Source organism: Rhipicephalus microplus, unplaced genomic scaffold (genome assembly GCF_043290135.1).
Source record: "Rhipicephalus microplus isolate Deutch F79 unplaced genomic scaffold, USDA_Rmic scaffold_101, whole genome shotgun sequence".
NCBI classification, from domain to species: Eukaryota; Metazoa; Arthropoda; class Arachnida; order Ixodida; family Ixodidae; genus Rhipicephalus; species Rhipicephalus microplus.
In genome coordinates, this window is record NW_027464673.1 from 740519 (window position 1) to 879360 (window position 138842).

The 138842-nt window shown below is 52.4% G+C and overlaps 1 protein-coding gene across 1 annotated transcript; it reads left to right on the forward strand.

The window, feature by feature from the left end:
• Positions 1-73005: 73005 nt before the first annotated feature.
• LOC142790431 (uncharacterized) lies at positions 73006-74281 on the forward strand. The gene has a single exon (XM_075885249.1). The coding sequence runs from the start codon at positions 73016-73018 to the stop codon at positions 74279-74281; it is 1266 nt and encodes a 421-aa protein (XP_075741364.1). The 5' UTR covers positions 73006-73015.
• Positions 74282-138842: the final 64561 nt, after the last annotated feature.

Here is a 138842-nt window from a genome sequence, read left to right on the forward strand (position 1 = left end):
TTTTTTTTCTGGGGGCTGATAGCTTTGAAGATATGTTCTGATGGTGGTGAGAGTGGAGCGGGACTGTCTCCATGGCGCAATTGGCTAGCGAGATCGGCTGGTAATCGAAAGGTTGGAGGTTCGAGCCCTCCCGGGTGGGGTGTGTTGCTTTTTTCTTTGCGCTGATAGTTTGAAGATATGTTCTGATGGTGGTGAGAGTGGAGCACATTTGTCTCAGTAGCGCAATTGGCTAGCGCGATCGGCTGTTAACCGAAAGGTTGGAGGTTCGAGCCCACCCGGTGGTGGTGCGGCGCTTTTTTTTCTTTGGGCTGATAGCTTTGAAGATATGTTCTAATTGTGGTGAGAGTGGAGCAAGACTGTCTCCGTGGCGCAATTGGCCAGCGCGATCGGCTGTTAACCGAAGGTTTGGAGTTTCGAGCCCTCCCGGGAGGGGTGTGTTACTTTTTTCATTGCGCTGATAGCTTTGAAGGTATTGTAAGCTGCCGCCTTCTCTCACCTCATAACACTTTTGACGACGCCCCCTATCCTCGCCCACTTTGACCCATCTGCCCGAACTGAGGTCCGAACTGATGCCAGTGGTCACGGTATCGGAGCCGTTCTCGCCCAATGCCAACAGGGACACGACCGCGTTATCGCGTATGCTAGCCGCCTCCTTACACCTGCAGAGCGTAACTATTCGATCACAGAGCGAGAATGCCTTGCTCTTGTCTGGGCGGTCTCAAAATTCCGTCCATATTTATATGGCACTCACTTTTCCGTCGTCACCGACCACCACGCGCTCTGCTGGCTTTCATCCTTAAGAGATCCTACAGGTCGACTTGGTCGCTGGGCTCTGCGACTGCAAGAATACACCTTTTCTGTGATATACAAGTCTGGACGCCTGCACCAGGACGCCGATTGCCTTTCTCGCTATCCAGTTGACCCATCGGCCACCATACCTGACAACGACGCCTGCGTGTGCTCCGTTTCTCAACTGAACCACATAGCCGACGAGCAACGCCGTGATGCAGCCCTACGAGCTATCATTGAGCGCCTCGACTCCTCCCCATCGAACCGATCCTATCGCTCGTTCGTACTCCAGAATGGCACATTATACCGGCATAACTTCCATCCAGACGGCCCATCTCTGCTGCTTGCCATACCCAAACACCTCCGCTTGGCTGTACTCCACGAACTTCATGACGTTCCTACTGCCGGTCACCTGGGTGTGTCCCGCACATACGACCGGATTCGCCGTCGCTTCTATTGGCCAGGTCTGGCACGGTCCGTCAGAAGATACGTCGCGGCGTGTGAGGAATGTCAGCGCCGCAAAACACCATCGACGCTTCCGGCTGGGCGCCTTCAACCACTCGATATTTCTACTGAACCTTTCTTTCGCGTCGGCTTGGACTTACTCGGCCCTTTTCCTCTGTCTTCTGCTGGCAACAGGTGGATAGCTGTGGCCACAGACTACGCCACACGCTACGCAATCACACGCGCCCTTCCAACAAGTTGCGCCACTGACGTCGCCGATTTTCTTCTACACGACGTGATCTTGCAACATGGTGCTCCACGCCAGCTGCTCACGGACCGAGGCCGCACATTTCTATCGAAAGTCATAGCGGACATTCTACGCTCTTGTGCAACACGCCACAAGCTCACTACGTCGTACCATCCGCAAACAAATGGCCTCACAGAACGCCTGAACCGAACCCTAACTGACATGCTTGCAAAGTACGTTTCCTCAGATCACTCTGACTGGGACATCGCTTTACCATACGTGACATTTGCCTACAATTCTTCGCGCCACGACACGGCTGGTTACTCCCCTTTTTTCTTGCTGTTCGGCCGCGAACCCACATTACCCCTCGATACGACGATTCCGTTACCAGCAGCTCCAACTTCACAATATGCTCTGGACGCCATCAGCCGGGCCGCCCACGCACGCGAAACCGCTCGTGCTCGCCTTCTGACCTCCCAAGCAAACCAACGGCGTCGGTACGACCAACGACACCGCGATGTGCACTTTTCGCCCGGTTCGTTGGTTCTGCTGTGGTCTCCGACCAGGCACGTTGGCCTGTCTGACAAGCTGCTCTCTCGGTACACAGGGCCCTACAGAGTGCTTCGTGAGGTGACTCCCGTCACTTATGAAATCACTCCTGCTGCCTCGCCGTCTTCATCCACCCCTAGGGCCAGCGACATCGTACACGTCGCACGCCTGAAGCAGTACCACTCGCCCAATGATCTTGACATCTAGATGCGCCGAGACGGCGCCTTTGCCGACGGGGGTTATGCTACCTGTAGGCTGCCACAAACCATAGTGCGAATGCGCGTGTGCGCCCGACGAAGAAGATGAGGCTCGCTGGCTGCTCGAGCTCGGAGCCAGACTGGCCAGTGCTGCAACCGCTCTTGCCAATATATTTTTCGAATATATTCGCAATACTTTGTCTCGTTACTCACGTAACAGTATGATCTGACGGTGGTGAGATTGGAGCACGACTGTCTCCGTGGCGCAATTGGCTAGCGCGATGGGCTGTTAACCGAAAGGTTGGAGGTTCGAGCCCACCCGGTGGTGGTGCGGCGCTTTTTTTTCTGTGGGCTGATAGCTTTCAAGATATGTTCTGATGGTGGTGAGAGTGGAGCAGGACTGTCTCCGTGGCGCAATTGGCTAGCGCGATCGGCTGTTAACCGAAAGGTTGGAGGTTCGAGCCCACCCGCTGGTGGTGCGGTGCATTTTTTTGGGCTGATAGCTTTGAAAATATCTTCTGATGGTGGTGAGTGTGGAGCAGGACTGTCTCCGTGGTGCAATTGGCTATCGCGATCGGCTGTTAACCAAAAGGTCGGAGGTTCGAGCCCACCCGGTGGTGGTGCGACGCTTTTTTTTCTTTGGGCTGATAGCTTTGAAGATATGTTCTGATGGTGGTGAGAGTGGAGCAGGACTGTCTCCGTGGCGCAATGGGCTAGCGCGATCGGCTGTTAACCGAAAGGTTGGAGTTTCGAGCTCTGCCGGGAGGGGTGTGTTGCTTTTTTCATTGCGCTGATAGCTTTGAAGGTATGATCTGACGGCGGTGAGATTGGAGCACGACTGTCTCCGTGGTGCAATTGGCTAGCGCGATCGGCTGTTAACCGAAAGGCTGGAGTTTCGAGCTCTCCCGGGAGGGGTGTGTTGCTTTTTTCATTGCGCTGATAGCTTTGAAGGTATGATGTGACGGTGGTGAGATTGAAGCACGACTGTCTCCGTGGCGCGATTGGCTAGCGCGATTGGCTGTTAACCGAAAGTTTGGAGGTTCGAGCCCACCCGGTGGTGGTGCGGCGCTTTTATTTCTGTGGGCTGATAGCTTTGAAGATATGTTCTGATGGTGGTGAGAGTGGAGCAGGCCTGTCTCCGTGGCGCAAATGGCTAGCGCGATCGGCTGTTAACCGAAAGGTTGGAGGTTCGAGCCCACCCGGTGGTGGTGCGGTGCTTTTTTTTGGGCTGATAGCTTTGAAGATATGTTCTGATGGTGGTGAGAGGGGAGTAGGACTGTCTCCGTGGCGCAATTGGCTAGCGCGATCGGCTGTTAACCGAAAGGTTGGAGGTTCGAGCCCACCTGGTGGTGGTGCGTTGCTTTTTTTGGGCTGATAGCTTTGAAGATATGTTCTGATGGTGGTGAGTGTGGAGCAGGACTGTCTCCGTTGAGCAATGGGCTAGCGCGATCGGCTGTTAACCGAAAGGTTGGAGTTTCGAGATCTGCCGGGAGGGGTGTGTTGCTTTTTTCATTGCACTGATAGCTTTGAAGGTATGATCTGACGGTGGTGAGATTGGAGCACGACTGTCTCCGTGGTGCAATTGGCTAGCGCGATCGGCTGTTAACCGAAAGGTTGGAGGTTCGAGCCCACCCTGTGGCGGTGCGGCGCTTTTTTTCTGTGGGCTGATAGCTTTGAAGATATGTTTTGATGGTGGTGAGAGTGGAGCACGACTGTCTCCGTGGCACAATTGGCTAGCGCGATCGGCTGTTAACCGAAAAGTTGGAGTTCGAGCCTACCCGGTGGTGGTGCGGTGCTTTTTTTCTTTGGGCTGATAGCTTTGAAGATATGTTCCGATGGTGGTGAGAGTAGAGCAGGACTGTCTCCGTGGCGCAATAGGCTAGCGTGATCGGCTGTTAACCGAAAAGTAGGAGGTTCGAGCCCACCCGGTGGTTGTGCGGCGCTTTTTTTTCTGGGGGCTGATAGCTTAGAAGATATGTTCTGATGGTGGGGAGACTGGAGCAGAACTGTCTCCATGGCGCAATTGGCAAGCGTGATCGGCTGTTAACCGAAAAGTTGGATTGTCGAGCCCACCGGGTGGTTGTGCGGCGCGTTTTTTTTCTTTGGGCTGATAGCTTTGAAGATATGTTATGATGGTGGTGAGAGCGGAGCAGGACTGTCTCCGTGGCGCAATTGGCTAGCGCGATCGGCTGTTAACCGAAAGGTTGGAGTTTCGAGCCCTCCCGTGAGTGGTGTGTTGCTTCTTTTCTTTGCGCTGATAGCTTTGAAATTATGTTCTGATGGTGGTGAGAGTGGAGCAGGACTGTCTTCGTGGCGCAGTTCGCTAGCGCGATCGGCTGTTAACCGAAAGGTTGGAGGTTCGAGCCCACACGGTGGTGGTGCGGCGCTTTTTTTCCTTTGTGCTGATAGCTTTGAAGATATGTTCTGATGGTGGTGAGAGTGGAGCAGGACTGTCTCCGTGGCGCAATTGGCTAGCACGATTGGCTGTTAACCGAAAGGTTGGAGGTTCGAGCCCACCCGGTGGTGGTGCGGTGCTTTTTTTCTTTGGGCTGATAGCTTTGAAGATATGTTCTGATGGTGGTGAGAGTGGAGCACGACTGTCTCCGTGGCGCAATTGGCTAGCGCGATCGGCTGTAAACCGAAAGGCTGGAGGTTCGAGCCCACCCGGTGGTGGTGCGGCGCTTTTTTTTCTTTGGGCTGATAGCTTTGAAGATATGTTCTGATGGTGATGAGAGGGGAGCAAGACTGTCTCCGTGGCGCAATGGGCTAGCGCGATTGGCTGTTAACCGAAAGGTTGGAGTTTCGAGCTCTCCCGGGAGGGGTGTGTTGCTTTTTTTCTTTGCGCTGATAGCTTTAAAGGTATGTTCTGACGGTGGTGAGAGTGGAGCACGACTGTCTCCGTGGCGCGATTGGCAGCGCGATTGGCTGTTAACCGAAAGTTTGGAGGTTCGAGCCCACCCGGTGGTGGTGCGGCGCTTTTATTTCTGTGGGCTGATAGCTTTGAAGATATGTTCTGATGGTGGTGAGAGTGGAGCAGGACTGTCTCCGTGGCGCAATTGGCTAGCGCGATCGGCTGTTAACCGAAAGGTTGGAGGTTCGAGCCCACCCGGTGGTGGTGCGGTGCTTTTTTTTGGGCTGATAGCTTTGAAGATATGTTCTGATGGTGGTGAGAGTGGAGCAGGACTGTCTCCGTTGAGCAATGGGCTAGCACGATCGGCTGTTAACCGAAAGGTTGGAGTTTCGAGATCTGCCGGGAGGGGTGTGTTGCATTTTTCATTGCACTGATAGCTTTGAAGGTATGATCTGACGGTGGTGAGATTGGAGCACGACTGTCTCCGTGGTGCAATTGGCTAGCGCGATCGGCTGGTAACCGAAAGGTTGGAGGTTCGAGCCCACCCTGTGGCGGTGCGGCGCTTTTTTTCCTTGGGCTGATAGCTTTGAGGATATGTTCTGATGGTGGTGAGAGTGGAGCACGACTGTCTCCGTGGCGCAATTGGCTAGCGCGATCGGCTGTTAACCGAAAAGTAGGAGGTTCGAGCCCACCCGGTGGTTGTGCGGCGCTTTTTTTTCTGGGGGCTGATAGCTTTGAAGATATGTTCTGATGGTGGTAAGTGGGGAGCAAGACTGTCTCCGTGGCGCAATTGGCTAGCGCGATCGGCTGTTAACCGAAAGGTTGGAGGTTCGAGTCCACCCGGTGGTGGTGCGGTGCTTTTTTTCTTTGGGCTGATAGCTTTGAAGATATGTTCCGATGGTGGTGAGAGTAGAGCAGGACTGTCTCCGTGGCGCAATTGGCTAGCGTGATCGGCTGTTAACCGAAAAGTAGGAGGTTCGAGCCCACCCGGTGGTTGTGCGGCGCTTTTTTTTCTGGGGGCTGATAGCTTTGAAGATATGTTCTGATGGTGGGGAGAGTGAAGCAGGACTGTCTCCATGGCGCAATTGGCAAGCGTGATCGGCTGTTAACCGAAAAGTTGGATTGTCGAGCCCACCGGGTGGTGGTGCGGCGCTTTTTTTTTCTTTGGGCTAATAGCTTTGAAGATATGTTATGATGGTGGTGAGAGCGGAGCAGGACTGTCTCCGTGGCGCAATAGGCTAGCGCGATCGGCTGTTAACCGAAAGGTTGGAGTTTCGAGCCCACCCGGTGGTGGTGCGCCGCTTTTTATCTTTGGGCTGATAGCTTTGAAGATATGTTCTGATGGTGGTGAGAGTAGAGCAGGACTGTCCCCGTGGCGCAATTGGCTAGCGCGATCGGCTGTTAACCGAAAGGTTGGAGTTTCGAGCCCTCCCGTGAGTGGTGTGTTGCTTCTTTTCTTTGCGCTGATAGCTTTGAAAATATGTTCTGATGGTGGTGAGAGTGGAGCAGGACTGTCTTCGTGGCGCAGTTCGCTAGCGCGATCGGCTGTTAACCGAAAGGTTGGAGGTTCGAGCCCACACGGTGGTGGTGCGGCGCTTTTTTTCCTTTGTGCTGATAGCTTTGAAGATATGTTCTGATGGTGGTGAGAGTGGAGCAGGACTGTCTCCGTGGCGCAATTGGCTAGCACGATTGGCTGTTAACCGAAAGGGTGGAGGTTCGAGCCCACCCGGTGGTGGTGCGGTGCTTTTTTTTCTTTGGGCTGATAGCTTTGAAGATATGTTCTGATGGTGGTGAGAGTGGAGCACGACTGTCTCCGTGCGCAATTGGCTAGCGCGATCGACTGTTAACCGAAAGGCTGGAGGTTCGAGCCCACCCGGTGGTGGTGCGGCGCTTTTTTTTCTTTGGGCTGATAGCTTTGAAGATATGTTCTGATGGTGATGAGAGGGGAGCAAGACTGTCTCCGTGGCGCAATGGGCTAGCGCGATTGGCTGTTAACCGAAAGGTTGGAGTTTCGAGCTCTCCCGGGAGGGGTGTGTTGCTTTTTTTCTTTGCGCTGATAGCTTTGAAGGTATGTTCTGACGGTGGTGAGAGTGGAGCACGACTGTCTCCGTGGCGCAATTGGCTAGCGCGATTGGCTGTTAACCGAAAGGCTGGAGGTTCGAGCCCACCCGGTGGTGGTGCGGTGCTTTTTTTCTTTGGGCTGATAGCTTTGAAGATATGTTCTGATGGTGGTGAGAGTGGAGCACGACTGTCTCCGTGGCGCAATTGGCTAGCGCGATCGGCTGTAAACCGAAAGGCTGGAGGTTCGAGCCCACCCGGTGGTGGTGCGGCGCTTTTTTTTCTTTGGGCTGATAGCTTTGAAGATATGTTCTGATGGTGATGAGAGGGGAGCAAGACTGTCTCCGTGGCGCAATGGGCTAGCGCGATTGGCTGTTAACCGAAAGGTTGGAGTTTCGAGCTCTCCCGGGAGGGGTGTGTTGCTTTTTTTCTTTGCGCTGATAGCTTTAAAGGTATGTTCTGACGGTGGTGAGAGTGGAGCACGACTGTCTCCGTGGCGCGATTGGCAGCGCGATTGGCTGTTAACCGAAAGTTTGGAGGTTCGAGCCCACCCGGTGGTGGTGCGGCGCTTTTATTTCTGTGGGCTGATAGCTTTGAAGATATGTTCTGATGGTGGTGAGAGTGGAGCAGGCCTGTCTCCGTGGCGCAATTGGCTAGCGCGATCGGCTGTTAACCGAAAGGTTGGAGGTTCGAGCCCACCCGGTGGTGGTGCGGTGCTTTTTTTTGGGCTGATAGCTTTGAAGATATGTTCTGATGGTGGTGAGAGTGGAGCAGGACTGTCTCCGTTGAGCAATGGGCTAGCACGATCGGCTGTTAACCGAAAGGTTGGAGTTTCGAGATCTGCCGGGAGGGGTGTGTTGCATTTTTCATTGCACTGATAGCTTTGAAGGTATGATCTGACGGTGGTGAGATTGGAGCACGACTGTCTCCGTGGTGCAATTGGCTAGCGCGATCGGCTGTTAACCGAAAGGTTGGAGGTTCGAGCCCACCCTGTGGCGGTGCGGCGCTTTTTTTTCTGTGGGCTGATAGCTTTGAGGATATGTTCTGATGGTGGTGAGAGTGGAGCACGACTGTCTCCGTGGCGCAATTGGCTAGCGCGATCGGCTGTTCACCGAAAAGTTGGAGTTCGAGCCTACCCGGTGGTTGTGCGGCGCTTTTTTTCTGTGGGCTGATAGCTTTGAAGATATGTTCCGATGGTGATGAGAGTAGAGGAGGACTGTCTCCGTGGCGCAATTGGCTAGCGTGATCGGCTGTTAACCGAAAAGTAGGAGGTTCGAGCCCACCCGGTGGTTGTGCGGCGCTTTTTTTTCTGGGGGCTGATAGCTTTGAAGATATGTTCTGATGGTGGTAAGTGGGGAGCAAGACTGTCTCCGTGGCGCAATTGGCTAGCGCGATCGGCTGTTAACCGAAAGGTTGGAGGTTCGAGTCCACCCGGTGGTGGTGCGGTGCTTTTTTTCTTTGGGCTGATAGCTTTGAAGATATGTTCCGATGGTGGTGAGAGTAGAGCAGGACTGTCTCCGTGGCGCAATTGGCTAGCGTGATCGGCTGTTAACCGAAAAGTAGGAGGTTCGAGCCCACCCGGTGGTTGTGCGGCGCTTTTTTTTCTGGGGGCTGATAGCTTTGAAGATATGTTCTGATGGTGGGGAGAGTGAAGCAGGACTGTCTCCATGGCGCAATTGGCAAGCGTGATCGGCTGTTAACCGAAAAGTTGGATTGTCGAGCCCACCGGGTGGTGGTGCGGCGCTTTTTTTTTCTTTGGGCTAATAGCTTTGAAGATATGTTATGATGGTGGTGAGAGCGGAGCAGGACTGTCTCCGTGGCGCAATAGGCTAGCGCGATCGGCTGTTAACCGAAAGGTTGGAGTTTCGAGCCCACCCGGTGGTGGTGCGCCGCTTTTTATCTTTGGGCTGATAGCTTTGAAGATATGTTCTGATGGTGGGGAGAGTAGAGCAGGACTGTCCCCGTGGCGCAATTGGCTAGCGCGATCGGCTGTTAACCGAAAGGTTGGAGTTTCGAGCCCTCCCGTGAGTGGTGTGTTGCTTCTTTTCTTTGCGCTGATAGCTTTGAAAATATGTTCTGATGGTGGTGAGAGTGGAGCAGGACTGTCTTCGTGGCGCAGTTCGCTAGCGCGATCGGCTGTTAACCGTAAGGTTCGAGGTTCGAGCCCACCCTGTGGTGGTGCGGCGCTTTTTTTTCTGTGGGCTGATAGCTTTGAAGATATGTTCTGATGGTGGTGAGAGTGGAGCACGACTGTCTCCGTGGCGCAATTGGCTAGTGCGATCGGCTGTTGACCGAAAGGTTGGAGGTTCGAGCCCACCCGGTGGTGGTGCGGTGCTTTTTTTTCTTTGGGCTGATAGCTTTGAAGATATGTACTGATGGTGGTGAGAGTGGAGCAGGACTGTCTACGTGGCGCAGTTGGCTAGCGCGATTAGCTGTTAACCAAAAGGTCGGAGGTTCGAGCCCACCCGGTGGTGGTGTGGCGCTTTTTTTTTCTGTGGGCTGATAGCGTTGAACATATGTTCTAATGGTGGTGAGAGTGGAGCAGGACTGTCTCCGTGGCGCAATTGGCTAGCGCAATCGGCTGTTAACCGAAAAGTTGGAGGTTCGAGCCTACCCAGTGGTTGTGCGGCGCTTTTTTCCTGTGGGCTGATAGCTTTGAAGATAAGTTCCGATGGTGGTGAGAGTAGAGCAGGACTGTCTCCGCGGCGCAATTGGCTAGCGTGATTGGGTGTTAACCGAAAAGTATGAGGTTCGAGCCCACCCGGTGGTTGTGCGGCGCTTTTTTTTCTGGGGGCTGATAGCTTTGAAGATATGTTCTGATGGTGGTGAGAGTGGAGCGGGACTGTCTCCATGGCGCAATTGGCTAGCGAGATCGGCTGGTAATCGAAAGGTTGGAGGTTCGAGCCCTCCGGGGTGGGGTGTGTTGCTTTTTTCTTTGCGCTGATAGTTTGAAGATATGTTCTGATGGTGGTGAGAGTGGAGCACATTTGTCTCAGTAGCGCAATTGGCTAGCGCGATCGGCTGTTAACCGAAAGGTTGGAGGTTCGAGCCCACCCGGTGGTGGTGCGGCGCTTTTTTTTCTTTGGGCTGATAGCTTTGAAGATATGTTCTAATTGTGGTGAGAGTGGAGCAAGACTGTCTCCGTGGCGCAATTGGCCAGCGCGATCGGCTGTTAACCGAAGGTTTGGAGTTTCGAGCCCTCCCGGGAGGGGTGTGTTACTTTTTTCATTGCGCTGATAGCTTTGAAGGTATGATCTGACGGTGGTGAGATTGGAGCACGACTGTCTCCGTGGCGCAATTGGCTAGCGCGATGGGCTGTTAACCGAAAGGTTGGAGGTTCGAGCCCACCCGGTGGTGGTGCGGCGCTTTTTTTTCTGTGGGCTGATAGCTTTCAAGATATGTTCTGATGGTGGTGAGAGTGGAGCAGGACTGTCTCCGTGGCGCAATTGGCTAGCGCGATCGGCTGTTAACCGAAAGGTTGGAGGTTCGAGCCCACCCGCTGGTGGTGCGGTGCATTTTTTTGGGCTGATAGCTTTGAAAATATCTTCTGATGGTGGTGAGTGTGGAGCAGGACTGTCTCCGTGGCGCAATTGGCTATCGCGATCGGCTGTTAACCGAAAGGTTGGAGGTTCGAGCCCACCCGGTGGTGGTGCGGCGCTTTTTTTTCTTTGGGCTGATAGCTTTGAAGATATGTTCTAATTGTGGTGAGAGTGGAGCAAGACTGTCTCCGTGGCGCAATTGGCCAGCGCGATCGGCTGTTAACCGAAGGTTTGGAGTTTCGAGCCCTCCCGGGAGGGGTGTGTTACTTTTTTCATTGCGCTGATAGCTTTGAAGGTATGATCTGACGGTGGTGAGATTGGAGCACGACTGTCTCCGTGGCGCAATTGGCTAGCGCGATGGGCTGTTAACCGAAAGGTTGGAGGTTCGAGCCCACCCGGTGGTGGTGCGGCGCTTTTTTTTCTGTGGGCTGATAGCTTTCAAGATATGTTCTGATGGTGGTGAGAGTGGAGCAGGACTGTCTCCGTGGCGCAATTGGCTAGCGCGATCGGCTGTTAACCGAAAGGTTGGAGGTTCGAGCCCACCCGCTGGTGGTGCGGTGCATTTTTTTGGGCTGATAGCTTTGAAAATATCTTCTGATGGTGGTGAGTGTGGAGCAGGACTGTCTCCGTGGCGCAATTGGCTATCGCGATCGGCTGTTAACCAAAAGGTCGGAGGTTCGAGCCCACCCGGTGGTGGTGCGACGCTTTTTTTTCTTTGGGCTGATAGCTTTGAAGATATGTTCTGATGGTGGTGAGAGTGGAGCAGGACTGTCTCCGTGGCGCAATGGGCTAGCGCGATCGGCTGTTAACCGAAAGGTTGGAGTTTCGAGCTCTGCCGGGAGGGGTGTGTTGCTTTTTTCATTGCGCTGATAGCTTTGAAGGTATGATCTGACGGCGGTGAGATTGGAGCACGACTGTCTCCGTGGTGCAATTGGCTAGCGCGATCGGCTGTTAACCGAAAGGCTGGAGTTTCGAGCTCTCCCGGGAGGGGTGTGTTGCTTTTTTCATTGCGCTGATAGCTTTGAAGGTATGATGTGACGGTGGTGAGATTGAAGCACGACTGTCTCCGTGGCGCGATTGGCTAGCGCGATTGGCTGTTAACCGAAAGTTTGGAGGTTCGAGCCCACCCGGTGGTGGTGCGGCGCTTTTATTTCTGTGGGCTGATAGCTTTGAAGATATGTTCTGATGGTGGTGAGAGTGGAGCAGGCCTGTCTCCGTGGCGCAAATGGCTAGCGCGATCGGCTGTTAACCGAAAGGTTGGAGGTTCGAGCCCACCCGGTGGTGGTGCGGTGCTTTTTTTTGGGCTGATAGCTTTGAAGATATGTTCTGATGGTGGTGAGAGGGGAGTAGGACTGTCTCCGTGGCGCAATTGGCTAGCGCGATCGGCTGTTAACCGAAAGGTTGGAGGTTCGAGCCCACCTGGTGGTGGTGCGTTGCTTTTTTTGGGCTGATAGCTTTGAAGATATGTTCTGATGGTGGTGAGTGTGGAGCAGGACTGTCTCCGTTGAGCAATGGGCTAGCGCGATCGGCTGTTAACCGAAAGGTTGGAGTTTCGAGATCTGCCGGGAGGGGTGTGTTGCTTTTTTCATTGCACTGATAGCTTTGAAGGTATGATCTGACGGTGGTGAGATTGGAGCACGACTGTCTCCGTGGTGCAATTGGCTAGCGCGATCGGCTGTTAACCGAAAGGTTGGAGGTTCGAGCCCACCCTGTGGCGGTGCGGCGCTTTTTTTTCTGTGGGCTGATAGCTTTGAAGATATGTTTTGATGGTGGTGAGAGTGGAGCACGACTGTCTCCGTGGCGCAATTGGCTAGCGCGATCGGCTGTTAACCGAAAAGTTGGAGTTCGAGCCTACCCGGTGGTGGTGCGGTGCTTTTTTTCTTTGGGCTGATAGCTTTGAAGATATGTTCCGATGGTGGTGAGAGTAGAGCAGGACTGTCTCCGTGGCGCAATAGGCTAGCGTGATCGGCTGTTAACCGAAAAGTAGGAGGTTCGAGCCCACCCGGTGGTTGTGCGGCGCTTTTTTTTCTGGGGGCTGATAGCTTAGAAGATATGTTCTGATGGTGGGGAGACTGGAGCAGAACTGTCTCCATGGCGCAATTGGCAAGCGTGATCGGCTGTTAACCGAAAAGTTGGATTGTCGAGCCCACCGGGTGGTTGTGCGGCGCGTTTTTTTTCTTTGGGCTGATAGCTTTGAAGATATGTTATGATGGTGGTGAGAGCGGAGCAGGACTGTCTCCGTGGCGCAATTGGCTAGCGCGATCGGCTGTTAACCGAAAGGTTGGAGTTTCGAGCCCTCCCGTGAGTGGTGTGTTGCTTCTTTTCTTTGCGCTGATAGCTTTGAAATTATGTTCTGATGGTGGTGAGAGTGGAGCAGGACTGTCTTCGTGGCGCAGTTCGCTAGCGCGATCGGCTGTTAACCGAAAGGTTGGAGGTTCGAGCCCACACGGTGGTGGTGCGGCGCTTTTTTTCCTTTGTGCTGATAGCTTTGAAGATATGTTCTGATGGTGGTGAGAGTGGAGCAGGACTGTCTCCGTGGCGCAATTGGCTAGCACGATTGGCTGTTAACCGAAAGGTTGGAGGTTCGAGCCCACCCGGTGGTGGTGCGGTGCTTTTTTTCTTTGGGCTGATAGCTTTGAAGATATGTTCTGATGGTGGTGAGAGTGGAGCACGACTGTCTCCGTGGCGCAATTGGCTAGCGCGATCGGCTGTAAACCGAAAGGCTGGAGGTTCGAGCCCACCCGGTGGTGGTGCGGCGCTTTTTTTTCTTTGGGCTGATAGCTTTGAAGATATGTTCTGATGGTGATGAGAGGGGAGCAAGACTGTCTCCGTGGCGCAATGGGCTAGCGCGATTGGCTGTTAACCGAAAGGTTGGAGTTTCGAGCTCTCCCGGGAGGGGTGTGTTGCTTTTTTTCTTTGCGCTGATAGCTTTAAAGGTATGTTCTGACGGTGGTGAGAGTGGAGCACGACTGTCTCCGTGGCGCGATTGGCAGCGCGATTGGCTGTTAACCGAAAGTTTGGAGGTTCGAGCCCACCCGGTGGTGGTGCGGCGCTTTTATTTCTGTGGGCTGATAGCTTTGAAGATATGTTCTGATGGTGGTGAGAGTGGAGCAGGACTGTCTCCGTGGCGCAATTGGCTAGCGCGATCGGCTGTTAACCGAAAGGTTGGAGGTTCGAGCCCACCCGGTGGTGGTGCGGTGCTTTTTTTTGGGCTGATAGCTTTGAAGATATGTTCTGATGGTGGTGAGAGTGGAGCAGGACTGTCTCCGTTGAGCAATGGGCTAGCACGATCGGCTGTTAACCGAAAGGTTGGAGTTTCGAGATCTGCCGGGAGGGGTGTGTTGCATTTTTCATTGCACTGATAGCTTTGAAGGTATGATCTGACGGTGGTGAGATTGGAGCACGACTGTCTCCGTGGTGCAATTGGCTAGCGCGATCGGCTGGTAACCGAAAGGTTGGAGGTTCGAGCCCACCCTGTGGCGGTGCGGCGCTTTTTTTCCTTGGGCTGATAGCTTTGAGGATATGTTCTGATGGTGGTGAGAGTGGAGCACGACTGTCTCCGTGGCGCAATTGGCTAGCGCGATCGGCTGTTAACCGAAAAGTAGGAGGTTCGAGCCCACCCGGTGGTTGTGCGGCGCTTTTTTTTCTGGGGGCTGATAGCTTTGAAGATATGTTCTGATGGTGGTAAGTGGGGAGCAAGACTGTCTCCGTGGCGCAATTGGCTAGCGCGATCGGCTGTTAACCGAAAGGTTGGAGGTTCGAGTCCACCCGGTGGTGGTGCGGTGCTTTTTTTCTTTGGGCTGATAGCTTTGAAGATATGTTCCGATGGTGGTGAGAGTAGAGCAGGACTGTCTCCGTGGCGCAATTGGCTAGCGTGATCGGCTGTTAACCGAAAAGTAGGAGGTTCGAGCCCACCCGGTGGTTGTGCGGCGCTTTTTTTTCTGGGGGCTGATAGCTTTGAAGATATGTTCTGATGGTGGGGAGAGTGAAGCAGGACTGTCTCCATGGCGCAATTGGCAAGCGTGATCGGCTGTTAACCGAAAAGTTGGATTGTCGAGCCCACCGGGTGGTGGTGCGGCGCTTTTTTTTTCTTTGGGCTAATAGCTTTGAAGATATGTTATGATGGTGGTGAGAGCGGAGCAGGACTGTCTCCGTGGCGCAATAGGCTAGCGCGATCGGCTGTTAACCGAAAGGTTGGAGTTTCGAGCCCACCCGGTGGTGGTGCGCCGCTTTTTATCTTTGGGCTGATAGCTTTGAAGATATGTTCTGATGGTGGTGAGAGTAGAGCAGGACTGTCCCCGTGGCGCAATTGGCTAGCGCGATCGGCTGTTAACCGAAAGGTTGGAGTTTCGAGCCCTCCCGTGAGTGGTGTGTTGCTTCTTTTCTTTGCGCTGATAGCTTTGAAAATATGTTCTGATGGTGGTGAGAGTGGAGCAGGACTGTCTTCGTGGCGCAGTTCGCTAGCGCGATCGGCTGTTAACCGAAAGGTTGGAGGTTCGAGCCCACACGGTGGTGGTGCGGCGCTTTTTTTCCTTTGTGCTGATAGCTTTGAAGATATGTTCTGATGGTGGTGAGAGTGGAGCAGGACTGTCTCCGTGGCGCAATTGGCTAGCACGATTGGCTGTTAACCGAAAGGTTGGAGGTTCGAGCCCACCCGGTGGTGGTGCGGTGCTTTTTTTCTTTGGGCTGATAGCTTTGAAGATATGTTCTGATGGTGGTGAGAGTGGAGCACGACTGTCTCCGTGGCGCAATTGGCTAGCGCGATCGGCTGTAAACCGAAAGGCTGGAGGTTCGAGCCCACCCGGTGGTGGTGCGGCGCTTTTTTTTCTTTGGGCTGATAGCTTTGAAGATATGTTCTGATGGTGATGAGAGGGGAGCAAGACTGTCTCCGTGGCGCAATGGGCTAGCGCGATTGGCTGTTAACCGAAAGGTTGGAGTTTCGAGCTCTCCCGGGAGGGGTGTGTTGCTTTTTTTCTTTGCGCTGATAGCTTTAAAGGTATGTTCTGACGGTGGTGAGAGTGGAGCACGACTGTCTCCGTGGCGCGATTGGCAGCGCGATTGGCTGTTAACCGAAAGTTTGGAGGTTCGAGCCCACCCGGTGGTGGTGCGGCGCTTTTATTTCTGTGGGCTGATAGCTTTGAAGATATTTATTTTATTTATTTTATTTATTTTAATACTGCCAACTTGCTTTACAAGCCATAGGCAGGAGTGGATTGTACACAAAAGAAAATGATGAACAATCTGTGAGAACGGTTCCAAACAAATCTGTGGAATAAAACTAAAAACAGTGTTGAACAATCTTTTCAGTATGTGAAACAAGAAACAACAGGTTCCAGTAAAACACACACGATAATACAGTTGAAAATACTGGTAAGAAAATACATGGACCACAGGGTGAAAAAATGTTTCAGTTTAGGACAAATAAAATAACTACAAGGGGAAAAAAAAGAGAAGAATGTGCAAAAGAGCGCATGTTCACGCAGTAGTCTGCTCGACAACGATAAGAAGGGTGTAATGATTTTGTTTCAATGTCGCACGCCATCTGGAAAGCGACAGACGCCACAGGAAACATCTCGGTCATAGATGAGCGAGAGCGTGCATAAACGACGACATGGTTGGGCTCTGTAATACATTTTCAGGCAATGCGTTCCATTCATGGATTGTACGAGGGAAGAACGATTTTTTGAACATGTTGGTTCGGCACGAGTATTCGATTAGTTTGAACGAATGAGATGAACGGGTTGGGTGCCTACTACACGGTTTAATATACAATTCCCTATCTATTTTGACATGTTGTCGATAAATCAGGTATAACATCTTGAGCCTGTCTCGATAGCGTCGTACCTCTAGAGTTTCGAGGTTCGCGTCCTGTAAAAGAGCACTGACGGATGTATGACGACGGTAAGAATTAAAGATAAATCTGACTGCTTTCCGCTGTATGTTTTCGATTTCGCTTACGTTTGATTGGGTGTGAGGGCCCCAGACAGGAGTAGCGTATTCTAGTAATGGTCTTATGAATGTCTTGTAGGCCAACAATTTTATATTGCTCGTAGATTTAGCCAAGGTTCTTCTCAGGTATCCAAGTTTCTTCATGGCCTTATTTTTAATGTGAGCTACATGGTTACTCCACCTAAGGTCCGACGTGATCACTAAACCGAGGTATTTATATTGCGTGACAGACGATAAGTTATGGCCATTAATGCTGTACACAAAAGGTAATGACTTCTGTTTGCGTGTTATGGTCATCGATACTGTTTTTCTGAGGTTAATGCTCATTTGCCATTCTAAGCACCAAGTAGCTATAACTGATAAAGATGAATTTAGGATAGCCTGATCTGCCTCGCTGTGGATTTCATTGTAGAGTATGCAGTCGTCTGCAAACAACCGAATTTTAACTGGTATGTGTTGCACTATGTCATTAATGAACAGTAGAAAAAACAGGGGACCCAAGACTGATCCCTGTGGTATTCCAGACCGCACATCAGATGAGTCCGACTTTGCGTCGTCGACAACGACTGTTTGCCGCCTGTTTGTCAGATACGCCTCTGTCCATTGAAGTAGCTGGTCGTTTTTGAGAATGGGTTTTAGTTTTAATAGCAACTTTTGATGGGATACACGGTCAAAGGCCTTTTCAAAATCCAAAAATATTATGTCAATTTGACCTTGGCTGTCCAGTGTTGCCGCAATTTCATGTACGGTTTCCAGTAGTTGCGTTACGGTTGACATTCCGCGACGGAAGCCGTGTTGACGTGTGTCGCAGAGGCCATTATTTTCAATGAAGACTGAAATGTGCTTAAATATAATGTGCTCCATCAGTTTCGATGAGGTACAAAGAAGAGAGATAGGGCGGTAGGAGGACAGCAGTGAGCGGTCCTCTGATTTAGGGATGGGAATAATCTTTGCATGCTTCCAGTCGTGTGGTATTTCTGCACGTGAAAGTGATTTGTTGAAAATAATGCACAGATATTTGGCGCACCATTCCGCATATCTCCGGAGGAAAGCATTAGGTATTTCATCGACGCCTGGCGATTTTTTCACGTCAATGCCAAGAAGCAAGGACAGTACTCCCGCTTCGTTTATGTCGAGGGAGCTTATGGGCGGAGTAGCGTCTAGAACAGATATGCGTGGTATCTTGCCATCATCACTCGTGAACGCGGAGCAGAAGTACTCGTTCAGTGCATTTGCAATTCTGAGTTTGTCAGTCAACATGATACCATCAACACAAATATCAGACACGTGGGTCTTCTTTGGCGATAGATATCTCCAGAACTTATCCGGGGATGACTCAAGAAAGTTTTTCAGTGATACATTTTGATAGTGATCTTTAGCTTTTAATATGCCGTTTTTAAGCTGTCGGCGCAGGTTGGTTAGCTTATCAGAGTTTGCTTTTGATGGTCGTACCGTATGCTGCTTTCTCACTTTTTTTAATTTTCGCCCAAGACGCACAAGGTTTCTTGTCATCCACGGATTCGTTTCACACACATATTTTCGCTTTTTGGGCACAAAATTGTCGATACAGTTGTGAACAAGTTTTTTAAAGAAGCACCATAAGCTATGAACAGAGCCATCATGTGATTCCGAAAGACATACAAATTTGGAAAACTCATTATCTAAAGCATCAAGTATGTCGACGTCGCTAGCATGTGAGTACACAGGAATTAAGTGTTGGCTTTTAGATGGTTTTAATCGGAAGTTTAACTCTAACGTAAGAGATGCCATTCTGTGATCTGAAATTCCCTCAAATATGTCGACTCTCGGATTGCGCTTGAGGACGTGGTCGTTTACCAGGAAAAGATCTAATATGTTAAGTGCGCGAGTCGGTTGTTTTACTAGTTGCGTCAGCCCATGAAAAAGAACGATATCGGTTAAAGGTTCTGCTGCTGCGCAAAGAGCATTAGGGAAATCAGTTGACCAGTCAACTGACGGGGCGTTGAAATCACCAGCAGGCAAAATGTTCTTACAATGCGTGCCAGCTGTACACAAAAATTCATTCAAATTGTCAAAAAATATGTCACAGTTTGGTGGGCGGTAAAAACCGGCGATTACGAGATGGAAGTCGTTTAAAAAGACTTTCGCAATGACGCATTCGGTGTCTGCTATGTCAGGGGATCTTTGAACATGCATGGACTCTTGAAACAACAGAGCGACTCCGCCCCCTCGGGAATCTCGGTCCTTCCTATATATTTTGTACCCTGGTGGTGTTATCTCGAAGTCTAAGATACCTGAGTGCAGCCAAGTTTCAGATATTATTACGACATGCGGCTCATGCGCCACTATAATACTTTGCAAGTCGCTAACTTTGTTTACGATGCTGCGAGCGTTCAGATTAATGATGCGGAAGTATTTTTGAGTGACCGAAGAAGTTCACTGTTTCTTCCTAGATTTTTTGTTGGCTGCTAAAACGGGAATTCTTTTCATCTCAGCAGCATCCCAAGCATATGTATCTCCATTTATGATGACTTTGTCGTGTACAAGTTTCACTTTCTCGCCCTTTTTCCTGATATTTGCAGTGCTTTCCCATAAGTACCTCCTGGTCTGCCTAGTTTCTGGTGAAAAGTCTTCGGCAACTGAGATATCTTTTCCCTTCAGTTTAGAGCAGTTTCTGAGTACATTAATTTTTTCACGGTGATCAATTAACCGGAGCACTACCGGTCTGTTTTTGTTTCGCCTCTTTTGTCCTATTCGGTGAATTCTTTCGACTGTTGACACCTTTACACCGAGCATGTTTTCAAATATTTCAGAAACCACCGAATTTGTTAGTGACTGGAATGTTTCATCAGGACGTTCCGGTAAACCGAACACAAGAAGATTATTGCGTCTGCTCCTGTCTTCGAGGTCGATCAGTTTGGTTTGTATGGTCTGGATAGTTGCCTCAAGGCTGGAAATTTTGCTTGTGAGTTCTGTAAATGCTGCTGTCGAATTTTCGACCTTGGATTCAATAGTGTCAAGCCTTGCTTGCATGGTTTTTTGACCATCAAGGATTTGGCGCAAAAGCTCCTCTGTGTTCGGCCCAGGGTTCGATTCCACATCACCACACATTATCAGCAATGAGCATACAACATCTTGAACAAAAAAGTACAACTTATTCAGACATGTGGGGCACGTCAGCTGGATGAAACAACGGTTGCTAGTTTTGACAATGGAGTAATTTTTACTAACCTGCATGAAATACAGGAAGGGGTTCATGTTTGCTGGGGAGCAGCCGACGTGCCCACTGAAGAAATTGCAGCTCGGTCCGTCTCTTATAGTCGGCCGCACTGATGACGTCGAACTGGGGGGTGGGTAGATCTGGTCAATGTGGCCGTCGAAGTAACAGTGGCCGTCGAAGCAACAAAGAAACCCATCTGCGCAGGCGCCTCCAGTTAAGTCTGTCGATGCGGTGCCGTGCGTTTTTCCATCTACAGATGCGCTGCTCAGTCCAGTCGAGCCGACGAGAACAATCTGCATGAAATACAGGAAGGGGTTCATGTTTGCTGGGGAGCAGCCGACGTGCCCACTGAAGAAATTGCAGCTCGGTCCGTCTCTTATAGTCGGCCGCACTGATGACGTCGAACTGGGGGGTGGGTAGATCTGGTCAATGTGGCCGTCGAAGTAACAGTGGCCGTCGAAGCAACAAAGAAACCCATCTGCGCAGGCGCCTCCAGTTAAGTCTGTCGATGCGGTGCCGTGCGTTTTTCCATCTACAGATGCGCTGCTCAGTCCAGTCGAGCCGACGAGAACAATCTGCATGAAATACAGGAAGGGGTTCATGTTTGCTGGGGAGCAGCCGACGTGCCCACTCAAGATATGTTCTGATGGTGGTGAGAGTGGAGCAGGACTGTCTCCGTGGCGCAATTGGCTAGCGCGATCGGCTGTTAACCGAAAGGTTGGAGGTTCGAGCCCACCCGGTGGTGGTGCGGTGCTTTTTTTTTGGGCTGATAGCTTTGAAGATATGTTCTGATGGTGGTGAGAGTGGAGCAGGACTGTCTCCGTTGAGCAATGGGCTAGCACGATCGGCTGTTAACCGAAAGGTTGGAGTTTCGAGATCTGCCGGGAGGGGTGTGTTGCATTTTTCATTGCACTGATAGCTTTGAAGGTATGATCTGACGGTGGTGAGATTGGAGCACGACTGTCTCCGTGGTGCAATTGGCTAGCGCGATCGGCTGGTAACCGAAAGGTTGGAGGTTCGAGCCCACCCTGTGGCGGTGCGGCGCTTTTTTTCCTTGGGCTGATAGCTTTGAGGATATGTTCTGATGGTGGTGAGAGTGGAGCACGACTGTCTCCGTGGCGCAATTGGCTAGCGCGATCGGCTGTTAACCGAAAAGTAGGAGGTTCGAGCCCACCCGGTGGTTGTGCGGCGCTTTTTTTTCTGGGGGCTGATAGCTTTGAAGATATGTTCTGATGGTGGTAAGTGGGGAGCAAGACTGTCTCCGTGGCGCAATTGGCTAGCGCGATCGGCTGTTAACCGAAAGGTTGGAGGTTCGAGTCCACCCGGTGGTGGTGCGGTGCTTTTTTTCTTTGGGCTGATAGCTTTGAAGATATGTTCCGATGGTGGTGAGAGTAGAGCAGGACTGTCTCCGTGGCGCAATTGGCTAGCGTGATCGGCTGTTAACCGAAAAGTAGGAGGTTCGAGCCCACCCGGTGGTTGTGCGGCGCTTTTTTTTCTGGGGGCTGATAGCTTTGAAGATATGTTCTGATGGTGGGGAGAGTGAAGCAGGACTGTCTCCATGGCGCAATTGGCAAGCGTGATCGGCTGTTAACCGAAAAGTTGGATTGTCGAGCCCACCGGGTGGTGGTGCGGCGCTTTTTTTTTCTTTGGGCTAATAGCTTTGAAGATATGTTATGATGGTGGTGAGAGCGGAGCAGGACTGTCTCCGTGGCGCAATAGGCTAGCGCGATCGGCTGTTAACCGAAAGGTTGGAGTTTCGAGCCCACCCGGTGGTGGTGCGCCGCTTTTTATCTTTGGGCTGATAGCTTTGAAGATATGTTCTGATGGTGGTGAGAGTAGAGCAGGACTGTCCCCGTGGCGCAATTGGCTAGCGCGATCGGCTGTTAACCGAAAGGTTGGAGTTTCGAGCCCTCCCGTGAGTGGTGTGTTGCTTCTTTTCTTTGCGCTGATAGCTTTGAAAATATGTTCTGATGGTGGTGAGAGTGGAGCACGACTGTCTCCGTGCGCAATTGGCTAGCGCGATCGACTGTTAACCGAAAGGCTGGAGGTTCGAGCCCACCCGGTGGTGGTGCGGCGCTTTTTTTTCTTTGGGCTGATAGCTTTGAAGATATGTTCTGATGGTGATGAGAGGGGAGCAAGACTGTCTCCGTGGCGCAATGGGCTAGCGCGATTGGCTGTTAACCGAAAGGTTGGAGTTTCGAGCTCTCCCGGGAGGGGTGTGTTGCTTTTTTTCTTTGCGCTGATAGCTTTGAAGGTATGTTCTGACGGTGGTGAGAGTGGAGCACGACTGTCTCCGTGGCGCAATTGGCTAGCGCAATTGGCTGTTAACCGAAAGGCTGGAGGTTCGAGCCCACCCGGTGGTGGTGCGGTGCTTTTTTTCTTTGGGCTGATAGCTTTGAAGATATGTTCTGATGGTGGTGAGAGTGGAGCACGACTGTCTCCGTGGCGCAATTGGCTAGCGCGATCGGCTGTAAACCGAAAGGCTGGAGGTTCGAGCCCACCCGGTGGTGGTGCGGCGCTTTTTTTTCTTTGGGCTGATAGCTTTGAAGATATGTTCTGATGGTGATGAGAGGGGAGCAAGACTGTCTCCGTGGCGCAATGGGCTAGCGCGATTGGCTGTTAACCGAAAGGTTGGAGTTTCGAGCTCTCCCGGGAGGGGTGTGTTGCTTTTTTTCTTTGCGCTGATAGCTTTAAAGGTATGTTCTGACGGTGGTGAGAGTGGAGCACGACTGTCTCCGTGGCGCGATTGGCAGCGCGATTGGCTGTTAACCGAAAGTTTGGAGGTTCGAGCCCACCCGGTGGTGGTGCGGCGCTTTTATTTCTGTGGGCTGATAGCTTTGAAGATATGTTCTGATGGTGGTGAGAGTGGAGCAGGACTGTCTCCGTGGCGCAATTGGCTAGCGCGATCGGCTGTTAACCGAAAGGTTGGAGGTTCGAGCCCACCCGGTGGTGGTGCGGTGCTTTTTTTTGGGCTGATAGCTTTGAAGATATGTTCTGATGGTGGTGAGAGTGGAGCAGGACTGTCTCCGTTGAGCAATGGGCTAGCACGATCGGCTGTTAACCGAAAGGTTGGAGTTTCGAGATCTGCCGGGAGGGGTGTATTGCATTTTTCATTGCACTGATAGCTTTGAAGGTATGATCTGACGGTGGTGAGATTAGAGCACGACTGTCTCCGTGGTGCAATTGGCTAGCGCGATCGGCTGTTAACCGAAAGGTTGGAGGTTCGAGCCCACCCTGTGGCGGTGCGGCGCTTTTTTTTCTGTGGGCTGATAGCTTTGAGGATATGTTCTGATGGTGGTGAGAGTGGAGCACGACTGTCTCCGTGGCGCAATTGGCTAGCGCGATCGGCTGTTAACCGAAAAGTTGGAGTTCGAGCCTACCCGGTGGTTGTGCGGCGCTTTTTTTCTGTGGGCTGATAGCTTTGAAGATATGTTCCGATGGTGGTGAGAGTAGAGCAGGACTGTCTCCGTGGCGCAATTGGCTAGCGTGATCGGCTGTTAACCGAAAAGTAGGAGGTTCGAGCCCACCCGGTGGTTGTGCGGCGCTTTTTTTTCTGGGGGCTGATAGCTTTGAAGATATGTTCTGATGGTGGTAAGTGGGGAGCAAGACTGTCTCCGTGGCGCAATTGGCTAGCGCGATCGGCTGTTAACCGAAAGGTTGGAGGTTCGAGTCCACCCGGTGGTGGTGCGGTGCTTTTTTTCTTTGGGCTGATAGCTTTGAAGATATGTTCCGATGGTGGTGAGAGTAGAGCAGGACTGTCTCCGTGGCGCAATTGGCTAGCGTGATCGGCTGTTAACCGAAAAGTAGGAGGTTCGAGCCCACCCGGTGGTTGTGCGGCGCTTTTTTTTCTGGGGGCTGATAGCTTTGAAGATATGTTCTGATGGTGGAGAGAGTGAAGCAGGACTGTCTCCATGGCGCAATTGGCAAGCGTGATCGGCTGTTAACCGAAAAGTTGGATTGTCGAGCCCACCGGGTGGTGGTGCGGCGCTTTTTTTTCTTTGGGCTAATAGCTTTGAAGATATGTTATGATGGTGGTGAGAGCGGAGCAGGACTGTCTCCGTGGCGCAATAGGCTAGCGCGATCGGCTGTTAACCGAAAGGTTGGAGTTTCGAGCCCACCCGGTGGTGGTGCGCCGCTTTTTATCTTTGGGCTGATAGCTTTGAAGATATGTTCTGATGGTGGTGAGAGTAGAGCAGGACTGTCCCCGTGGCGCAATTGGCTAGCGCGATCGGCTGTTAACCGAAAGGTTGGAGTTTCGAGCCCTCCCGTGAGTGGTGTGTTGCTTCTTTTCTTTGCGCTGATAGCTTTGAAAATATGTTCTGATGGTGGTGAAAGTGGAGCAGGACTGTCTTCGTGGCGCAGTTCGCTAGCGCGATCGGCTGTTAACCGAAAGGTTGGAGGTTCGAGCCCACACGGTGGTGGTGCGGCGCTTTTTTTCCTTTGTGCTGATAGCTTTGAAGATATGTTCTGATGGTGGTGAGAGTGGGGCAGGACTGTCTCCGTGGCGCAATTGGCTAGCACGATTGGCTGTTAACCGAAAGGGTGGAGGTTCGAGCCCACCCGGTGGTGGTGCGGTGCTTTTTTTTCTTTGGGCTGATAGCTTTGAAGATATGTTCTGATGGTGGTGAGAGTGGAGCACGACTGTCTCCGTGGCGCAATTGGCTAGCGCGATCGACTGTTAACCGAAAGGCTGGAGGTTCGAGCCCACCCGGTGGTGGTGCGGCGCTTTTTTTTCTTTGGGCTGATAGCTTTGAAGATATGTTCTGATGGTGATGAGAGGGGAGCAAGACTGTCTCCGTGGCGCAATGGGCTAGCGCGATTGGCTGTTAACCGAAAGGTTGGAGTTTCGAGCTCTCCCGGGAGGGGTGTGTTGCTTTTTTTCTTTGCGCTGATAGCTTTGAAGGTATGTTCTGACGGTGGTGAGAGTGGAGCACGACTGTCTCCGTGGCGCAATTGGCTAGCGCAATTGGCTGTTAACTGAAAGGTTGGAGGTTTGAGCCCACCCGATGGTGGTGCGGCGCTTTTTTTCTGTGGGCTGATAGCTTTATAGATATGTTCTGATGGTGGTGAGAGTGGAGCAGGACTGTCTCCGTGGCACAATTGGCTAGCGCGATCGGCTGTTAACCGAACGGTTGGAGGTTCGAGCCCACCCGGTGGTAGGACGGCGCTTTTTTTGTTTGGGCTGATAGCTTTGAAGATATGTTCTGATGGTGGTTAGAGTAGAGCAGGACTGCTCTGTGGCGCAATTGGCTGGCGAGATCGGCTGTTAACCGAAAGGTTGGAGGTTCGAGCCCTCCCGAGTGGGGTGTGTTGCTTTTTTTCTTTGCGCTGATAGCTTTGAAGATATGTTCTGATGGTGGTGAGAGTGGAGCACAATTGTCTCCGTGGCGCAATTGGCCAGCGCGATCGGCTGTTAACCGAAAAGTTTGAGGTTCGAGCCCACCCAGTGGTGGTGCGGCGCTTTTTTTTTCTGTGGGCTGATAGCTTTAAAGATATGTTCTGATGGAGGTGAGAGTGGAGCAGGACTGTCCCCGTGGCGCAATTGGCTAGCGCGATCGGCTGTTAACCGAACGGTTGGAGGTTCGAGCCCACCCAGTGGTGGGGCGGCGCTTTTTTTTCTTTGGGCTGATAGCTTTGAAGATATGTTCTGATGGTGGTGAGAGTAGAGCAGGACTGTCTCTGTGGCGCAATTGGCTGGCGAGATCGGCTGTTAACCGAAAGATTGGAGGTTCGAGCTCTCCCGGGAGGGGTGTGTTGCTTTTTTTCTTTGCGCTGATAGCTTTGAAGGTATGTTCTGACGGTGGTGAGAGTGGAGCACGACTGTCTCCGTGGCGCAATTGGCTAGCGCGATCGGCTGTTAACCGAAAGGTTCGAGGTTCGAGCCCACCCGGTGGTGGTGCGGCGCTTTTTTTTTCTGTGGGCTGATAGCTTTAAGGATATGTTCTGATGGTGGTGAGAGTGAAGCAGGACTGTCTCCGTGGCGCAATTGGCTAGCGTGATCGGCTGTTAACCGACAAGTTGGAGGTTCGAGCCCACCCGGTGGTAGTGCGGCGCTTTTTTTTTCTTTGGGCTGATAGCTTTGAAGATATGTTCTGATGGTGGTGAGAGTGGAGCAGGACTGTCGCCGTGGCGCAATTGGCTAGCGCGATTGGCTGTTAACCGAACGGTTGGAGGTTCGAGCCCACCCGGTGGTGGGGCGGCGCTTTTTTTTCTTTGGGCGTATAGCTTTGAAGATATGTTCTGATGGTGGTGAGAGTAGAGCAGGACTGTCTCTGTGGCGCAATTGGCTGGCGAGATCGGCTGTTAACCAAAAGGTCGGAGGTTCGAGCCCACCCGGTGGTGGTGCGGCGCTTTTTTTTCTTTGGGCTGATAGCTTTGAAGATATGTTCTGATGGTGGTGAGAGTGGAGCAGGACTGTGTTCCTGGCGCAATGGGCTAGCGCGATCGGCTGTTAACCGAAAAGTTGGAGGTTCGAGCCCACCCGGTGGTAGTGCGGCGCTTTTTTTTTCTTTGGGCTGATAGCTTTGAAGATATGTTCTGATGGTGGTGAGAGTGGAGCAGGACTGTCGCCGTGGCGCAATTGGCTAGCGCGATTGGCTGTTAACCGAACGGTTGGAGGTTCGAGCCCACCCGGTGGTGGGGCGGCGCTTTTTTTTCTTTGGGCGTATAGCTTTGAAGATATGTTCTGATGGTGGTGAGAGTAGAGCAGGACTGTCTCTGTGGCGCAATTGGCTGGCGAGATCGGCTGTTAACCAAAAGGTCGGAGGTTCGAGCCCACCCGGTGGTGGTGCGGCGCTTTTTTTTCTTTGGGCTGATAGCTTTGAAGATATGTTCTGATGGTGGTGAGAGTGGAGCAGGACTGTGTTCCTGGCGCAATGGGCTAGCGCGATCGGCTGTTAACCGAAAAGTCGGAGGTTCGAGCCCACCCGGTGGTTGTGCGGCGCTTTTTTTCTGTGGGCTGATAGCTTTGAAGGTATGTTCTGATGGTGGTGAGAGTGGAGCAAGACTGTCTCCATGGCGCAATGGGCTAGCGCGATCGGCTTTTAAGCGAAAGGTTGGAGTTTCGAGCCCTCACTGGAGTGGTGTGTTGCTTTTTTCTTTGCGGTAATAGCTTTGAAGATATGTTCTGATGGTGGTAAGAGTGGAGCAGGACTGTCTTCGTGGCGCAACTGGCTAGCGCGATCGGCTATTAACCGAAAACTCGGAGGTTCCAGCCCTCCCGGGTGGGGTGTGGTGCTTTTTTCTTTGCGCTGATAGGTTTAAAGATATGTTCTGATGGTGGTGAGGGTGGAGCACGACTGTCTCCGTGGCGCAATTGGCTAGCGCGATCGGCTGTTAACCGAAAGGCTGGAGGTTCGAGCCCACCCGGTGGTGGTGCGGCGCTTTTTTTTCTTTGGGCTGATAGCTTTGAAGATATGTTCTGATTTTGATGAGAGCGGAGCAAGACTGTCTCCGTGGCGCAATGGGCTAGCGCGATCGGCTGTTAACCGAAAGGTTGGAGTTTCGAGCTCTCCGGGGAGGGGTGTGTTGCTTTTTTTCTTTGCGCTGTTAGCATTGAAGGTATGTTCTGACGGTGGTGAGAGTGGAGCACGACTGTCTCCGAGGCGCAATTGGCTAGCGCGATCGGCTGTTAACCGAAAGGTTCGAGGTTCGAGCCCACCCGGTGGTGGTGCGGCGCTTTTTTTTCTGTGGGCTGACAGCTTTAAGGATATGTTCTGATGGTGGTGAGAGTGGAGCAGGCCTGTCTCCGTGGCGCAAATGGCTAGCGCGATCGGCTGTTAACCGAAAGGTTGTAGGTTCGAGCCCACCCGGTGGTGGTGCGGTGCTTTTTTTTTGGGCTGATAGCTTTGAAGATATGTTCTGATGGTGGTGAGAGGGGAGTAGGACTGTCTCCGTGGCGCAATTGGCTAGCGCGATCGGCTGTTAACCGAAAGGTTGGAGGTTCGAGCCCACCCGGTGGTGGTGCGTTGCTTTTTTTTTAGCTGATAGCTTTGAAGATATGATCTGACGGTGGTGAGAGTAGAGCAGGACTGTCTCCGTGGCGCAATTGGCTAGCGTGATCGGCTGTTAACCGAAAAGTAGGAGGTTCGAGCCCACCCGGTGGTTGTGCGGCGCTTTTTTTCTGTGGGCTGATAGCTTTGAAGATATGTTCCGATGGTGGTGAGAGTAGAGCAGGACTGTCTCCGTGGCGCAATTGGCTAGCGTGATCGGCTGTTAACCGAAAAGTAGGAGGTTCGAGCCCACCCGGTGGTTGTGCGGCGCTTTTTTTTCTGGGGGCTGATAGCTTTGAAGATATGTTCTGATGGTGGTAAGTGGGGAGCAAGACTGTCTCCGTGGCGCAATTGGCTAGCGCGATCGGCTGTTAACCGAAAGGTTGGAGGTTCGAGCCCACCCGGTGGTGGTGCGGTGCTTTTTTTCTTTGGGCTGATAGCTTTGAAGATATGTTCTGATGGTGGTGAGAGTGGAGCAGGACTGTCTTCGTGGCGCAGTTCGCTAGCGCGATCGACTGGTAACCGAAAGGTTGGAAGTTCGAGCCCACACGGTGGTGGTGCGGCGCTTTTTTTCCTTTGTGCTGATAGCTTTGAAGATATGTTCTGATGGTGGTGAGAGTGGAGCAGGACTGTCTCCGTGGCGCAATTGGCTAGCACGATTGGCTGTTAACCGCAAGGTTGGAGGTTCGAGCCCACCCGGTGGTGGTGCGGTGCTTTTTTTCTTTGGGCTGATAGCTTTGAAGATATGTTCTGATGGTGGTGAGAGTGGAGCACGACTGTCTCCGTGGCGCAATTGGCTAGCGCGATCGGCTGTTAACCGAAAGGCTGGAGGTTCGAGCCCACCCGGTGGTGGTGCGGCGCTTTTTTTTCTTTGGGCTGATAGCTTTGAAGATATGTTCTGATGGTGATGAGAGGGGAGCAAGACTGTCTCCGTGGCGCAATGGGCTAGCGCGATTGGCTGTTAACCGAAAGGTTGGAGTTTCTAGCTCTCCCGGGAGGGGTGTGTTGCTTTTTTTCTTTGCGCTGATAGCTTTAAAGGTATGTTCTGACGGTGGTGAGAGTGGAGCACGACTGTCTCCGTGGCGCGATTGGCTAGCGCGATTGGCTGTTAACCGAAAGTTTGGAGGTTCGAGCCCACCCGGTGGTGGTGCGGCGCTTTTATTTCTGTGGGCTGGTAGCTTTGAAGATATGTTCTGATGGTGGTGAGAGTGGAGCAGGACTGTCTCCGTGGCGCAATTGGCTAGCGCGATCGGCTGTTAACCGAAAGGTTGGAGGTTCGAGCCCACCCGGTGGTGGTGCGGTGCTTTTTTTTGGGCTGATAGCTTTGAAGATATGTTCTGATGGTGGTGAGAGTGGAGCAGGACTGTCTCCGTTGAGCAATGGGCTAGCGCGATCGGCTGTTAACCGAAAGGTTGGAGTTTCGAGATCTGCCGGGAGGGGTGTGTTGCATTTTTCATTGCACTGATAGCTTTGAAGGTATGATCTGACGGTGGTGAGATTGGAGCACGACTGTCTCCGTGGTGCAATTGGCTGGCGCGATCGGCTGTTAACCGAAAGGTTGGAGGTTCGAGCCCACCCTGTGGCGGTGCGGCGCTTTTTTTTCTGTGGGCTGATAGCTTTGAAGATATGTTCTGATGGTGGTGAGAGTGGAGCACGACTGTCTCCGTGGCGCAATTGGCTAGCGCGATCGGCTGTTAACCGAAAAGTTGGAGTTCGAGCCTACCCGGTGGTTGTGCGGCGCTTTTTTTCTGTGGGCTGATAGCTTTGAAGATATGTTCCGATGGTGGTGAGAGTAGAGCACGACTGTCTCCGTGGTGCAATTGGCTAGCGCGATCGGCTGTTAACCGAAAGGTTGGAGGTTCGAGCCCACCCTGTGGCGGTGCGGCGCTTTTTTTCTGTGGGCTGATAGCTTTGAAGATATGTTCTGATGGTGGTGAGAGTGGAGCACGACTGTCTCCGTGGCGCAATTGGCTAGCGCGATCGGCTGTTAACCGAAAAGTTGGAGTTCGAGCCTACCCGGTGGTTGTGCGGCGCTTTTTTTCTGTGGGCTGATAGCTTTGAAGATATGTTCCGATGGTGGTGAGAGTAGAGCAGGACTGTCTCCGTGGCGCAATTGGCTAGCGTGATCGGCTGTTAACCGAAAAGTAGGAGGTTCGAGCCCACCCGGTGGTTGTGCGGCGCTTTTTTTTCTGGGGGCTGATAGCTTTGAAGATATGTTCTGATGGAGGTGAGAGTGGAGCAGGACTGTCCCCGTTGCGCAATTGGCTAGCGCGATCGGCTGTTAACCGAACGGTTGGAGGTTCGAGCCCACCCGGTGGTGGGGCGGCGCTTTTTTTTCTTTGGGCTGATAGCTTTGAAGATATGTTCTGATGGTGGTGAGAGTAGAGCAGGACTGTCTCTGTGGCGCAATTGGCTGGCGAGATCGGCTGTTAACCGAAAGGTTGGAGGTTCGAGCTCTCCCGGGAGGGGTGTGTTGCTTTTTTTCTTTGCGCTGATAGCTTTGAAGGTATGTTCTGACGGTGGTGAGAGTGGAGCACGACTGTCTCCGCGGCGACATTGGCTAGCGCGATCGGCTGTTAACCGAAAGGTTCGAGGTTCGAGCCCACACGGTGGTGGTGCGGCGCTTTTTTTTCTGTGGGCTGATAGCTTTAAGGATATGTTCTGATGGTGGTGAGAGTGAAGCAGGACTGTCTCCGTGGCGCAATTGGCTAGCGTGATCGGCTGTTAACCGACAAGTTGGAGGTTCGAGCCCACCCAGTGGTAGTGCGGCGCTTTTTTTTTCTTTGGGCTGATAGCTTTGAAGATATATTCTGATGGTGGTGAGAGTGGAGCAGGACTGTCGCCGTGGCGCAATTGGCTAGCGCGATCGGCTGTTAACCGAACGGTTGGAGGTTCGAGCCCACCCGGTGGTGGGGCGGCGCTTTTTTTTCTTTGGGCGTATAGCTTTGAAGATATGTTCTGATGGTGGTGAGAGTAGAGCAGGACTGTCTCTGTGGCGCAATTGGCTGGCGAGATCGGCTGTTAACCAAAAGGTCGGAGGTTCGAGCCCACCCGGTGGTGGTGCGGCGCTTTTTTTTCTTTGGGCTGATAGCTTTGAAGATATGTTCTGATTGTGGTGAGAGTGGAGCAGGACTGTGTTCCTGGCGCAATGAGCTAGCGCGATCGGCTGTTAACCGAAAAGTTGGAGGTTCGAGCCCACCCGGTGGTTGTGCGGCGCTTTTTTTTCTGTGGGCTGATAGCTTTAAAGATATGTTCTGATGGTGGTGAGAGTGGAGCAAGACTGTCTCCATGGCGCATTGGGCTAGCGCGATCGGCTTTTAAGCGAAAGGTTGGAGTTTCGAGCCCTCACTGGAGTGGTGTGTTGCTTTTTTCTTTGCGGTAATAGCTTTGAAGATATGTTCTGATGGTGGTAAGAGTGGAGCAGGACTGTCTTCGTGGCGCAACTGGCTAGCGCGATCGGCTATTAACCGAAAATTCGGAGGTTCCAGTCCTCCCGGGTGGGGTGTGGTGCTTTTTTCTTTGCGCTGATAGGTTTAAAGATATGTTCTGATGGTGGTGAGGGTGGAGCACGACTGTCTCCGTGGCGCAATTGGCTAGCGCGATCGGCTGTTAACCGAAAGGCTGGAGGTTCGAGCCCACCCGGTGGTGGTGCGGCGCTTTTTTTTTCTTTGGGCTGATAGCTATGAAGATATGTTCTGATTTTGATGAGAGTGGAGCAAGACTGTCTCCGTGGCGCAATGGGCTAGCGCGATCGGCTGGTAACCGAAAGGTTGGAGTTACGAGCTCTCCGGGGAGGGGTGTGTTGCTTTTTTTCTTTGCGCTGATAGAATTGAAGGTATGTTCTGACGGTGGTGAGAGGGGAGCACGACTGTCTCCGAGGCGCAATTGGCTAGCGCGATCGGCTGTTAACCGAAAGGTTCGAGGTTCGAGCCCACCCGGTGGTGGTGCGGCGCTTTTTTTTCTGTGGGCTGACAGCTTTAAGGATATGTTCTGATGGTGGTGAGAGTGAAGCAGGACTGTCTCCGTGGCGCAATTGGCTAGCGTGATCGGCTGTTAACCGACAAGTTGGAGGTTCGAGCCCACCCGGTGGTGGTGCGGCGCTTTTTTTTCTTTGGGCTGATAGCTTTGAAGATATGTTCTGATGGTGGTGAGAGTGGAGCAGGACTGTCGCCGTGGCGCAATTGGCTAGCGCGATCGGCTGTTAACCGAACGGTTTGAGGTTCGAGCCCACCCGGTGGTGGGGCGGCGCTTTTTTTTCTTTGGGCTGATAGCTTTGAAGATATGTTCTGATGGTGGTGAGAGTAGAGCAGGACTGTCTCTGTGGCGCAATTGGCTGGCGAGATCGGCTGTTAACCGAAAGGTTGGAGGTTCGAGCCCTCCCGAGTGGGGTGTGTTGCTTTTTTCTTTGCGCTGATAGCTTTGAAGATATGTTCTGATGGTGGTGAGAGTGGAGCACAATTGTCTCCGTGGCGCAATTGGCCAGCGCGATCGGCTGTTAACCGAAAAGTTGGAGGTTCGAGCCCTCCCGGGAGTGGTGTGTTGCTTTTTTCTTAGCGCTGATAGCTTTGAAGATATGTTCTGATGGTGGTGAGAGTGGAGCACGACTGTCTCTGGGGCGCACTTGGCTAGCGCAATCGGCTGTTAACCGAAAGGTTGGAGGTTCGAGCCCACCCGGTGGTGGTTCGGCGCTTTTTTTTCTTTGGGCTGATAGCTTTGAAGATATGTTCTGACGGTGGTGAGAGTGGAGCAGGACTCTCTCCGTGGCGCAATTGGCTAGCACGATTGGCTGTTGACCGAAACGTTGGAGGTTCGAGCCCACCCGGTGGTGGTGCGGTGCTTTTTTTTCTTTGGGCTGATAGCTTTGAAGATATGTTCTGATGGTGGTGAGAGTGAAGCAGGACTGTCTCCGTGGCGCAATTGGCTAGCGCGATCGGCTGTTAACCGAAAGGTTGGAGTTTCGAGCTCTCCCGGGAGGGGTGTGTTGCTTTTTTTCTTTGCGCTGATAGCTTTGAAGGTATGTTCTGACGGTGGTGAGAGTGGAGCACGACTGTCTCCGTGGCGCAATTGGCTAGCGCGATCGGCTGTTAACCGAAAGGTTCGAGGTTCGAGCCCACCCGGTGGTGGTGCGGCGCTTTTTTTTTCTGTGGGCTGATAGCTTTAAGAATATGTTCTGATGGTGGTGAGTTTGAAGCAGGACTGTCTCCGTGGCGCAATTGGCTAGCGTGATGGGCTGTTAACCGACAAGTTGGAGGTTCGAGCCCACCCGGTGGTAGTGCGGCGCTTTTTTTTTCTTTGGGCTGATAGCTTTGAAGATATGTTCTGATGGTGGTGAGAGTGGAGCAGGACTGTCGCCGTGGCGCAATTGGCTAGCGCGATCGGCTGTTAACCGAACGGTTGGAGGTTCGAGCCCACCCGGTGGTGGGGCGGCGCTTTTTTTTCTTTGGGCGTATGGCTTTGAAGATATGTTCTGATGGTGGTGAGAGTAGAGCAGGACTGTCTCTGTGGCGCAATTGGCTGGCGAGATCGGCTGTTAACCAAAAGGTCGGAGGTTCGAGCCCGCCCGGTGTTGGTGCGGCGCTTTTTTTTCTTTGGGCTGATAGCTTTGAAGATATGTTCTGATGGTGGTGAGAGTGGAGCAGGACTGTGTTCCTGGCGCAATGGGCTAGCGCGATCGGCTGTTAACCGAAAAGTTGGAGGTTCGAGCCCACCCGGTGGTTGTGCGGCGCTTTTTTTTCTGTGGGCTGATAGCTTTGAAGATATGTTCTGATGGTGGTGAGAGTGGAGCAAGACTGTCTCCATGGCGCAATGGGCTAGCGCGATCGGCTTTTAACCGAAAGGTTGGAGTTTCGAGCCCTCACGGGAGTGGTGTGTTGCTTTTTTCTTTGCGGTAATAGCTTTGAAGATATGTTCTGATGGTGGTAAGAGTGGAGCAGGACTGTCTTCGTGGCGCAACTGGCTAGCGCGATCGGCTATTAACCGAAAATTCGGAGGTTCCAGCCCTCCCGGGTGGGGTGTGGTGCTTTTTTCTTTGCGCTGATAGGTTTAAAGATATGTTCTGATGGTGGTGAGGGTGGAGCACGACTGTCTCCGTGGCGCAATTGGCTAGCGCGATCGGCTGTTAACCGAAAGGCTGGAGGTTCGAGCCCACCCGGTGGTGGTGCGGCGCTTTTTTTTTTCTTTGGGCTGATAGCTTTGAAGATATGTTCTGATTTTGATGAGAGCGGAGCAAGACTGTCTCCAAGGCGCAATTGGCTAGCGCGATCGGCTGTTAACCGAAAGGTTCGAGGTTCGAGCCCACCCGGTGGTGGTGCGGCGCTTTTTTTTCTGTGGGCTGACAGCTTTAAGGATATGTTCTGATGGTAGTGAGAGTGAAGCAGGACTGTCTCCGTGGCGCAATTGGCTAGCGTGATCGGCTGTTAACCGACAAGTTGGAGGTTCGAGCCCACCCGGTGGTGGTGCGGCGCTTTTTTTTCTTTGGGCTGATAGCTTTGAAGATATGTTCTGATGGTGGTGAGAGTGGAGCAGGACTGTCGCCGTGGCGCAATTGGCTAGCGCGATCGGCTGTTAACCGAACGGTTGGAGGTTCGAGCCCACCCGGTGGTGGGGCGGCGCTTTTTTTTCTTTGGGCTGATAGCTTTGAAGATATGTTCTGATGGTGGTGAGAGTAGAGCAGGACTGTCTCTGTGGCGCAATTGGCTGGCGAGATCGGCTGTTAACCGAAAGGTTGGAGGTTCGAGCCCTCCCGAGTGGGGTGTGTTGGTTTTTTCTTTGCGCTGATAGCTTTGAAGATATGTTCTGATTGTGGTGAGAGTGGAGCACAATTGTCTCCGTGGCGCAATTGGCCAGCGCGATCGGCTGGTAACCGAAAAGTTGGAGGTTCGAGCCCTCCCGGGAGTGGTGTGTTGCTTTTTTCTTAGCGCTGATAGCTTTGAAGATATGTTCTGATGGTGGTGAGAGTGGAGCACGACTGTCTCCGGGGCGCACTTGGCTAGCGCAATCGGCTGTTAACCGAAAGGTTGGAGGTTCGAGCCCACCTGGTGGTGGTTCGGCGCTTTTTTTTCTTTGGGCTGATAGCTTTGAAGATATGTTCTGACGGTGGTGAGAGTGGAGCAGGACTCTCTCCGTGGCGCAATTGGCTAGCACGATTGGCTGTTGACCGAAACGTTGGAGGTTCGAGCCCACGCGGTGGTGGTGCGGTGCTTTTTTTTCTTTGGGCTGATAGCTTTGAAGATATGTTCTGATGGTGGTGAGAGTGAAGCAGGACTGTCTCCGTGGCGCAATTGGCTAGCGCGATCGGCTGTTAACCAAGTGGTCGGAGGTTCGAGCACACCTGGTGGTGGTGCGGCGCTTTTTTTTCTGTGGGCTGATAGCTTTGAAGATATGCTCTGATGGTGGTGAGAGTGGAGCAAAACTGTCTCCATGGCGCAATGGGCTAGCGCGATCGGCTTTTAACTGAAAGGTTGGAGTTTCGAGCCCTCACGGGAGTGTTGTGTTGCTTTTTTCTTTGCGGTAATAGCTTTGAAGATATGTTCTTATGGTGGTGAGAGTGGAGCAGGACTGTCTTCGTGGCGAAATTGGCTAGCGCGATCGGCTATTACCCGAAAATTTGGAGGTTCCAGCCCTCCCGGGTGGGGTGTGGTGCTTTTTTCTTTGCGCTGATAGGTTTAAAGATATGTTCTGATGGTGGTGAGAGTGGAGCAGGACTGTCTTCGTGGCACAGTTCACTAGCGCAATCGGCTTTTAACCGAAAGGTTGGAGGTTCGAGCCCACCCGGTGGTGGTGCGGTGCTTTTTTTCTTTGGGCTGATAGCTTTGAAGATATGTTCCGATGGTGGTGAGAGTAGAGCAGGACTGTCTCCGTGGCGCAATAGGCTAGCGCGATCGGCTGTTAACCGAAAGGTTGGAGTTTCGAGCCCACCCGGTGGTGGTGCGCCGCTTTTTATCTTTGGGCTGATAGCTTTGAAGATATGTTCTGATGGTGGTGAGAGTAGAGCAGGACCGTCCCCGTGGCGCAATTGGCTAGCGCGATCGGCTGTTAACCGAAAGGTTGGAGTTTCGAGCCCTCCCGTGAGTGGTGTGTTGCTTCTTTTCTTTGCGCTGATAGCTTTGAAATTATGTTCTGATGGTGGTGAGAGTGGAGCAGGACTGTCTTCGTGGCGCAGTTCGCTAGCGCGATCGACTGGTAACCGAAAGGTTGGAGGTTCGAGCCCACACGGTGGTGGTGCGGCGCTTTTTTTCCTTTGTGCTGATAGCTTTGAAGATATGTTCTGATGGTGGTGAGAGTGGAGCAGGACTGTCTCCGTTGCGCAATTGGCTAGCACGATTGGCTGTTAACCGCAAGGTTGGAGGTTCGAGCCCACCCGGTGGTGGTGCGGTGCTTTTTTTCTTTGGGCTGATAGCTTTGAAGATATGTTCTGATGGTGGTGAGAGTGGAGCACGACTGTCTCCGTGGCGCAATTGGCTAGCGCGATCGGCTGTTAACCGAAAGGCTGGAGGTTCGAGCCCACCCGGTGGTGGTGCGGCGCTTTTTTTTCTTTGGGCTGATAGCTTTGAAGATATGTTCTGATGGTGATGAGAGGGGAGCAAGACTGTCTCCGTGGCGCAATGGGCTAGCGCGATTGGCTGTTAACCGAAAGGTTGGAGTTTCTAGCTCTCCCGGGAGGGGTGTGTTGCTTTTTTTCTTTGCGCTGATAGCTTTAAAGGTATGTTCTGACGGTGGTGAGAGTGGAGCACGACTGTCTCCGTGGCGCGATTGGCTAGCGCGATTGGCTGTTAACCGAAAGTTTGGAGGTTCGAGCCCACCCGGTGGTGGTGCGGCGCTTTTATTTCTGTGGGCTGATAGCTTTGAAGATATGTTCTGATGGTGGTGAGAGTGGAGCAGGACTGTCTCCGTGGCGCAATTGGCTAGCGCGATCGGCTGTTAACCGAAAGGTTGGAGGTTCGAGCCCACCCGGTGGTGGTGCGGTGCTTTTTTTTGGGCTGATAGCTTTGAAGATATGTTCTGATGGTGGTGAGAGTGGAGCAGGACTGTCTCCGTTGAGCAATGGGCTAGCGCTATCGGCTGTTAACCGAAAGGTTGGAGTTTCGAGATCTGCCGGGAGGGGTGTGTTGCATTTTTCATTGCACTGATAGCTTTGAAGGTATGATCTGACGGTGGTGAGATTGGAGCACGACTGTCTCCGTGGTGCAATTGGCTAGCGCGATCGGCTGTTAACCGAAAGGTTGGAGGTTCGAGCCCACCCTGTGGCGGTGCGGCGCTTTTTTTTTCTGTGGGCTGATAGCTTTGAAGATATGTTCTGATGGTGGTGAGAGTGGAGCACGACTGTCTCCGTGGCGCAATTGGCTAGCGCGATCGGCTGTTAACCGAAAAGTTGGAGTTCGAGCCTACCCGGTGGTTGTGCGGCGCTTTTTTTCTGTGGGCTGATAGCTTTGAAGATATGTTCCGATGGTGGTGAGAGTAGAGCACGACTGTCTCCGTGGTGCAATTGGCTAGAGCGATCGGCTGTTAACCGAAAGGTTGGAGGTTCGAGCCCACCCTGTGGCGGTGCGGCGCTTTTTTTTCTGTGGGCTGATAGCTTTGAAGATATGTTCTGATGGTGGTGAGAGTGGAGCACGACTGTCTCCGTGGCGCAATTGGCTAGCGCGATCGGCTGTTAACCGAAAAGTTGGAGTTCGAGCCTACCCGGTGGTTGTGCGGCGCTTTTTTTCTGTGGGCTGATAGCTTTGAAGATATGTTCCGATGGTGGTGAGAGTAGAGCAGGACTGTCTCCGTGGCGCAATTGGCTAGCGTGATCGGCTGTTAACCGAAAAGTAGGAGGTTCGAGCCCACCCGGTGGTTGTGCGGCGCTTTTTTTTCTGGGGGCTGATAGCTTTGAAGATATGTTCTGATGGTGGTAAGTGGGGAGCAAGACTGTCTCCGTGGCGCAATTGGCTAGCGCGACCGGCTGTTAACCGAAAGGTTGGAGGTTCGAGCCCACCCGGTGGTGGTGCGGTGCTTTTTTTCTTTGGGCTGATAGCTTTGAAGATATGTTCCGATGGTGGTGAGAGTAGAGCACGACTGTCTCCGTGGTGCAATTGGCTAGCGCGATCGGCTGTTAACCGAAAGGTTGGAGGTTCGAGCCCACCCTGTGGCGGTGCGGCGCTTTTTTTTCTGTGGGCTGATAGCTTTGAAGATATGTTATGATGGTGGTGAGAGTGGAGCACGACTGTCTCCGTGGCGCAATTGGCTAGCGCGATCGGCTGTTAACCGAAAAGTTGGAGTTCGAGCCTACCCGGTGGTTGTGCGGCGCTTTTTTTCTGTGGGCTGATAGCTTTGAAGATATGTTCCGATGGTGGTGAGAGTAGAGCAGGACTGTCTCCGTGGCGCAATTGGCTAGCGTGATCGGCTGTTAACCGAAAAGTAGGAGGTTCGAGCCCACCCGGTGGTTGTGCGGCGCTTTTTTTTCTGGGGGCTGATAGCTTTGAAGATATGTTCTGATGGTGGTAAGTGGGGAGCAAGACTGTCTCCGTGGCGCATTTGGCTAGCGCGATCGGCTGTTAACCGAAAGGTTGGAGGTTCGAGCCCACCCGGTGGTGGTGCGGTGCTTTTTTTCTTTGGGCTGATAGCTTTGAAGATATGTTCCGATGGTGGTGAGAGTAGAGCAGGACTGCCTCCGTGGCACAATTGGCTAGCGTGATCGGCTGTTAACCGAAAAGTAGTAGGTTCGAGCCCACCCGGTGGTTGTGCGGCGCTTTTTTTCCTTGGGGCTGATAGCTTTGAAGATATGTTCTGATGGTGGGGAGAGTGGAGCAGGACTGTCTCCATGGCGCAATTGGCAAGCGTGATCGGCTGTTAACCGAAAAGTTGGATTGTCGAGCCCACCGGGTGGTGGTGCGGCGCTTTTTTTTCTTTGGGCTGATAGCTTTGAAGATATGTTATGATGGTGGTGAGAGCGGAGCAGGACTGTCTCCGTGGCGCAATAGGCTAGCGCGATCGGCTGTTAACCGAAAGGTTGGAGTTTCGAGCCCACCCGGTGGTGGTGCGCCGCTTTTTATCTTTGGGCTGATAGCTTTGAAGATATGTTCTGATGGTGGTGAGAGTAGAGCAGGACTGTCCCCGTGGCGCAATTGGCTAGCGCGATCGGCTGTTAACCGAAAGGTTGGAGTTTCGAGCCCTCCCGTGAGTGGTGTGTTGCTTCTTTTCTTTGCGCTGATAGCTTTGAAAATATGTTCTGATGGTGGTGAGAGTGGAGCAGGACTGTCTTCGTGGCGCAGTTCGCTAGCGCGATCGGCTGTTAACCGAAAGGTTGGAGGTTCGAGCCCACACGGTGGTGGTGCGGCGCTTTTTTTCCTTTGTGCTGATAGCTTTGAAGATATGTTCTGATGGTGGTGAGAGTGGAGCAGGACTGTCTCCGTGGCGCAATTGGCTAGCACGATTGGCTGTTAACCGAAAGGGTGGAGGTTCGAGCCCACCCGGTGGTAGGACGGCGCTTTTTTTGTTTGGGCTAATAGCTTTGAAGATATGTTCTGATGGTGGTTAGAGTAGAGCAGGACTGCTCTGTGGCGCAATTGGCTGGCGAGATCGGCTGTTAACCGAAAGGTTGGAGGTTCGAGCCCTCCCGAGTGGGGTGTGTTGCTTTTTTTCTTTGCGCTGATAGCTTTGAAGATATGTTCTGATGGTGGTGAGAGTGGAGCACAATTGTCTCCGTGGCGCAATTGGCCAGCGCGATCGGCTGTTAACCGAAAAGTTGGAGGTTCGAGCCCACCCAGTGGTGGTGCGGCGCTTTTTTTCTGTGGGCTGATAGCTTTAGAGATATGTTCTGATGGAGGTGAGAGTGGAGCAGGACTGTCCCCGTTGCGCAATTGGCTAGCGCGATCGGCTGTTAACCGAACGGTTGGAGGTTCGAGCCCACCCGGTGGTGGGGCGGCGCTTTTTTTTCTTTGGGCTGATAGCTTTGAAGATATGTTCTGATGGTGGTGAGAGTAGAGCAGGACTGTCTCTGTGGCGCAATTGGCTGGCGAGATCGGCTGTTAACCGAAAGGTTGGAGGTTCGAGCTCTCCCGGGAGGGGTGTGTTGCTTTTTTTCTTTGCGCTGATAGCTTTGAAGGTATGTTCTGACGGTGGTGAGAGTGGAGCACGACTGTCTCCGCGGCGCAATTGGCTAGCGCGATCGGCTGTTAACCGAAAGGTTCGAGGTTCGAGCCCACACGGTGGTGGTGCGGCGCTTTTTTTTCTGTGGGCTGATAGCTTTAAGGATATGTTCTGATGGTGGTGAGAGTGAAGCAGGACTGTCTCCGTGGCGCAATTGGCTAGCGTGATCGGCTGTTAACCGACAAGTTGGAGGTTCGAGCCCACCCGGTGGTAGTGCGGCGCTTTTTTTTTCTTTGGGCTGATAGCTTTGAAGATATATTCTGATGGTGGTGAGAGTGGAGCAGGACTGTCGCCGTGGCGCAATTGGCTAGCGCGATCGGCTGTTAACCGAACGGTTGGAGGTTCGAGCCCACCCGGTGGTGGGGCGGCGCTTTTTTTTCTTTGGGCGTATAGCTTTGAAGATATGTTCTGATGGTGGTGAGAGTAGAGCAGGACTGTCTCTGTGGCGCAATTGGCTGGCGAGATCGGCTGTTAACCAAAAGGTCGGAGGTTCGAGCCCACCCGGTGGTGGTGCGGCGCTTTTTTTTCTTTGGGCTGATAGCTTTGAAGATATGTTCTGATTATGGTGAGAGTGGAGCAGGACTGTGTTCCTGGCGCAATGAGCTAGCGCGATCGGCTGTTAACCGAAAAGTTGGAGGTTCGAGCCCACCCGGTGGTGGTGCGGCGCTTTTTTTTCTTTGGGCTGATAGCTTTGAAGATATGTTCTGATTTTGATGAGAGCGGAGCAAGACTGTCTCCGTGGCGCAATGGTCTAGCGCGATCGGCTGGTAACCGAAAGGTTGGAGTTACGAGCTCTCCGGGGAGGGGTGTGTTGCTTTTTTTCTTTGCGCTGATAGCATTGAAGGTATGTTCTGACGGTGGTGAGAGGGGAGCACGACTGTCTCCGAGGCGCAATTGGCTAGCGCGATCGGCTGTTAACCGAAAGGTTCGAGGTTCGAGCCCACCCGGTGGTGGTGCGGCGCTTTTTTTTCTGTGGGCTGACAGCTTTAAGGTTATGTTCTGATGGTGGTGAGAGTGAAGCAGGACTGTCTCCGTGGCGCAATTGGCTAGCGTGATCGGCTGTTAACCGACAAGTTGGAGGTTCGAGCCCACCCGGTGGTGGTGCGGCGCTTTTTTTTCTTTGGGCTGATAGCTTTGAAGATATGTTCTGATGGTGGTGAGAGTGGAGCAGGACTGTCGCCGTGGCGCAATTGGCTAGCGCGATCGGCTGTTAACCGAACGGTTTGAGGTTCGAGCCCACCCGGTGGTGGGGCGGCGCTTTTTTTTCTTTGGGCTGATAGCTTTGAAGATATGTTCTGATGGTGGTGAGAGTAGAGCAGGACTGTCTCTGTGGCGCAATTGGCTGGCGAGATCGGCTGTTAACCGAAAGGTTGGAGGTTCGAGCCCTCCCGAGTGGGGTGTGTTGCTTTTTTCTTTGCGCTGATAGCTTTGAAGATATGTTCTGATGGTGGTGAGAGTGGAGCACAATTGTCTCCGTGGCGCAATTGGCCAGCGCGATCGGCTGTTAACCGAAAAGTTGGAGGTTCGAGCCCTCCCGGGAGTGGTGTGTTGCTTTTTTCTTAGCGCTGATAGCTTTGAAGATATGTTCTGATGGTGGTGAGAGTGGAGCACGACTGTCTCCGGGGCGCACTTGGCTAGCGCAATCGGCTGTTAACCGAAAGGTTGGAGGTTCGAGCCCACCCGGTGGTGGTTCGGCGCTTTTTTTTCTTTGGGCTGATAGCTTTGAAGATATGTTCTGACGGTGGTGAGAGTGGAGCAGGACTCTCTCCGTGGCGCAATTGGCTAGCACGATTGGCTGTTGACCGAAACGTTGGAGGTTCGAGCCCACCCGGTGGTGGTGCGGTGCTTTTTTTTCTTTGGGCTGATAGCTTTGAAGATATGTTCTGATGGTGGTGAGAGTGAAGCAGGACTGTCTCCGTGGCGCAATTGGCTAGCGCGATCGGCTGTTAACCGAAAGGTTGGAGTTTCGAGCTCTCCCGGGAGGGGTGTGTTGCTTTTTTTCTTTGCGCTGATAGCTTTGAAGGTATGTTCTGACGGTGGTGAGAGTGGAGCACGACTGTCTCCGTGGCGCAATTGGCTAGCGCGATCGGCTTTTAACCGAAAGGTTCGAGGTTCGAGCCCACCCGGTGGTGGTGCGGCGCTTTTTTTTTCTGTGGGCTGATAGCTTTAAGAATATGTTCTGATGGTGGTGAGAGTGAAGCAGGACTGTCTCCGTGGCGCAATTGGCTAGCGTGATCGGCTGTTAACCGACAAGTTGGAGGTTCGAGCCCACCCGGTGGTAGTGCGGCGCTTTTTTTTTCTTTGGGCTGATAGCTTTGAAGATATGTTCTGATGATGGTGAGAGTGGAGCAGGACTGTCGCCGTGGCGCAATTGGCTAGCGCGATCGGCTGTTAACCGAACGGTTGGAGGTTCGAGCCCACCCGGTGGTGGGGCGGCGCTTTTTTTTCTTTGGGCGTATGGCTTTGAAGATATGTTCTGATGGTGGTGAGAGTAGAGCAGGACTGTCTCTGTGGCGCAATTGGCTGGCGAGATCGGCTGTTAACCAAAAGGTCGGAGGTTCGAGCCCGCCCGGTGTTGGTGCGGCGCTTTTTTTTCTTTGGGCTGATAGCTTTGAAGATATGTTCTGATGGTGGTGAGAGTGGAGCAGGACTGTGTTCCTGGCGCAATGGGCTAGCGCGATCGGCTGTTAACCGAAAAGTTGGAGGTTCGAGCCCACCCGGTGGTTGTGCGGCGCTTTTTTTTTTCTGTGGGCTGATAGCTTTGAAGATATGTTCTGATGGTGGTGAGAGTGGAGCAAGACTGTCTCCATGGCGCAATGGGCTAGCGCGATCGGCTTTTAACCGAAAGGTTGGAGTTTCGAGCCCTCACGGGAGTGGTGTGTTGCTTTTTTCTTTGCGGTAATAGCTTTGAAGATATGTTCTGATGGTGGTAAGAGTGGAGCAGGACTGTCTTCGTGGCGCAACTGGCTAGCGCGATCGGCTATTAACCGAAAATTCGGAGGTTCCAGCCCTCCCGGGTGGGGTGTGGTGCTTTTTTCTTTGCGCTGATAGGTTTAAAGATTTATTCTGATGGTGGTGAGGGTGGAGCACGACTGTCTCCGTGGCGCAATTGGCTAGCGCGATCGGCTGTTAACCGAAAGGCTGGAGGTTCGAGCCCACCCGGTGGTGGTGCGGCGCTTTTTTTTTCTTTAGGCTGATAGCTTTGAAGATATGTTCTGATTTTGATGAGAGCGGAGCAAGACTGTCTCCAAGGCGCAATTGGCTAGCGCGATCGGCTGTTAACCGAAAGGTTCGAGGTTCGAGCCCACCCGGTGGTGGTGCGGCGCTTTTTTTTCTGTGGGCTGACAGCTTTAAGGATATGTTCTGATGGTAGTGAGAGTGAAGCAGGACTGTCTCCGTGGCGCAATTGGCTAGCGTGATCGGCTGTTAACCGACAAGTTGGAGGTTCGAGCCCACCCGGTGGTGGTGCGGCGCTTTTTTTTCTTTGGGCTGATAGCTTTGAAGATATGTTCTGATGGTGGTGAGAGTGGAGCAGGACTGTCGTCGTGGCGCAATTGGCTAGCGCGATCTGCTGTTAACCGAACGGTTGGAGGTTCGAGCCCACCCGGTGGTGGGGCGGCGCTTTTTTTTCTTTGGGCTGATAGCTTTGAAGATATGTTCTGATGGTGGTGAGAGTAGAGCAGGACTGTCTCTGTGGCGCAATTGGCTGGCGAGATCGGCTGTTAACCGAAAGGTTGGAGGTTCGAGCCCTCCCGAGTGGGGTGTGTTGCTTTTTTCTTTGCGCTGATAGCTTTGAAGATATGTTCTGATTGTGGTGAGATTGGAGCACAATTGTCTCCGTGGCGCAATTGGCCAGCGCGATCGGCTGGTAACCGAAAAGTTGGAGGTTCGAGCCCTCCCGGGAGTGGTGTGTTGCTTTTTTCTTAGCGCTGATAGCTTTGAAGATACGTTCTGATGGTGGTGAGAGTGGAGCACGACTGTCTCCGGGGCGCACTTGGCTAGCGCAATCGGCTGTTAACCGAAAGGTTGGAGGTTCGAGCCCACCTGGTGGTGGTTCGGCGCTTTTTTTTCTTTGGGCTGATAGCTTTGAAGATATGTTCTGACGGTGGTGAGAGTGGAGCAGGACTCTCTCCGTGGCGCAATTGGCTAGCACGATTGGCTGTTGACCGAAACGTTGGAGGTTCGAGCCCACCCGGTGGTGGTGCGGTGCTTTTTTTTCTTTGGGCTGATAGCTTTGAAGATATGTTCTGATGGTGGTGAGAGTGAAGCAGGACTGTCTCCGTGGCGCAATTGGCTAGCGCGATCGGCTGTTAACCAAGTGGTCGGAGGTTCGAGCACACCTGGTGGTGGTGCGGCGCTTTTTTTTCTGTGGGCTGATAGCTTTGAAGATATGCTCTGATGGTGGTGAGAGTGGAGCAAAACTTTCTCCATGGCGCAATGGGCTAGCGCGATCGGCTTTTAACTGAAAGGTTGGAGTTTCGAGCCCTCACGGGAGTGTTGTGTTGCTTTTTTCTTTGCGGTAATAGCTTTGAAGATATGTTCTTATGGTGGTGAGAGTGGAGCAGGACTGTCTTCGTGGCGAAATTGGCTAGCGCGATCGGCTATTACCCGAAAATTTGGAGGTTCCAGCCCTTCCGGGTGGGGTGTGGTGCTTTTTTCTTTGCGCTGATAGGTTTAAAGATATGTTCTGATGGTGGTGAGAGTGGAGCACGATTGTCTCCGTGACCCAATTGGCTAGCGCGGTCGGCTGCTAACCGAAAGGTTGGAGGTTCGAGCCCACCCGGTGGTGGTGCGGTGCTTTTTTTTCTTTGGGCTCATAGCTTTGAAAATATGTTCTGATGGTGGTGAGAGTGGAGCAGGACTGTCTTCGTGGCGCAGTTCACTAGCGCAATCGGCTTTTAACCGAAAGGTTGGAGGTTCGAGCCCACCCTGTGGTGGTGCGGCGCTTTTTTTTCTTTGTGCTGATAGCTTTCAAGATATGTTCTGATGGTGGTGAGAGTGGAGCAGGACTGTCTCCGTGGCGCAATTGGCCAGCGCGATTGGCTGTTAACCGAAAGGTTGGAGGTTCGAGCCCACCCGGTGGTGGTGCGGTGCTTTTTTTTCTTTGGGCTGATAGCTTTGAAGATATGTTCTGATGGTGGTGAGAGTGGAGCAGGACTGTCTTCGTGGCGCAATTGGCTAGCGCGATCGGCTATTAACCGAAAATTTGGAGGTTCCAGCCCTCCCGGGTGGGGTGTGGTGCTTTTTTCTTTGCGCTGATAGCTTTGAAGATATGTTCTGATGGTGGTGAGAGTGGAGCACGATTGTCTCCGTGGCGCAATTGGCTAGCGAGATCGGCTGCTAACCGAAAGGTTGGAAGTTCGAGCCCACCCGGTGGTGGTGCGGCGCTTTTTTTTCTGTGGGCTGATAGCTTTAAAGATATGTTCTGATGGTGGTGAGAGTGGAGCAGGACTGTCTCCGTGGCGCAATTGGCTAGCGCGATCGGCTGTTAACCGAACGGTTGGAGGTTCGAGCCCACCCGGTGGTGGTGCGGTGCTTTTTTTTCTTTGGGCTGATAGCTTTGAAAATATGTTCTGATGGTGGTGAGAGTGGAGCAGGACTGTCTTCGTGGCGCAGTTCGCTAGCGCGATCGGCTGTTAACCGAAAGGTTGGAGGTTCGAGCCCACCCGGTGGTGGTGCGGTGCTTTTTTTTTCTTTGGGCTGATAGCTTTGAAGATATGTTCTGATGGTGGTGAGAGTGGAGCAGGTCTGTCTTCGTGGCGCAATTGGCTAGCGCGATCGGCTATTAACCGAACATTTGGAGGTTCCAGCCCTCCCGGGTGGGGTGTGGTGCTTTTTTCTTTGCGCTGATAGCTTTGAAGATATGTTCTGATGGTGGTGAGAGTGGAGCACGATTGTCTCCGTGGCGCAATTGGCTAGCGCGATCGGCTGCTAACCGAAAGGTTGGAGGTTCGAGCCCACCCGGTGGTGGTGCGGCGCTTTTTTTTCTGTGGGCTGATAGCTTTAAAGATATGTTCTGATGGTGGTGAGAGTGAAGCAGGACTGTCTCCATGGCGTAATTGGCTAGCGCGATCGGCTGTTAACCGAACGGTTGGAGGTTCGAGCCCACCCGGTGGTGGGGCGGCGCTTTTTTTTCTTTGGGCTGATAGCTTTGAAAATATGTTCTGATGGTGGTGAGAGTGTAGCAGGACTGTCTTCGTGGCGCAGTTCGCTAGCGCGATCGGCTGTTAACCGAAAGGTTGGAGGTTCAAGCCCGCCCGGTGGTGGTGCGGCGCTTTTTTTTCTTTGTGCTGATAGCTTTCAAGATATGTTCTGATGGTGGTGAGAGTGGAGCAGGACTGTCTCCGTGGCGCAATTGGCCAGCGCGATTGGCTGTTAACCGAAAGGTTAGAGGTTCGAGCCCACCCGGTGGTGGTGCGGTGCTTTTTTTTCTTTGGGCTGATAGCTTTGAAGATATGTTCTGATGGTGGTGAGAGTGGAGCAGGTCTGTCTTCGTGGCGCAATTGGCTAGCGCGATCGGCTATTAACCGAACATTTGGAGGTTCCAGCCCTCCCGGGTGGGGTGTGGTGCTTTTTTCTTTGCGCTGATAGCTTTGAAGATATGTTCTGATGGTGGTGAGAGTGGAGCACGATTGTCTCCGTGGCGCAATTGGCTAGCGCGATCGGCTGCTAACCGAAAGGTTGGAGGTTCGAGCCCACCCGGTGGTGGTGCGGCGCTTTTTTTTCTGTGGGCTGATAGCTTTAAAGATATGTTCTGATGGTGGTGAGAGTGAAGCAGGACTGTCTCCATGGCGCAATTGGCTAGCGCGATCGGCTGTTAACCGAACGGTTGGAGGTTCGAGCCCACCCGGTGGTGGGGCGGCGCTTTTTTTTCTTTGGGCTGATAGCTTTGAAGATATGTTCTGATGGTGGTGAGAGTGGAGCAGGACTGTGTTCCTGGCGCATTGGGCCAGCGCGATCGGCTGTTAACCGAAAAGTTGGAGGTTCGAGCCCACCCGGTGGTTGTGCGGCGCTTTTTTTTCTGTGGGCTGATAGATTTGAAGATATTTTTATTTATTTATTTATTTCACAATACTGCAGGCCAGCATGGCCCAGGCAGGAGTGGAATTACAGAAAAAAAAGAATACAGAAATCAGTGATAACAACACTGGCAGCGCAAGCAATATATCACAACACTCGTAGCATAACAGTTTAACAGTAATATGACAGCAATATAAAAGTTTATAACGCAGCATAACAGCAATATAACAGTTACAATGATTCAATGTTCAATACAACACAAATATTGCTCAAGGACTTCGTCAAAATCGTCTGCCTCGCAAACGAACTTAGGTAGACTGTTCCAATCCGAGACAGTGCGGGGGAAAAAACTCTGTTTGAATGCCTCTGTTTTGGCAAAAATGTGTTGTAGGGTGTGTTTGTGAGCGTTGCGCGTAGTTCTCGCTGTAGTGGTCTTTAAATATGAAGGTGCAGACATACCAAGTTTTCCGTTAAAAATATTGCGCAAGAATTTAAGTCGACTGATTTTTCTGCGGACAGCCAAGGTGGGGATGTTATTAGCATTCATGAGTTGAGTTGGTGAATCTAGTCTTTTGTACTTATTGAATATAAATCTGATGGCTTTCTTTTGTAGCGCTTCTAAGCTCTGTATGTCTTTTTTTGTGTACGGATCCCATACAACGGACGCATACTCCAATTTAGGTCTGATAATTGCATTATACGCTTGAAGTTTAACATTCACAGTTGCCTTTGCAAGCTTCCTTTTCAAAAAGCACAGCTTCCGAAAAGCTGAAGTGCATATTGACGAAATGTGTGCTCGCCACGTCATATCACTTGAAAGAGTGATCCCTAAATACTTATACTGCGTTACCGATTGAATGGGTGAGCCATGAATATTGTAGGTAAACACACTAGGATTTGTTTTTCGCGTTATATTTATGAGCACTGTTTTATCAACGTTTAATTCCATGTCCCATGCTGCGCACCAGCATTCAATGTTGCGAAGAGCTTGCTGTAATAGGTTATGGTCGTCAGAGCAGGTTATTTCTTTAAACACAACACAATCATCCGCGAAAAGCTTAATAGACACTGTGTCAGGGATTGCTTGCACTAAATCATTTACATATATAAGGAATAATAGTGGCCCCAACACACTTCCCTGTGGCACACCAGAAGTGACATTGAGCATCCCAGATACACTAGATTTAATTTCGACGAACTGTTTTCTATTAGTTAAATAAGATTCAACCCACTTAATAAGATAAAGCGGCAATCCTATGTTACGTAATTTCAGAAGTAATTTACTATGCGGAACCTTATCAAACGCTTTAGAAAAATCGAGTAGAAGTATATCAGTTTGCCCTGATCGATCTAAAACTGCCATAAAATCATGGATAGTTATAACCAATTGCGTTGTTGTGGACAATCCCTTCCGAAATCCATGTTGGCAAGGGGACAAGATGTTATTATCCGCTAAGAAGCACTGAATATTTTGAGCCACTATGTGTTCTAGTAACTTGCAACTTACTGAAGTTAAGGAAACCGGTCTGTAATTAGAAACAATTGATTTATCTCCCTTCTTATGGATGGGCACAACACGCGCAATCTTCCAGTCACCCGGAACTTCACCACTACGCAATGATTTATTAAATACCTCTGTCAAGAAATCAGTTATCTGTGTAGAATAGCGCTTTAAAAATGTATTTGGGATTTGGTCTGGTCCTATACTTTTTTTGGTGCTCAGTTTTCTTAGTAAAATCAAAACACCCTCCCTTGTGACAGTGGGAATGTTCACCTCGTTAACAATAGCTGGCAGAGGTACATAAGCATTGGAAAAAGTGAAGACGCTGTGAAAATATTCATTGAATGCCTGCGATATTAAGAAGCCGTCAGTTTCGTATTTGCCGTCCAGTTTAATTCTATTCACTGTTTCATTGGTTTGAGCCAGAAATCTCCAGAATTTAGCAGGATCTTCTTTAATGAATGAAGGGAGAGTGACTTGATAGTAATGTGTCCTAGCATCATTTACTTTGGTCGCCAAATTTCTTTTCAAAACCTCAAATTTTTCGGGTGCTACGTTTTTACGCTTTCTAAGTCGCTTGATTCTGCGTTTAATGTGGATAATCTCCCGAGATATCCATGGATGTTTACGGTTCTGGCGTACCTTCCGGAAGGGGACAAACTGCTGAATGGAGAACCAGACCGCACTTTTAAATCGCATCCACAATGCATGGACATCATCGTGCGTGCTGTAGCTTAGTACACTGTCTAAGTAATCTGTGATTGCTGTATCATCAGCGCGATCAAAATCTTTGACATCCACTGAATTTGTACTCGAACGCACTACAGAGCATCGATAAGGCCAAGAGAAAAACAACAAACTGTGGTCTGACACTCCTTTTTCAACTGTGATAACACCATTTAAAAAGATATCGCTGACAAAGAATAAGTCCAAGACAGCACTGTTGCGCGTAGGCTCACAGACAATTTGGTCAAGGTTCAGAGCTAACATTGCGTCTAAAACAACATCACTCGATTTATATTGCCCGTAAGCTAAGTTCTTCCATTTGATAGCTGGAAGGTTGAAGTCACCTGTAATCATGATGTGACGTGTACGGTTTAAAAGGAGATGGTCGTAAAGCTGTTCGAGAAAAGAATCTGAGACTTCCGGGGCTTTATAAACAACACAAAGCATAAAGGTTAAACCATTTACAGTGACGTTGAGGAACAGGCTTTCGTGATCGGCAATCTGATTGATCAAACATACATCAATACCAAGTTTACAAATAACCGCAACTCCTCCGCCACGTGTGCCTCGATCACGCCTGTGTATCTGATAGCCGGGAGGAATAATTTCGTCATCTCGTACACCATCATGCAACCAAGTCTCAGTGATAACAACCACATGAGGGTCGTACGTCAAAAGCAATAGTTCTAATTTATCCGCTTTGTTCACAATGCTTCTTGCGTTGAAAGAGAGCATACGAAGGTTCTTAAATGCAGACAGTGAAAGCTACGCTGTTTGCGTAGGATCTTTGCCAGATCGAACAATGACACGCGTGTTCGAAACATCATCCCATGCGTAGAACTGTGAATCAACACGCAATTTATCCTTTACCAGCGCAATCCTCTTGCCTTGCTCTTTCTCGACTTTGGCGCTTTGCCATAGCAGTTTTCGTTTTCTTAGCGTGTCAGCAGAAAAGTCATTTTGCACGGAAATTTGTGTTCCCTTCAGCTTTTTGCAGTTCCGCAGCACTTCCTGTTTTTCCGTATAATTTTGAAAAAACAGAATTACAGGTCGCTTTCCAGCACGTTTTCCCAAACGGTGTATTCTAGCAACAGACAAGCACTTTACGCCGAGCCTATCCTCGAACACCTCTTTTATTACTTTCTGCCGTAGAACATCCTCCGTTTCATTCGCTCGCTCCTCTATGCCAAACACAACAAGGTTCGACATCCGACTCCGGTCTTCCAGATCTGTAAGCTTTTCCTGCTGCAGCATGAGTGTTTGCTGAATTTTTTCAACCGAATTGTTGAGAGTTTCAAAACTGTCCACTTTCCGGGCTATTTCTCTTACATTTGCTTCTAATTTGGTCATTCGGGTCGAGAAAGAGCTAACACTTTTCTCGGCAACTTCCAACCGCTGTTTAAGCTCTGCTAAATCTTCCCTAATAGCCTGCTGGCCCTGTATCAGTGTCTGGAGCATTTCAGTATTGGTAGGACCTGGATTCAATTCCACATCACCACAGAGTAGCAGTTTGCACACATGGTAGCACTCGTACGCCAAAGCAATCAAAGTCCGTGGGCACGGCACGACAACAACACCTCTTTCATCACTACAGTATGAACCAACACAACTAACCTGGAACAAGAATGCGGGACGCATGGTTAATGGTCCGCTTCTCGAGTTTTCGCCGTGCCCACTGAAGAATCCGATTTGAAGCTGTTCTTTTATATGCGTTGAACTGGCCGATGTCACGCATGCGCTGCCGATATCCTGTCCAAGATACGAGGTCCAGTTGATGGCAAATTCCGTGAAGTTGTCGCCTGTTCCATAAGCATGCGAAGCGCAGGTGCGATTCGGCGGTGTCCAAGAAGCAGCGACAATTGGCAGCAAAGCCATCTGGAACAAGAATGCGGGACGCATGGTTAATGGTCCGCTTCTCGAGTTTTCGCCGTGCCCACTGAAGAATCCGATTTGAAGCTGTTCTTTTATATGCGTTGAACTGGCCGATGTCACGCATGCGCTGCCGATATCCTGTCCAAGATACGAGGTCCAGTTGATGGCAAATTCCGTGAAGTTGTCGCCTGTTCCATAAGCATGCGAAGCGCAGGTGCGATTCGGCGGTGTCCAAGAAGCAGCGACAATTGGCAGCAAAGCCATCTGGAACAAGAATGCGGGACGCATGGTTAATGGTCCGCTTCTCGAGTTTTCGCCGTGCCCACTCAGATATGTTCTTATGGTGGTGAGAGTGGAGCAAGACTGTCTCCATGCGCAATGGGCTGGCGCGATCGGCTTTTAACCGTAAGGTTGGAGTTTCGAGCCCTCACGGGAGTGGTATGTGTCTTTTTTCTTGGCGGTAATAGCTTTGAAGATATGTTCTGATGGTGGTGAGAGTGGAGCAGGACTGTCTCCGTGGCGCAATTGGCTGGCGAGATCGGCTATTAACCGAACATTTGGAGGTTCCAGCCCTCCCGGGTGGGGTGTGGTGCTTTTTTCTTTGCGCTGATAGCTTTGAAGATATGTTCTGATGGTGGTGAGAGTGGAGCACGATTGTCTCCGTGGCGCAATTGGCTAGCGCGATCGGCTGCTAACCGAAAGGTTGGAGGTTCGAGCCCACCCGGTGGTGGTGTGGCGCTTTTTTTTCTGTGGGCTGATAGCTTTAAAGATATGTTCTGATGGTGGTGAGAGTGGAGCACGACTGTCTGCGGGGCGCACTTGGCTAGCGCAATCGGCTGTTAACCGAAAGGTTGGAGGTTCGAGCCCACCCGGTGGTGGTGCGGCGCTTTTTTTTCTTTGGGCTGATAGCTTTGAAGATATGTTCTGACGGTGGTGAGAGTGGAGCAGGACTCTCTCCGTGGCGCAATTGGCTAGCACGATTGGCTGTTAACCGAAAGGTTGGAGCTTCGAGCCCACCCGGTGGTGGTGCGGTGCTTTTTTTTTCTTTGGGCTGATAGCTTTGAAAATATGTTCTGATGGTGGTGAGAGTGAAGCAGGACTGTCTCCGTGGCGCAATTGGCTAAAGCGATCGGCTGTTAACCAAAAGGTCGGAGGTTCGAGCCCACCCGGTGGTGGTGCGGCGCTTTTTTTGGGCTGATAGCTTTGAAGATATGTTCTGATGGTGGTGAGAGTGGAGCAGGACTGTGTTCCTGGCGCAATGGGCCAGCGCGATCGGCTGGTAACCGAAAAGTTGGAGGTTCGAGCCCACCCAGTGGTTGTGCGGCGCTTTTTTTTCTGTGGGCTGATAGCTTTGAAGATATGTTCTGATGGTGGTGAGAGTGGAGCAAGACTGTCTCCATGCGCAATGGGCTAGCGCGATCGGCTTTTAACCGTAAGGTTGGAGTTTCGAGCCCTCACGGGAGTGGTATGTGTCTCTTTTCTTTGCGGTAATAGCTTTGAAGATATGTTCTGATGGTGGTGAGAGTGGAGCAGGACTGTCTCCGTGGCGCAATTGGCTAGCGCGATTGGCTGTTAACCGAAAGGTTGGAGGTTCGAGCAGCCCACCCGGTGGTGGTGCGGTGCTTTTGTTTGGGCTGATAGCTTTGAAGATATGTTCTGATGGTGGTGAGAGTGGAGCAAGACTGTCTCCTTGCGCAATGGGCTAGCGCGATCGGCTTTTAACCGTAAGGTTGGAGTTTCGAGCCCTCACGGGATTGGTATGTGTCTTTTTTCTTTGCGGTAATAGCTTTGAAGGTATGTTCTGACGGTGGTGAGAGTGGAGCACGACTGTCTCCAAGGCGCAATTGGCTAGCGCGATCGGCTGTTAACCGAAAGGTTCGAGGTTCGAGCCCACCCGGTGGTGGAGCGGCGCTTTTTTTTCTGTGGGCTGATAGCTTTAAGGATATGTTCTGATGGTGGTGAGAGTGAAGCAGGACTGTCTCCGTGGCGCAATTGGCTAGCGTGATCGGCTGTTAACCGACAAGTTGGAGGTTCGAGCCCACCCGGTGGTGGTGCGGCGCTTTTTTTTCTTTGGGCTGATAGCTTTGAAGATATGTTCTGATGGTGGTGAGAGTGGAGCAGGACTGTCGCCGTGGCGCAATTGGCTAGCGCGATCGGCTGTTAACCGAACGGTTGGAGGTTCGAGCCCACCCGGTGGTGGGACGGCGCTTTTTTTTCTTTGGGCTGATAGCTTTGAAAATATGTTCTGATGGTGGTGAGAGTAGAGCAGGACTGTCTCTGTGGCGCAATTGGCTGGCGAGATCGGCTGTTAACCGAAAGGTTGGAGGTTCGAGCCCTCCCGAGTGGGGTGTGTTGCTTTTTTCTTTGCGCTGATAGCTTTGAAGATATGTTCTGATGGTGGTGAGAGTGGAGCACAATTGTCTCCGTGGCGCAATTGGCCAGCGCGATCGGCTGTTAACCGAAAAGTTGGAGGTTCGAGCCCTCCCGGGAGTGGTGTGTTGCTTTTTTCTTAGCGCTGATAGCTTTGAAGATATGTTCTGATGGTGGTGAGAGTGGAGCACGACTGTCTCCGGGGCGCACTTGGCTAGCGCAATCGGCTGTTAACCGAAAGGTTGGAGGTTCGAGCCCACCCGGTGGTGGTTTGGCGCTTTTTTTCTTTGGGCTGATAGCTTTGAAGATATGTTCTGACGGTGGTGAGAGTGGAGCAGGACTCTCTCCGTGGCGCAATTGGCTAGCACGATTGGCTGTTGACCGAAACGTTGGAGGTTCGAGCCCACCCGGTGGTGGTGCGGTGCTTTTTTTTCTTTGGGCTGATAGCTTTGAAGATATGTTCTGATGGTGGTGAGAGTGAAGCAGGACTGTCTCCGTGGCGCAATTGGCTAAAGCGATCGGCTGTTAACCAAATGGTCGGAGGTTCGAGCCCACCCGGTGGTGGTGCGGCGCTTTTTTTTCTTTGGGCTGATAGCTTTGAAGATATGTTCTGATGGTGGTGAGAGTGGAGCAGGACTGTGTTCCTGGCGCAATGAGCGAGCGCGATCGGCTGTTAACCGAAAAGTTGGAGGTTCGAGCCCACCCGGTGGTTGTGCGGCGCTTTTTTTTCTGTGGGCTGATAGCTTTGAAGATATGTTCTGATGGTGGTGAGAGTGGAGCAAGACTGTCTCTATGGCGCAATGGGCTAGCGCGATCGGCTTTTAACCGAAAGGTTGGAGTTTCGAGCCCTCACTGGAGTGGTGTGTTGCTTTTTTCTTTGCGGTAATAGCTTTGAAGATATGTTCTGATGGTGGTAAGAGTGGAGCAGGACTGTCTTCGTGGCGCAACTGGCTAGCGCGATCGGCTATTAACCGAAAATTCGGAGGTTCCAGCCCTCCCGGGTGGGTTGTTGGTGCTTTTTTCTTTGCGCTGATAGGTTTAAAGATATGTTCTGATGGTGGTGAGGGTGGAGCACGACTGTCTCCGTGGCGCAATTGGCTAGCGCGATCGGCTGTTAACCGAAAGGCTGGAGGTTCGAGCCCACCCGGTGGTGGTGCGGCGCTTTTTTTTTCTTCGGGCTGATAGCTTTGAAGATATGTTCTGATTTTGATGAGAGCGGAGCAAGACTGTCTCCGTGGCGCAATGGGCTAGCGCGATCGGCTGTTAACCGAAAGGTTGGAGTTTCGAGCTCTCCGGGGAGGGGTGTGTTGCTTTTTTTCTTTGCGCTGATAGCATTGAAGGTATGTTCTGACGGTGGTGAGAGTGGAGCACGACTGTCTCCGAGGCGCAATTGGCTAGCGCGATCGGCTGTTAACCGAAAGGTTCGAGGTTCGAGCCCACCCGGTGGTGGTGCGGCGCTTTTTTTTCTGTGGGCTGACAGCTTTAAGGATATGTTCTGATGGTGGTGAGAGTGAAGCAGGACTGTCTCCGTGGCGCAATTGGCTAGCGTGATCGGCTGTTAACCGACAAGTTGGAGGTTCGAGCCCACCCGGTGGTGGTGCGGCGCTTTTTTTTCTTTGGGCTGATAGCTTTGAAGATATGTTCTGATGGTGGTGAGAGTGGAGCAGGACTGTCGCCGTGGCGCAATTGGCTAGCGCGATCGGCTGTTAACCGAACGGTTTGAGGTTCGAGCCCACCCGGTGGTGGGGCCGCGCTTTTTTTTCTTTGGGCTGATAGCTTTGAAGATATGTTCTGATGGTGGTGAGAGTAGAGCAGGACTGTCTCTGTGGCGCAATTGGCTGGCGAGATCGGCTGTTAACCGAAAGGTTGGAGGTTCGAGCCCTCCCGAGTGGGGTGTGTTGCTTTTTTCTTTGCGCTGATAGCTTTGAAGATATGTTCTGATGGTGGTGAGAGTGGAGCACAATTGTCTCCGTGGCGCAATTGGCCAGCGCGATCGGCTGTTAACCGAAAAGTTGGAGGTTCGAGCCCTCCCGGGAGTGGTGTGTTGCTTTTTTCTTAGCGCTGATAGCTTTGAAGATATGTTCTGACGGTGGTGAGAGTGGAGCAGGACTCTCTCCGTGGCGCAATTGGCTAGCACGATTGGCTGTTGACCGAAACGTTGGAGGTTCGAGCCCACCCGGTGGTGGTGCGGTGCTTTTTTTTCTTTGGGCTGATAGCTTTGAAGATATGTTCTGATGGTGGTGAGAGTGAAGCAGGACTGTCTCCGTGGCGCAATTGGCTAGCGCGATCGGCTGTTAACCGAAAGGTTGGAGTTTCGAGCTCTCCCGGGAGGGGTGTGTTGCTTTTTTTCTTTGCGCTGATAGCTTTGAAGGTATGTTCTGACGGTGGTGAGAGTGGAGCACGACTGTCTCCGTGGCGATATTGGCTAGCGCGATCGGCTGTTAACCGAAAGGTTCGAGGTTCGAGCCCACCCGGTGGTGGTGCGGCGCTTTTATTTTCTGTGGGCTGATAGCTTTAAGAATATGTTCTGATGGTGGTGAGAGTGAAGCAGGACTGTCTCCGTGGCGCAATTGGCTAGCGTGATCGGCTGTTAACCGACAAGTTGGAGGTTCGAGCCCAGCCGGTGGTAGTGCGGCGCTTTTTTTTTCTTTGGGCTGATAGCTTTGAAGATATGTTCTGATGGTGGTGAGAGTGGAGCAGGACTGTCGCCGTGGCGCAATTGGCTAGCGCGATCGGCTGTTAACCGAACGGTTGGAGGTTCGAGCCCACCCGGTGGTGGGGCGGCGCTTTTTTTTCTTTGGGCGTATGGCTTTGAAGATATGTTCTGATGGTGGTGAGAGTAGAGCAGGACTGTCTCTGTGGCGCAATTGGCTGGCGAGATCGGCTGTTAACCAAAAGGTCGGAGGTTGGAGCCCGCCCGGTGGTGGTGCGGCGCTTTTTTTTCTTTGGGCTGATAGCTTTGAAGGTATGTTCTGATGGTGGTGAGAGTGGAGCAGGACTGTGTTCCTGGCGCAATGGGCTAGCGCGATCGGCTGTTAACCGAAAAGTTGGAGGTTCGAGCCCACCCGGTGGTTGTGCGGCGCTTTTTTTTCTGTGGGCTGATAGCTTTGAAGATATGTTCTGATGGTGGTGAGAGTGGAGCAAGACTGTCTCCATGGCGCAATGGGCTAGCGCGATCGGCTTTTAACCGAAAGGTTGGAGTTTCGAGCCCTCACGGGAGTGGTGTGTTGCTTTTTTCTTTGCGGTAATAGCTTTGAAGATATGTTCTGATGGTGGTAAGAGTGGAGCAGGACTGTCTCCGAGGCGCAATTGGCTAGCGCGATCGGCTGTTAACCGAAAGGTTCGAGGTTCGAGCCCACCCGGTGGTGGTGCGGCGCTTTTTTTTCTGTGGGCTGACAGCTTTAAGGATATGTTCTGATGGTGGTGAGAGTGAAGCAGGACTGTCTCCGTGGCGCAATTGGCTAGCGTGATCGGCTGTTAACCGACAAGTTGGAGGTTCGAGCCCACCCGGTGGTGGTGCGGCGCTTTTTTTTCTTTGGGCTGATAGCTTTGAAGATATGTTCTGATGGTGGTGAGAGTGGAGCAGGACTGTCGCCGTGGCGCAATTGGCTAGCGCGATCGGCTGTTAACCGAACGGTTTGAGGTTCGTGCCCACCCGGTGGTGGGGCCGCGCTTTTTTTTCTTTGGGCTGATAGCTTTGAAGATATGTTCTGATGGTGGTGAGAGTAGAGCAGGACTGTCTCTGTGGCGCAATTGGCTGGCGAGATCGGCTGTTAACCGAAAGGTTGGAGGTTCGAGCCCTCCCGAGTGGGGTGTGTTGCTTTTTTCTTTGCGCTGATAGCTTTGAAGATATGTTCTGATGGTGGTGAGAGTGGAGCACAATTGTCTCCGTGGCGCAATTGGCCAGCGCGATCGGCTGTTAACCGAAAAGTTGGAGGTTCGAGCCCTCCCGGGAGTGGTGTGTTGCTTTTTTCTTAGCGCTGATAGCTTTGAAGATATGTTCTGACGGTGGTGAGAGTGGAGCAGGACTCTCTCCGTGGCGCAATTGGCTAGCACGATTGGCTGTTGACCGAAACGTTGGAGGTTCGAGCCCACCCGGTGGTGGTGCGGTGCTTTTTTTTCTTTGGGCTGATAGCTTTGAAGGTATGTTCTGATGGTGGTGAGAGTGGAGCAGGACTGTGTTCCTGGCGCAATGGGCTAGCGCGATCGGCTGTTAACCGAAAAGTTGGAGGTTCGAGCCCACCCGGTGGTTGTGCGGCGCTTTTTTTTCTGTGGGCTGATAGCTTTGAAGATATGTTCTGATGGTGGTGAGAGTGGAGCAAGACTGTCTCCATGGCGCAATGGGCTAGCGCGATCGGCTTTTAACCGAAAGGTTGGAGTTTCGAGCCCTCACGGGAGTGGTGTGTTGCTTTTTTCTTTGCGGTAATGGCTTTGAAGATATGTTCTGATGGTGGTAAGAGTGGAGCAGGACTGTCTCCGAGGCGCAATTGGCTAGCGCGATCGGCTGTTAACCGAAAGGTTCGAGGTTCGAGCCCACCCGGTGGTGGTGCGGCGCTTTTTTTTCTGTGGGCTGACAGCTTTAAGGATATGTTCTGATGGTGGTGAGAGTGAAGCAGGACTGTCTCCGTGGCGCAATTGGCTAGCGTGATCGGCTGTTAACCGACAAGTTGGAGGTTCGAGCCCACCCGGTGGTGGTGCGGCGCTTTTTTTTCTTTGGGCTGATAGCTTTGAAGATATGTTCTGATGGTGGTGAGAGTGGAGCAGGACTGTCGCCGTGGCGCAATTGGCTAGCGCGATCGGCTGTTAACCGAACGGTTTGAGGTTCGAGCCCACCCGGTGGTGGGGCCGCGCTTTTTTTTCTTTGGGCTGATAGCTTTGAAGATATGTTCTGATGGTGGTGAGAGTAGAGCAGGACTGTCTCTGTGGCGCAATTGGCTGGCGAGATCGGCTGTTAACCGAAAGGTTGGAGGTTCGAGCCCTCCCGAGTGGGGTGTGTTGCTTTTTTCTTTGCGCTGATAGCTTTGAAGATATGTTCTGATGGTGGTGAGAGTGGAGCACAATTGTCTCCGTGGCGCAATTGGCCAGCGCGATCGGCTGTTAACCGAAAAGTTGGAGGTTCGAGCCCTCCCGGGAGTGGTGTGTTGCTTTTTTCTTAGCGCTGATAGCTTTGAAGATATGTTCTGACGGTGGTGAGAGTGGAGCAGGACTCTCTCCGTGGCGCAATTGGCTAGCACGATTGGCTGTTGACCGAAACGTTGGAGGTTCGAGCCCACCCGGTGGTGGTGCGGTGCTTTTTTTTCTTTGGGCTGATAGCTTTGAAGATATGTTCTGATGGTGGTGAGAGTGAAGCAGGACTGTCTCCGTGGCGCAATTGGCTAGCGCGATCGGCTGTTAACCGAAAGGTTGGAGTTTCGAGCTCTCCCGGGAGGGGTGTGTTGCTTTTTTTCTCTGCGCTGATAGCTTTGAAGGTATGTTCTGACGGTGGTGAGAGTGGAGCACGACTGTCTCCGTGGCGATATTGGCTAGCGCGATCGGCTGTTAACCGAAAGGTTCGAGGTTCGAGCCCACCCGGTGGTGGTGCGGCGCTTTTATTTTCTGTGGGCTGATAGCTTTAAGAATATGTTCTGATGGTGGTGAGAGTGAAGCAGGACTGTCTCCGTGGCGCAATTGGCTAGCGTGATCGGCTGTTAACCGACAAGTTGGAGGTTCGAGCCCAGCCGGTGGTAGTGCGGCGCTTTTTTTTTCTTTGGGCTGATAGCTTTGAAGATATGTTCTGATGGTGGTGAGAGTGGAGCAGGACTGTCGCCGTGGCGCAATTGGCTAGCGCGATCGGCTGTTAACCGAACGGTTGGAGGTTCGAGCCCACCCGGTGGTGGGGCGGCGCTTTTTTTTCTTTGGGCGTATGGCTTTGAAGATATGTTCTGATGGTGGTGAGAGTAGAGCAGGACTGTCTCTGTGGCGCAATTGGCTGGCGAGATCGGCTGTTAACCAAAAGGTCGGAGGTTGGAGCCCGCCCGGTGGTGGTGCGGCGCTTTTTTTTCTTTGGGCTGATAGCTTTGAAGGTATGTTCTGATGGTGGTGAGAGTGGAGCAGGACTGTGTTCCTGGCGCAATGGGCTAGCGCGATCGGCTGTTAACCGAAAAGTTGGAGGTTCGAGCCCACCCGGTGGTTGTGCGGCGCTTTTTTTTCTGTGGGCTGATAGCTTTGAAGATATGTTCTGATGGTGGTGAGAGTGGAGCAAGACTGTCTCCATGGCGCAATGGGCTAGCGCGATCGGCTTTTAACCGAAAGGTTGGAGTTTCGAGCCCTCACGGGAGTGGTGTGTTGCTTTTTTCTTTGCGGTAATAGCTTTGAAGATATGTTCTGATGGTGGTAAGAGTGGAGCAGGACTGTCTTCGTGGCGCAACTGGCTAGCGCGATCGGCTATTAACCGAAAATTCGGAGGTTCCAGCCCTCCCGGGTGGGGTGTGGTGCTTTTTTCTTTGCGCTGATAGGTTTAAAGATATGTTCTGATGGTGGTGAGGGTGGAGCACGACTGTCTCCGTGGCGCAATTGGCTAGCGCGATCGGCTGTTAACCGAAAGGCTGGAGGTTCGAGCCCACCCGGTGGTGGTGCGGCGCTTTTTTTTTCTTTGGGCTGATAGCTTTGAAGATATGTTCTGATTTTGATGAGAGCGGAGCAAGACTGTCTCCGTGGCGCAATGGGCTAGCGCGATCGGCTGTTAACGGAAAGGTTGGAGTTTCGAGCTCTCCGGGGAGGGGTGTGTTGCTTTTTTTCTTTGCGCTGATAGCATTGAAGGTATGTTCTAACGGTGGTGAGAGTGGAGCACGACTGTCTCCGAGGCGCAATTGGCTAGCGCGATCGGCTGTTAACCGAAAGGTTCGAGGTTCGAGCCCACCCGGTGGTGGTGCGGCGCTTTTTTTTCTGTGGGCTGACAGCTTTAAGGATATGTTCTGATGGTGGTGAGAGTGAAGCAGGACTGTCTCCGTGGCGCAATTGGCTAGCGTGATCGGCTGTTAACCGACAAGTTGGAGGTTCGAGCCCACCCGGTGGTGGTGCGGCGCTTTTTTTTCTTTGGGCTGATAGCTTTGAAGATATGTTCTGATGGTGGTGAGAGTGGAGCAGGACTGTCGCCGTGGCGCAGTTGGCTAGCGCGATCGGCTGTTAACCGAACGGTTGGAGGTTCGAGCCCACCCGGTGGTGGGGCGGTGCTTTTTTTTCTTTGGGCTGATAGCTTTGAAGATATGTTCTGATGGTGGTGAGAGTAGAGCAGAACTGTCTCTGTGGCGCAATTGGCTGGCGAGATCGGCTGTTAACCGAAAGGTTGGAGGTTCGAGCCCTCCCGAGTGGGGTGTGTTGCTTTTTTCTTTGCGCTGATAGCTTTGAAGATATGTTCTGAGGGTGGTGAGAGTGGAGCACAATTGTCTCCGTGGCGCAATTGGCCAGCGCGATCGGCTGTTAGCCGAAAAGTTGGAGGTTCGAGCCCTCCCGGGAGTGGTGTGTTGCTTTTTTCTTAGCGCTGATAGCTTTGAAGATATGTTCTGATGGTGGTGAGAGTGGAGCACGACTGTCTCCGGGGCGCACTTGGCTAGCGCAATCGGCTGTTAACCGAAAGGTTGGAGGTTCGAGCCCACCTGGTGGTGGTTCGGCGCTTTTTTTTCTTTGGGCTGATAGCTTTGAAAATATGTTCTGATGGTGGTGAGAGTGGAGCAGGACTGTCTTCGTGGCGCAGTTCGCTAGCGCGATCGGCTGTTAACCGAAAGGTTGGAGGTTCGAGCCCACCCGGTGGTGGTGCGGTGCTTTTTTTTTCTTTGGGCTGATAGCTTTGAAGATATGTTCTGATGGTGGTGAGAGTGGAGCAGGTCTGTCTTCGTGGCGCAATTGGCTAGCGCGATCGGCTATTAACCGAACATTTGGAGGTTCCAGCCCTCCCGGGTGGGGTGTGGTGCTTTTTTCTTTGCGCTGATAGCTTTGAAGATATGTTCTGATGGTGGTGAGAGTGGAGCACGATTGTCTCCGTGGCGCAATTGGCTAGCGCGATCGGCTGCTAACCGAAAGGTTGGAGGTTCGAGCCCACCCGGTGGTGGTGCGGCGCTTTTTTTTCTGTGGGCTGATAGCTTTAAAGATATGTTCTGATGGTGGTGAGAGTGAAGCAGGACTGTCTCCATGGCGTAATTGGCTAGCGCGATCGGCTGTTAACCGAACGGTTGGAGGTTCGAGCCCACCCGGTGGTGGGGCGGCGCTTTTTTTTCTTTGGGCTGATAGCTTTGAAAATATGTTCTGATGGTGGTGAGAGTGTAGCAGGACTGTCTTCGTGGCGCAGTTCGCTAGCGCGATCGGCTGTTAACCGAAAGGTTGGAGGTTCAAGCCCGCCCGGTGGTGGTGCGGCGCTTTTTTTTCTTTGTGCTGATAGCTTTCAAGATATGTTCTGATGGTGGTGAGAGTGGAGCAGGACTGTCTCCGTGGCGCAATTGGCCAGCGCGATTGGCTGTTAACCGAAAGGTTAGAGGTTCGAGCCCACCCGGTGGTGGTGCGGTGCTTTTTTTTCTTTGGGCTGATAGCTTTGAAGATATGTTCTGATGGTGGTGAGAGTGGAGCAGGTCTGTCTTCGTGGCGCAATTGGCTAGCGCGATCGGCTATTAACCGAACATTTGGAGGTTCCAGCCCTCCCGGGTGGGGTGTGGTGCTTTTTTCTTTGCGCTGATAGCTTTGAAGATATGTTCTGATGGTGGTGAGAGTGGAGCACGATTGTCTCCGTGGCGCAATTGGCTAGCGCGATCGGCTGCTAACCGAAAGGTTGGAGGTTCGAGCCCACCCGGTGGTGGTGCGGCGCTTTTTTTTCTGTGGGCTGATAGCTTTAAAGATATGTTCTGATGGTGGTGAGAGTGAAGCAGGACTGTCTCCATGGCGCAATTGGCTAGCGCGATCGGCTGTTAACCGAACGGTTGGAGGTTCGAGCCCACCCGGTGGTGGGGCGGCGCTTTTTTTTCTTTGGGCTGATAGCTTTGAAGATATGTTCTGATGGTGGTGAGAGTGGAGCAGGACTGTGTTCCTGGCGCATTGGGCCAGCGCGATCGGCTGTTAACCGAAAAGTTGGAGGTTCGAGCCCACCCGGTGGTTGTGCGGCGCTTTTTTTTCTGTGGGCTGATAGATTTGAAGATATGTTCTTATGGTGGTGAGAGTGGAGCAAGACTGTCTCCATGCGCAATGGGCTGGCGCGATCGGCTTTTAACCGTAAGGTTGGAGTTTCGAGCCCTCACGGGAGTGGTATGTGTCTTTTTTCTTGGCGGTAATAGCTTTGAAGATATGTTCTGATGGTGGTGAGAGTGGAGCAGGACTGTCTCCGTGGCGCAATTGGCTGGCGAGATCGGCTATTAACCGAACATTTGGAGGTTCCAGCCCTCCCGGGTGGGGTGTGGTGCTTTTTTCTTTGCGCTGATAGCTTTGAAGATATGTTCTGATGGTGGTGAGAGTGGAGCACGATTGTCTCCGTGGCGCAATTGGCTAGCGCGATCGGCTGCTAACCGAAAGGTTGGAGGTTCGAGCCCACCCGGTGGTGGTGTGGCGCTTTTTTTTCTGTGGGCTGATAGCTTTAAAGATATGTTCTGATGGTGGTGAGAGTGGAGCACGACTGTCTGCGGGGCGCACTTGGCTAGCGCAATCGGCTGTTAACCGAAAGGTTGGAGGTTCGAGCCCACCCGGTGGTGGTGCGGCGCTTTTTTTTCTTTGGGCTGATAGCTTTGAAGATATGTTCTGACGGTGGTGAGAGTGGAGCAGGACTCTCTCCGTGGCGCAATTGGCTAGCACGATTGGCTGTTAACCGAAAGGTTGGAGCTTCGAGCCCACCCGGTGGTGGTGCGGTGCTTTTTTTTTCTTTGGGCTGATAGCTTTGAAAATATGTTCTGATGGTGGTGAGAGTGAAGCAGGACTGTCTCCGTGGCGCAATTGGCTAAAGCGATCGGCTGTTAACCAAAAGGTCGGAGGTTCGAGCCCACCCGGTGGTGGTGCGGCGCTTTTTTTTGGGCTGATAGCTTTGAAGATATGTTCTGATGGTGGTGAGAGTGGAGCAGGACTGTGTTCCTGGCGCAATGGGCCAGCGCGATCGGCTGGTAACCGAAAAGTTGGAGGTTCGAGCCCACCCAGTGGTTGTGCGGCGCTTTTTTTTCTGTGGGCTGATAGCTTTGAAGATATGTTCTGATGGTGGTGAGAGTGGAGCAAGACTGTCTCCATGCGCAATGGGCTAGCGCGATCGGCTTTTAACCGTAAGGTTGGAGTTTCGAGCCCTCACGGGAGTGGTATGTGTCTCTTTTCTTTGCGGTAATAGCTTTGAAGATATGTTCTGATGGTGGTGAGAGTGGAGCAGGACTGTCTCCGTGGCGCAATTGGCTAGCGCGATTGGCTGTTAACCGAAAGGTTGGAGGTTCGAGCAGCCCACCCGGTGGTGGTGCGGTGCTTTTGTTTGGGCTGATAGCTTTGAAGATATGTTCTGATGGTGGTGAGAGTGGAGCAAGACTGTCTCCTTGCGCAATGGGCTAGCGCGATCGGCTTTTAACCGTAAGGTTGGAGTTTCGAGCCCTCACGGGATTGGTATGTGTCTTTTTTCTTTGCGGTAATAGCTTTGAAGGTATGTTCTGACGGTGGTGAGAGTGGAGCACGACTGTCTCCAAGGCGCAATTGGCTAGCGCGATCGGCTGTTAACTGAAAGGTTCGAGGTTCGAGCCCACCCGGTGGTGGAGCGGCGCTTTTTTTTCTGTGGGCTGATAGCTTTAAGGATATGTTCTGATGGTGGTGAGAGTGAAGCAGGACTGTCTCCGTGGCGCAATTGGCTAGCGTGATCGGCTGTTAACCGACAAGTTGGAGGTTCGAGCCCACCCGGTGGTGGTGCGGCGCTTTTTTTTCTTTGGGCTGATAGCTTTGAACATATGTTCTGATGGTGGTGAGAGTGGAGCAGGACTGTCGCCGTGGCGCAATTGGCTAGCGCGATCGGCTGTTAACCGAACGGTTGGAGGTTCGAGCCCACCCGGTGGTGGGGCGGCGCCTTTTTTTCTTTGGGCTGATAGCTTTGAAAATATGTTCTGATGGTGGTGAGAGTAGAGCAGGACTGTCTCTGTGGCGCAATTGGCTGGCGAGATCGGCTGTTAACCGAAAGGTTGGAGGTTCGAGCCCTCCCGAGTGGGGTGTGTTGCTTTTTTCTTTGCGCTGATAGCTTTGAAGATATGTTCTGATGGTGGTGAGAGTGGAGCACAATTGTCTCCGTGGCGCAATTGGCCAGCGCGATCGGCTGTTAACCGAAAAGTTGGAGGTTCGAGCCCTCCCGGGAGTGGTGTGTTGCTTTTTTCTTAGCGCTGATAGCTTTGAAGATATGTTCTGATGGTGGTGAGAGTGGAGCACGACTGTCTCCGGGGCGCACTTGGCTAGCGCAATCGGCTGTTAACCGAAAGGTTGGAGGTTCGAGCCCACCCGGTGGTGGTTTGGCGCTTTTTTTCTTTGGGCTGATAGCTTTGAAGATATGTTCTGACGGTGGTGAGAGTGGAGCAGGACTCTCTCCGTGGCGCAATTGGCTAGCACGATTGGCTGTTGACCGAAACGTTGGAGGTTCGAGCCCACCCGGTGGTGGTGCGGTGCTTTTTTTTCTTTGGGCTGATAGCTTTGAAGATATGTTCTGATGGTGGTGAGAGTGAAGCAGGACTGTCTCCGTGGCGCAATTGGCTAAAGCGATCGGCTGTTAACCAAATGGTCGGAGGTTCGAGCCCACCCGGTGGTGGTGCGGCGCTTTTTTTTCTTTGGGCTGATAGCTTTGAAGATATGTTCTGATGGTGGTGAGAGTGGAGCAGGACTGTGTTCCTGGCGCAATGAGCGAGCGCGATCGGCTGTTAACCGAAAAGTTGGAGGTTCGAGCCCACCCGGTGGTTGTGCGGCGCTTTTTTTTCTGTGGGCTGATAGCTTTGAAGATATGTTCTGATGGTGGTGAGAGTGGAGCAAGACTGTCTCTATGGCGCAATGGGCTAGCGCGATCGGCTTTTAACCGAAAGGTTGGAGTTTCGAGCCCTCACTGGAGTGGTGTGTTGCTTTTTTCTTTGCGGTAATAGCTTTGAAGATATGTTCTGATGGTGGTAAGAGTGGAGCAGGACTGTCTTCGTGGCGCAACTGGCTAGCGCGATCGGCTATTAACCGAAAATTCGGAGGTTCCAGCCCTCCCGGGTGGGTTGTTGGTGCTTTTTTCTTTGCGCTGATAGGTTTAAAGATATGTTCTGATGGTGGTGAGGGTGGAGCACGACTGTCTCCGTGGCGCAATTGGCTAGCGCGATCGGCTGTTAACCGAAAGGCTGGAGGTTCGAGCCCACCCGGTGGTGGTGCGGCGCTTTTTTTTTCTTCGGGCTGATAGCTTTGAAGATATGTTCTGATTTTGATGAGAGCGGAGCAAGACTGTCTCCGTGGCGCAATGGGCTAGCGCGATCGGCTGTTAACCGAAAGGTTGGAGTTTCGAGCTCTCCGGGGAGGGGTGTGTTGCTTTTTTTCTTTGCGCTGATAGCATTGAAGGTATGTTCTGACGGTGGTGAGAGTGGAGCACGACTGTCTCCGAGGCGCAATTGGCTAGCGCGATCGGCTGTTAACCGAAAGGTTCGAGGTTCGAGCCCACCCGGTGGTGGTGCGGCGCTTTTTTTTCTGTGGGCTGACAGCTTTAAGGATATGTTCTGATGGTGGTGAGAGTGAAGCAGGACTGTCTCCGTGGCGCAATTGGCTAGCGTGATCGGCTGTTAACCGACAAGTTGGAGGTTCGAGCCCACCCGGTGGTGGTGCGGCGCTTTTTTTTCTTTGGGCTGATAGCTTTGAAGATATGTTCTGATGGTGGTGAGAGTGGAGCAGGACTGTCGCCGTGGCGCAATTGGCTAGCGCGATCGGCTGTTAACCGAACGGTTTGAGGTTCGAGCCCACCCGGTGGTGGGGCCGCGCTTTTTTTTCTTTGGGCTGATAGCTTTGAAGATATGTTCTGATGGTGGTGAGAGTAGAGCAGGACTGTCTCTGTGGCGCAATTGGCTGGCGAGATCGGCTGTTAACCGAAAGGTTGGAGGTTCGAGCCCTCCCGAGTGGGGTGTGTTGCTTTTTTCTTTGCGCTGATAGCTTTGAAGATATGTTCTGATGGTGGTGAGAGTGGAGCACAATTGTCTCCGTGGCGCAATTGGCCAGCGCGATCGGCTGTTAACCGAAAAGTTGGAGGTTCGAGCCCTCCCGGGAGTGGTGTGTTGCTTTTTTCTTAGCGCTGATAGCTTTGAAGATATGTTCTGACGGTGGTGAGAGTGGAGCAGGACTCTCTCCGTGGCGCAATTGGCTAGCACGATTGGCTGTTGACCGAAACGTTGGAGGTTCGAGCCCACCCGGTGGTGGTGCGGTGCTTTTTTTTCTTTGGGCTGATAGCTTTGAAGATATGTTCTGATGGTGGTGAGAGTGAAGCAGGACTGTCTCCGTGGCGCAATTGGCTAGCGCGATCGGCTGTTAACCGAAAGGTTGGAGTTTCGAGCTCTCCCGGGAGGGGTGTGTTGCTTTTTTTCTTTGCGCTGATAGCTTTGAAGGTATGTTCTGACGGTGGTGAGAGTGGAGCACGACTGTCTCCGTGGCGATATTGGCTAGCGCGATCGGCTGTTAACCGAAAGGTTCGAGGTTCGAGCCCACCCGGTGGTGGTGCGGCGCTTTTATTTTCTGTGGGCTGATAGCTTTAAGAATATGTTCTGATGGTGGTGAGAGTGAAGCAGGACTGTCTCCGTGGCGCAATTGGCTAGCGTGATCGGCTGTTAACCGACAAGTTGGAGGTTCGAGCCCAGCCGGTGGTAGTGCGGCGCTTTTTTTTTCTTTGGGCTGATAGCTTTGAAGATATGTTCTGATGGTGGTGAGAGTGGAGCAGGACTGTCGCCGTGGCGCAATTGGCTAGCGCGATCGGCTGTTAACCGAACGGTTGGAGGTTCGAGCCCACCCGGTGGTGGGGCGGCGCTTTTTTTTCTTTGGGCGTATGGCTTTGAAGATATGTTCTGATGGTGGTGAGAGTAGAGCAGGACTGTCTCTGTGGCGCAATTGGCTGGCGAGATCGGCTGTTAACCAAAAGGTCGGAGGTTGGAGCCCGCCCGGTGGTGGTGCGGCGCTTTTTTTTCTTTGGGCTGATAGCTTTGAAGGTATGTTCTGATGGTGGTGAGAGTGGAGCAGGACTGTGTTCCTGGCGCAATGGGCTAGCGCGATCGGCTGTTAACCGAAAAGTTGGAGGTTCGAGCCCACCCGGTGGTTGTGCGGCGCTTTTTTTTCTGTGGGCTGATAGCTTTGAAGATATGTTCTGATGGTGGTGAGAGTGGAGCAAGACTGTCTCCATGGCGCAATGGGCTAGCGCGATCGGCTTTTAACCGAAAGGTTGGAGTTTCGAGCCCTCACGGGAGTGGTGTGTTGCTTTTTTCTTTGCGGTAATAGCTTTGAAGATATGTTCTGATGGTGGTAAGAGTGGAGCAGGACTGTCTTCGTGGCGCAACTGGCTAGCGCGATCGGCTATTAACCGAAAATTCGGAGGTTCCAGCCCTCCCGGGTGGGGTGTGGTGCTTTTTTCTTTGCGCTGATAGGTTTAAAGATATGTTCTGATGGTGGTGAGGGTGGAGCACGACTGTCTCCGTGGCGCAATTGGCTAGCGCGATCGGCTGTTAACCGAAAGGCTGGAGGTTCGAGCCCACCCGGTGGTGGTGCGGCGCTTTTTTTTTCTTTGGGCTGATAGCTTTGAAGATATGTTCTGATTTTGATGAGAGCGGAGCAAGACTGTCTCCGTGGCGCAATGGGCTAGCGCGATCGGCTGTTAACGGAAAGGTTGGAGTTTCGAGCTCTCCGGGGAGGGGTGTGTTGCTTTTTTTCTTTGCGCTGATAGCATTGAAGGTATGTTCTAACGGTGGTGAGAGTGGAGCACGGCTGTCTCCGAGGCGCAATTGGCTAGCGCGATCGGCTGTTAACCGAAAGGTTCGAGGTTCGAGCCCACCCGGTGGTGGTGCGGCGCTTTTTTTTCTGTGGGCTGACAGCTTTAAGGATATGTTCTGATGGTGGTGAGAGTGAAGCAGGACTGTCTCCGTGGCGCAATTGGCTAGCGTGATCGGCTGTTAACCGACAAGTTGGAGGTTCGAGCCCACCCGGTGGTGGTGCGGCGCTTTTTTTTCTTTGGGCTGATAGCTTTGAAGATATGTTCTGATGGTGGTGAGAGTGGAGCAGGACTGTCGCCGTGGCGCAATTGGCTAGCGCGATCGGCTGTTAACCGAACGGTTGGAGGTTCGAGCCCACCCGGTGGTGGGGCGGTGCTTTTTTTTCTTTGGGCTGATAGCTTTGAAGATATGTTCTGATGGTGGTGAGAGTAGAGCAGAACTGTCTCTGTGGCGCAATTGGCTGGCGAGATCGGCTGTTAACCGAAAGGTTGGAGGTTCGAGCCCTCCCGAGTGGGGTGTGTTGCTTTTTTCTTTGCGCTGATAGCTTTGAAGATATGTTCTGAGGGTGGTGAGAGTGGAGCACAATTGTCTCCGTGGCGCAATTGGCCAGCGCGATCGGCTGTTAGCCGAAAAGTTGGAGGTTCGAGCCCTCCCGGGAGTGGTGTGTTGCTTTTTTCTTAGCGCTGATAGCTTTGAAGATATGTTCTGATGGTGGTGAGAGTGGAGCACGACTGTCTCCGGGGCGCACTTGGCTAGCGCAATCGGCTGTTAACCGAAAGGTTGGAGGTTCGAGCCCACCTGGTGGTGGTTCGGCGCTTTTTTTTCTTTGGGCTGATAGCTTTGAAGATATGTTCTGACGGTGGTGAGAGTGGAGCAGGACTCTCTCCGTGGCGCAATTGGCTAGCACGATTGGCTGTTGACCGAAACGTTGGAGGTTCGAGCCCACCCGGTGGTGGTGCGGTGCTTTTTTTTCTTTGGGCTGATAGCTTTGAAGATATGTTCTAATGGTGGTGAGAGTGAAGCAGGACTGTCTCCGTGGCGCAATTGGCTAGCGCGATCGGCTGTTAACCAAGTGGTCGGAGGTTCGAGCACACCCGGTGGTGGTGCGGCGCTTTTTTTTCTGTGGGCTGATAGCTTTGAAGATATGCTCTGATGGTGGTGAGAGTGGAGCAAAACTGTCTCCATGGCGCAATGGGCTAGCGCGATCGGCTTTTAACTGAAAGGTTGGAGTTTCGAGCCCTCACGGGAGTGTTGTGTTGCTTTTTTCTTTGCGGTAATAGCTTTGAAGATATGTTCTTATGGTGGTGAGAGTGGAGCAGGACTGTCTTCGTGGCGAAATTGGCTAGCGCGATCGGCTATTACCCGAAAATTTGGAGGTTCCAGCCCTCCCGGGTGGGGTGTGGTGCTTTTTTCTTTGCGCTGATAGGTTTAAAGATATGTTCTGATGGTGGTGAGAGTGGAGCACGATTGTCTCCGTGGCCCAATTGGCTAGCGCGGTCGGCTGCTAACCGAAAGGTTGGAGGTTCGAGCCCACCCGGTGGTGGTGCGGTGCTTTTTTTTCTTTGGGCTCATAGCTTTGAAAATATGTTCTGATGGTGGTGAGAGTGGAGCAGGACTGTCTTCGTGGCGCAGTTCACTAGCGCGATCGGCTTTTAACCGAAAGGTTGGAGGTTCGAGCCCACCCTGTGGTGGTGCGGCGCTTTTTTTTCTTTGTGCTGATAGCTTTCAAGATATGTTCTGATGGTGGTGAGAGTGGAGCAGGACTGTCTCCGTGGCGCAATTGGCCAGCGCGATTGGCTGTTAACCGAAAGGTTGGAGGTTCGAGCCCACCCGGTGGTGGTGCGGTGCTTTCTTTTCTTTGGGCTGATAGCTTTGAAGATATGTTCTGATGGTGGTGAGAGTGGAGCAGGACTGTCTTCGTGGCGCAATTGGCTAGCGCGATCGGCTATTAACCGAAAATTTGGAGGTTCCAGCCCTCCCGGGTGGGGTGTGGTGCTTTTTTCTTTGCGCTGATAGCTTTGAAGATATGTTCTGATGGTGGTGAGAGTGGAGCACGATTGTCTCCGTGGCGCAATTGGCTAGCGAGATCGGCTGCTAACCGAAAGGTTGAAAGTTCGAGCCCACCCGGTGGTGGTGCGGCGCTTTTTTTTCTGTGGGCTGATAGCTTTAAAGATATGTTCTGATGGTGGTGAGAGTGGAGCAGGACTGTCTCCGTGGCGCAATTGGCTAGCGCGATCGGCTGTTAACCGAACGGTTGGAGGTTCGAGCCCGCCCGGTGGTGGTGCGGTGCTTTTTTTTCTTTGGGCTGATAGCTTTGAAAATATGTTCTGATGGTGGTGAGAGTGGAGCAGGACTGTCTTCGTGGCGCAGTTCGCTAGCGCGATCGGCTGTTAACCGAAAGGTTGGAGGTTCGAGCCCACCCGGTGGTGGTGCGGTGCTTTTTTTTTCTTTGGGCTGATAGCTTTGAAGATATGTTCTGATGGTGGTGAGAGTGGAGCAGGTCTGCCTTCGTGGCGCAATTGGCTAGCGCGATCGGCTATTAACCGAACATTTGGAGGTTCCAGCCCTCCCGGGTGGGGTGTGGTGCTTTTTTCTTTGCGCTGATAGCTTTGAAGATATGTTCTGATGGTGGTGAGAGTGGAGCACGATTGTCTCCGTGGCGAGATTGGCTAGCGCGATCGGCTGCTAACCGAAAGGTTGGAGGTTCGAGCCCACCCGGTGGTGGTGCGGCGCTTTTTTTTCTGTGGGCTGATAGCTTTAAACATATGTTCTGATGGTGGTGAGAGTGAAGCAGGACTGTCTCCATGGCGCAATTGGCTAGCGCGATCGGCTGTTAACCGAACGGTTGGAGGTTCGAGCCCACCCGATGGTGGGGCGGCGCTTTTTTTTCTTTGGGCTGATAGCTTTGAAAATATGTTCTGAAGTGGTGAGAGTGGAGCAGGACTGTCTTCGTGGCGCAGTTCGCTAGCGCGATCGGCTGTTAACCGAAAGGTTGGAGGTTCAAGCCCACCCGGTGGTGGTGCGGCGCTTTTTTTTCTTTGTGCTGATAGCTTTCGAAATATGTTCTGATGGTGGTGAGAGTGGAGCAGGACTGTCTCCGTGGCGCAATTGGCCAGCGCGATTGGCTGTTAACCGAAAGGTTAGAGGTTCGAGCCCACCCGGTGGTGGTGCGGTGCTTTTTTTTTCTTTGGGCTGATAGCTTTGAAGATATGTTCTGATGGTGGTGAGAGTGGAGCAGGTCTGTCTTCGTGGCGCAATTGGCTAGCGCGATCGGCTATTAACCGAACATTTGGAGGTTCCAGCCCTCCCGGGTGGGGTGTGGTGCTTTTTTCTTTGCGCTGATAGCTTTGAAGATATGTTCTGATGGTGGTGAGAGTGGAGCACGATTGTCTCCGTGGCGCAATTGGCTAGCGCGATCGGCTGCTAACCGAAAGGTTGGAGGTTCGAGCCCACCCGGTGGTGGTGCGGCGCTTTTTTTTCTGTGGGCTGATAGCTTTGAAGATATGTTCTGATGGTGGTGAGAGTGAAGCAGGACTGTCTACATGGCGCAATTGGCTAGCGCGATCGGCTGTTAACCGAACGGTTGGAGGTTCGAGCCCACCCGGTGGTGGGGCGGCGCTTTTTTTTCTTTGGGCTGATAGCTTTGAAGATATGTTCTGATGGTAGTGAGAGTGGAGCAGGACTGTGTTCCTGGCGCAATGGGCCAGCGCGATCGGCTGTTAACCGAAAAGTTGGAGGTTCGAGCCCACCCGGTGGTTGTGCGGCGCTTTTTTTTCTGTGGGCTGATAGCTTTGAAGATATGTTCTGATGGTGGTGAGAGTGGAGCAAGACTGTCTCCATGCGCAATGGGCTAGCGCGATCGGCTTTTAACCGTAAGGTTGGAGTTTCGAGCCCTCACGGGAGTGGTATGTGTCTTTTTTCTTTGCGGTAATAGCTTTGAAGAGATGTTCTGATGGTGGTGAGAGTGGAGCAGGACTGTCTCCGTGGCGCAATTGGCTGGCGAGATCGGCTGTTAACCGAAAGGTTGGAGGTTCGAGCCCTCCCGAGTGGGGTGTGTTGCTTTTTTCTTTGCGCTGATAGCTTTGAAGATATGTTCTGATGGTGGTGAGAGTGGAGCAGGACTGTGTTCCTGGCACAATGGGCGAGCGCGATCGGCTGTTAACCGAAAAGTTGGAGGTTCGAGCCCTCCCGGGAGTGGTGTGTTGCTTTTTTCCGAGCACTGATAGCTTTGAAGATATGTTCTGATGGTGGTGAGAGTGGAGCACGACTGTCTGCGGGGCGCACTTGGCTAGCGCAATCGGCTGTTAACCGAAAGGTTGGAGGTTCGAGCCCACCCGGTGGTGGTGCGGCGCTTTTTTTTCTTTGGGCTGATAGCTTTGAAGATATGTTCTGACGGTGGTGAGAGTGGAGCAGGACTCTCTCCGTGGCGCAATTGGCTAGCACGATTGGCTGTTAACCGAAAGGTTGGAGCTTCGAGCCCACCCGGTGGTGGTGCGGTGCTTTTTTTTTCTTTGGGCTGATAGCTTTGAAAATATGTTCTGATGGTGGTGAGAGTGAAGCAGGACTGTCTCCGTGGCGCAATGGCCGCTGTAATAGCTCAGTGAGGATTCCACTTCCGGTCACCGTAGTGTACGGACGTGGCGGCATGAGCTCCGGCGATATCGGAGCGGCATCAACGGCCCAGCTCGGTCGTGGTACCAGGAACATGGACGAATCGTCACAGGATTATCAGATTATTTTGCCCCGACTGCCATCAAACGATTCAACGCTGCATACTGTCTTTTTGCACGCCGATATCAAGGCGCGGCCGTATCGCGTTGAGGATTTCAGGGACGCTCTTATTCGTTTGGCTTTGCTTCCCGAGGTTGCTGCCTTGGGGGCGTACCAAATGAATCATGTTTGGGCCATCACTTTCAAGGACGAGGAGGGCAAGAAGAGAATACTCGCTGCTGGGGACATTGTGGTGAAGAACCAGCGCTGTATCACTATCGACCCTAACCACCAGGATACGAAGCTGAAGATACACTGGCTATTGTTTAACGTTCCTGACGACGAGGTGAGGGCAGCGTTGGCTCCTTATGGCAAGGTGAACGAAATAGTGCGAGAGCGCTGGCGCGTGTATGGATGCACGGACAAAGGCTCTTCGACGCGAGTGGTGAGCATCAGGCTTAAAGCTGGCCTCACGGTGGATGACCTCCCACATCAGTTGCGGATTGCCGGAGACCTCACGCTAGTTGTCGTCGCGGGAAGAGCACCGCTATGCCTGCGTTGCCGCGGAACAGGTCATATTAGGAGGGATTGCCGAGCCCCACGTTGTACAGTGTGTCGGCGTTTTGGGCATAATGAGAGCGGCTGTATGAGAACATATGCAAGTGTAGCAGGGCCCGCGGGGGGCGAAGAACTTTCCGAGCATCACATGGACGAGGCTGAAGCAGAAGAGCTGATAGGGGCGCGTCGGGAGGAACCGAAACCCAAGTTGACGCCCCTTACGCCACGCCCCACAGGTGCTGAGACGACGCTTAACAAAGACAAGGGTTCTACAAAAGACGTGCAATCCACGAGGAACACACAAGATATAACGGCGCTTGCAGCACAGGAAGAAATGTCGGAAAACATGGACACGTCAAATACATGTAAAAGGCCCAGGGAAGACGCGGAAGGCGAGAAGGCTGCTACAATGAAAGAAGTGGAACAACCACCGGCCAAGGCGATGAACGTGCGCCGCAGACCGGCACCTAACATCCTCAGCGAACGTCGAATAGCCGAGAACCTCCCACCAACCCAGGTGCAACAGACACAACCGCCGCAGCAGCAACCAGTGCCGAATCAGCAGACATTGCATCAGCGACTGACAGATCATCAACAGAAGGGGCCTTCAGCGGGGCCCCCTTCAGATCAAAAGCCCCCGTAAGGTGGGGGTCTGGATTAAGTGATACAAGTATTGACCCGGCGGAAGCACCAACAAATGGAGCGAAGTGGTGAAGTGTGCATAATGTGCTGCGTGAAACGTGCGCGGCGCTCTACTTTTGTGATCAAAAGAAAGGGGACCTATCAGACCATATCGAACCTTGGACCTGATGGTGATAAAGGAGCATCAGAGGTGAGAACCATGTGGCCGGGACGGCCATTCACGTCCTAATGGCTATGAGCGTCGAAGCAGAATTGAGAGTTGCGACACTCAATGTCAGGGGACTTGCCGCTCGACGAAGGCAGTATCAATTAAGTCGTTTGATGCTTGAACGTGATCTCGATGTTATTGCCATTCAGGAAACAAAAGTTGAAGGGCAAGATCAGACTGACCGAATGGTGTCCCCTTTTAGAGCCCGGTATGATGTGTGTGTGTCTCATGCCGTTGGAATGTCGGCGGGTTGTGCACTGTTCCTTAAAAATTCTATTGGTATAGTTGAGGAGACTGTAACTGTGTCTAGTACTGGGAGATTCATAGTTTGCGATTTTACATATAATAATAAAAAATGGCGAGTTGTCTGTGTTTACGCACCGAACAAAGAAGTTGAACGTAAATTATTGTTTGAGAATTTACAGACTTTTCTTAGCTGTGGCAGGATTGTCATTATGCTCGGCGACTTTAATTGTGTTTGCAACCCTCAGGACAGAGCAAAAAAAGCAGCCATAAAAGACCAAAGTGCAGCGCTACTCTGCACTATTGTACAAGATTGTCATCTCGAAGATGTTGGTGATGTGCTCTCTGCAGAAGAGCACTTCACACACTTTCAGAACGAAAGCCATGCGAGGCTAGACAGAGCCTATGTGTCAGTAGAGTTAATGCGAGTATGTTCGAATTATGAAGTAAAAAGTGTGTCTTTCAGTGACCACAGTTTAGTAATGTTCACTATAGGGTATAAAAAGAAGAAGACACGCTTTAACTGGGACGTGTGGAAATTAAACGACTTATTATTAAAAGATGAATTGTTCGTTGAAGCTGTGCAGGATTCCATTAACAAAATGTTAGCTGAGCCTCAAGCGAACGTGATTGAAGCCTGGGAGCGTTTTAAGGAGGTAACAAAGATGAAAGCCATAGAAAGATCCGGTGTGTTACATAGAGCCAAAAAGGAAAAAGAAAAAAAATTTGCAATGTCAGTTAGACTTTGCGTTGAGTCTAGAAAGTAAAATGCCAGGAAAGTACACAAAAGAAATAAGGCAGTTAAAAAACCAATTGGAGGCAATTGACATTGAAAAATATAGAGGTGCGGTGATAAGGGCACGTGCGGAAAAATTATCTCTCGGCGAAACACCAACAAAGCGTGCACTTGGGGATGAAAAAAGATACGCCAAGCGAAATGAAATCAAAGCGATTGCAACTGATAGCGGTATTGTACGTGAAGCGACAGCAATTGAGCAAGTATTTGTTGAATATTTCCGAGGCTTACTTGGCCGAAAAGTGAAGGCAGAGGAAGGGTTTGAGGATCAGTTTCTGCATTTGATACCAAAGCTCTCTGATAACGAGAGAGAGCAGCTGGAGATAGCGATTGAAGTGTCCGAAATAGAAAAAGCTATTGACGACCTGGCGGCTGGCAAAGCACCGGGACCTGATGGATTTGGTGCCGCATTGTACAAGACTTTTAAAGGTGTTATTTCTGTTGCCTTACATCGTGTCTTCACGGAGGCTATAAGATTAAAGGTTCTGCCCGGCTCATTTAAAAAGACGCACGTAATACTCATACCGAAAACTGACGACCCCAAAAAATTATTGTCCGTCAAGTCGTACCGACCAATCAGTTTAGCCAACACAGACTATAAAGTGTTTATGAAGGTTCTTGCAGGCAGGTTGCAAAGGATGATGAAAATACTAGTTGGACCACACCAGACTTGTGGTATAAAAGGACGCACAATAAATACAAATGTTCATGTAGCGAGAAGCGTGCTGGAGAGTTGCGATGTGTTTGGTAGCAAGGTTGCAATGTTGCAATTAGATCTGGAAAAAGCCTTTGACCGTGTAAATCATGATATCCTTTTTTTGATACTAGAATATGTTAATGTAGGGTCTGTCATTTTGGAAGGGGTAAAAATGGCCTATAGAGAGTGCTTTACGAGTCTTGTAATTAATGGGCGACTTACTGAAAGCTTTCAAGTGACAAACGGTGTGCGGCAAGGTGATCCCATTTCGGCTTTATTATTTGCAATATATATGGAACCTTTCTGCATGAAGATTATTAGCAATGAAACAATAAAAGGGTATCAGCTAATGAACAGTGAAGTTAAAATGCTAACATATGCCGACGATATTGCCGTGTTTTGTAGCGATAAGGAAAGTGTCAGTGAAGTGATACGTCATGTGGCCTATTTTTGCAAGATGACAGGCAGTGCAGTAAACTGGGACAAATGCCTAGGCTTGTGGCATGGTTCTTGGGAGACCACCCCACAAAACTTTGCAAATATGAACTGGTCACTTGTACCGACGAAGTATCTCGGAGTACCCCTCCAGCATTACAAAAACACGGATGATTACTGGAAAGAGATATGTGAGAGCACTCGTGAGAAGACAAGAAACTGGGGTAGTAGGGAACTTTCTATGTTTTCTAGAGCGACTGCATGCAATTGGTTCATTGTTTGCAAAGTATGGTATGTTCTGCAGTTCCTATTTATGTCAAGAGCAAATGTGCAGAAATTGCATCGAGTCTTAGCTGTGTTTGTTTGGGGGTCGGTTTGGGAGCGTACGAGTCGAACAAACTTATTTCATTCACTAAGAAATGGTGGTTTAGGATTGGCTCACCTCTTCCTCAAGCAAATTGTGTCTAGATATTTTTTTTTACGCGACCAATGTAACCCGTTTGTGAGAACATTTCTACAAATTGTACTTTCTAATAAGATTCCTGATTATGTGGTATCAAGTATGTCTGTGAAGTGTAACCTACGTGGATATTTAAGAGAAGTTATAATGGCATATGAAATACTGAAAGTGAGATTTTCAATGGAATATTTATCTGTTGTAAAGAGAAAACGTCTTTACAGAGATTTACGTGACGTAATGCTGCCTCAGCCTATCTACAGATCAGTATACCAGGTTGGTGCTGAACGTGACGTATTGAAGAGAGTGAAAATGATGACCGTACGCGCAAGTGCAAAGACATTTTTTTTTCAGCTGCACAGCGGAACATTGCCCGTAAAACCATGGTTGCAAGAAAAGGGCTTCTTTGTTCCGTGGTCGATGGACTGCCTTATCTGTAAGAAACCCGAGACTGTCAACCACATTTTTCTTGATTGCTGGGATGCTGTTTTTCTGTGGGACATTCTGCAGCGTACTTTGAAAAAGGACTTGCCTATCACACCACACGGTATTAGATTCTTGGCTGTAGAAAATGAGGATGGTGTGCCTTATGATATGTTTATGTTGCTTGTGCTTCACAGCGTGTGGCGAACTAGAATGGCAGTAAGACACGTAGATAAAGATGCCCGATGTGCGCATGAATACTTCACGGAAAGTATTGTATACATAAGAGACGTGTTATCTTCCAGAGAAGAAAGACCTGAATGGGTGTCGTTGTTGAATGTGTTGGCTACAATGAAGCAGTTTTAAATGAAACCAGTCAAAGCCAGGCTGGTGTTTTTTTTTTTAAACTTGTTTAAAAGTGATCGTAAATTGTATTTCTTTTGTGCGAAGCCGGCAATAAAGAAAAAAAAAAGTCTCCGTGGCGCAATTGGCTAAAGCGATCGGCTGTTAACCAAAAGGTCGGAGGTTCGAGCCCACCCGGTGGTGGTGCGGCGCTTTTTTTTTGGGCTGATAGCTTTGAAGATATGTTCTGATGGTGGTGAGAGTGGAGCAGGACTGTGTTCCTGGCGCAATGGGCCAGCGCGATCGGCTGTTAACCGAAAAGTTGGAGGTTCGAGCCCACCCGGTGGTTGTGTGGCGCTTTTTTTTTCTGTGGGCTGATAGCTTTGAAGATATGTTCTGATGGTGGTGAGAGTGGAGCAAGACTGTCTCCATGCGCAATGGGCTAGCGCGATCGGCTTTTAACCATAAGGTTGGAGTTTCGAGCCCTCACGGGAGTGGTATGTGTCTTTTTTCTTTGCGGTAATAGCTTTGAAGATATGTTCTGATGGTGGTGAGAGTGGAGCAGGACTGTCTCCGTGGCGCAATTGGCTAGCGCGATTGGCTGTTAACCGAAAGGTTGGAGGTTCGAGCCCACCCGGTGGTGGTGCGGTGCTTTTGTTTGGGCTGATAGCTTTGAAGATATGTTCTGATGGTGGTGAGAGTGGAGCAAGACTGTCTCCATGCGCAATGGGCTAGCGCGATCGGCTTTTAACCGTAAGGTTGGAGTTTCGAGCCCTCACGGGATTGGTATGTGTCTTTTTTCTTTGCGGTAATAGCTTTGAAGGTATGTTCTGACGGTGGTGAGAGTGGAGCACGACTGTCTCCAAGGCGCAATTGGCTAGCGCGATCGGCTGTTAACCGAAAGGTTCGAGGTTCGAGCCCACCCGGTGGTGGAGCGGCGCTTTTTTTTCTGTGGGCTGATAGCTTTAAGGATATGTTCTGATGGTGGTGAGAGTGAAGCAGGACTGTCTCCGTGGCGCAATTGGCTAGCGTGATCGGCTGTTAACCGACAAGTTGGAGGTTCGAGCCCACCCGGTGGTGGTGCGGCGCTTTTTTTTCTTTGGGCTGATAGCTTTGAAGATATGTTCTGATGGTGGTGAGAGTGGAGCAGGACTGTCGCCGTGGCGCAATTGGCTACCGCGATCGGCTGTTAACCGAACGGTTGGAGGTTCGAGCCCACCCGGTGGTGGGGCGGCGCTTTTTTTTCTTTGGGCTGATAGCTTTGAAAATATGTTCTTATGGTGGTGAGAGTAGGGCAGGACTGTCTCTGTGGCGCAATTGGCTGGCGAGATCGGCTGTTAACCGAAAGGTTGGAGGTTCAAGCCCTCCCGAGTGGGGTGTGTTGCTTTTTTCTTTACGCTGATAGCTTTGAAGATATGTTCTGATGGTGGTGAGAGTGGAGCACAATTGTCTCCGTGGCGCAATTGGCCAGCGCGATCGGCTGTTAACCGAAAAGTTGGAGGTTCGAGCCCTCCCGGAAGTGGTGTGTTGCTTTTTTCTTAGCGCTGATAGCTTTGAAGATATGTTCTGATGGTGGTGAGAGTGGAGCACGACTGTCTCCGGGGCGCACTTGGCTAGCGCAATCGGCTGTTAACCGAAAGGTTGGAGGTTCGAGCCCACCCGGTGGTGGTTCGGCGCTTTTTTTTCTTTGGGCTGATAGCTTTGAAGATATGTTCTGACGGTGGTGAGAGTGGAGCAGGACTCTCTCCGTGGCGCAATTGGCTAGCACGATTGGCTGTTGACCGAAACGTTGGAGGTTCGAGCCCACCCGGTGGTGGTGCGGTGCTTTTTTTCTTTGGGCTGATAGCTTTGAAGATATGTTCTGATGGTGGTGAGAGTGAAGCAGGACTGTCTCCGTGGCGCAATTGGCTAGCGCGATCGGCTGTTAACCAAGTGGTCGGAGGTTCGAGCCCTCACGGGAGTGTTGTGTTGCTTTTTTCTTTGCGGTAATAGCTTTGAAGATATGTTCTGATGGTGGTGAGAGTGGAGCAGGACTGTCTTCGTGGCGAAATTGGCTAGCGCGATCGGCTATTAACCGAAAATTTGGAGGTTCCAGCCCTCCCGGGTGGGGTGTGGTGCTTTTTTCTTTGCGCTGATAGGTTTAAAGATATGTTCTGATGGTGGTGAGAGTGGAGCACGATTGTCTCCGTGGCCCAATTGGCTAGCGCGGTCGGCTGCTAACCGAAAGGTTGGAGGTTCGAGCCCACCCGGTGGTGGTGCGGTGCTTTTTTTTCTTTGGGCTGATAGCTTTGAAAATATGTTCTGATGGTGGTGAGAGTGGAGCAGGACTGTCTTCGTGGCGCAGTTCGCTAGCGCGATCGGCTTTTAACCGAAAGGTTGGAGGTTCGAGCCCACCCGGTGGTAGTACGGCGCTTTTTTTCTTTGTGCTGATAGTTTTCAAGATATGTTCTGATGGTGGTGAGAGTGGAGCAGGACTGTCTCCGTGGCGCAATTGGCCAGCGCGATTGGCTGTTAACCGAAAGGTTGGAGGTTCGAGCCCACCCGGTGGTGGTGCGGTGCTTTTTTTTCTTTGGGCTGATAGCTTTGAAGATATGTTTCAATGGTGGTGAGAGTGGAGCAGGACTGTCTTCGTGGCGCAGTTCGCTAGCGCGATCGGCTGTTAACCGAAAGGTTGGAGGTTCAAGCCCACCCGGTGGTGGTGCGGCGCTTTTTTTTCTTTGTGCTGATAGCTTTCAAGATATGTTCTGATGGTGGTGAGAGTGGAGCAGGACTGTCTCCGTGGCGCAATTGGCCAGAGCGATTGGCTGTTAACCGAAAGGTTGGAGGTTCGAGCCCACCCGGTGGTGGTGTGGTGCTTTTTTTTCTTTGGGCTGATAGCTTTGAAGATATGTTCTAATGGTGGTGAGAGTGAAGCAGGACTGTCTCCGTGGCGCAATTGGCTAGCGCGATCGGCTGTTAACCAAGTGGTCGGAGGTTCGAGCACACCCGGTGGTGGTGCGGCGCTTTTTTTTCTGTGGGCTGATAGCTTTGAAGATATGCTCTGATGGTGGTGAGAGTGGAGCAAAACTGTCTCCATGGCGCAATGGGCTAGCGCGATCGGCTTTTAACTGAAAGGTTGGAGTTTCGAGCCCTCACGGGAGTGTTGTGTTGCTTTTTTCTTTGCGGTAATAGCTTTGAAGATATGTTCTTATGGTGGTGAGAGTGGAGCAGGACTGTCTTCGTGGCAAAATTGGCTAGCGCGATCGGCTATTACCCGAAAATTTGGAGGTTCCAGCCCTCCCGGGTGGGGTGTGGTGCTTTTTTCTTTGCGCTGATAGGTTTAAAGATATGTTCTGATGGTGGTGAGAGTGGAGCACGATTGTCTCCGTGGCCCAATTGGCTAGCGCGGTCGGCTGCTAACCGAAAGGTTGGAGGTTCGAGCCCACCCGGTGGTGGTGCGGTGCTTTTTTTTCTTTGGGCTCATAGCTTTGAAAATATGTTCTGATGGTGGTGAGAGTGGAGCAGGACTGTCTTCGTGGCGCAGTTCACTAGCGCGATCGGCTTTTAACCGAAAGGTTGGAGGTTCGAGCCCACCCTGTGGTGGTGCGGCGCTTTTTTTTCTTTGTGCTGATAGCTTTCAAGATATGTTCTGATGGTGGTGAGAGTGGAGCAGGACTGTCTCCGTGGCGCAATTGGCCAGCGCGATTGGCTGTTAACCGAAAGGTTGGAGGTTCGAGCCCACCCGGTGGTGGTGCGGTGCTTTCTTTTCTTTGGGCTGATAGCTTTGAAGATATGTTCTGATGGTGGTGAGAGTGGAGCAGGACTGTCTTCGTGGCGCAATTGGCTAGCGCGATCGGCTATTAACCGAAAATTTGGAGGTTCCAGCCCTCCCGGGTGGGGTGTGGTGCTTTTTTCTTTGCGCTGATAGCTTTGAAGATATGTTCTGATGGTGGTGAGAGTGGAGCACGATTGTCTCCGTGGCGCAATTGGCTAGCGAGATCGGCTGCTAACCGAAAGGTTGAAAGTTCGAGCCCACCCGGTGGTGGTGCGGCGCTTTTTTTTCTGTGGGCTGATAGCTTTAAAGATATGTTCTGATGGTGGCGAGAGTGGAGCAGGACTGTCTCCGTGGCGCAATTGGCTAGCGCGATCGGCTGTTAACCGAACGGTTGGAGGTTCGAGCCCGCCCGGTGGTGGTGCGGTGCTTTTTTTTCTTTGGGCTGATAGCTTTGAAAATATGTTCTGATGGTGGTGAGAGTGGAGCAGGACTGTCTTCGTGGCGCAGTTCGCTAGCGCGATCGGCTGTTAACCGAAAGGTTGGAGGTTCGAGCCCACCCGGTGGTGGTGCGGTGCTTTTTTTTTCTTTGGGCTGATAGCTTTGAAGATATGTTCTGATGGTGGTGAGAGTGGAGCAGGTCTGTCTTCGTGGCGCAATTGGCTAGCGCGATCGGCTATTAACCGAACATTTGGAGGTTCCAGCCCTCCCGGGTGGGGTGTGGTGCTTTTTTCTTTGCGCTGATAGCTTTGAAGATATGTTCTGATGGTGGTGAGAGTGGAGCACGATTGTCTCCGTGGCGAGATTGGCTAGCGCGATCGGCTGCTAACCGAAAGGTTGGAGGTTCGAGCCCACCCGGTGGTGGTGCGGCGCTTTTTTTTCTGTGGGCTGATAGCTTTAAAGATATGTTCTGATGGTGGTGAGAGTGAAGCAGGACTGTCTCCATGGCGCAATTGGCTAGCGCGATCGGCTGTTAACCGAACGGTTGGAGGTTCGAGCCCACCCGATGGTGGGGCGGCGCTTTTTTTTCTTTGGGCTGATAGCTTTGAAAATATGTTCTGAAGTGGTGAGAGTGGAGCAGGACTGTCTTCGTGGCGCAGTTCGCTAGCGCGATCGGCTGTTAACCGAAAGGTTGGAGGTTCAAGCCCACCCGGTGGTGGTGCGGCGCTTTTTTTTCTTTGTGCTGATAGCTTTCGAAATATGTTCTGATGGTGGTGAGAGTGGAGCAGGACTGTCTCCGTGGCGCAATTGGCCAGCGCGATTGGCTGTTAACCGAAAGGTTAGAGGTTCGAGCCCACCCGGTGGTGGTGCGGTGCTTTTTTTTTCTTTGGGCTGATAGCTTTGAAGATATGTTCTGATGGTGGTGAGAGTGGAGCAGGTCTGTCTTCGTGGCGCAATTGGCTAGCGCGATCGCCTATTAACCGAACATTTGGAGGTTCCAGCCCTCCCGGGTGGGGTGTGGTGCTTTTTTCTTTGAGCTGATAGCTTTGAAGATATGTTCTGATGGTGGTGAGAGTGGAGCACGATTGTCTCCGTGGCGCAATTGGCTAGCGCGATCGGCTGCTAACCGAAAGGTTGGAGGTTCGAGCCCACCCGGTGGTGGTGCGGCGCTTTTTTTTCTGTGGGCTGATAGCTTTGAAGATATGTTCTGATGGTGGTGAGAGTGAAGCAGGACTGTCTACATGGCGCAATTGGCTAGCGCGATCGGCTGTTAACCGAACGGTTGGAGGTTCGAGCCCACCCGGTGGTGGGGCGGCGCTTTTTTTTCTTTGGGCTGATAGCTTTGAAGATATGTTCTGATGGTAGTGAGAGTGGAGCAGGACTGTGTTCCTGGCGCAATGGGCCAGCGCGATCGGCTGTTAACCGAAAAGTTGGAGGTTCGAGCCCACCCGGTGGTTGTGCGGCGCTTTTTTTTCTGTGGGCTGATAGCTTTGAAGATATGTTCTGATGGTGGTGAGAGTGGAGCAAGACTGTCTCCATGCGCAATGGGCTAGCGCGATCGGCTTTTAACCGTAAGGTTGGAGTTTCGAGCCCTCACGGGAGTGGTATGTGTCTTTTTTCTTTGCGGTAATAGCTTTGAAGAGATGTTCTGATGGTGGTGAGAGTGGAGCAGGACTGTCTCCGTGGCGCAATTGGCTGGCGAGATCGGCTGTTAACCGAAAGGTTGGAGGTTCGAGCCCTCCCGAGTGGGGTGTGTTGCTTTTTTCTTTGCGCTGATAGCTTTGAAGATATGTTCTGATGGTGGTGAGAGTGGAGCAGGACTGTGTTCCTGGCACAATGGGCGAGCGCGATCGGCTGTTAACCGAAAAGTTGGAGGTTCGAGCCCTCCCGGGAGTGGTGTGTTGCTTTTTTCTGAGCACTGATAGCTTTGAAGATATGTTCTGATGGTGGTGAGAGTGGAGCACGACTGTCTGCGGGGCGCACTTGGCTAGCGCAATCGGCTGTTAACCGAAAGGTTGGAGGTTCGAGCCCACCCGGTGGTGGTGCGGCGCTTTTTTTTCTTTGGGCTGATAGCTTTGAAGATATGTTCTGACGGTGGTGAGAGTGGAGCAGGACTCTCTCCGTGGCGCAATTGGCTAGCACGATTGGCTGTTAACCGAAAGGTTGGAGCTTCGAGCCCACCCGGTGGTGGTGCGGTGCTTTTTTTTTCTTTGGGCTGATAGCTTTGAAAATATGTTCTGATGGTGGTGAGAGTGAAGCAGGACTGTCTCCGTGGCGCAATTGGCTAAAGCGATCGGCTGTTAACCAAAAGGTCGGAGGTTCGAGCCCACCCGGTGGTGGTGCGGCGCTTTTTTTTTGGGCTGATAGCTTTGAAGATATGTTCTGATGGTGGTGAGAGTGGAGCAGGACTGTGTTCCTGGCGCAATGGGCCAGCGCGATCGGCTGTTAACCGAAAAGTTGGAGGTTCGAGCCCACCCGGTGGTTGTGTGGCGCTTTTTTTTCTGTGGGCTGATAGCTTTGAAGATATGTTCTGATGGTGGTGAGAGTGGAGCAAGACTGTCTCCATGCGCAATGGGCTAGCGCGATCGGCTTTTAACCGTAAGGTTGGAGTTTCGAGCCCTCACGGGAGTGGTATGTGTCTTTTTTCTTTGCGGTAATAGCTTTGAAGATTTGTTCTGATGGTGGTGAGAGTGGAGCAGGACTGTCTCCGTGGCGCAATTGGCTCGCGCGATTGGCTGTTAACCGAAAGGTTGGAGGTTCGAGCCCACCCGGTGGTGGTGCGGTGCTTTTGTTTGGGCTGATAGCTTTGAAGATATGTTCTGATGGTGGTGAGAGTGGAGCAAGACTGTCTCCATGCGCAATGGGCTAGCGCGATCGGCTTTTAACCGTAAGGTTGGAGTTTCGAGCCCTCACGGGATTGGTATGCGTCTTTTTTCTTTGCGGTAATAGCTTTGAAGGTATGTTCTGACGGTGGTGACAGTGGAGCACGACTGTCTCCAAGGCGCAATTGGCTAGCGCGATCGGCTGTTAACCGAAAGGTTCGAGGTTCGAGCCCACCCGGTGGTGGAGCGGCGCTTTTTTTTCTGTGGGCTGATAGCTTTAAGGATATGTTCTGATGGTGGTGAGAGTGAAGCAGGACTGTCTCCGTGGCGCAATTGGCTAGCGTGATCGGCTGTTAACCGACAAGTTGGAGGTTCGAGCCCACCCGGTGGTGGTGCGGCGCTTTTTTTTCTTTGGGCTGATAGCTTTGAAGATATGTTCTGATGGTGGTGAGAGTGGAGCAGGACTGTCGCCGTGGCGCAATTGGCTAGCACGATCGGCTGTTAACCGAACGGTTGGAGGTTCGAGCCCACCCGGTGGTGGGGCGGCGCTTTTTTTTCTTTGGGCTGATAGCTTTGAAAATATGTTCTTATGGTGGTGAGAGTAGGGCAGGACTGTCTCTGTGGCGCAATTGGCTGGCGAGATCGGCTGTTAACCGAAAGGTTGGAGGTTCAAGCCCTCCCGAGTGGGGTGTGTTGCTTTTTTCTTTACGCTGATAGCTTTGAAGATATGTTCTGATGGTGGTGAGAGTGGAGCACAATTGTCTCCGTGGCGCAATTGGCCAGCGCGATCGGCTGTTAACCGAAAAGTTGGAGGTTCGAGCCCTCCCGGAAGTGGTGTGTTGCTTTTTTCTTAGCGCTGATAGCTTTGAAGATATGTTCTGATGGTGGTGAGAGTGGAGCACGACTGTCTCCGGGGCGCACTTGGCTAGCGCAATCGGCTGTTAACCGAAAGGTTGGAGGTTCGAGCCCACCCGGTGGTGGTTCGGCGCTTTTTTTTCTTTGGGCTGATAGCTTTGAAGATATGTTCTGACGGTGGTGAGAGTGGAGCAGGACTCTCTCCGTGGCGCAATTGGCTAGCACGATTGGCTGTTGACCGAAACGTTGGAGGTTCGAGCCCACCCGGTGGTGGTGCGGTGCTTTTTTTCTTTGGGCTGATAGCTTTGAAGATATGTTCTGATGGTGGTGAGAGTGAAGCAGGACTGTCTCCGTGGCGCAATTGGCTAGCGCGATCGGCTGTTAACCAAGTGGTCGGAGGTTCGAGCACACCCGGTGGTGGTGCGGCGCTTTTTTTTCTGTGGGCTGATAGCTTTGAAGATATGTTTTGATGGTGGTGAGAGTGGAGCAAGACTGTCTCCATGGCGCAATGGGCTAGCGCGATCGGCTTTTAACTGAAAGGTTGGAGTTTCGAGCCCTCACGGGAGTGTTGTGTTGCTTTTTTCTTTGCGGTAATAGCTTTGAAGATATGTTCTGATGGTGGTGAGAGTGGAGCAGGACTGTCTTCGTGGCGAAATTGGCTAGCGCGATCGGCTATTAACCGAAAATTTGGAGGTTCCAGCCCTCCCGGGTGGGGTGTGGTGCTTTTTTCTTTGCGCTGATAGGTTTAAAGATATGTTCTGATGGTGGTGAGAGTGGAGCACGATTGTCTCCGTGGCCCAATTGGCTAGCGCGGTCGGCTGCTAACCGAAAGGTTGGAGGTTCGAGCCCACCCGGTGGTGGTGCGGTGCTTTTTTTTCTTTGGGCTGATAGCTTTGAAAATATGTTCTGATGGTGGTGAGAGTGGAGCAGGACTGTCTTCGTGGCGCAGTTCGCTAGCGCGATCGGCTTTTAACCGAAAGGTTGGAGGTTCGAGCCCACCCGGTGGTAGTACGGCGCTTTTTTTTCTTTGTGCTGATAGTTTTCAAGATATGTTCTGATGGTGGTGAGAGTGGAGCAGGACTGTCTCCGTGGCGCAATTGGCCAGCGCGATTGGCTGTTAACCGAAAGGTTGGAGGTTCGAGCCCACCCGGTGGTGGTGCGGTGCTTTTTTTTCTTTGGGCTGATAGCTTTGAAGATATGTTTCAATGGTGGTGAGAGTGGAGCAGGACTGTCTTCGTGGCGCAGTTCGCTAGCGCGATCGGCTGTTAACCGAAAGGTTGGAGGTTCAAGCCCACCCGGTGGTGGTGCGGCGCTTTTTTTTCTTTGTGCTGATAGCTTTCAAGATATGTTCTGATGGTGGTGAGAGTGGAGCAGGACTGTCTCCGTGGCGCAATTGGCCAGAGCGATTGGCTGTTAACCGAAAGGTTGGAGGTTCGAGCCCACCCGGTGGTGGTGTGGTGCTTTTTTTTCTTTGGGCTGATAGCTTTGAAGATATGTTCTGATGGTGGTGAGAGTGGAGCAGGTCTGTCTTCGTGGCGCAATTGGCTAGCGCGATCGGCTATTAACCGAACATTGGGAGGTTCCAGCCCTCCCGGGTGGGGTGTGGTGCTTTTTTCTTTGCGCTGATATCTTTGAAGATATGTTCTGATGGTGGTGAGAGTGGAGCACGATTGTCTCCGTGGCGCAATTGGCTAGCGCGATCGGCTGCTAACCGAAAGGTTGGAGGTTCGAGCCCACCCGGTGGTGGTGCGGCGCTTTTTTTTCTGTGGGCTGATAGCTTTAAAGATATGTTCGGATGGTGGTGAGAGTGAAGCAGGACTGTCTCCATGGCGCAATTGGCTAGCGCGATCGGCTGTTAACCGAACGGTTGGAGGTTCGAGCCCACCCGGTGGTGGGGCGGCGCTTTTTTTTCTTTGGGCTGATAGCTTTGAAGATATGTTCTGATGGTGGTGAGAGTAGAGCAGGACTGTCTCTGTGGCGCAATTGGCTGGCGAGATCGGCTGTTAACCGAAAGGTTGGAGGTTCGAACCCTCCCGAGTGGGGTGTGTTGCTTTTTTCTTTGCGCTGATAGCTTTGAAGATATGTTCTGATGGTGGTGAGAGTGGAGCACAATTGTCTCCGTGGCGCAATTGGCCAGCGCGATCGGCTGTTAACCGAAAAGTTGGAGGTTCGAGCCCTCCCGGGAGTGGTGTGTTGCTTTTTTCTGAGCACTGATAGCTTTGAAGATATGTTCTGATGGTGGCGAGAGTGGAGCACGACTGTCTCCGGGGCGCACTTGGCTAGCGCAATCGGCTGTTAACCGAAAGGTTGGAGGTTCAAGCCCACCCGGTGGTGGTGCGGCGCTTTTTTTCTTTGGGCTGATAGCTTTGAAAATATGTTCTGATGGTGGTGAGAGTGAAGCAGGACTGTCTCCATGGCGCAATTGGCTAAAGCGATCGGCTGTTAACCAAAAGGTCGGAGGTTCGAGCCCACCCGGTGGTGGTGCGGCGCTTTATTTTCTTTGGGCTGATAGCTTTGAAGATATGTTCTGATGGTGGTGAGAGTGGAGCAGGACTGTGTTCCTGGCGCAATGGGCGAGCGCGATCGGCTGTTAACCGAAACGTTGGAGGTTCGAGCCCACCCGGTGGTTGTGCGGCGCTTTTTTTTCTGTGGGCTGATAGCTTTGAAGATATGTTCTGATGGTGGTGAGAGTGGAGCACGATTGTCTCCGTGGCCCATTCGGCTAGCGCGGTCGACTGCTAACCGAAAGGTTGGAGGTTCGAGCCCACCCGGTGGTGGTGCGGTGCTTTTTTTTCTTTGGGCTGATAGCTTTGAAAATATGTTCTGATGGTGTTGAGAGTGGAGCAGGACTGTCTTCGTGGCGCAGTTCGCTAGCGCGATCGGCTGTTAACCGAAAGGTTGGAGGTTCGAGCCCACCCGGTGGTGGTGTGGCGCTTTTTTTTCTTTGTGCTGATAGCTTTCAAGATATGTTCTGATGGTGGTGAGAGTGGAGCAGGACTGTCTCCGTGGCGCAATTGGCCAGCGCGATTGGCTGTTAACCAAAAGGTTGGAGGTTCGAGCCCACCCGGTGGTGGTGCGGTGCTTTTGTTTGGGCTGATAGCTTTGAAGATATGTTCTGATGGTGGTGAGAGTGGAGCAGGACTTTCTTCGTGGCGCAATTGGCTAGCGCGATCGGCTATTAACCGAAAAGTTGGAGCTTCGAGCCCTCCCGGAAGTGGTGTGTTGCTTTTTTCTTAGCGCTGATTGCTTTGAAGATATGTTCTGATGGTGGTGAGAGTGGAGCACGACTGTCTCCGTGGCGCACTTGGCTAGCGCGATCGGCTGTTAACCTAAAGGTAGGAGGTTCGAGCCCACCCGGTGGAGGTTCGGCGCTTTTTTTTCTTTGGGCTGATAGCTTTGAAGATATGTTCTGATGGTGGTGAGAGGGGAGCAAGACTGTCTCCGTGGCGCAGTGGGCTAGCGCGATCGGCTGTTAACCGAAAGGTTGGAGTTTTGAGCTCTCCCGGGAGGGGTGTGTTGCTTTTTTTCTTTGCGCTGGTAGCTTTGAAGGTATGTTCTGACGATGGTGAGAGTGGAGCAGGACTGTCTTCGTGGCGAAATTGGCTAGCGCGATCGGCTATTAACCGAAAATTTGGAGGTTCCAGCCCTCCCGGGTGGGGTGTGGTGCTTTTTTCTTTGCGCTGATAGGTTTAAAGATATGTTCTGATGGTGGTGAGAGTGGAGCACGATTGTCTCCGTGGCCCAATTGGCTAGCGCGGTCGGCTGCTAACCGAAAGGTTGGAGGTTCGAGCCCACCCGGTGGTGGTGCGGCGCTTTTTTTTCTGTGGGCTGATAGCTTTAAAGATATGTTCTGATGGTGGTGAGAGTGGAGCAGGACTGTCTCCGTGGCGCAATTGGCTAGCGCGATCGGCTGTTAACCGAACGGTTGGAGGTTCGAGCCCACCCAGTGGTGGTGCGGTGCTTTTTTTTTTGGGCTGATAGCTTTAAAAATATGTTCTGATGGTGGTGAGAGTGGAGCAGGACTGTCTTCGTGGCGCAGTTCGCTAGCGCGATCGGCTGTTAACCGAAAGGTTGGAGGTTCGAGCCCACCCGGTGCTGTTGCGGCGCTTTTTTTTCTTTGTGCTGATAGCTTTCAAGATATGTTCTGATGGTGGTGAGAGTGCAGCAGGACTGTCTCCGTGGCGCAATTGGCCAGCGCGATTGGCTGTTAACCGAAAGGTTGGAGGTTCGAGCCCACCCGGTGGTGGTGCGGTGCTTTTTTTTCTTTGGGCTGATAGCTTTGAAGATATGTTCTGATGGTGGTGAGAGTGGAGCAGGACTGTCTTCGTGGCGCAATTGGCTAGCGCGATCGGCTATTAACCGAAAATTTGGAGGTTCCAGCCCTCCCGGGTGGGGTGTGGTGCTTTTTTCTTTGCGCCGATAGCTTTGAAGATATGTTCTGATGGTGGTGAGAGTGGAGCACGATTGTTTCCGTGGCGCAATTGGCTAGCGCGATCGGCTGCTAACCGAAAGGTTGGAGGTTCGAGCCCACCCGGTGGTGGTGCGGCGCTTTTTTTCTGTGGGCTGATAGCTTTAAAGATATGTTCTGATGGTGGTGAGAGTGAAGCAGGACTATCTCCGTGGCGCAATTGGCTAGCGCGATCGGCTGTTAACCGAACGGTTGGAGGTTCGAGCCCACACGGTGGTGGGGCGGCGCTTTTTTTTCTTTGGGCTGATAGCTTTGAAGATATGTTCTGATGGTGGTGAGGGTAGAGCAGGACTGTCTCTGTGGCGCAATTGGCTGGCGAGATCGGCTGTTAACCGAAAGGTTGGAGGTTCTAGCCCTCCCGAGTGGGGTGTGTTGCTTTTTTCTTTGCGTTGATAGCTTTGAAGATATGTTCTGATGGTGGTGAGAGTGGAGCAAAATTGTCTCCGTGGCGCAATTGGCCAGCGCGATCGGCTGTTAACCGAAAAGTTGGAGGTTCGAGCCCTCCCGGGAGTGATGTGTTGCTTTTTTCTTAGCGCTGATAGTTTTGAAGATATGTTCTGATGGTGGTCAGAGTGGAGCACGACTGTCTCCGGGGCGCACTTGGCTAGCGCAATCGGCTGTTAACCGAAAGGTTGGAGGTTCGAGCCCACCCGGTGGTGGTGCGGCGCTTTTTTTTCTTTGGGCTGATAGCTTTGAAGATATGTTCTGACGGTTGTGAGAGTGGAGCAGGACTCTCTCCGTGGCGCAATTGGCTAGCACGATTGGCTGTTAACCGAAAGGTTGGAGGTTCGAGCCCACCCGGTGGTGGTGCCGTGCTTTTTTTTTCTTTGGGCTGATAGCTTTGAAGATATGTTCTGATGGTGGTGAGAGTGAAGCAGGACTGTCTCCGTGGCGCAATTGGCTAGCGCGATCGGCTGTTAACCAAAAGGTCGGAGGTTCGAGCCCACCCGGTGGTGGTGCGGCGCTTTTTTTTTCTTTGGGCTGATAGCTTTGAAGATATGTTCTGATGGTGGTGAGAGTGGAGCAGGACTGTGTTCCTGGCGCAATGGGCGAGCGCGATCGGCTGTTAACCGAAAAGTTGGAGGTTCGAGCCCACCCGGTGGTTGTGCGGCGCTTTTTTTTCTGTGGGCTGATAGCTTTGAAGATATGTTCTGATGGTGGTGAGAGTGGAGCAAGACTGTCTCCATGCGCAATGGGCTAGCGCGATCGGCTTTTAACCGTAAGGTTGGAGTTTCGAGCCCTCACGGGAGTGGTATGTGTCTTTTTTCTTTGCGGTAATAGCTTTGAAGATATGTTCTGATGGTGGTGAGAGTGGAGCAGGACTTTCTTCGTGGCGCAATTGGCTAGCGCGATCGGCTATTAACCGAAAATGTGGAGGTTCCAGCCCTCCCGGGTGGGGTGTGGTGCTTTTTTCTTTGTGCTGATAGCTTTGAAGATATGTTCTGATGGTGGTGAGAGTGGAGTACGATTGTCTCCGTGGCGCAATTGGCTAGCGCGATCGGCTGCTAACCGAAAGGTTGGAGGTTCGAGCCCACCCGGTGGTGGGGCGGCGCTTTTTTTTCTTTGGGCTGATAGCTTTGAAGATATGTTCTGATGGTGGTGAGAGTAGAGCAGGACTGTCTCTGTGGCGCAATTGGCTGGCGAGATCGGCTATTAACCGAAACGTTGGAGCTTCGAGCCCTCCCGGAAGTGGTGTGTTGCTTTTTTCTTTGCGCTGGTAGCTTTGAAGGTATATTCTGACGATGGTGAGAGTGGAGCACGACTGTCTCCGTGGCGCAATTGGCTAGCGCGATCGGCTGTTAACCGAAAGGTTGGAGGTTCGAGCACACCCGGTGGTGGTGCGGCGCTTTTTAATCTGTGGGCTGATAGCTTTGAAGATATGTTCTGATGGTGGTGAGAGTGGAGCAAGACTGTCTCCATGGCGCAATGGGCTAGCGCGATCGGCTTTTAACCGTAAGGTTGGAGTTTCGAGCCCTCACGGGAGTGGTGTGTTGCTTTTTTCTTTGCGGTAATAGCTTTGAAGATATGTTCTGATGGTGGTGAGAGTGGAGCAGGACTGTCTTCGTGGCGAAATTGGCTAGCACGATCGGCTATTAACCGAAAATTTGGAGGTTCCAGCCCTCCCGGGTGGGGTGTGGTGCTTTTTTTTGCGCTGATAGGTTTAAAGATATGTTCTGATGGTGGTGAGAGTGGAGCACGATTGTCTCCGTGGCCCAATTGGCTAGCGCGGTCGGCTGCTAACCGAAAGGTTGGAGGTTCGAGCCCACCCGGTGGTGGTGCGGTGCTTTTTTTTCTTTGGGCTGATAGCTTTGAAAATATGTTCTGATGGTGGTGAGAGTGGAGCAGGACTGTCTTCGTGGCGCAGTTCGCTAGCGCGATCGGCTATTAACAGAAAATTTGGAGGTTTCAGCCCTCCCGGGTGGGGTGTGGTGCTTTTTTCTTTGCGCTGATAGCTTTGAAGATATGTTCTGATGGTGGTGAGAGTGGAGCACGATTGTCTCCGTGGCGCAATTGGCTAGCGCGATCGGCTGCTAACCGAAAGGTTGGAGGGTCGAGCCCACCCGGTGGTGGTGCGGCGCTTTTTTTTCTGTGGGCTGATAGCTTTAAAGATATGTTCTGATGGTGGTGAGAATGGAGCAGGACTGTCTCCGTGGCGCAATTGGCCAGCGCGATCGGCTGTTAACCGAACGGTTGGAGGTTCGAGCCCACCCGGTGGTGGTGCGGTGCTTTTTTTTCTTTGGGCTGATAGCTTTGAAAATATGTTCTGATGGTGGTGAGAGTGGAGCAGGACTGTCTTCGTGGCGCAGTTCGCTAGCGCGATCGGCTGTTAACCGAAAGGTTGGAGGTTCGAGCCCACCCGGTGGTGGTGCGGCGCTTTTTTTTCTTTGTGCTGATAGCTTTCAAGATATGTTCTGATGGTGGTGAGAGTGCAGCAGGACTGTCTCCGTGGCGCAATTGGCCAGCGCGATTGGCTGTTAACCGAAAGGTTGGAGGTTCGAGCCCACCCGGTGGTGGTGCGGTGCTTTTTTTTCTTTGGGCTGATAGCTTTGAAGATATGTTCTGATGGTGGTGAGAGTGGAGCAGGACTGTCTTCGTGGCGCAATTGGCTAGCGCGATCGGCTATTAACCGAAAATTTGGAGGTTCCAGCCCTCCAGGGTGGGGTGTGGTGCTTTTTTCTTTGCGCTGATAGCTTTGAAGATATGTTCTGATGGTGGTGAGAGTAGAGCACGATTGTCTCCGTGGCGCAATTGGCTAGCGCGATCGGCTGCTAACCGAAAGGTTGGAGGTTCGAGCCCACCCGGTGGTGGTGCGGCGCTTTTTTTCTGTGGGCTGATAGCTTTAAAGATATGTTCTGATGGTGGTGAGAGTGAAGCAGGACTGTCTCCGTGGCGCAATTGGCTAGCGCGATCGGCTGTTAACCGAACGGTTGGAGGTTCGAGCCCACCCGTTGGTGGGGCGGCGCTTTTTTTTCTTTGGGCTGATAGCTTTGAAGATATGTTCTGATGGTGGTGAGAGTAGAGCAGGACGGTCTCTGTGGCGCAATTGGCTGGCGAGATCGGCTGTTAACCGAAAGGTTGGAGGTTCGAGCCCTCCCGAGTGGGGTGTGTTGCTTTTTTCTTTGCGTTGATAGCTTTGAAGATATGTTCTGATGGTGGTGAGAGTGGAGCACAATTGTCTCCGTGGCGCAATTGGCCAGCGCGATCGGCTGTTAACCGAAAAGTTGGAGGTTCGAGCCCTCCCGGGAGTGGTGTGTTGCTTTTTTCTTAGCGCTGATAGCTTTGAAGATATGTTCTGATGGTGGTGAGAGTGGAGCACGACTGTCTCCGGGGCGCACTTGGCTAGCGCAATCGGCTGTTAACCGAAAGGTTGGAGGTTCGAACCCACCCGGTGGTGGTGCGGCGCTTTTTTTTCTTTGGGCTGATAGCTTTGAAGATATGTTCTGACGGTGGTGAGAGTGGAGCAGGACTCTCTCCGTGGCGCAATTGGCTAGCACGATTGGCTGTTAACCGAAAGGTCGGAGGTTCGAGCCCACCCGGTGGTGGTGCGGCGCTTTTTTTTCTTTGGGCTGATAGCTTTGAAGATATGTTCTGATGGTGGTGAGAGTGGAGCAGGACTGTGTTCCTGGCGCAATGGGCGAGCGCGATCGGCTGTTAACCGAAAAGTTGGAGGTTCGAGCCCACCCGGTGGTTGTGCGGCGCTTTTTTTCTGTGGGCTGATAGCTTTGAAGATATGTTCTGATGGTGGTGAGATTGGAGCAAGACTGTCTCCATGGCGCAATGGGCTAGCGCGATCGGCTTTTAACCGAAAGGTTGGAGTTTCGAGCCCTCACGGCAGTGGTGTGTTGCTTTTTTCTTTGCGGTAATAGCTTTGAAGATATGTTCTGATGGTGGTGAGAGTGGAGCAGGACTGTCTTCGTGGCGCAATTGGCTAGCGCGATCGGCTATTAACCGGAAATTTGGAGGTTCGGCCCTCTCGGGTGGGGTGTGGTGCTTTTTTCTTTGCGCTGATAGATTTAAAGATATGTTCTGATGGTGGTGAGAGTGGAGCACGATTGTCTCCGTGGCCCAATTGGCTAGCGCGGTCGGCTGCTAACCGAAAGGTTGGAGGTTCGAGCCCACCCGGTGGTGATGCGGTGCTTTTTTTCTTTGGGCTGATAGCTTTGAAAATATGTTCTGATGGTGGTGAGAGTGGAGCAGGACTGTCTTCGTGGCGCAGTTCGCTAGCGCGATCGGCTGTTAACCAAAAATTTGGAGGTTCCAGCCCTCCCGGGTGGGGTGTGGTGCTTTTTTCTTTGCGCTGATAGCTTTGAAGATATGTTCTGATGGTGGTGAGAGTGGAGCACGATTGTCTCCGTGGCGCAATTGGCTAGCGCGATCGGCTGCTAACCGAAAGGTTGGAGGTTCGAGCCCACCCGGTGGTGGTGCGGTGCTTTTTATCTTTGGGCTGATAGCTTTGAAGATATGTTCTGATGGTGGTGAGAGTGGAGCACGACTGTCTCCTTAGCGCAATTGGCTAGCGCGATCGGCTGTTAACCGAAAGGCTGGAGGTTCGAGCCCACCCGGTGGTGGTGCGGCGCTTTTTTTCTTTGGGCTGATAGCTTTGAAGATATGTTCTGATGGTGATGAGAGGGGAGCAAGACTGTCTCCGTGGCGCAATGGGCTAGCGCGATTGGCTGTTAACCGAAAGGTTGGAGTTTCGAGCTCTCCCGGGAGGGGTGTGTTGCTTTTTTTCTTTGCGCTGATAGCTTTGAATGTATGTTCTGACGGTGGTGAGAGTGGAGCGCGACTGTCTCCGTGGCGCAATTGGCTAGCGCGATTGGCTGTTAACTGAAAGGTTGGAGCTTCGAGCCCACCCGGTGCTGGTGCGGCGCTTTTTTTTTTCTGTGGGCTGATAGCTTTAAAGATATGTTCTGATGGTGGTGAGAGTGGAGCAGGACTGTCTCCGTGGCGCAATCGGCTAGCGCGATCGGCTGTTAACCGAACGGTTGGAGGTTCGAGCCCACCCGGTGGTGGGGCGGCGCTTTTTTTTCTTTGGGCTGATAGCTTTGAAGATATGTTCTGATCTTGGTGAGAGTAGAGCAGGACTGTCTCTGTGGCGCAATTGGCTGGCGAGATCGGCTGTTAACCGAAAGGTTGGAGGTTCGAGCCCTCCCGAGTGGGGTGTGTTGCTTTTTTCTTTGCGCTGATAGCTTTGAAGATATGTTCTGATGGTGGTGAGAGTGGAGCACAATTGTCTCCGTGGCGCAATTGGCTAGCGCGATCGGCTATTAACCGAAAATTTGGAGGTTCCAGCCCTCCCGGGTGGGGTGTGGTGCTTTTTTCTTTGCGCTGATAGCTTTGAAGATATGTTCTGATGGTGGTGAGAGTAGAGCACGATTGTCTCCGTGGCGCAATTGGCTAGCGCGATCGGCTGCTAACCGAAAGGTTGGAGGTTCGAGCCCACCCGGTGGTGGTGCGGCGCTTTTTTTCTGTGGGCTGATAGCTTTAAAGATATGTTCTGATGGTGGTGAGAGTGAAGCAGGACTGTCTCCGTGGCGCAATTGGCTAGCGCGATCGGCTGTTAACCGAACGGTTGGAGGTTCGAGCCCACTCGTTGGTGGGGCGGCGCTTTTTTTTCTTTGGGCTGATAGCTTTGAAGATATGTTCTGATGGTGGTGAGAGTAGAGCAGGACTGTCTCTGTGGCGCAATTGGCTGGCGAGATCGGCTGTTAACCGAAAGGTTGGAGGTTCGAGCCCTCCCGAGTGGGGTGTGTTGCTTTTTTCTTTGCGTTGATAGCTTTGAAGATATGTTCTGATGGTGGTGAGAGTGGAGCACAATTGTCTCCGTGGCGCAAATGGCCAGCGCGATCGGCTGTTAACCGAAAAGTTGGAGGTTCGAGCCCTCCCGGGAGTGGTGTGTTGCTTTTTTCTTAGCGCTGATAGCTTTGAAGATATGTTCTGATGGTGGTGAGAGTGGAGCACGACTGTCTCCGGGGCGCACTTGGCTAGCGTAATCGGCTGTTAACCGAAAGGTTGGAGGTTCGAGCCCACCCGGTGGTGGTGCGGCGCTTTTTTTTCTTTGGGCTGATAGCTTTGAAGATATGTTCTGACGGTGGTGAGAGTGGAGCAGGACTCTCTCCGTGGCGCAATTGGCTAGCACGATTGGCTGTTAACCGAAAGGTCGGAGGTTCGAGCCCACCCGGTGGTGGTGCGGCGCTTTTTTTTCTTTGGGCTGATAGCTTTGAAGATATGTTCTGATGGTGGTGAGAGTGGAGCAGGACTGTGTTCCTGGCGCAATGGGCGAGCGCGATCGGCTGTTAACCGAAAAGTTGGAGGTTCGAGCCCACCCGGTGGTTGTGCGGCGCTTTTTTTTCTGTGGGTTGATAGCTTTGAAGATATGTTCTGATGGTGGTGAGAGTGGAGCAAGACTGTCTCCATGGCGCAATGGGCTAGCGCGATCGGCTTTTAACCGAAAGGTTGGAGTTTCGAGCCCTCACGGCAGTGGTGTGTTGCTTTTTTCTTTGCGGTAATAGCTTTGAAGATATGTTCTGATGGTGGTGAGAGTGGAGCAGGACTGTCTTCGTGGCGCAATTGGCTAGCGCGATCGGCTATTAACCGGAAATTTGGAGGTTCCGGCCCTCTCGGGTGGGGTGTGGTGCTTTTTTCTTTGCGCTGATAGATTTAAAGATATGTTCTGATGGTGGTGAGAGTGGAGCACGATTGTCTCCGTGGCCCAATTGGCTAGCGCGGTCGGCTGCTAACCGAAAGGTTGGAGGTTCGAGCCCACCCGGTGGTGATGCGGTGCTTTTTTTCTTTGGGCTGATAGCTTTGAAAATATGTTCTGATGGTGGTGAGAGTGGAGCAGGACTGTCTTCGTGGCGCAGTTCGCTAGCGCGATCGGCTGTTAACCAAAAATTTGGAGGTTCCAGCCCTCCCGGGTGGGGTGTGGTGCTTTTTTCTTTGCGCTGATAGCTTTGAACATATGTTCTGATGGTGGTGAGAGTGGAGCAGGACTGTCTCCGTGGCGCAATCGGCTAGCGCGATCGGCTGTTAACCGAACGGTTGGAGGTTCGAGCCCACCCCGTGGTGGGGCGGCGCTTTTTTTTCTTTGGGCTGATAGCTTTGAAGATATGTTCTGATGGTGGTGAGAGTAGAGCAGGACTGTCTCTGTGGCGCAATTGGCTGGCGAGATCGGCTGTTAACCGAAAGGTTGGAGGTTCGAGCCCTCCCGAGTGGGGTGTGTTGCTTTTTTCTTTGCGCTGATAGCTTTGAAGATATGTTCTGATGGTTGTGAGAGTGGAGCACAATTGTCTCCGTGGCGCAATTGGCCAGCGCGATCGGCTGTTAACCGAAAAGTTGGAGGTTCGAGCCCTCCCGGAAGTGGTGTGTTGCTTTTTTCTTAGCGCTGATAGCTTTGAAGATATGTTCTGATGGTTGTGAGAGTGGAGCACGACTGTCTCCGGGGCGCACTTGGCTAGCGCAATCGGCTGTTAACCGAAAGGCTGGAGGTTCGAGCCCACCCGGTGGTGGTGCGGCGCTTTTTTTTCTTTGGGCTGATAGCTTTGAAGATATGTTCTGATGGTGGTGAGAGTGGAGCTGGACTGTCTCCGTGGCGCAATTGGCTTGCGCGATCGGCTGTTAACCAAAAGTTTGGAGGTTTGAGCCCACCCGGTGGTGGTGCGGCGCTTTTTTTTCTTTGCGCTGATAGCTTTGAAGATATGTTCTGATGGTGGTGAGAGTAGAGCAAGACTGTCTCCATGGCGCAATGGGCTAGCGCAATAGGCATTTAACCGAAAGGTTGTAGGTTTGAGCCCACACGGTGGTGGTGCGGCGCTTTTTTCTTTGCGCTGATAGCTTTAAAAATATGTTCTGATGGTGGTGAGAGTGGAGCACGATTGTCTCCGTGGCCCAATTGGCTAGCGCGGTCGGCTGCTAACCGAAAGGTTGGAGGTTCGAGCCCACCCGGTGGTGGTGCGGTGCTTTTTTTTCTTTGGGCTGATAGCTTTGAAGATATGTTCTCATGGTGATGAGAGGGGAGCAAGACTGTCTCCGTGGCACAATGGGCTAGCGTGATCGGCTGTTAACCGAAAGGTTGGAGTTTCGAGCTCTCCCGGGAGGGGTGTGTTGCTTTTTTTCTTTGCGCTGATAGCTTTGAAGGTATGTTCTGACGGTGGTGAGAGTGGGGCACGACTGTCTCCGTGGCGCAATTGGCTAGCGCGATCGGCTGTTAACCGAAAGGTTGGAGGTTCGAGCCCACCCGGTGTTGGTGCGGCGCTTTTTTTTCTGTGGGCTGATAGCTTTAAAGATATGTTCTGATAGTGGTGAGAGTGAAGCAGGACTGTCTCCGTGGCGCAATTGGCTAGCATGATCGGCTGTTAACCGACAAGTTGGAGGTTCGAGCCCACCCGGTGGTGGTGCGGCGCTTTTTTTTCTTTGGGCTGATAGCTTTGAAGATATGTTCTGACGGTGGTGAGAGTGGAGCAGGAGTCTCTCTGTGGCGCAATTGGCTAGCGCGATTGGCTGTTAACCAAAAGGTCGGAGGTTCGAGCCCACCCGGTGGTGGTGCGGCGCTTTTTTTCTGTGGGCTGATAGCTTTAAAGATATGTTCTGATGGTGGTGAGAGTGAAGCAGGACTGTCTCCGTGGCGCAATTGGCTAGCGCGATCGGCTGTTAACCGAACGGTTGGAGGTTCGAGCCCACCCGTTGGTGGGGCGGCGCTTTTTTTTCTTTGGGCTGATAGCTTTGAAGATATGTTCTGATGGTGGTGAGAGTAGAGCAGGACTGTCTCTGTGGCGCAATTGGCTGGCGAGATCGGCTGTTAACCGAAAGGTTGGAGGTTCGAGCCCTCCCGAGTGGGGTGTGTTGCTTTTTTCTTTGCGTTGATAGCTTTGAAGATATGTTCTGATGGTGGTGAGAGTGGAGCACAATTGTCTCCGTGGCGCAATTGGCCAGCGCGATCGGCTGTTAACCGAAAAGTTGGAGGTTCGAGCCCTCCCGGGAGTGGTGTGTTGCTTTTTTCTTAGCGCTGATATCTTTGAAGATATGTTCTGATGGTGGTGAGAGTGGAGCACGACTGTCTCCGGGGCGCACTTGGCTAGCGTAATCGGCTGTTAACCGAAAGGTTGGAGGTTCGAGCCCACCCGGTGGTGGTGCGGCGCTTTTTTTTCTTTGGGCTGATAGCTTTGAAGATATGTTCTGACGGTGGTGAGAGTGGAGCAGGACTCTCTCCGTGGCGCAATTGGCTAGCACGATTGGCTGTTAACCGAAAGGTCGGAGGTTCGAGCCCACCCGGTGGTGGTGCGGCGCTTTTTTTTCTTTGGGCTGATAGCTTTGAAGATATGTTCTGATGGTGGTGAGAGTGGAGCAGGACTGTGTTCCTGGCGCAATGGGCGAGCGCGATCGGCTGTTAACCGAAAAGTTGGAGGTTCGAGCCCACCCGGTGGTTGTGCGGCGCTTTTTTTTCTGTGGGCTGATAGCTTTGAAGATATGTTCTGATGGTGGTGAGAGAGGAGCAAGACTGTCTCCATGGCGCAATGGGCTAGCGCGATCGGCTTTTAACCGAAAGGTTGGAGTTTCGAGCCCTCACGGCAGTGGTGTGTTGCTTTTTTCTTTGCGGTAATAGCTTTGAAGATATGTTCTGATGGTGGTGAGAGTGGAGCAGGACTGTCTTCGTGGCGCAATTGGCTAGCGCGATCGGCTATTAACCGGAAATTTGGAGGTTCCGGCCCTCTCGGGTGGGGTGTGGTGCTTTTTTCTTTGCGCTGATAGATTTAAAGATATGTTCTGATGGTGGTGAGAGTGGAGCACGATTGTCTCCGTGGCCCAATCGGCTAGCGCGGTCGGCTGCTAACCGAAAGGTTGGAGGTTCGAGCCCACCCGGTGGTGATGCGGTGCTTTTTTTCTTTGGGCTGATAGCTTTGAAAATATGTTCTGATGGTGGTGAGAGTGGAGCAGGACTGTCTTCGTGGCGCAGTTCGCTAGCGCGATCGGCTGTTAACCAAAAATTTGGAGGTTCCAGCCCTCCCGGGTGGGGTGTGGTGCTTTTTTCTTTGCGCTGATAGCTTTGAAGATATGTTCTGATGGTGGTGAGAGTGGAGCACGATTGTCTCCGTGGCGCAATTGGCTAGCGCGATCGGCTGCTAACCGAAAGGTTGGAGGTTCGAGCCCACCCGGTGGTGGTGCGGTGCTTTTTATCTTTGGGCTGATAGCTTTGAAGATATGTTCTGATGGTGGTGAGAGTGGAGCACGACTGTCTCCTTAGCGCAATTGGCTAGCGCGATCGGCTGTTAACCGAAAGGCTGGAGGTTCGAGCCCACCCGGTGGTGGTGCGGCGCTTTTTTTTCTTTGGGCTGATAGCTTTGAAGATATGTTCTGATGGTGATGAGAGGGGAGCAAGACTGTCTCCGTGGCGCAATTGGCTAGCGCGATTGGCTGTTAACCGAAAGGTTGGAGTTTCGAGCTCTCCCGGGAGGGGTGTGTTGCTTTTTTTCTTTGCGCTGATAGCTTTGAAGGTATGTTCTGACGGTGGTGAGAGTGGAGCGCGACTGTCTCCGTGGCGCAATTGGCTAGCGCGATTGGCTGTTAACTGAAAGGTTGGAGCTTCGAGCCCACCCGGTGGTGGTGCGGCGCTTTTTTTTCTGTGGGCTGATAGCTTTAAAGATATGTTCTGATGGTGGTGAGAGTGGAGCAGGACTGTCTCCGTGGCGCAATCGGCTAGCGCGATCGGCTGTTAACCGAACGGTTGGAGGTTTGAGCCCACCCGGTGGTGGTGCGGCGCTTTTTTGTCTTTGCGCTGATAGCTTTGAAGATATGTTCTGATGGTGGTGAGAGTAGAGCAAGACTGTCTCCATGGCGCAATGGGCTAGCGCGATAGGCTGTTAACCGAAAGGTTGTAGGTTTGAGCCCACACGGTGGTGGTGCGGCGCTTTTTTCTTTGCGCTGATAGCTTTAAAAATATGTTCTGATGGTGGTGAGAGTGGAGCACGATTGTCTCCGTGGCCCAATTGGCTAGCGCGGTCGGCTGCTAACCGAAAAGTTGGAGGTTCGAGCCCAACCGGTGGTGGTGCGGTGCTTTTTTTTCTTTGGGCTGATAGCTTTGAAGATATGTTCTCATGGTGATGAGAGGGGAGCAAGACTGTCTCCGTGGCACAATGGGCTAGCGTGATCGGCTGTTAACCGAAAGGTTGGAGTTTCGAGCTCTCCCGGGAGGGGTGTGTTGCTTTTTTTCTTTGCGCTGATAGCTTTGAAGGTATGTTCTGACGGTGGTGAGAGTGGGGCACGACTGTCTCCGTGGCGCAATTGGCTAGCGCGATCGGCTGTTAACCGAAAGGTTGGAGGTTCGAGCCCACCCGGTGGTGGTGCGGCGCTTTTTTTTCTGTGGGCTGATAGCTTTAAAGATATGTTCTGATAGTGGTGAGAGTGAAGCAGGACTGTCTCCGTGGCGCAATTGGCTAGCATGATCGGCTGTTAACCGACAAGTTGGAGGTTCGAGCCCACCCGGTGGTGGTGCGGCGCTTTTTTTTCTTTGGGCTGATAGCTTTGAAGATATGTTCTGACGGTGGTGAGAGTGGAGCAGGAGTCTCTCTGTGGCGCAATTGGCTAGCGCGATCGGCTGTTAACCAAAAGGTCGGAGGTTCGAGCCCACCCGGTGGTGGTGCGGCGCTTTTTTTTCTTTGGGCTGATAGCTTTGAAGATATGTTCTGATGGTGGTGAGAGTGGATCAGGACTGTGTCCGTGGCGCAATGGGCTAGCGCGATCGGCTTTTAACCGAAACGTTGGAGGTTCGAGCCCACCCGGTGGTTGTGCGGCGCTTTTTTTTCTGTGGGCTGATAGCTTTGAAGATATGTTCTGATGGTGGTGAGAGTGGAGCAGGACTGTCTCCGTGGCGCAATTGGCTAGCGTGATCGGCTGTTAACCGAAAAGTTGGAGGTTCGAGCCCACCGGGTGGTGGTGTGGCAATTTTGTTTCTTTGGGCTGATAGCTTTGAAGATATGTTATGATGGTGGTGAGAGTGGAGCAGGACTGTCTCCGTGGCGCAATAGGCTAGCGCGATCGGCTGTTAACCGAAAGGTTGGAGTTTTGAGCCCACCCGGTGGTGGTGCGGCACTTTCTTTTCTTTGGGCTGATAGCTTTGAAGATATGTTCTGATGGTGGTGAGAGGGGAGCATGACTGTCTCCGTGGCGCAGTTCGCTAGTGCGATCGGCTGTTAACCGAAAGGTTGGAGGTTCGAGCCCACCAGGTAGTAGTGCGGCGCTTTTTTTTCTTTGGGCTGATAGCTTTGAAGATATGTTCTGATGGTGGTGAGAGTGGATCAGGACTGTGTCCGTGGCGCAATGGGCTAGCGCGATCGGCTTTTAACCGAAACGTTGGAGGTTCGAGCCCACCCGGTGGTTGTGCGGCGCTTTTTTTTCTGTGGGCTGATAGCTTTGAAGATATGTTCTGATGGTGGTGAGAGTGGAGCAGGACTGTCTCCGTGGCGCAATTGGCTAGCGTGATCGGCTGTTAACCGAAAGTTCGGAGGTTCGAGCCCACCCGGTGGTGGTGTGGCGCTTTTTTTCTTTGGGCTGATAGCTTTGAAGATATGTTCTGACGGTGGTGAGAGGGGAGCAGGACTCTCTCCGTGGCGCAAATGGCTAGCGTACTGGCTGTTAACCGAAAGGTAGGAGGTTCGAGCCCACCCAGTGGTGGTGCGGTGCTTTTTTTTCTTTGGGCTGATAGCTTTGAAGATATGTTCTGATGGTGGTGAGAGTGGAGCAGGACTGTCTCCGTGGCGCAATCGGATAGCGCGATCAGCTGTTAACCGAAACGTCGGAGGTTCGAGCCTACCCGGTGGTGGTGTGGCGCTTTTTTTTCTTTGGGCTGATAGCTTTGAAGATATGTTCTGATGGTGGTGAGAGTGGAGCTGGACTGTCTCCGTGGCGCAATTGGCTTGCGCGATCGGCTGTTAACCGAAAGTTTGGAGGTTCGAGCCCACCCGGTGGTGGTGCGGCGCTTTTTTTTCTTTGCGCTGATAGCTTTGAAGATATGTTCTGATGGTGATGAGAGTGGAGCACGATTGGCTCCGTGGGCCAATTGGCTAGCGCGGTCGGCTGATAACCGAAAGGTTGGAGGTTCGAGCCCACCCGGTGGTGGCTCGGTGCTTTTTTTTCTTTGGGCTGATAGCTTTGAAGATATGTTCTGATGGTGGTGAGAGTGGAGCACGACTGTCTCCGTGGCGCAATTGGCTAGCGCGATCGGCTGTTAACCGAAAGGCTGGAGGTTCGAGCCCACCCGGTGGTGGTGCGGCGCTTTTTTTTTCTTTGCGCTGATAGCTTTGAAGGTATGTTCTGACGGTGGTGAGAGTGGAGCACGACTGTCTCCGTGGCGCAATTGGCTAGCGCGATCGGCTGTTAACCGAAAGGTTGGAGGTTCGAGCCCACCCGGTGGTGGTGTGGCGCTTTTTTTTCTGTGGGCTGATAGCTTTGAAGATATGTTATGATGGTGGTGAGAGTGGAGCAGGACTGTCTCCGTGGCGCAATGGGCTAGCGCGATCGGCTGTTAACTGAAAGGTTGGAGTTTCGAGCCCACCCGGTGGTGGTGCGGCACTTTCTTTTCTTTGGGCTGATAGCTTTGAAGATATGTTCTGATGGTGGTGAGAGTAGAGCAGGACTGTCTCCGTGGCGCAATTGGCTAGCGCGATCGGCTTTTAACCGAAAGGTTCAGTTTCGAGCCCTCCCGGGAGTGGTGTGTTGCTTCTTTTCTTTGCGCTGATAGCTTTGAAGATATGTTCTGATGGTGGTGAGAGTGGAGCATGACTGTCTCCGTGGCGCAGTTCGCTAGTGCGATCGGCTGTTAACCGAAAGGTTGGAGGTTCGAGCCCACGAGGTGGTAGTGCGGCGCTTTTTTCTTTGTGCTGATAGCTTTGAAGATATGTTCTGATGGTGGTGAGAGTGGAGCAGGACTGTCTCCATGGCGCAATTGGCTAGCGCGATCAGCTGTTAACCGAAAGGTTGGAGGTTCGAGCACACCCGGTGGTGGTGCGGCGCTTTTTTTTTCTGTGGGCTGATAGCTGTGAAGATATGTTCTGATGGTGGTGAGAGTGGAGCAGGACTGTCACCGTGGCGCAATTGGCTAGCGCGATTGGCTGTTAACCGAAAGTTCGGAGGTTCGAGCCCACCCGGTGGTGGTGTGGCGCTTATTTTCTTTGGGCTGATAGCTTTGAAGATATGTTCTGACGGTGGTGAGAGGGGAGCAGGACTCTCTCCGTGGCGCAAATGGCTAGCGTATTGGCTGTTAACCGAAAGGTAGGAGGTTCGAGCCCACTTGGTAGTGGTGCGGTGCTTTTTTTTTCTTTGGGCTGATAGCTTTGAAGATATGTTCTGATGGTGGTGAGAGTGGAGCAGGACTGTCTCCGTGGCGCAATTGGATAGCGCGATCAGCTGTTAACCAAAACGTCGGAGGTTCGAGCCTACCCGGTGGTGGTGTGGCGCTTTTTTTTCTTTGGGCTGATAGCTTTGAAGATATGTTCTGATGGTGGTGAGAGTGGAGCTGGACTGTCTCCGTGGCGCAATTGGCTTGCGCGATCGGCTGTTAACCGAAAGTTTGGAGGTTCGAGCCCACCCGGTGGTGGTGCGGCGCTTTTTTTTCTTTGCGCTGATAGCTTTGAAGATATGTTCTGATGGTGGTGAGAGTAGAGCAAGACTGTCTCCATGGCGGATTGGGCTAGCGCGATAGGCTGTTAACCGAAAGGTTGGAAGTTTGAGCCCACCCGGTGGTGGTGCGGCGCTTTTTTCTTTGCGCTGATAGCTTTAAAGATATGTTCTGATGGTGGTGAGAGTGGAGCACGATTGGCTCCGTGGGCCAATTGGCTAGCGCGGTCGGCTGATAACCGAAAGGTTGGAGGTTCGAGCCCACCCGGTGGTGGTGCGGTGCTTTTTTTTCTTTGGGCTGATAGCTTTGAAGATATGTTCTGATGGTGGTGAGAGTGGAGCACGACTGTCTCCGTGGCGCAATTGGCTAGCGCGATCGGCTGTTAACCGAAAGGCTGGAGGTTCGAGCCCACCCGGTGGTGGTGCGGCGCTTTTTTTTTCTTTGCGCTGATAGCTTTGAAGGTAAGTTCTGACGGTGGTGAGAGTGGAGCACGACTGTCTCCGTGGCGCAATTGGCTAGCTCGATCGGCTGTTAACCGAAAGGTTGGAGGTTCGAGCCCACCCGGTGGTGGTGTGGCGCTTTTTTTTCTGTGGGCTGATAGCTTTGAAGATATGTTATGATGGTGGTGAGAGTGGAGCAGGACTGTCTCCGTGGCGCAATAGGCTAGCGCGATCGGCTGTTAACCGAAAGGTTGGAGTTTCGAGCCCACCCGGTGGTGGTGCGGCACTTTCTTTTCTTTGGGCTGATAGCTTTGAAGATATGTTCTGATGGTGGTGAGAGTAGAGCAGGACTGTCTCCGTGGCGCAATTGGCTAGCGCGATCGGCTTTTAACCGAAAGGTTGAGTTTCGAGCCCTCCCGGGAGTGGTGTGTTGCTTCTTTTCTTTGCGCTGATAGCTTTGAAGATATGTTCTGATGGTGGTGAGAGTGGAGCATGACTGTCTCCGTGGCGCAGTTCGCTAGTGCGATCGGCTGTTAACCGAAAGGTTGGAGGTTCGAGCCCACCAGGTGGTAGTGCGGCGCTTTTTTTCTTTGCGCTGATAGCTTTGAAGATATGTTCTGATGGTGGTGAGAGTGGAGCAGGACTGTCTCCATGGCGCAATTGGCTAGCGCGATCAGCTGTTAACCGAAACGTCGGAGGTTCGAGCCCACCCGTTTGTTGTGCGGCGCTTTTTTTCTTTGGGCTGATAGCTTTGAAGATATGTTCTGATGGTGGTGAGAGTGGAGCTGGACTGTCTCCGTGGCGCAATTGGCTAGCGCGATCGGCTTTTAACCGAAAGGTTGAGTTTTGAGCCCTCCCGGGAGTGGTGTGTTGCTTCTTTTCTTTGCGCTGATAGCTTTGAAGATATGTTCTGATGGTGGTGAGAGTGGAGCATGACTGTCTCCGTGGCGCAGTTCGCTGGTGCAGATCGGCTGTTAACCGAAAGGTTGGAGGTTCGAGCCCACCAGGTGGTAGTGCGGCGCTTTTTTTCTTTGTGCTGATAGCTTTGAAGATATGTTCTGATGGTGGTGAGAGTGGAGCAGGACTGTCTCCATGGCGCAATTGGCTAGCGCGATCAGCTGTTAACCGAAACGTCAGAGGTTCGAGCCCACCCGTTTGTGGTGTGGCGCTTTTTTTTCTTTGGGCTGATAGCTTTGAAGATATGTTCTAATGGTGGTGAGAGTGAAGCTGGACTGTCTCCGTGGCGCAATTGGCTTGTGCGATCGGCTGTTAACCGAAAGTTTGGAGGTTCGAGCCCACCCGGTGGTGGTGCGGCGCTTTTTTTTCTTTGCGCTGTTAGCTTTGAAGATATGTTCTGATGGTGGTGAGAGTAGAGCAAGACTGTCTCCATGGCGCAATGGGCTAGCGCGATAGGCTGTTATCCGAAAGGTTGGAAGTTTGAGCCCACCCGGTGGTGGTGCGGCGCTTTTTTTTTCTTTGGTCTGATAGCTCTGAAGAAATGTTCTGACGGTGGTGACATTGGAGCAGGACTGCCCCCGTGGCGCAATTGGCTATCGCGATCGGCTAATAACCGAAAAGTTGGAGGTTCCAGCCCTCGCGGGTGGGGTGTGTTGCTTTTTTCTTTGCGCTGATAGCTTTGAAGATATGTTCTGATTGTGGTGAGAGTGGAGCACGATTGTCTCTTTGGCGCAATTGGCTAGCGCGATCGGCTGTTAACCGAAAGGTTGGAGGTTCGAGCCCACCCGGTGGTGGTGCGGCGCTTTTTTTTCTTTTGGCTGATAGCTTTGAAGATATGTTCTGACGGTGGTTAGAGGGGAGCAGGACTCTCTCCGTGGCGCAATTGGCTAGCGCGATTGGCTGGTAACCGAAAAGTTGGAGGTTCGAGCCCACCAGGTGGTTGTGCGGCGCTTTTTTTTCTGTGGGCTGATAGCTTTGAAGATATGTTCTGATGGTGGTGAGAGTGGAGCAGGACTGTCTCCATGGCGCAATTGGCTAGCGTGATCGGCTGTTAACCGAAAAGTTGGATTGTCGAGCCCACCGGGTGGTGGTGCGGCGCTTTTTTTTCTTTGGGCTGATAGCTTTGAAGATATGTTATGATGGTGGTGAGAGTGGAGCAGGACTGTCTCCGTGGCGCAATAGGCTAGCGCGATCGGCTGTTAACCGAAAGGTTGGAGTTTCGAGCCCACCCGGTGGTGGTGCGCCGCTTTTTATCTTTGGGCTGATAGCTTTGAAGATATGTTCTGATGGTGGTGAGAGTAGAGCAGGTCTGTCTCCGTGGCGCAATTGGCTAGCGCGATCGGCTGTTAACCGAAAGGTTGGAGTTTCGAGCCCTCCCGGGAGTGGTGTGTTGCTTCTTTTCTTTGCGCTGATAGCTTTGAAGATATGTTCTGATGGTGGTGAGAGTGGAGCACGACTGTCTCCGTGGCGCAGTTCGCTAGCGCGATCGGCTGTTAGCCGAAAGTTTGGAGGTTCGAGCCCACCCGGTGGTGGTGCGGCGCTTTTTTTTCTTTGTGCTGATAGCTTTGAAGATATGTTCTGATGGTGGTGAGAGTGGAGCAGGACTGCCTACGTGGCGCAATTGGCTAGCGCGATCGGCTGTTAACCGAAACGCCGGAGGTTGGAGCCCACCCGGTGGTGGTGTGACGCTTTTTTTTTCTTTGGGCTGATAGCTTTGAAGATATGTTCTGATGGTGGTGAGAGGGGAGCAAGACTGTCTCCGTTGCGCAATGGGCTAGCGCGATCGGCTGTTAACCGAAAGGTTGGAGTTTCGAGCTCTCCCGGGAAGGTTATGTTGCTTTTTTCCTTTGCGCTGATAGCTTTGAAGGTATGTTCTGACGGTGGTGAGAGTGGAGCACGACTGTCTCCGTGGCGCAATTGGCTAGCGCGATCGGCTGTTAACCGAAAGGTTGGAGGTTCGAGCCCACCCGCTGGTGGTGCGGCGCTTTTTTTTCTGTGGGCTGATAGCTTTAAAGATATGTTCTGATGGTGGTGAGAGAGGAGCAGGACTGTCTCCGTGGCGCAATTGGCTAGCGTGATCGGCTGTTAACCGAAAAGTTGGAGTTTCGAGCCCTCCCGGTGGTGGTGCGGCGCTTTTTTTTTCTTTGGGCTGATAGCTTTGAAGATATGTTCTGATGGTGGTGAGAGTGGAGCAAGACTGTCTCCGTGGCGCAATTGGCTAGCGCGATCGGCTGTTAACCGAAAGGTTGGAGGTTCGAGCCCACCAGGTGGTGGGGCGGCGCTTTTTTTTCTTTGGGCTGATAGCTTTCAAGATATGTTCTGATGGTGGTGAGAGTAGAGCAGGACTGTCTGTGTGGCGCAATGGGCTAGCGCGATAGGCTGTTATCCGAAAGGTTGGAGGTTTGAGCCCACCCGGTGGTGGTGCGGCGCTTTTTTTTTCTTTGGGGTGATAGCTCTGAAGAAATGGTCTGACGGTAGTGAGAGTGGAGCACGACTCTCTCTGTTGCGCAATGGGCTAGCGCGATCGGCTGTTAACCGAAAGGTTGGAGGTTCGAGCCCTCCCGGGTGGGGTGTGTTGCTTTTTTCATTGCGCTGATAGCTTTGAAGATATGTTCTGATGGTGGTGAGAGTGGAGCACAATTGTCTCCGTAGCGCAATTGGCTAGCGCGATCGGCTGTTAACCGAAAGGTTGGAGGTTCGAGCCCTCCCGGGAGTGGTGTGTTGCTTTTTTCTTTGCGCTGTTAGCTTTGAAGATATATACTGATGGTGGTGACAGTGGAGCATGACTGTCTCCGTGGCGCAATTGGTTAGCGCGATCGGCTGTTAACCGAAATGTTGGAGGTTCGAGCCCACCCGGTGGTGGTGCGGTGCTTTTTTTTCTTTGGGCTCATAGCTTTGAAGATATGTTCTGATGGTGGTGAGAGGGGAGCAAGACTGTCTCCGTGGCGCAATGGGCTAGCGCGATGGGCTGTTAACCGAAAGGTTGGAGTTTCGAGCTCTCCCGGGAGGGGTTTGTTGCTTTTTTCATTGCGCTGATAGCTTTGAAGGTATGATCTGACGGTGGTGAGATTGGAGCACGACTGTCTCCGTGGCGCAATTGGCTAGCGCGATCGGCTGTTAACCGAAAGGTTGGAGGTTCGAGCCCACCCGGTGGTGTTGCGCTTTTTTTTTTCTGTGGGCTGATAGCTTTGAAGATATGTTATGATGGTGGTGAGAGTGGAGCAGGACTGTCTCCGTGGCGCAATAGGCTAGCGCGATCGGCTGTTAACCGAAAGGTTGGAGTTTCGAGCCCACCCGGTGGTGGTGCGGCACTTTCTTTTCTTTGGGCTGATAGCTTTGAAGATATGTTCTGGTGGTGGTGAGAGTAGAGCAGGACTGTCTCCGTGGCGCAATTGGCTAGCGCGATCGGCTTTTAACCGAAAGGTTGAGTTTCGAGCCCTCCCGGGAGTGGTGTGTTGCTTCTTTTCTTTGCGCTGATAGCTCTGAAGATATGTTCTGATGGTGGTGAGAGTGGAGCATGACTGTCTCCGTGGCGCAGTTCGCTAGTGCGATCGGCTGTTAACCGAAAGGTTGGAGGTTCGAGCCCACCAGGTGGTAGTGCGGCGCTTTTTTTCTTTGTGCTGATAGCTTTGAAGATATGTTCTGAAGGTGGTGAGAGTGGAGCAGGACTGTCTCCATGGCGCAATTGGCTAGCGCGATCAGCTGTTAACCGAAACGTCGGAGGTTCGAGCCCACCCGTTTGTTGTGTGGCGCTTTTTTTCTTTGGGCTGATAGCTTTGAAGATATGTTCTGATGGTGGTGAGAGTGGAGCTGGACTGTCTCCGTGGCGCAATTGGCTTGTGCGATCGGCTGTTAACCGAAAGTTTGGAGGTTCGAGCCCACCCGGTGGTGGTGCGGCGCTTTTTTTTCTTTGCGCTGATAGCTTTGAAGATATGTTCTGATGGTGGTGAGAGTAGAGCAAGACTGTCTCCATGGCGCAATGGGCTAGCGCGATAGGCTGTTAACCGAAAGGTTGGAGTTTTGAGCCCACCCGGTGGTGGTGCGGCGCTTTTTTTGTTTCCGCTGATAGCTTTGAAGATATGTTCTGATGGTGGTGAGAGTGGAGCAAGACTGTCTTCTTGGCGCAATGGGCTAGCGCGATCGGCTGTTAACCGAAAGGTTGGAGTTTCGAGCCCTCCCGGGAGTGGTGTGTTGCTTTTTTCTTTGCGGTAATAGCTTTGAAGATATGTTTTGATGGTGGTGAGAGGGGAGCAGGACTGTCTTCGTGGCGCAATTGGCTAGCGCGATCGGCTGTTATCCGAAAGGTTGGAGTTTCGAGCCCACCCGGTGGTGGTGCGGCACTTTCTTTTCTGTGGGCTGATAGCTTTGAAGATATGTTCTGATGGTGGTGAGAGTGGAGCAGGACTGTCTCCATGGCGCAATTGGCTAGCGTGATCGGCTGTTAACCGAAAAGTTGGATTGTCGAGCCCACCGGGTGGTGGTGCGGCGCTTTTTTTTCTTTGGGCTGATAGCTTTGAAGATATGTTATGATGGTGGTGAGAGTGGAGCAGGACTGTCTCCGTGGCGTAATAGGCTAGCGCGATCGGCTGTTAACCGAAAGGTTGGAGTTTCGAGCCCACCCGGTGGTGGTGCGCCGCTTTTTATCTTTGGGCTGATAGCTTTGAAGATATGTTCTGATGGTGGTGAGAGTAGAGCAGGTCTGTCTCCGTGGCGCAATTGGCTAGCGCGATCGGCTGTTAACCGAAAGGTTGGAGTTTCGAGCCCTCCCGGGAGTGGTGTGTTGCTTCTTTTCTTTGCGCTGATAGCTTTGAAGATATGTTCTGATGGTGGTGAGAGTGGAGCACGACTGTCTCCGTGGCGCAGTTCGCTAGCGCGATCGGCTGTTAGCCGAAAGTTTGGAGGTTCGAGCCCACCCGGTGGTGGTGCGGCGCTTTTTTTTCTTTGTGCTGATAGCTTTGAAGATATGTTCTGATGGTGGTGAGAGTGGAGCAGGACTGCCTACGTGGCGCAATTGGCTAGCGCGATCGGCTGTTAACCGAAACGCCGGAGGTTGGAGCCCACCCGGTGGTGGTGTGACGCTTTTTTTTTCTTTGGGCTGATAGCTTTGAAGATATGTTCTGATGGTGGTGAGAGGGGAGCAAGACTGTCTCCGTTGCGCAATGGGCTAGCGCGATCGGCTGTTAACCGAAAGGTTGGAGTTTCGAGCTCTCCCGGGAAGGTTATGTTGCTTTTTTCCTTTGCGCTGATAGCTTTGAAGGTATGTTCTGACGGTGGTGAGAGTGGAGCACGACTGTCTCCGTGGCGCAATTGGCTAGCGCGATCGGCTGTTAACCGAAAGGTTGGAGGTTCGAGCCCACCCGCTGGTGGTGCGGCGCTTTTTTTTCTGTGGGCTGATAGCTTTAAAGATATGTTCTGATGGTGGTGAGAGAGGAGCAGGACTGTCTCCGTGGCGCAATTGGCTAGCGTGATCGGCTGTTAACCGAAAAGTTGGAGTTTCGAGCCCTCCCGGTGGTGGTGCGGCGCTTTTTTTTTCTTTGGGCTGATAACTTTGAAGATATGTTCTGATGGTGGTGAGAGTGGAGCAAGACTGTCTCCGTGGCGCAATTGGCTAGCGCGATCGGCTGTTAACCGAAAGGTTGGAGGTTCGAGCCCACCAGGTGGTGGGGCGGCGCTTTTTTTTCTTTGGGCTGATAGCTTTCAAGATATGTTCTGATGGTGGTGAGAGTAGAGCAGGACTGTCTGTGTGGCGCAATGGGCTAGCGCGATAGGCTGTTATCCGAAAGGTTGGAGGTTTGAGCCCACCCGGTGGTGGTGCGGCGCTTTTTTTTTCTTTGGGGTGATAGCTCTGAAGAAATGGTCTGACGGTAGTGAGAGTGGAGCACGACTCTCTCTGTTGCGCAATGGGCTAGCGCGATCGGCTGTTAACCGAAAGGTTGGAGGTTCGAGCCCTCCCGGGTGGGGTGTGTTGCTTTTTTCATTGCGCTGATAGCTTTGAAGATATGTTCTGATGGTGGTGAGAGTGGAGCACAATTGTCTCCGTAGCGCAATTGGCTAGCGCGATCGGCTGTTAACCGAAAGGTTGGAGGTTCGAGCCCTCCCGGGAGTGGTGTGTTGCTTTTTTCTTTGCGCTGTTAGCTTTGAAGATATATACTGATGGTGGTGACAGTGGAGCATGACTGTCTCCGTGGCGCAATTGGTTAGCGCGATCGGCTGTTAACCGAAATGTTGGAGGTTCGAGCCCACCCGGTGGTGGTGCGGTGCTTTTTTTTCTTTGGGCTCATAGCTTTGAAGATATGTTCTGATGGTGGTGAGAGGGGAGCAAGACTGTCTCCGTGGCGCAATGGGCTAGCGCGATGGGCTGTTAACCGAAAGGTTGGAGTTTCGAGCTCTCCCGGGAGGGGTTTGTTGCTTTTTTCATTGCGCTGATAGCTTTGAAGGTATGATCTGACGGTGGTGAGATTGGAGCACGACTGTCTCCGTGGCGCAATTGGCTAGCGCGATCGGCTGTTAACCGAAAGGTTGGAGGTTCGAGCCCACCCGGTGGTGTTGCGCTTTTTTTTTTCTGTGGGCTGATAGCTTTGAAGATATGTTATGATGGTGGTGAGAGTGGAGCAGGACTGTCTCCGTGGCGCAATAGGCTAGCGCGATCGGCTGTTAACCGAAAGGTTGGAGTTTCGAGCCCACCCGGTGGTGGTGCGGCACTTTCTTTTCTTTGGGCTGATAGCTTTGAAGATATGTTCTGGTGGTGGTGAGAGTAGAGCAGGACTGTCTCCGTGGCGCAATTGGCTAGCGCGATCGGCTTTTAACCGAAAGGTTGAGTTTCGAGCCCTCCCGGGAGTGGTGTGTTGCTTCTTTTCTTTGCGCTGATAGCTTTGAAGATATGTTCTGATGGTGGTGAGAGTGGAGCATGACTGTCTCCGTGGCGCAGTTCGCTAGTGCGATCGGCTGTTAACCGAAAGGTTGGAGGTTCGAGCCCACCAGGTGGTAGTGCGGCGCTTTTTTTCTTTGTGCTGATAGCTTTGAAGATATGTTCTGAAGGTGGTGAGAGTGGAGCAGGACTGTCTCCATGGCGCAATTGGCTAGCGCGATCAGCTGTTAACCGAAACGTCGGAGGTTCGAGCCCACCCGTTTGTTGTGTGGCGCTTTTTTTCTTTGGGCTGATAGCTTTGAAGATATGTTCTGATGGTGGTGAGAGTGGAGCTGGACTGTCTCCGTGGCGCAATTGGCTTGTGCGATCGGCTGTTAACCGAAAGTTTGGAGGTTCGAGCCCACCCGGTGGTGGTGCGGCGCTTTTTTTTCTTTGCGCTGATAGCTTTGAAGATATGTTCTGATGGTGGTGAGAGTAGAGCAAGACTGTCTCCATGGCGCAATGGGCTAGCGCGATAGGCTGTTAACCGAAAGGTTGGAGGTTTGAGCCCACCCGGTGGTGGTGCGGCGCTTTTTTTGTTTCCGCTGATAGCTTTGAAGATATGTTCTGATGGTGGTGAGAGTGGAGCAAGACTGTCTTCTTGGCGCAATGGGCTAGCGCGATCGGCTGTTAACCGAAAGGTTGGAGTTTCGAGCCCTCCCGGGAGTGGTGTGTTGCTTTTTTCTTTGCGGTAATAGCTTTGAAGATATGTTTTGATGGTGGTGAGAGGGGAGCAGGACTGTCTTCGTGGCGCAATTGGCTAGCGCGATCGGCTGTTATCCGAAAGGTTGGAGTTTCGAGCCCACCCGGTGGTGGTGCGGCACTTTCTTTTCTGTGGGCTGATAGCTTTGAAGATATGTTCTGATGGTGGTGAGAGTGGAGCAGGACTGTCTCCATGGCGCAATTGGCTAGCGTGATCGGCTGTTAACCGAAAAGTTGGATTGTCGAGCCCACCGGTTGGTGGTGCGGCGCTTTTTTTTCTTTGGGCTGATAGCTTTGAAGATATGTTATGATGGTGGTGAGAGTGGAGCAGGACTGTCTCCGTGGCGCAATAGGCTAGCGCGATCGGCTGTTAACCGAAAGGTTGGAGTTTCGAGCCCACCCGGTGGTGGTGCGCCGCTTTTTATCTTTGGGCTGATAGCTTTGAAGATATGTTCTGATGGTGGTGAGAGTAGAGCAGGACTGTCTCCGTGGCGCAATTGGCTAGCGCGATCGGCTGTTAACCGAAAGGTTGGAGTTTCGAGCCCTCCCGGGAGTGGTGTGTTGCTTCTTTTCTTTGCGCTGATAGCTTTGAAGATATGTTCTGATGGTGGTGAGAGTGGAGCACGACTGTCTCCGTGGCGCAGTTATCTAGCGCGATCGGCTGTTAGCCAAAAGTTTGGAGGTTCGAGCCCACCCGGTGGTGGTGCGGCGCTTTTTTTTCTTTGTGCTGATAGCTTTGAAGATATGTTCTGATGGTGGTGAGAGTGGAGCAGGACTGTCTCCGTGGCGCAATTGGCTAGCGCGATTGGCTGTTAACCGAAAGGTTGGAGGTTCGAGCCCACCCGGTGGTGGTGCGGTCCTTTTTTTTCTTTGGGCTGATTGCTTTGAAGATATGTTCTGATGGTGGTGATAGTGGAGCAGGACTGCCTACGTGGCGCAATTGGCTAGCGCGATCGGCTGTTAACCGAAACGCCGGAGGTTGGAGCCCACCCGGTGGTGGTGTGGCGCTTTTTTTTTCTTTGGGCTGATAGCTTTGAAGATATGTTCTGATGGTGGTGAGAGGGGAGCAAGACTGTCTCCGTGGCGCAATGGGCTAGCGCGATCGGCTGTTAACCGAAAGGTTGGAGTTTCGACCTCTCCCGGGAAGGGTATGTTGCTTTTTTTCTTTGCGCTGATAGCTTTGAAGGTATGTTCTGACGGTGGTGAGAGTGGAGCACGACTGTCTCCGTGGCGCAATTGGCTAGCGCGATCGGCTGTTAACCGAACTGTTGGAGGTTCGAGCCCACCCGCTGGTGGTGCGGCGCTGTTTTTTCTGTGGGCTGATAGCTTTAAAGATATGTTCTGATGGTGGTGAGAGAGGAGCAGGACTGTCTCCGTGGCGCAATTGGCTAGCGTGATCGGCTGTTAACCGAAAAGTTGGAGTTTCGAGCCCACCCGGTGGTGGTGCGGCGCTTTTTTTTCTTTGGGCTGATAGCTTTGAAGATATGTTCTGATGGTGGTGAGAGTGGAGCAACACTGTCTCCGTGGCGCAATGGGCTAGCGCGATCGGCTGTTAACCGAAAGGTTGGAGGTTCGAGCCCACCAGGTGCTGGGGCGGCGCTTTTTTTTCTTTGGGCTGATAGCTTTCAAGATATGTTCTGATGGTGGTGAGAGTAGAGCAGGACTGTCTGTGTGGCGCAATTGGCTGGCGAGATCGGCTGTTAACCGAAAGGTTGGAGGTTCGAGCCCTCCCGGGTGGGGTGTGTTGCTTTTTTCATTGCACTGATAGCTTTGAAGATATGTTCTGATGGTGGTGAGAGTGGAGCACAATTGTCTCCGTAGCGCAATTGGCTAGCGCGATCGGCTGTTAACCAAAAGGTCGGAGGTTCGAGCCCACCCGGTGGTGGTGCGGCGCTTTTTTTTCTTTGGGCTGTTAGCTTTGAAGATATGTTCTGATGGTGGTGAAAGTGGAGCAGGACTGTCTCTGTGGCGCAATTGGCTAGCGTGATAGGCTGTTAACCAAAATGTTGGAGGTTCGAGCCCACCCGGTGGTGGTGCGGCGCCTTCTTTTCTTTGGGCTGATAGCTTTGAAGATATGTTCTGATGGTGATGAGTGGGGAGCAAGACTGTCTCCGTGACGCAATGGGCTAGCGCGATCGCCTGTTAACTAAATGGTTGGAGTTTCGAGCTCTGCCGGGAGGGGTGTGTTGTTTTTTCATTGCGCTGATAGCTTTGAAGGTATGATCTGACGGTGGTGAGATTGGAGCACGACTGTCTCCGTGGCGCAATTGGCTAGCGCGATCGGCTGTTAACCGAAAGTTTGGACGTTCGAGCCCACCCGGTGGTGGTGCGGCGCTTTTTTTCTGTGGGCTGATAGCTTTGAAGATATGTTTTGATGGTGGTTAGAGTGGAGCACGACTGTCTCCGTGGCGCAATTGGCTAGCGCGATCGGCTGTTAACCGAGAAAGGTTGGAGGTTCGAGCCCACCCAGTGGTGGTGCGGTGCTTTTTTTTCTTTGGTCTGATAGCTTTGAAGATATGTTCTGATGGTGGTGAGAGTGGAGCAGAACTGTCTCCGTGGCGCAATTGGCTAGCGCGATCGGCTGTTAACCAAAAGGTCGGAGGTTCGAGCCCACCCGGTGGTGGTGCGGCGCTTTTTTTCTGTGGGCTGATAGCGTTGAACATATGTTCTGATGGTGGTGAGAGTGGAGCAGGACTGTCTCCGTGGCGCAATTGGCTAGCGCGATCGGCTGTTAACCGAAAAGTTGGAGGTTCGAGCCTACCCGGTGGTTGTGCGGGGCTTTTTTTCTGTGGGCTGATAGCTTTGAAGATATGTTCTGATGGTGGTGAGAGTGGAGCAGGACTGTCTCCATGGCGCAATTGGCTAGCGTGATCGGCTGTTTACCGAAAAGTTGGATTGTCGAGCCCACCGGGTGGTGGTGCGGCGCTTTTTTTACTTTGGGCTGATAGCTTTGAAGATATGTTATGATGGTGGTGAGAGTGGAGCAGGACTGTCTCCGTGGCGCAATAGGCTAGCGCGATCGGCTGTTAACCGAAAGGTTGGAGTTTCGAGCCCACCCGGTGGTGGTGCGCCGCTTTTTATCTTTGGGCTAATAGCTTTGAAGATATGTTCTGATGGTGGTGAGAGTAGAGCAGGACTGTCTCCGTGGCGCAATTGGCTAGCGCGATTGGCTGTTAACCGAAAGGTTGGAGTTTCGAGCCCTCCCGGGAGTGGTGTGTTGCTTCTTTTCTTTGCGCTGATAGCTTTGAAGATATGTACTGATGGTGGTGAGAGTGGAGCAGGACTGTCTCCGTGGCGCATCTGGCTAGCGCGATCGGCTGTTAACCAAAAGGTCGGAGGTTCGAGCCCACCCGGTGGTGGTGCGGCGCTTTTTTTTCTTTGGGCTGATAGCTTTGAAGATATGTTCTGATGGTGGTGAGAGTGGAGCAGGACTGTCTCTGTGGCGCAATTGGCTAGCGTGATCGGCTGTTAACCAAAATGTTGGAGGTTCTAGCCCACCCGGTGGTGGGGCGGCGCTTTTTTTTCTTTGGGCTGATAGCTTTGAAGATATGTTCTGATGGTGGTGAGTGGGGAGCAAGACTGTCTCCGTTGCGCAATGGGCTAGCGCGATCGGCTGTTAACCGAAAGGTTGGAGTTTCGAGCTCTCCCGGGAAGGTTATGTTGCTTTTTTTCTTTGCGCTGATAGCTTTGAAGGTATGTTCTGACGGTGGTGAGATTAGAGCACGACTGTCTCCGTGGCGCAATCGGCTAGCGCGATCGGCTGTTAACCGAAAGGTTGGGCGTTCGAGCCCACCCGGTGGTGGTGCGGCGCTTTTTTTTCTGTGGGCTGATAGCTTTGAAGATATGTTCTGATGGTGGTGAGAGGGGAGCAAGACTGTCTCCGTGGCGCATTGGGCTAGCGCGATCGGCTGTTAACCGAAAGGTTGGAGTTTCGAGCTCTCCCGGGAGGGGTGTGTTGCTTTTTTTCTTTGCGCTGATAGCTTTGAAGGTATGTTCTGACGGTGGTGAGAGTGGAGCACGACTGTCTCCGTGGCGCAATTGGCTAGCGCGATCGGCTGTTAACCGAAAGGTTGGAGGTTTGAGCCCACCCGGTGGTGGTGCGGCGCTTTTTTTTCTGTGGGCTGATAGCTTTAAAGATATGTTCTGATGGTGGTTAGAGTGGAGCAGGGCTGTCTCCGTGGCGCAATTGGCTAGCGTGATCGACTGTTAACCGAAAAGTTTGAGGTTCGAGCCCACCCGGTGGTGGTGCGGCGCTTTTTTTTCTTTGGGCTGATAGCTTTGAAGATATGTTCTGATGGTGGTGAGAGTGGAGCAGGACTGTCTCCGTGGCGCAATTGGCTAGCGCGATTGGCTGTTAACCGAAAGGTTGGAGGTTCGAGCCCACCCGGTGGTGGGGCGGCGCTTTTTTTTTCTTTGGGCTGATAGCTTTGAAGATATGTTCTGATGGTGGTGAGAGTAGAGCCGGGCTGTCTCTGTGGCGCAATTGGCTGGCGAGATCGGCTGTTAATCGAAAGGTTGGAGGTTCGAGCCCTCCCGGGTGGGGTGTGTTGCTTTTTTCTTTGCGCTGATAGCTTTGAAGATATGTTCTGATTGTGGTGACAGTGGAGGATGACTGTCTCCGTGGCGCAATTGGCTAGCGCGATCGGCTCTACACCGAAAGGTTGGAGGTTCGAGCCCACCCGGTGGTGGTGCGGCGCTTTTTTTTGGGCTGATAGCTTTGAAGATATGTTCTGATGGTGGTGAGAGTGGAGCAGGACTGTCTCCGTGGCGCATTGGGCTAGCGCGATCGGCTGTTAACCGAAAGGTTGGAGTTTCGAGCTCTCCCGGGAGGGGTGTGTTGATTTTTCATTGCGCTGATAGCTTTGAAGGTATGATCTGACGGTGGTGAGATTGGAGCACGACTGTCTCCATGGCGCAATTGGCTAGCGCGATCAGCTGTTAACCGAAAGGTTGGAGGTTCGAGCCCACCCGGTGGTGGTGCGGTGCTTTTTTTTCTGTGGGCTGATGGCTTTGAATATATGTTTTGATGGTGGTGAGAGTGGAGCAGGACTGTCTCCGTGGCGCAATTGGCTAGCGCGATCGGCTGTTAACCGAAAGGTTGGAGGTTCGAGCCCACCCGGTGGTGGTGCGGTGCTTTTTTTGGGCTGATAGCTTTGAAGATATGTTCTGATGGTGGTGAGAGTGGAGCAGGACTGTCTCCATGGCGCTATTGGCTCGCGCGATCGGCTGTTAACCAAAAGGTCGGAGGTTCGAGCCCACCCGGTGGTGGTGCGGCGCTTTTTTTCTTTGGGCTGATAGCTTTGAAGATATGTTCTGATGGTGGTGAGAGTGGAGCAGAACTGTCCCTGTGGCGCAATTGGCTAGCGCGATCGGCTGTTAACCAAAAGGTTGGAGGTTCCAGCCCTCCCGGGTGGGGTGTGTTGCTTTTTTCTTTGCACTGATAGTTTTGAAGATATGTTCTGATGGTGGTGAGAGTGGAGCACGATTGTCTCCGTGGCGCAATTGGCTAGCGCGATAGGCTGCTATCCGAAAGGTTGGAGGTTCGAGCCCACCCGGTGGTGGTGCGGTGCTTTTTTTCTTTGGGCTGATAGCTTCGAAGATATGTTCTGATGGTGGTGAGAGTGGAGCACGACTGTCTCCGTGGCGCAATAGGCTAGCCCGATCGGCTGTTAACCGAAAGGTTGGAGGTTCGAGCCCACCCGGTGGTGGTGCGGCGCATTTTATCTTTGGGCTGATAGCTTTGAAGATATGTTCTGATGGTGGTGAGAGTAGAGCAAGACTGTCTCTGTGGCGCAATGGGCTAGCGCGATAGGCTGTTAACCGAAAGGTTGGAGTTTCGAGCCCTCCCGGGAATGGTGTGTTGCTTTTTTCTTTGCGCTGATGGCTTTGAAGATATGTTCTGATGGTGGTGAGAGTGGAGCAGGACTATCTCCGTGGCGCAATTGGCTAGGGCGATTTCGTTGTTAACCGAAAGGTTGGAGGTTTGAGCCCACCCGGTGGTGGTGCGGCGCTTTTTTTGTTTCCGCTGATAGCTTTGAAGATATGTTCTGATGGTGGTGAGAGTGGAGCAAGACTGTCTCCGTGGCGCAATGGGCTAGCGCGATACGCTGTTAACCGAAAGGTTGGAGTTTCGAGCCCTCACGGGAGTGGTGTGTTGCTTTTTTCTTTGCGGTAATAGCTTTGAAGATATGTTCTGATGGTGGTTAGAGTGGAGCAGGACTGTATTCGTGGCGCAATTGGCTAGCGTGATCGGCTGTTATCCGAAAGGTTGGAGGTTTGAGCCCACCCGGTGGTGGTGCGGCGCTTTTTTTTCTTTGGGGCGATAGCTCTGAAGAAATGGTCTGACGGTGGTGAGAGTGGAGCACGACTGTCTCTGTTGCGCAAATGGCTAGCGCGATCGGCTGTTAACCGAAAGGGTGGAGGTTCGAGCCCACCCGGTGGTGGTGCGGCGCCTTTTTTTCTTTGGTCTGATAGCTCTGAAGAAATGTTCTGACGGTGGTGAGAGTGGAGCAGGACTGCCCCCGTGGCGCAATTGGCTAGCGCGATCGGCTAATAACCGAAAAGTTGGAGGTTCCAGCCCTCGCGGTGGGGTGTGTTGCTTTTTTCTTTGCGCTGACAGCTTTGAAGATATGTTCTGATGATGGTGAGAGTGAGCACGATTGTCTCTGTGGCGCATTTGGCTAGCGCGATTGGCTGTTAACCGAAAGGTTGGAGGTTCGAGCCCACCCGGTGGTGGTGCGGTGCTTTTTCTTCTGTGGGCTGATAGCTTTGAAGATATGTTTTGATGGTGGTGAGAGTGGAGCAGGACTGTCTCCGTGGCGCAATTGGGTAGCGCGATCGGCTGTTAACCGAAAGGTTGGAGGTTCGAGCCCACCCGGTGGTGGTGCGGTGCTTTTTTTTGGGCTGATAGCTTTGAAGATATGTTCTGATGGTGGTGAGAGTGGAGCAGGACTGTCTCCAAGGCGCTATTGGCTCGCGCAATCGGCTGTTAACCAAAAGGTCGGAGGTTCGAGCCCACCCGGTGGTGGTGCGGCGCTTTTTTTCTTTGTGCTGATAGCTTTGAAGATATGTTCTGAAGGTGGTGAGAGTGGAGCAGGACTGTCTCCATGGCGCAATTGGCTAGCGCGATCAGCTGTTAACCGAAACGTCGGAGGTTCGAGCCCACCCGTTTGTTGTGTGGCGCTTTTTTTCTTTGGGCTGATAGCTTTGAAGATATGTTCTGATGGTGGTGAGAGTGGAGCTGGACTGTCTCCGTGGCGCAATTGGCTTGTGCGATCGGCTGTTAACCGAAAGTTTGGAGGTTCGAGCCCACCCGGTGGTGGTGCGGCGCTTTTTTTTCTTTGCGCTGATAGCTTTGAAGATATGTTCTGATGGTGGTGAGAGTAGAGCAAGACTGTCTCCATGGCGCAATGGGCTAGCGCGATAGGCTGTTAACCGAAAGGTTGGAGGTTTGAGCCCACCCGGTGGTGGTGCGGCGCTTTTTTTGTTTCCGCTGATAGCTTTGAAGATATGTTCTGATGGTGGTGAGAGTGGAGCAAGACTGTCTTCTTGGCGCAATGGGCTAGCGCGATCGGCTGTTAACCGAAAGGTTGGAGTTTCGAGCCCTCCCGGGAGTGGTGTGTTGCTTTTTTCTTTGCGGTAATAGCTTTGAAGATATGTTTTGATGGTGGTGAGAGGGGAGCAGGACTGTCTTCGTGGCGCAATTGGCTAGCGCGATCGGCTGTTATCCGAAAGGTTGGAGTTTCGAGCCCACCCGGTGGTGGTGCGGCACTTTCTTTTCTGTGGGCTGATAGCTTTGAAGATATGTTCTGATGGTGGTGAGAGTGGAGCAGGACTGTCTCCATGGCGCAATTGGCTAGCGTGATCGGCTGTTAACCGAAAAGTTGGATTGTCGAGCCCACCGGTTGGTGGTGCGGCGCTTTTTTTTCTTTGGGCTGATAGCTTTGAAGATATGTTATGATGGTGGTGAGAGTGGAGCAGGACTGTCTCCGTGGCGCAATAGGCTAGCGCGATCGGCTGTTAACCGAAAGGTTGGAGTTTCGAGCCCACCCGGTGGTGGTGCGCCGCTTTTTATCTTTGGGCTGATAGCTTTGAAGATATGTTCTGATGGTGGTGAGAGTAGAGCAGGACTGTCTCCGTGGCGCAATTGGCTAGCGCGATCGGCTGTTAACCGAAAGGTTGGAGTTTCGAGCCCTCCCGGGAGTGGTGTGTTGCTTCTTTTCTTTGCGCTGATAGCTTTGAAGATATGTTCTGATGGTGGTGAGAGTGGAGCACGACTGTCTCCGTGGCGCAGTTATCTAGCGCGATCGGCTGTTAGCCAAAAGTTTGGAGGTTCGAGCCCACCCGGTGGTGGTGCGGCGCTTTTTTTTTCTTTGTGCTGATAGCTTTGAAGATATGTTCTGATGGTGGTGAGAGTGGAGCAGGACTGTCTCCGTGGCGCAATTGGCTAGCGCGATTGGCTGTTAACCGAAAGGTTGGAGGTTCGAGCCCACCCGGTGGTGGTGCGGTCCTTTTTTTTCTTTGGGCTGATTGCTTTGAAGATATGTTCTGATGGTGGTGATAGTGGAGCAGGACTGCCTACGTGGCGCAATTGGCTAGCGCGATCGGCTGTTAACCGAAACGCCGGAGGTTGGAGCCCACCCGGTGGTGGTGTGGCGCTTTTTTTTTCTTTGGGCTGATAGCTTTGAAGATATGTTCTGATGGTGGTGAGAGGGGAGCAAGACTGTCTCCGTGGCGCAATGGGCTAGCGCGATCGGCTGTTAACCGAAAGGTTGGAGTTTCGACCTCTCCCGGGAAGGGTATGTTGCTTTTTTTCTTTGCGCTGATAGCTTTGAAGGTATGTTCTGACGGTGGTGAGAGTGGAGCACGACTGTCTCCGTGGCGCAATTGGCTAGCGCGATCGGCTGTTAACCGAACTGTTGGAGGTTCGAGCCCACCCGCTGGTGGTGCGGCGCTGTTTTTTCTGTGGGCTGATAGCTTTAAAGATATGTTCTGATGGTGGTGAGAGAGGAGCAGGACTGTCTCCGTGGCGCAATTGGCTAGCGTGATCGGCTGTTAACCGAAAAGTTGGAGTTTCGAGCCCACCCGGTGGTGGTGCGGCGCTTTTTTTTCTTTGGGCTGATAGCTTTGAAGATATGTTCTGATGGTGGTGAGAGTGGAGCAACACTGTCTCCGTGGCGCAATGGGCTAGCGCGATCGGCTGTTAACCGAAAGGTTGGAGGTTCGAGCCCACCAGGTGCTGGGGCGGCGCTTTTTTTTCTTTGGGCTGATAGCTTTCAAGATATGTTCTGATGGTGGTGAGAGTAGAGCAGGACTGTCTGTGTGGCGCAATTGGCTGGCGAGATCGGCTGTTAACCGAAAGGTTGGAGGTTCGAGCCCTCCCGGGTGGGGTGTGTTGCTTTTTTCATTGCACTGATAGCTTTGAAGATATGTTCTGATGGTGGTGAGAGTGGAGCACAATTGTCTCCGTAGCGCAATTGGCTAGCGCGATCGGCTGTTAACCAAAAGGTCGGAGGTTCGAGCCCACCCGGTGGTGGTGCGGCGCTTTTTTTTCTTTGGGCTGTTAGCTTTGAAGATATGTTCTGATGGTGGTGAAAGTGGAGCAGGACTGTCTCTGTGGCGCAATTGGCTAGCGTGATAGGCTGTTAACCAAAATGTTGGAGGTTCGAGCCCACCCGGTGGTGGTGCGGCGCCTTCTTTTCTTTGGGCTGATAGCTTTGAAGATATGTTCTGATGGTGATGAGTGGGGAGCAAGACTGTCTCCGTGACGCAATGGGCTAGCGCGATCGCCTGTTAACTAAATGGTTGGAGTTTCGAGCTCTGCCGGGAGGGGTGTGTTGTTTTTTCATTGCGCTGATAGCTTTGAAGGTATGATCTGACGGTGGTGAGATTGGAGCACGACTGTCTCCGTGGCGCAATTGGCTAGCGCGATCGGCTGTTAACCGAAAGTTTGGACGTTCGAGCCCACCCGGTGGTGGTGCGGCGCTTTTTTTCTGTGGGCTGATAGCTTTGAAGATATGTTCTGATGGTGGTTAGAGTGGAGCACGACTGTCTCCGTGGCGCAATTGGCTAGCGCGATCGGCTGTTAACCGAGAAAGGTTGGAGGTTCGAGCCCACCCAGTGGTGGTGCGGTGCTTTTTTTTCTTTGGTCTGATAGCTTTGAAGATATGTTCTGATGGTGGTGAGAGTGGAGCAGGACTGTCTCCGTGGCGCAATTGGCTAGCGCGATCGGCTGTTAACCAAAAGGTCGGAGGTTCGAGCCCACCCGGTGGTGGTGCGGCGCTTTTTTTCTGTGGGCTGATAGCGTTGAACATATGTTCTGATGGTGGTGAGAGTGGAGCAGGACTGTCTCCGTGGCGCAATTGGCTAGCGCGATCGGCTGTTAACCGAAAAGTTGGAGGTTCGAGCCTACCCGGTGGTTGTGCGGGGCTTTTTTTCTGTGGGCTGATAGCTTTGAAGATATGTTCTGATGGTGGTGAGAGTGGAGCAGGACTGTCTCCATGGCGCAATTGGCTAGCGTGATCGGCTGTTTACCGAAAAGTTGGATTGTCGAGCCCACCGGGTGGTGGTGCGGCGCTTTTTTTACTTTGGGCTGATAGCTTTGAAGATATGTTATGATGGTGGTGAGAGTGGAGCAGGACTGTCTCCGTGGCGCAATAGGCTAGCGCGATCGGCTGTTAACCGAAAGGTTGGAGTTTCGAGCCCACCCGGTGGTGGTGCGCCGCTTTTTATCTTTGGGCTGATAGCTTTGAAGATATGTTCTGATGGTGGTGAGAGTAGAGCAGGACTGTCTCCGTGGCGCAATTGGCTAGCGCGATTGGCTGTTAACCGAAAGGTTGGAGTTTCGAGCCCTCCCGGGAGTGGTGTGTTGCTTCTTTTCTTTGCGCTGATAGCTTTGAAGATATGTACTGATGGTGGTGAGAGTGGAGCAGGACTGTCTCCGTGGCGCATCTGGCTAGCGCGATCGGCTGTTAACCAAAAGGTCGGAGGTTCGAGCCCACCCGGTGGTGGTGCGGCGCTTTTTTTTCTTTGGGCTGATAGCTTTGAAGATATGTTCTGATGGTGGTGAGAGTGGAGCAGGACTGTCTCTGTGGCGCAATTGGCTAGCGTGATCGGCTGTTAACCAAAATGTTGGAGGTTCTAGCCCACCCGGTGGTGGGGCGGCGCTTTTTTTTCTTTGGGCTGATAGCTTTGAAGATATGTTCTGATGGTGGTGAGTGGGGAGCAAGACTGTCTCCGTTGCGCAATGGGCTAGCGCGATCGGCTGTTAACCGAAAGGTTGGAGTTTCGAGCTCTCCCGGGAAGGTTATGTTGCTTTTTTTCTTTGCGCTGATAGCTTTGAAGGTATGTTCTGACGGTGGTGAGATTAGAGCACGACTGTCTCCGTGGCGCAATCGGCTAGCGCGATCGGCTGTTAACCGAAAGGTTGGGCGTTCGAGCCCACCCGGTGGTGGTGCGGCGCTTTTTTTTCTGTGGGCTGATAGCTTTGAAGATATGTTCTGATGGTGGTGAGAGGGGAGCAAGACTGTCTCCGTGGCGCATTGGGCTAGCGCGATCGGCTGTTAACCGAAAGGTTGGAGTTTCGAGCTCTCCCGGGAGGGGTGTGTTGCTTTTTTTCTTTGCGCTGATAGCTTTGAAGGTATGTTCTGACGGTGGTGAGAGTGGAGCACGACTGTCTCCGTGGCGCAATTGGCTAGCGCGATCGGCTGTTAACCGAAAGGTTGGAGGTTTGAGCCCACCCGGTGGTGGTGCGGCGCTTTTTTTTCTGTGGGCTGATAGCTTTAAAGATATGTTCTGATGGTGGTTAGAGTGGAGCAGGGCTGTCTCCGTGGCGCAATTGGCTAGCGTGATCGACTGTTAACCGAAAAGTTTGAGGTTCGAGCCCACCCGGTGGTGGTGCGGCGCTTTTTTTTCTTTGGGCTGATAGCTTTGAAGATATGTTCTGATGGTGGTGAGAGTGGAGCAGGACTGTCTCCGTGGCGCAATTGGCTAGCGCGATTGGCTGTTAACCGAAAGGTTGGAGGTTCGAGCCCACCCGGTGGTGGGGCGGCGCTTTTTTTTTCTTTGGGCTGATAGCTTTGAAGATATGTTCTGATGGTGGTGAGAGTAGAGCCGGGCTGTCTCTGTGGCGCAATTGGCTGGCGAGATCGGCTGTTAATCGAAAGGTTGGAGGTTCGAGCCCTCCCGGGTGGGGTGTGTTGCTTTTTTCTTTGCGCTGATAGCTTTGAAGATATGTTCTGATTGTGGTGACAGTGGAGGATGACTGTCTCCGTGGCGCAATTGGCTAGCGCGATCGGCTCTACACCGAAAGGTTGGAGGTTCGAGCCCACCCGGTGGTGGTGCGGCGCTTTTTTTTTGGGCTGATAGCTTTGAAGATATGTTCTGATGGTGGTGAGAGTGGAGCAGGACTGTCTCCGTGGCGCATTGGGCTAGCGCGATCGGCTGTTAACCGAAAGGTTGGAGTTTCGAGCTCTCCCGGGAGGGGTGTGTTGATTTTTCATTGCGCTGATAGCTTTGAAGGTATGATCTGACGGTGGTGAGATTGGAGCACGACTGTCTCCATGGCGCAATTGGCTAGCGCGATCAGCTGTTAACCGAAAGGTTGGAGGTTCGAGCCCACCCGGTGGTGGTGCGGTGCTTTTTTTTCTGTGGGCTGATGGCTTTGAATATATGTTTTGATGGTGGTGAGAGTGGAGCAGGACTGTCTCCGTGGCGCAATTGGCTAGCGCGATCGGCTGTTAACCGAAAGGTTGGAGGTTCGAGCCCACCCGGTGGTGGTGCGGTGCTTTTTTTGGGCTGATAGCTTTGAAGATATGTTCTGATGGTGGTGAGAGTGGAGCAGGACTGTCTCCATGGCGCTATTGGCTCGCGCGATCGGCTGTTAACCAAAAGGTCGGAGGTTCGAGCCCACCCGGTGGTGGTGCGGCGCTTTTTTTCTTTGGGCTGATAGCTTTGAAGATATGTTCTGATGGTGGTGAGAGTGGAGCAGAACTGTCCCTGTGGCGCAATTGGCTAGCGCGATCGGCTGTTAACCAAAAGGTTGGAGGTTCCAGCCCTCCCGGGTGGGGTGTGTTGCTTTTTTCTTTGCACTGATAGTTTTGAAGATATGTTCTGATGGTGGTGAGAGTGGAGCACGATTGTCTCCGTGGCGCAATTGGCTAGCGCGATAGGCTGCTATCCGAAAGGTTGGAGGTTCGAGCCCACCCGGTGGTGGTGCGGTGCTTTTTTTCTTTGGGCTGATAGCTTCGAAGATATGTTCTGATGGTGGTGAGAGTGGAGCACGACTGTCTCCGTGGCGCAATAGGCTAGCCCGATCGGCTGTTAACCGAAAGGTTGGAGGTTCGAGCCCACCCGGTGGTGGTGCGGCGCATTTTATCTTTGGGCTGATAGCTTTGAAGATATGTTCTGATGGTGGTGAGAGTAGAGCAAGACTGTCTCTGTGGCGCAATGGGCTAGCGCGATAGGCTGTTAACCGAAAGGTTGGAGTTTCGAGCCCTCCCGGGAATGGTGTGTTGCTTTTTTCTTTGCGCTGATGGCTTTGAAGATATGTTCTGATGGTGGTGAGAGTGGAGCAGGACTATCTCCGTGGCGCAATTGGCTAGGGCGATTTCGTTGTTAACCGAAAGGTTGGAGGTTTGAGCCCACCCGGTGGTGGTGCGGCGCTTTTTTTGTTTCCGCTGATAGCTTTGAAGATATGTTCTGATGGTGGTGAGAGTGGAGCAAGACTGTCTCCGTGGCGCAATGGGCTAGCGCGATACGCTGTTAACCGAAAGGTTGGAGTTTCGAGCCCTCACGGGAGTGGTGTGTTGCTTTTTTCTTTGCGGTAATAGCTTTGAAGATATGTTCTGATGGTGGTTAGAGTGGAGCAGGACTGTATTCGTGGCGCAATTGGCTAGCGTGATCGGCTGTTATCCGAAAGGTTGGAGGTTTGAGCCCACCCGGTGGTGGTGCGGCGCTTTTTTTTCTTTGGGGCGATAGCTCTGAAGAAATGGTCTGACGGTGGTGAGAGTGGAGCACGACTGTCTCTGTTGCGCAAATGGCTAGCGCGATCGGCTGTTAACCGAAAGGGTGGAGGTTCGAGCCCACCCGGTGGTGGTGCGGCGCCTTTTTTTCTTTGGTCTGATAGCTCTGAAGAAATGTTCTGACGGTGGTGAGAGTGGAGCAGGACTGCCCCCGTGGCGCAATTGGCTAGCGCGATCGGCTAATAACCGAAAAGTTGGAGGTTCCAGCCCTCGCGGTGGGGTGTGTTGCTTTTTTCTTTGCGCTGACAGCTTTGAAGATATGTTCTGATGATGGTGAGAGTGAGCACGATTGTCTCTGTGGCGCATTTGGCTAGCGCGATTGGCTGTTAACCGAAAGGTTGGAGGTTCGAGCCCACCCGGTGGTGGTGCGGTGCTTTTTCTTCTGTGGGCTGATAGCTTTGAAGATATGTTTTGATGGTGGTGAGAGTGGAGCAGGACTGTCTCCGTGGCGCAATTGGGTAGCGCGATCGGCTGTTAACCGAAAGGTTGGAGGTTCGAGCCCACCCGGTGGTGGTGCGGTGCTTTTTTTTGGGCTGATAGCTTTGAAGATATGTTCTGATGGTGGTGAGAGTGGAGCAGGACTGTCTCCAAGGCGCTATTGGCTCGCGCAATCGGCTGTTAACCAAAAGGTCGGAGGTTCGAGCCCACCCGGTGGTGGTGCGGCGCTTTTTTTTCTTTGGGCTGATAGCTTTGAAGATATGTTCTGATGGTGGTGAGAGTGGAGCAGAACTGTCTCCGTGGCGCAATTGGCTAGCGCGATCGGCTGTTAACCAAAAGGTTGGAGGTTCCAGCCCTCCCGGGTGGGGTGTGTTGCTTTTTTCTTTGCGCTGATAGTTTTGAAGATATGTTCTGATGGTGGTGAGAGTGGAGCACGATTGTCTCCGTGGCGCAATTGGCTAGCGCGATAGCCTGCTAACCGAAAGGTTGGAGGTTCGAGCCCACCCGGTGGTGGTGCGGTGCTTTTTTTCTTTGGGCTGATAGCTTCGAAGATATGTTCTGATGGTGGTGAGAGTGGAGCACGACTGTCTCCGTGGCGCAATAGGCTAGCCCGATCGGCTGTTAACCGAAAGGTTGGAGGTTCGAGCCCACCCGGTGGTGGTGCGGCGCATTTTATCTTTGGGCTGATAGCTTTGAAGATATGTTCTGATGGTGGTGAGAGTAGAGCAAGACTGTCTCCGTGGTGCAATGGGCTAGCGCGATGGGCTGTTAACCGAAAGGTTGGAGTTTCGAGCCCTCCCGGGAATGGTGTGTTGCTTTTTTCTTTGCGCTGATGGCTTTGAAGATATGTTCTGATGGTGGTGAGAGTGGAGCAGGACTATCTCCGTGGCGCAATTGGCTAGCGCGATTTCGTTGTTAACCGAAAGGTTGGAGGTTTGAGTTCACCCGGTGGTGGTGCGGCGCTTTTTTTGTTTCCGCTGATAGCTTTGAAGATATGTTCTGATGGTGGTGAGAGTGGAGCAAGACTGTCTCCGTGGCGCAATGGGCTAGCGCGATACGCTGTTAACCGAAAGGTTGGAGTTTCGAGCCCTCACGGGAGTGGTGTGTTGCTTTTTTCTTTGCGGTAATAGCTTTGAAGATATGTTCTGATGGTGGTGAGAGTGGAGCAGGACTGTCTTCGTGGCGCAATTGGCTAGCGCGATCGGCTGTTATCCGAAAGGTTGGAGGTTTGAGCCCACCCGGTGGTGGTGCGGCGCTTTTTTTTCTTTGGGGCGATAGCTCTGAAGAAATGGTCTGACGGTGGTGAGAGTGGAGCACGACTGTCTCTGTTGCGCAAATGGCTAGCGTGATCGGCTGTTAACCGAAAGGTTGGAGGTTCGAGCCCACCCGGTGGTGGTGCGGCGCCTTTTTTTATTTGGTCTGATAGCTCTGAAGAAATGATCTGACGGTGGTGAGAGTGGAGCAGGACTGCCCCCGTGGCGCAATTGGCTAGCGCGATCGGCTAATAACCGAAAAGTTGGAGGTTCCAGCTCTCGCGGGTGGGGTGTGTTGCTTTTTTCTTTGCGCTGACAGCTTTGAAGATATGTTCTGATGGTGGTGAGAGTAGAGCACGATTGTCTCCGTGGCGCATTTGGCTAGCGCGATCGGCTGTTAACCGATAAGGTTGGAGGTTCGAGCCCACACGGTGGTGGTGCGGCGCTTTTGTTTCTTTGGGCTGATAGCTTTGAAGATATGTTCTGACGGTGGTGAGAGTGAAAAAAGACTCTCTCCGTGGCGCAATTGGCTAGCCCGATTGGCTGTTAACCGAAAGGTTGGAGGTTCGAGCCCACCCGGTTGTGGTGCGGTGCTTTTTTTCTTTGGGCTGATAGCTTTGAAGATATGTTCTGATGGTGGTGAGAGTGGAGCAGGACTGTCTCCGAGGCGCAATTGGCTAGCGCGATCGGCTGTTAACGAAAAGGTCGGAGGTTCGAGCCCACCCGGCGGTGGTGCGGCGCTTTTTTTTCTTTGGGCTGATAGCTTTGAAGATATGTTCTGGTGTGGTGAGAGTGGAGCAGGACTGTGTCCGTGGCGCAATGGGCTAGGGCGATCTGCTGCTAACCGAAAAGTTGGAGGTTCGAGCCCACCCGGTGGTTGTGCGGCGCTTTTTTTTCTGTGGGCTGATAGCTTTGAAGATATGTTCTGATGGTGGTGAGAGTCGAGCAGGACTGTCTCCGTGGCGCAATAGGCTAGCGCGATCGGCTGTTAACCGAAAGGTTGGAGTTTCGAGCCCCCCTGGTGGTGGTGCGCCGCTTTTTATCTTTGGGCTGATAGCTTTGAAGATATGTTCTGATGGAAGTGAGAGTAGAGCAGGACTGTCTCCGAGGCGCAACTGGCTAGCGCGATCGGCTGTTAACCGAAAGGTTGGAGTTTCGAACCCTCCCGGGAGTGGTGTGTTGCTTCTTTTCTTTGCGCTGATAGCTTTGAAGATATGTTCTGATGGTGGTGAGAGTGGAGCACGACTGTCCCCATGGCGCAGTTCGCTTAGCGCGATCGGCTGTTAACCGAAAGGTTGGAGGATCGAGCCCACCCGGTGGTGGTGAGGCGCTTTTTTTTCTTTGTGCTGATAGCTTTGAAGATATGTTCTGATGGTGGTGAGAGTGGAGCAAGATTGTCTCCGTGGCGCATTTGGCTAGCGCGATCGGCTGTTAACCGATAAGGTTGGAGGTTCGAGCCCACACGGTGGTGGTGCGGCGCTTTTGTTTCTTTGGGCTGATAGCTTTGAAGATATGTTCTGACGGTGGTGAGAGTGAAAAAAGACTCTCTCCGTGGCGCAATTGGCTAGCCCGATTGGCTGTTAACCGAAAGGTTGGAGGTTCGAGCCCACCCGGTTGTGGTGCGGTGCTTTTTTTCTTTGGGCTGATAGCTTTGAAGATATGTTCTGATGTTGGTGAGAGTGGAGCAGGACTGTCTCCGAGGCGCAATTGGCTAGCGCGATCGGCTGTTAAGGAAAAGTTCGGAGGTTCGAGCCCACCCGGCGGTGGTGCGGCGCTTTTTTTTCTTTGGGCTGATAGCTTTGAAGATATGTTCTGGTGTGGTGAGAGTGGAGCAGGACTTTGTCCGTGGCGCAATGGGCTAGGGCGATCTGCTGCTAACCGAAAAGTTGGAGGTTCGAGCCCACCCGGTGGTTGTGCGGCGCTTTTTTTTCTGTGGGCTGATAGCTTTGAAGATATGTTCTGATGGTGGTGAGAGTCGAGCAGGACTGTCTCCATGGCGCAATTGGCTAGCGTGATCGGCTGTTAACCGAAAAGTTGGATTGTCGAGCCCACCGGCTGGTGGTGCGGCGCTTTTTTTTCTTTGAGCTGATAGCTTTGAAGTTATGTTATCATGGTGGTGAGAGTGGAGCAGGACTGTCTCCGTGGCGCAATAGGCTAGCGCGATCGGCTGTTAACCGAAAGGTTGGAGTTTCGAGCCCCCCTGGTGGTGGTGCGCCGCTTTTTATCTTTGGGCTGATAGCTTTGAAGATATGTTCAGATGGATGTGAGAGTAGAGCAGGACTGTCTCTAAGGCGCAATTGGCTAGCGCGATCGGCTGTTAACCGAAAGGTTGGAGTTTCGAGCCCTCCCGGGAGTGGTGTGTTGCTTCTTTTCTTTGCGCTGATAGCTTTGAAGATATGTTCTGATGGTGGTGAGAGTGGAGCACGACTGTCCCCATGGCGCAGTTCGCTTAGCGCGATCGGCTGTTAACCGAAAGGTTGGAGGTTCGAGCCCACCCGGTGGTGGTGCGGCGCTTTTTTTTCTTTGTGCTGATAGATTTGAAGATATGTTCTGATGGTGGTGAGAGTGGAGCAGGACTGTCTCCGTGGCGCAATTGGCTAGCGCGATTGGCTGTTAACCGAAAGGTTGGAGGTTCGAGCCCACCCGGTGGTGGTGCGGCGCATTTTATCTTTGGGCTGATAGCTTTGAAGATATGTTCTGATGGTGGTGAGAGTAGAGCAAGACTGTCTCCGTGGCGAAATGGGCTAGCGCGATAGGCTGTTAACCGAAAGGTTGAAGTTTCGAGCCCTCCCGGGAATGGTGTGTTGCTTTTTTCTTTGCGCTGATGGCTTTGAAGATATGCTCTGATGGTGGTGAGAGTGGAGCAGGACTATCTCTGTGGCGCAATTGGCTAGCGCGATCTCGTTGTTAACAGAAAGGTTGGAGGTTTGAGCCCACCCGGTGGTGGTGCGGCGCTTGTTTTGTTTCCGCTGATAGCTTTGAAGATATGTTCTGATGGTGGTGAGAGTGGAGCAAGACTGTCTCCGTGGCGCAATTGGCTAGCGCGATACGCTGTTAACCGAAAGGTTGGAGTTTCGAGCCCTCACGGTAGTGGTGTGTTGCTTTTTTCTTTGCGGTAATAGCTTTGAAGATATGTTTTGATGGTGGTGAGAGTGGAGCAGGACTGTCTTCGTGGCGCAATTGGCTAGCGCGATCGGCTCTTATCCGAAAGGTTGGAGGTTTCAGCCCACCCGGTGGTGGTGCGGCGCTTTTTTTTCTTTGGGGCGATAGCTCTGAAGAAATGGTCTGACGGTGGTGAGAGTGGAGCACGACTGTCTCTGTTGCGCAAATGGCTAGCGCGATCGGCTGTTAACCGAAAGGTTGGAGGTTCGAGCCCACCCGGTGGTGGTGCGGCGCCTTTTTTTCTTTGGTCTGATAGCTCTGAAGAAATTTTCTGACGGTGGTGAGAGTGGAGCAGGACTGCCCCCGTGGCGCAATTGGCTAGCGCGATCGGCTAATAACCGAAAAGTTAGAGGTTCCAGCCCTCGCGGGTGAGGTGTGTTCCTTTTTTCTTTGCGCTGACAGCTTTGAAGATATGTTCTGATGGTGGTGAGAGTAGAGCACGATTGTCTCCGTGGCGCAATTGGCTAGCGCGATCGGCTGTTAACCGATAAGGTTGGAGGTTCGAGCCCACCCGGTGGTGGTGCGGTGCTTTTTTTCTTTGGGCTGATAGCTTCGAAGATATGTTCTGATGGTGGTGAGAGTGGAGCACGACTGTCTCCGTGGCGCAATAGGCTAGCCCGATCGGCTGTTAACCGAAAGGTTGGAGGTTCGAGCCCACCCGGTGGTGGTGCGGCGCATTTTATCTTTGGGCTGATAGCTTTGAAGATATGTTCTGATGGTGGTGAGAGTAGAGCAGGACTGTCTTCGTGGCGCAATTGGCTAGCGCGATCGGCTGTTATCCGAAAGGTTGGAGGTTCCAGCCCTCGCGGGTGGGGTGTGTTGCTTTTTTCTTTGCGCTGACAGCTTTGAAGATATGTTCTGATGGTGGTGAGAGTGGAGCACGATTGTCTCCGTGGCGCAATTGGCTAGCGCGATCGGCTGTTAACCGATAAGGTTGGAGGTTCGAGCCCACACGGTGGTGGTGCGGCGCTTTTGTTTCTTTGGGCTGATAGCTTTGAAGATATGTTCTGACGGTGGTGAGAGTGAAAAAGGACTCTCTCCGTGGCGCAATTGGCTAGCCCGATTGGCTGTTAACCGAAAGGTTGGAGGTTCGAGCCCACCCGGTTGTGGTGCGGTGCTTTTTTTCTTTGGGCTGATAGCTTTGAAGATATGTTCTGATGGTGGTGAGAGTGGAGCAGGACTGTCTCCATGGCGCTATTGGCTCGCGCGATCGGCTGTTAACCAAAAGGTCGGAGGTTCGAGCCCACCCGGTGGTGGTGCGGCGCTTTTTTTTTCTTTGGGCTGATAGCTTTGAAGATATGTTCTGATGGTGGTGAGAGTGGAGCAGAACTGTCTCCGTGGCGCAATTGGCTAGCGCGATCGGCTGTTAACCAAAAGGTTGGAGGTTCCAGCCCTCCCGGGTGGGGTGTGTTGCTTTTTTCTTTGCGCTGATAGTTTTGAAGATATGTTCTGATGGTGGTGAGAGTGGAGCACGATTGTCTCCGTGGCGCAATTGGCTAGTGCGATAGGCTGCTAACCGAAAGGTTGGAGGTTCGAGCCCACCCGGTGGTGGTGCGGTGCTTTTTTTCTTTGGGCTGATAGCTTCGAAGATATGTTCTGATGGTGGTGAGAGTGGAGCACGACTGTCTCCGAGGCGCAATTGGCTAGCGCGATCGGCTGTTAACGAAAAGGTCGGAGGTTCGAGCCCACCCGGCAGTGGTGCGGCGCTTTTTTTTCTTTGGGCTGATAGCTTTGAAGATATGTTTTGGTGTGGTGAGAGTGGAGCAGGACTGTGTCCGTGGCGCAATGGGCTAGGGCGATCTGCTGCTAACCGAAAAGTTGGAGGTTCGAGCCCACCCGGTGGTTGTGCGGCGCTTTTTTTTCTGTGGGCTGATAGCTTTGAAGATATGTTTTGGTGTGGTGAGAGTGGAGCAGGACTGTGTCCGTGGCGCAATGGGCTAGGGCGATCTGCTGCTAACCGAAAAGTTGGAGGTTCGAGCCCACCCGGTGGTTGTGCGGCGCTTTTTTTTCTGTGGGCTGATAGCTTTGAAGATATGTTCTGATGGTGGTGAGAGTCGAGCAGGACTGTCTCCATGGCGCAATTGGCTAGCGTGATCGGCTGTTAACCGAAAATTTGGATTGTCGAGCCCACCGGGTGGTGGTGCGCCGCTTTTTATCTTTGGGCTGATAGCTTTGAAGATATGTTCTGATGGAAGTGAGAGTAGAGCAGGACTGTCTCCGAGGCGCAATTGGCTAGCGCGATCGGCTGTTAACCGAAAGGTTGGAGTATCGAGCCCTCCCGGGAGTGGTGTGTTGCTTCTTTTCTTTGCGCTGATAGATTTGAAGATAAGTTCTGATGGTGGTGGGAGTGGAGCAGGACTGTCTCCGTGGCGCAATTGGCTAGCGCGATTGGCTGTTAACCGAAAGGTTGGAGGTTCGAGCCCACCGGGTGGTGGTGCGCCGCTTTTTATCTTTGGGCTGATAGCTTTGAAGATATGTTCTGATGGAAGTGAGAGTAGAGCAGGACTGTCTCCGAGGCGCAATTGGCTAGCGCGATCGGCTGTTAACCGAAAGGTTGGAGTATCGAGCCCTCCCGGGATTGGTGTGTTGCTTTTTTCTTTGCGCTGATGGCTTTGAAGATATGTTCTGATGGTGGTGAGAGTGGAGCAGGACTATCTCCGTGGCGCAATTGGCTAGCGCGATTTCGTTGTTAACCGAAAGGTTGGAGGTTTGAGCCCACCCGGTGGTGGTGCAGCGCTTTTTTTGTTTCCGCTGATAGCTTTGAAGAAATGTTCTGATGGTGGTGAGAGGGGAGCAAGACTGTCTCTGTTGCGCAAATGGCTAGCGCGATCGGCTGTTAACCGAAAGGTTGGAGGTTCGAGCCCACCCGGTGGTGGTGCGGCGCCTTTTTTTCTTTGGTCTGATAGCTCTGAAGAAATGTTCTGACGGTGGTGAGAGTGGAGCAGGACTGCCCCCGTGGCGCAATTGGCTAGCGCGATCGGCTAATAACCGAAAAGTTTGAGGTTCCAGCCCTCGCGGGTGGGGTGTGTTGCTTTTTTCTTTGCGCTGACAGCTTTGAAGATATGTTCTGATGGTGGTGAGAGTGGAGCACGATTGTCTCCGTGGCGCAATCGGCTAGCGCGATCGGCTGTTAACCGATAAGGTTGGAGGTTCGAGCCCACACGGTGGTGGTGCGGCGCTTTTGTTTCTTTGGGCTGATAGCTTTGAAGATATGTTCTGACGGTGGTGAGAGTGAAAAAGGACTCTCTCCGTGGCGCAATTGGCTAGCCCGATTGGCTGTTAACCGAAAGGTTGGAGGTTTGAGTCCACCCGGTTGTGGTGCGGTGCTTTTTTCTTTGGGCTGATAGCTTTGAAGATATGTTCTGATGGTGGTGAGAGTGGAGCAGGACTGTCTCTGAGGCGCAATTGGCTAGCGCGATCGGCTGTTTACCAAAAGGTCGGAGGTTCGAGCCCACCCGGCGGTGGTGCGGCGCTTTTTTTTCTTTGGGCTGATAGCTTTGAAGATATGTTCTGATGGTGGTGAGAGTGGAGCAGGACTGTCTCCGAGGCGCAATTGGCTAGCGCGATCGGCTGTTAACCAAAAGGTTGGAGTTTCGAGCTCTCCCGGGAGGGGTGTGTTGATTTTTCATTGCGCTGATAGCTTTGAAGCTTTGATCTGACGGTGGTGAGATTGAAGCACGACTGTCTCCGTGGCGCAATTGGCTAGCGCGATCGGCTGTTAACCGAAAGGTTGGAGGTTCGAGCCCACCCGGTGGTGGTGCGGTGCTTTTTTTGGGCTGATAGCTTTGAAGATATGTTCTGATTGTGGTGAGAGTGGAGCAGGACTGTCTCCATGGCGCTATTGGCTCGCGCGATCGGCTGTTAACCAAAAGGTCGGAGGTTCGAGCCCACCCGGTGGTGGTGCGGCGCTTTTTTTTCTTTGGGCTGATAGCTTTGAAGATATGTTCTGATGGTGGTGAGAGTGGAGCAGAACTGTCTCCGTGGCGCAATTGGCTAGCGCGATCGGCTGTTAACCAAAAGGTTGGAGGTTCCAGTCCTCCCGGGTGGGGTGTGTTGCTTTTTTCTTTGCGCTGATAGTTTTGAAGATATGTTCTGATGGTGGTGAGAGTGGAGCACGATGATCTCCGTGGCGCAATTGGCTAGCGCGATAGGCTGCTAACCGAAAGGTTGGAGGTTCGAGCCCACCCGGTGGTGGTGCGGTGCTTTTTTTCTTTACGCTGATAGCTAGGAAGATATGTTCTGATGGTGGTGAGAGTGGAGCACGACTGTCTCCGTGGCGCAATAGGCTAGCCCGATCGGCTGTTAACCGAAAGGTTGGAGGTTCGAGCCCACCCGGTGGTGGTGCGGCGCATTTTATCTTTGGGCTGATAGCTTTGAAGATATGTTCTGATGGTGGTGAGAGTAGAGCAAGACTGTCTCCGTGGCGCAATGGGCTAGCGCGATAGGCTGTTAACCGAAAGGTTGGAGTTTCGAGCCCTCCCGGGAATGGTGTGTTGCTTTTTTCTTTGCGCTGATGGCTTTGAAGATATGTTCTGATGGTGGTGAGAGTGGAGCAGGACTATCTCCGTGGCGCAATTGGCTAGCGCGATTTCGTTGTTAACCGAAAGGTTGGAGGATTGAGCCCACCCGGTGGTGGTGCGGCGCTTTTTTTGTTTCCGCTGATAGCTTTGAAGATATGTTCTGATGGTGGTGAGAGTGGAGCAAGACTGTCTCCGTGGCGCAATGGGCTAGCGCGATACGCTGTTAACCGAAAGGTTGGAGTTTCGAGCCAACACGGGAGTGGTGTGTTGCTTTTTTCTTTGCGGTAATAGCTTTGAAGATATGTTCTGATGGTGGTGAGAGTGGAGCAGGACTGTCTTCGTGGCGCAATTGGCTAGCGCGATCGGCTGTTATCCGAAAGGTTGGAGGTTTGAGCCCACCCGGTGGTGGTGCGGCGCTTTTTTTTCTTTGGGGCGATAGCTCTGAAGAAATGGTCTGACGGTGGTGAGAGTGGAGCACGACTGTCTCTGTTGCGCAAATGGCTAGCGCGATCGGCTGTTAACCGAAAGGTTGGAGGTTCGAGCCCACCCGGTGGTGGTGCGGCGCCTTTATTTCTTTGGTCTGATAGCTCTGAAGAAATGTTCTGACGGTGGTGAGAGTGGAGCAGGACTGCCCCCGTGGCGCAATTGGCTAGCGCGATCGGCTAATAACCGAAAAGTTGGAGGTTCCAGCCCTCGCGGGTGGGGTGTGTTGCTTTTTTCTTTGCGCCGACAGCTTTGAAGATATGTTCTGTTGGTGGTGAGAGTGGAGCACGATTGTCTCCGTGGCGCATTTGGCTAGCGCGATCGGCTGTTAACCGATAAGGTTGGAGGTTCGAGCCCACACGGTGGTGGTGCGGCGCTTTTGTTTCTTTGGGCTGATAGCTTTGAAGATATGTTCTGACGGTGGTGAGAGTGAAAAAAGACTCTCTCCGTGGCGCAATTGGCTAGCCCGATTGGCTGTTAACCGAAAGGTTGGAGGTTCGAGCCCACCCGGTTGTGGTGCGGTGCTTTTTTTCTTTGGGCTGATAGCTTTGAAGATATGTTCTGATGGTGGTGAGAGTGGAGCAGGACTGTCTCCGAGGCGCAATTGGCTAGCGCGATCGGCTGTTAACCAA

What these genes read in the sequence shown, in the direction of transcription:
- LOC142790431 (XM_075885249.1), top strand. Translation starts at nt 73,016, where the DNA reads ATGAGCTCCGGCGATATCGGAGCGGCATCAACGGCCCAGCTCGGTCGT.